Here is a 125,733-nt window from a genome sequence, read left to right on the forward strand (position 1 = left end):
AATTGATTATTTGAGTTATTATAGTTGTCAACTATTAAATTAATCGCCAATTACTTTGATAATCAGTTTTTTTTTTTTTTTTTTTTTTTTAAAGTCAATATTTTTAGACTCCAGCTTCCTAAATGTGAATATTGTTCTAGTCTCTTCTCTCCTCTGTGACAGTAAACTGAATATCTTTGAGTTGTGGACAAAACAAAGACATTTGAGGACGTCATCTTGGGCTTTTAGGGGAAACTGACATTTTTCATTATTTTCTGTCATTTTATACATCAAGCAACTAATCCATTAATCTTAAAAAAATTATCTTCAGGTCAATCACCAATGAAAATAATCGTTAGTTCCAGCCCTAAACTGTTGCTTAGACACTTTAAAACCATAAAAATGACTTCTGGATGAAGTTGACAGCATTATTACAACGTGGAGTTGTGGGGGGGCGCGGACACATCTCTGCTCTGAGAAGACCGGTTTGACAAGGGTGCCGCCCACATCTGTCCGAGTACAGTCAGTGCACATTAGCAGGGTGAGTTCTAGCTTGGAATGCTTTATTAGGACACCTCCATGTTGAATGTGAAGCTGGAGGTAATAAACAGCAGTCCAAGTGGTCTGTCAGTCTTGGAACAAACAGGACATCTTGGGATCCCTGCAGCGGCGGGGCTAGAAGGGGGGCATGAGGTTGCACCAGCCCCCCCTCCCCTCATATATCATTGGTCGCCCCTGGTGCCCCAACCTCCCCACCCCCCAAAATCCATTGGGCTACGGATGCTGTCAATCAGACAATTGTGATATCCATTGGATCAGAGTACTGTCACTTGGCTGCCTGTTCTGCCAATCTTCCCAGCCCTTGTCACATGACCAATTCATGTTTCCATGACGATTATCCAACATTCTGATACCATGGAACCAGCACTGGAATCGTTTTTTTTTTGTTTTTAAAGTGGCGTACTGAGCCTATAGAAAATGTGTATTTTAGTCAGATATACAGTTTGTTTAAAATGAAAACAAGTAAAATGAATAATGAATGTGATGTTTTATTAAGCAGAATTACATTACCTATCCAATATTTCCAAGCAGATTTTCTATGCTGTATTCTGCCAAAATGTGATGGTAATTTAGCCTGGATGCCAGCCGAACTTAGCCCCGCCCACAACATTCGAGGTCGGGCTAGAATCTGAGTATGACCACGTCAGGCTAATGGTAATTACCTGTTATTGTGAATTAAAGGCAATGAAGTTAAAAAAAGAAAAGCAGGACTTAACCCTGTGATACTTGCATGTCACAGTCTTCAACTAGCATTGCACTGTACAAAGACCATTTCAAACAATATTCATAATTCACTCGGCTAACAGAAGAGGGCAGCGTTGATACAGTTTTAAAACTGCCTCTGAACTTTGGAAAGGCTGACGGACCAACTTAGACTTCATAGGATTTCATGGACAAAATGCAATTAATATTTACAAAAAGACTCATTTCTGTGGAGAAATGTGATATTAGGAATTAGAACCTAAGTTTATTCAGCAGTCAACAACTATGCATACATTTATTTATTCATTAGTATGCATAGATGTTACATGTGGATTTACTCAGTTATTACAGTAGGGAGTGATTCCTTTAATATGGATTACAAAATATTATGTTCGGTATGTACTTTGCATAAATAAGTACTGGAATGTACAAACATGGAGTCCACACTCCAATACAGTACGTACTCTAGATTAAATGCTACTGCCATTAGGGTTACCACTGCTGTTCCTGCTGTCTGATAATAATTCTTAATGATGGACAAAGGTATTTAGTGCTGAGAAATATGGCAACACATTATGATTTGATAACCCCATAAACTGTGGAAGCAGTGGATTTAATGTCCCCATAAATCCTTAATTAGAACCATTCACCCAGGAGAAAGTGCAGAGGACTGACTGACTGACAGCGGCTCAGAGAGGGCGGGCCTTCCGCGTCCTGCTGATGTGGTGGTTTTTTTCGTTGCCATTTTACTCTTTACTTAGTTCATTCAATTTATAGGACCTATCTATCAAATTAGAAGTAATGTTCTTTACTTACTGACTGCGTGAGCCCCACAGCTGCTGCAGTACAGGAGACAGTGTCAGACGAGGACTCCCATTAAATGTAAATGGACTGTTTTTATATAGCGCTTTTCTAGTATTAACAACTACTCAAAGCGCTTTAACATAGTACAGGAACCATTCACACACATTTATACACTGTGGCCGAGGCTGCCGTACAAGGTGCCACCTGCTCATCAGATAAACACTCACACACATTTACACTCCGATGGCGCAGCATCGGGGGCAACTCGGGGTTCAGTGTCTTGCCCAAGGACACTTCGGCATGGAACTGCAGGGCCAGGGATCGAACCACCAACCTTCCGATTGTAGGCGACCTCTCTACCACTTAGCCACAGCCGCCCCTAAGACACCAGAGATTGCTGAAGTCACTCCATGCAGATTTATTGGCAACAATGACATGTTAACAAGTAAACCCAGGCTGCCCTATATCCCTAGATCCATCGACTGAGTAAAGGTAGCCTACTAATACCACACTGTAAAAAATACTCTGTTACAAGTGAAAGTCCTGCATTGAAAATGTTACTCAAGTAAAAGTATGTAAGTATCATCAGGAAAATGTAAATAAAGTATTAAAAGTAAAAGTACTCAATGTCGAAAAATCCTCACATTTTAGAAACTGTAAACGATCCAAACAGTTGTGTGTTTAATGGTCTAATCCAGGGATCTTCAACGGGGGGGTCCGGGTCCCCTAGGGGGTCCTCGGAGTCACTGCTCGGGGGGGCCTTCAAATTATTGTTAATTTTTCAAAGTTTTTTCAAAAATTAAAAAGTCTTAACATGAATTTAACATATTATTAGCAAATATAAATCCCCACTGAGGATAGGCTTACTGGCCTATAGGTAAGGCATAGCCTGACAAGCCAGACCCACATCAAGAGGTTGGGTCTGGGAACTCACCATTGGCAGGGCTCAATCTGAGGGGCGGGACAAACGGTTGTCTTTCAAATTCCCTCTTCACTCATAGCCAACCAGAGCAACGCTAGTTGATAGATTCAACTTTTGCCGTATCCGGTCGGCAAAACTCCGAACACATCTTCCTTTTTTAAGAATGACTTCAGTGCCGTTCTTTGTTCTTTTCTCAAAGAAAAGCTGAACTCCAAGTCTTCCAGAGTCGCGGCTAAAACCGATTCCAAAGACCGCTATTCGCCAGCAGCAGCAGCCATCTTCTTTGTTTTCAAGTAGCAGGGAATTCACGCGGAACTGTCGATACTCTGCCGTCATTATGTTAAGCCCCGCCCACCGACTCTATACACGATGTGATTGGCCTGACCAGAGTTTGTTTTTTCCAACTCGCAAGCCAACGAAGAGTTGCTAGACTGACCCTGGCTGCGTCTAGATTTCTAGTCTAGGTAAGGTCACTAAGCTAGCCATCCACAGATACAGTTCAATACTTAGTCACTGTGCCACATGTATGTTTAACATTAAAACATGATTTATAAAATCATGCCAACAATAATTAGGCTATTTTAAAATCTTAATATTCTATGCAAAAAAAGGTACATATAAAGGCTTTAGGCTGCCCTACACGTTATGGTAGGCCCAGTTTAATATGCAACTTAATTTGTATACAACATGTGTAGTAGGGGGGTCCCTGCTCCATCTCTCTCTCAGTTAAGGGGTCCTTGGCTTAAAAAACGTTGACGGCCCCTGGTCTAATCATTTCAGCTGCAGCTTCTAGGCCTGTACTGTATATTGTTGGTTAGTTTAATATATAATATAACATTGTATTTCATAAACTACATGTGTTTTGGGTGCAAACATCATTCATTTGTAAAGTAACTAGTAACTAAAGCTGTCAGATGAATGTACAATGTAAAAAGTACAATATTTCTCTCTGAAATGTAGAGAGTAATAATAATAATAATAAATTGAATTTATATAGCGCTTTTCATGGACTCAAAGTCGCTTAGAAGTAGAAAGTGGCATGAAAAGAAAAGACTCAAGTAAAGTACAAGTACCTCAACATTTGTACTTAAGTGCTGTACTTGAGTAAATGTACTTAGTTACATTTTTGTCACTGAATGCAAGTTTCATATGTCTTTTTATACAGCATTTTATATGCATTGTGCATTTGTGTCAGTTGGACACATTAACGCACACAGTGACCTCAAGATCCTTATTTAAACTGGTTATATTTGTATTCCTTACTCCCCGTCTCCACTCTTCCCTTTCTTGCGTGCACCTAGGTCTTTGTGACCCAGACAGCTCATCGTCTGTTGGCTTCTTCAGTACTGTATGTGCAGTGCTCACACCACTAGATGTCACGGGCTCATCAAGAAAAGACTCGGCAACAGATGGGGGGCCTGGTGTTTGCTTCCCAGCAGCAAGTTTTTCTTTTGTTTATCCACTGGCAGACACGCTATCCTGAGCCGTGCCTCAATCTCAGCAGTCACTTTGGCTGCCTCACATCTCTGATTGCCCCGCTGGTTTTTTTTTTAAAGACGTTTCTGCTCTAACGTGTGATTTGGAGGACAAACGCCGGAACATGCCCGAAGAGGCAATTGTCTGTCATACATCCCAAAAACTTGCGAAACTTCCACCAAAATCTCCCCCCAAAAGACATTATCTCAGTCCTTCTTTCTGAGCCTCTCTGCGTCCCACCTTTCCTTCCCCAGCGCTCTCCCCTTTCTCAATTCCCTACCTGGAATGGGGTCCAGATGTGGAACAGGGAGAAAGGAGAGATTGCTTGCTTGGCTATAAGGAGCGAGAGGGGGGGGGCTTTGGTGGAGGAGGGTGGGGGACGCAGAGAGAGAAAATGTTGGAACGACATTAAAGTTTGTCTGGATGCCATTAAGTACAATTTGATGTAATGTGCAGTTTGGAACGTGACATTTTAAATGGAAACTGTGCTCTCCAGATGAGAGAGATTTGGGCCGTGTGGAGTTGGAGGGGTGTTGTACTTGAAGCCTTATTTAACAGCTTGGATAAACAGCCCCTCTGTTTCGTTGCTGAGCAGGCACCCTCAACTCTTTGTGCTTTCTTTCAATAATCATGCTGGCTTTCTGAGCCCCGCTCCAGTGTACAGTATCATATACAGGAATAACAACCCAGGGTCCACTGTGCGGGTCAGAGCACAGTGGACCATTATACTGCCGGGCATGCTCGCACGGCCGAGGTGCCTGCAGATTTGGATATGTCTGTGAACACATGTCAAACCCAGTTGCATAAAGTCCCTTTTCAAAAGATTTCCTGGTTCACCTTCTCATATTTGATTTCAAAATGCTCTCCAGATTTGAATCGCTACAGCCTCCATCCTCCCGGGCCTCTCGTATATCAAAAAGTATTTTTAAAACAAAAATCCATGGAGCCCCAGCACTGCATTTTGGGAACTTTCCATACACACACAGGCAAAAAAATGTGAAAAGGAGGCCTTGAGGAAGTTTGTGATCTCCTGTGTTTTTTGGACTGTTTTGGATTCTTTCAGGTGGGAAAATGTCATTATATCTTTCAGCAAAATATCTGAGCTGTTGGAATATTTTTCTGGAAAAGAATCACCAGTGCAGTAGATGTACATGTATTGTATTTTCTTTGACAAACAGCACATTACAGTATGCAAAGAACAACAGTCTCCCTCTCAGTACACTTTGAATTGGGCTTCAGTCCTTGTTAATGTTCAGCAGGTCACATTAATTGCACCCTAACTGTGGCCATCACCACATAAACACTTGTATTTAAGTATCCATTGCAATATTTTACAGGTAGCTGTAGCCTGAGAACAACTGCTTCTGGGCTAAAATATGACTAACTCTCTTCATAAAGTTCCCATCTACAATATGACAGCTCAGTGTCATTTTTATTCTCAGGATCAAACTGTTCAGTGCTGCCGTAACTCTTTCCGCAGCAACAATATAGAAAATACTCCAGTGTATCTATAAAGGTCTTCACTTCCTCACCTTTCTGCTGATTGAATGAAGCCCTCAGACACACAAAATACACAAGAGACCTTCAGCCTTCATTCATAACTTCAGTTTGCCCCCCCCCAATACAGGCGCACATTGAAATCATCTCTACAGCCCGGATGGAAACAGCCAAATCAAATAAAAAAAATCAAATAAAAAAACAACAGCAATATGGCATTGACACAATTAATATGCCACAAACACTCACATTATTTCTTAAAAAAATACATCCATGATCTTATTTGCTTCATAATGCTTTCCCCTTTATGCCATTATAGGTTTTCTCTTAAACTTAAAGAGCCTATAAGGATACATGATTATGATGATGATGATGATGATGATGATGATGAATAGTCTTTATTACCTTACAAAAGATTAGATGCAAATTATTAAAATTATTATTATATTTCTTTTTTAACTTTTAAATTTGGATTTGTAGCCGCAAGAGTCTGCAACCAACAGGTCTTTTTTTGTTTTTGTTTTTGCATTAAACCATAAAGCCTAAAACAGTTACATTATGCGTATTGCTTAGTTATGTTACAGTGTATTTTACATTTATTTGTTTGTTTGTTTTATTTTAATAAGTTTGGCTACGCACCATCCACCAAGACAAACTCCTTGTAAGTGTTACTTAGCCTATACTCTGTATACCGATCGGCCGCTGTTTTTTTTGCCATCACGATAGAAACGAAAGAGATGGATACACATTTTTATATATATATATCATTTTGCTGATAAATATCACCATATCGCCCAGCCCTACTAGAGGAAAAAGTAATCTATTGACAAAGTTTTATCAATTAAGAATGAGAAACTGTAAATGCATTCTGAATTCGACAAATAAATGTAACATTCAAACACAAGATATGCCTTTCACTTTCCGTAGGCTATATTTTATATTCATGTGGTTTAACTAATTTAATTTCTTCTTGTTATTAAATTCCAGCACCTTTGGGCTTCCACATGCTTCAAATTGGATTTATTTGTGCATTTCAAACATAATCCACATAACTAGTGTGTGTGTGTGTGTGTGTGTTTGTGTGTGTGTGTGTGTGTGTGATGTGTGTGTGATATGTGTGAAGTGGCTTCAGGGGGGTTTAGCCCTGCTCTCTGCCTCTCTCCAATGGGCTGGATGCGCTAGGACCGCGGGGACCAGAGCGCGCAGACGCAGACGGAATGGGCGCACTTGGGGTAGTAACTAAGTGGGTTTGAGTGTGACAGAGGCAAGCAGGCAAAAACCGCTAGATTCTGGGAATCACACAGGAGCCGACCAAGACACAAGCTCACTTCTTGTCCAAACTAACAGTTGGGTCCTAGTTTCAATTTTATTTCCAGTTGCGCACGAGAGAAGTCCCTACGGAGTGCTCCGGGATCGAGGAAAACACTGAGGAAAACTTTTTAAAGCAGCGAAACAACTGACAAAAAGTTTGAGGATATACTTTTTTTTTTTTTTTTTTTTCTTACTTCTTCATATACTGTAGAATATGATCTGGATGGGACTGCACTGTCGTGAATCTCATCCACCCCTGGATTAACTTTAAGAGGGGGAGATAACGGTCATTTGGAAACTCCCAAAGGGATGTAAACCTCTCAGGGTAATTAAACATAACCAGCGACTTCCAGAGTCAGACTACTGCGCCTGTTTGTAGATGTGGAAGACATTTGGATGGACTCACACATCCCTTGAATTGATTCTACGGTTTGGACCACAGGGAGTGGTGCGCCCGGGCTGTTGTGACATAACGGCACACTCTTAGGAGGAAAAAAGAAAAAATCCCGAGTGCTGAATATTTTCTGAAATCACCGGATGATGCGTGTCCATGGTTGAGCGGAGGATCTCCTAAATTTAACCATTCATTCAAGACTTCATTCAAGATCATTTTGGCCCCTCGTGCGCTCCCTTCCAAGCTCTGAAAGCTCCATGGTGGAGATATGGGATGACTGGTGGCGGGGGTGCAGCTGAGGTGAGATCCAGCCGAAGGACAATGTTCACGCCCGGCGTTGGCATCCTTCTGCTGCCGGGGCGTCTGGTACTGATGCTGCTCCTGCTGTCCGGCCCCGAGCCGAGCCGAGCCTGTCCCGGGTTGCTCGCCTCCACCGGCGGCTGCAGCTGCACGGAGGAGCGCTCCAAAGGTCACGGGGTGCAGGTGCTGGGGCGACGGGTCAGCTGCAGCAAAGAGGAGCTGACCGAACCTCCGGATGCCAGCCTGCTGCCCAACAGGACCGTCACTCTGTGAGTTGGAACAGTGGGAAGTTCTAGGGCTGCACGATATGAGGAAAATATGCGATATGCGATAACGTTGAATATCGCGATTACGATTTGACTTGACATAAACAGGTGTTAGGCTACAGTGTACTCAGTTCTGCTGCTTTCAGTATTCTGCTAAAATATGACAAACTGCTTGATGATTTTAAAACAAATGAAAGTAAATAATTTCCAACATCCTTTTGTTGAACACATTGAACATTGAATTGAATACAAAACTCACTGAAAAAAGAATGACAGTAACATTAAAGGGCAGTTTTCTGCTGATATTTTCTTTCGCGACATGTCGCAGTTTTTCGCGATATGGTTATTGCGCCCGTTGATATCGCGATGATTAAAAAGAAATCGATATATTGTGCAACCCTAGGTTTGAACTAATGCTGTATCACTGTGTCACGATCATCCTGTTGTGCGTGGCACTGAGTGGTGACATCACACGGTGACCTTGCAATATGGTGTCATGTCATTTGGTATTATGTATCCCATAAAGATAATAATTGGCTGAGAATCCACAGTAGAGCTGCAAAGATCAATCGATTAAATGATAAGTTGTCAACTATTAAAGTAATCGGCAACTGTTTTGATGGTCGATTAATCGGTTGGAGTCAAGTTCTCTGATTGCTTGTTAAATGTGAATATGTTTTAGTTTCTTTACTCCTCTGTGACAGTAAACTGTTTGTGGACCAAACCAGACATTTGAGGACGTCACCTTGGGGAAACACTGATTGACATTTTTCACCATTTTCTGACATTTTATAGACCAAACAACTCATCGATTAATCGGGAAAGTAATCAACAGATTAAACGGCGACGAAAATAATCCTTAGCTCTAATCCACAGCGTTTCTATTGGATGTCACTGGTGAGATGTTGAGTTTTGATGGCGCGTTGTACATGAAACGCATCCATATGACAAAAACAAAGTGAGGGTACAGTGCTTGCATCAGGCCCACACACCCATGACTCTGAACCCATGACCTTAGGTTTAACTATATTGAGGAGTAATAAGGCTTGTTAGGTCAGAAGTTTACATCTTGATCTAGTTTAACTCTGTAGTGGAGGGCTGTGAGGCATTAAGACGATCAGTGAGAGGGCAGGCTGACTGTAGCCATCATCCTGCCCTGCCTCTCTGACACAACTCTGTCACTTTAAATTTGACTCAGACCCAGCAGGCAGCTCCGAGCTCAGCTCCCTCTTTCTCCCGCCACCACCACCACCACCACCACCCTGTGCACATGGTCCAGCTGACTTGGCTTTGCAAAAAGTGGAATAAACAGAAACACATTTGGAGTATTTTATATCAGACGCTGTGATTTACTGGTGGGTTGGCTCCTACTTTTAATACCGTAACACCCTGTCTCACAATCCCCTGAAAGAAAACACAGAGACTATTTGGTGAGAACAGGACAGCTATGATTCTTGGCCACTTTAGTGTGATCTTTTTTTAATTACAGTTAGTTATTTGTAGTTGTGCAAAATTTGAAAGGGGCCGCCTCATGGGCCAAAACTTTATCTTTAATGACGGAGGGACTACCAATCTATCAGTGACACGTGTTTTTGTTCACTTTCTTCTACAGCTGCTCAGACTTTCTGAAGTCGTCGCTCGTTCCCACAGTATGTTACTGTCTCTGTACTCTGACCCAGTGGGAGAAATGCTAGCTGCACATGGGCACAGTATAAAAAAACATGTTCAACTACCCCACTGCAGCGAGCATATGAGGTAAAGTAAGTGGATTTATGCCCCAGGAGAGCTAAAGCCAGCCAGCAGTCCATTTATAGGGCCTTATGTTTCTTGCTTAATAAAGGCAGAATAAACATCTGGGGAACACATTGCTGGAAACCATAGAGGGGAGTCTAGGGTGACAGTGGTCGAGGTGATTGAAGATAATCTTCCGTCCCCGCGTCTACTAATTTTGGTTGAGTTGTTTTTGTACAGATGTTTAGCATTCTGATACACTTTTTTTTTTTTTTACGATGCCGTGTACGAGGAGCAAACAATTCTGCCCATAATCCGCCCTTTTTTACCTTTCCCGAGGAACTCTGGTGTCTGGAAAGAAAATTCATTTTCCCAAAGATTCGGTGAGTTCCTTAATGCGCCCATGCTCCCATCACGGCATTAGCTCCAGATGTGGAACGTAAGAAGTCGTGTTGGTTTTTTTCGTGTTATTCCCGACATTCCTCAGTCCAGTTCAGGGACTGCAGACAGTATCCCAGGTGCAGCAGCGGAGCTTTCCCCGTACACCACGCCGCCTCTCGGTCCCTGCTCACGTGGGACGGCCTGACAGCCAGCCCCGCAGCCCTCTCTCCTGGGGCAGTCTGGAGGAATGCTCTCCTCCATGCTGAGCAGGCTAGGGCTGGAGGACACCGGGCCCAGGGCTTCCGGGGGCCGGCTGCTACGTGTAATGCATAACAGCTGGCCCCTGTGAACATTCCAGCTGAGGCCCCTCAGCCTCATGGGAAATCCCAACGGGGATTTGTTTATTAAAACTATTAGTTGACTGTTTGTTGTTCCTGCCAGCCATAGAGGAGCAACCAGTCGCCCTGGTTATTAAATACTATCATCTTCTCCTTTGGGCTCGTCCGTTTGATTACATTACTGAGTGTCAGATTATACACCGTACCGTTTCTATAAACTCACACTTATCGCTCGTTTAATGATGCATCATGCTATTGTCAGCAGTCCGCCATGAGCTCCGGTCTTCTCGTCTCCCACTTTCCCTCTTTTTCTTTATCTTCTTTAGCTCCCCGTTTCTCTCCCCTTCCCACCCCCTCTATCATGAGTTCATCCACACGCAGTAACTCTCAACCTAAATATTTAGTCGTCTTGGTAGGAAACTGCCATGTCCAAACTCCTTCCAGATGTGAGCCTGCGCATGCAGGCTTGTGTTTATGCCTAATTATGCACGGCTGCAAAAGGAGCTGGATCACTGGGAGAGGAAGAGGAGCGGAAGGGTAAAAAGAGGGAGAAAATATAGAAGTGTGTGAAAGCGAAAAGTGCCGTCGTTGATAGGGGGAAGGAAGGAAGAAGTGCGGGAAGTCGGAAGGGGGCTGATGTGAGGGAGAAAGTTGAGCATGAGGAGTAGAAGAAGTGGGACGAGGGAACCAAGAGGGGAACAAAGAAAGAGAGCAGAGCGGGAGAGAGGATGGAGGAGGGAGAGGAGAAGCTTGGCAGGCGGTTCAGAGGGATGTGCCCCTGGAGACTGAAAACTCCCCAGCCCCTGACCAACAGATCTTCGACACTCGGGTGAGAGGGAGGAGGTGGCAGCGGCGGCGGCAGCAGCAGCATAGCGACATAGCTTCACTTCCAAAGCTCAATGTCTCTATTAATATTAGACCTTTCTTCGTGAAAGAACTTTTGTTATTCTGGTGATGAAATAAATGGATCAACGCATTCTTGTAGGAAAACTTATGCACAACAATTGGTATCATATCCTTACGAAATAACGGTGAACGTTGGCCGGTCGTGTGACGACTGGTCACATGGCAGTTAGCAATCGTTACCGTTAAATTCAAGAAAAGGTGACTGTGAGTAGGGTTGCACGATATTGACAAAATGTGATATTGCGATATTAATATTAATTTTGATATTTTTAAACACATGTAAAATTACAAAAGTTACGGGAAAACGCATCAAAATAGATTCATAACAAATACAACGCAAAGTTTATTTCAACTGACAGTCATATTGGACTTGTCCAACATGAATAAATAAATAAGGACCATGTCTACAGAACAGGACATGTTCTACTGGTGGTACAGTATCAAAATAAATAAATAAAGAGAACAGGACATGTTCTACTGGTGGTACAGTATCAAAATAAATAAATAAAGAGAACAGGACATGTTCTACTGGTGGTACAGTATCTAAATAAATAAATAAAGAGAACAGGACATGTTCTACTGGTGGTACAGTATAAAATAAATAAATAAAGAGAACAGGACATGTTCTACTGGTGGTACAGTATAAAATAAATAAATAAAGAGAACAGTACATGTTCTACTGGTGGTACAGTATAAAATAAATAAATAAAGAGAACAGTACATGTTCTACTGGTGGTACAGTATAAAATAAATAAATAAAGAGAACAGTACATGTTCTACTGGTGGTACAGTATAAAATAAATAAATAAAGAGAACAGGACACAACTTTTCTTTCTCTTCTCTGATTCGTTCCATTTTGTTGACTCTATTTCTTCACTTACACTGTCACTCTGTCCAAATATGCACACACGTGGTAAGCTCCATAGGGTTTGTCACGTAGTGGACCCGTGCGCTGACATGTACTAACATGTGCAAGTGGCGCGGTAACTGGCCAATGAAACATGATCATTATAGCGTTTCAAGCGGGCTCTACATCAAACACAACTAAACCACACAGCCAACGGTCGGGACGCAGCGCTCCACAAAATAAACTAAATATTGCATACTTATCGTGACACTTTCGATATAATATTGCGCAACGTGATATCGCGATAACGATATTGAGTCAATATATATTGCACCCCTAAATGTGAGCCGGGTACAGAGCACCGCAAGGCCCCGGTTGCTTAAGCAGCCGTTGCGGTTAAAGTGATGGTTCGGAGTAATTTCACCCTAGGGTCCTTTGCACCATGACCTCGAGCCAAACACCCCCCCGGAAGCTTTTTTCACCTGGGTCTAACATTGGGAGAGTTAGCGTAGAGTAGCGTTATCAGCTGAATAGCTTAGCGCAGGGGCTAATGGATCCAAAGTGTCTCTTAACATTACCCCACTAATAATGCCCGAAATGATACCAAAGGTCTACACTAGTATATATAGGTTATGCTCTCATAAAACGATGGATTGGAAAGTTTGTAAGTACACCAGAAGTTTATGTAAATAACACTTGCCTGCTGGCTTCTGCTCTCTGCTGTTGTTGCTGCTGTGAGACGAGTGCTTAGGGACGTCTACAAATTACAACACCGAAAAGAGATGCAACAAAAATATTTATTAATTTAACTTATTTTTTAAAGTAAGTGTTGTAGAATAACTAGCAGGAGACAAGTTATAATTGAGGTAAGTTTTGAGACATTACCTTATTTAATTATTAAATTAATAAATATTTTTGTTGCATCTCTTTTCGGTGTTGTAATTTGTAGACAGCCCTAAGCACTCGTCTAACTGCAGGTAGTAACAGCAGCAACAACAACAGCAGAGAGCAGAAGAGAGCAGGCAAGTGTTATTTACATAAACTTCTGGTGTACTTACAAACTTTACAATCCATCGTTTTATGAGAGCATAACCTATTTGTACTACTGTAGACGTTTGGTATCATTTCGGGCATTATTAGTGGGGTAATGTTAAGAGACACTTCGGATCCATTAGCCCCGCGCTAAGCTATTCAGCGGGTAACGCTACTCTACGCTAACTCTCCCAGTGTTCGACCCAGGTGAAATAAGCTTCTGGGGGAGTGTTTGGCTCGAGGTCATGGTGCAAAGGACCCTAGGGTGAAATTACTCCGAACCATCACTTTAAGTTGAGCCGACAAAAGGTGACCGTAGTGGGCGCCCGATAGCTCAGTTGGTAGAGCGGGCACCCATATATAGAGGGTTACTCCTCGACGCAGCGGGCCCGGGTTCGACTTTGACCTGTGACCCTTGCTGCATGTCGTTCCCCCCACTCTCTCCCCTTTCATTTCTTCAGCTGTCCTGTCAATAAAGGCCTAAAAAAAAGGTGACCCTTGTGCGACGACAATTAAAGCTGCTGTAGGTAAGATTGTGAAGATCCAGGACTTTGCTAACAAATTTGAACATCGACAACTTCTCAGTCCCTCCCCCCTTTCTGCTGCAGCCCAAACCGTCTCCTAAGCCCCTCCCACACAACGGAGTTTGACAGAACTGCCGGCATGTCAGACAGACAACATTTTCAATAACTACACTAACACAATGTTAACTTTACTCACCAACAGTAAAACGATGCTAAGTAGCAGGCTAGCGTTAGCCATTTCAGCATCACATCAGACCGACCACTGTGCAAACGTTACTATCATCCTCACCAACGTAGCTTTGTGGACTTTTGACTATGAATAACCAAGTGAAAGATAAATCATTCATGGTAATTATGTTACCTGTCGAGAAGAAATGTGGCTACATCTGCATCGTTCTTCAGATCTTTAAAATCCCGGAGCTCACGCCACCTCTGAAAAGCCACTTCACCACCGGAGTTTTGGGAAACTTTTCTGCAGCTCGTGCGCAGGGGAAGGGAGAGGGGAGAACGCTATATATGCGTGTACGTGCCTGAGCAGTGATTGACAGGCAGATAGATTTCTGAGGACTATGGTTAACTGCTCCTCAGATCTCTGCAGGGTAAATCCAGACAGCTAGCTAGACTATCTGTCCAATCTCAGTTTTCCCTCGCACGACTAAAACATGTTCCAACAAAACAAGTTCCTTCCCGAGGCTATTTTGCAGCGGCACCGTGCTGAGCTTAGCGCCCCCTCAAGACGATTGTGATTGGTTTAAAGAAATGCCAATAAACCAGAGCACGTTTTTCTCCCATCCCGGAATGCTGTCGACTAGCCAGACCCTCCACCACTGAGCTGTGGAGGAAGGCCTGGCAAAGCGAGACTAGAAAACAGATTGTGGTTTGGGTTAAATCACCGGCCCCCCTTTAGTATCCTAGTACTGTACTCCCGAGACACGAAAACCCGTTTCCTGTGGGAAAGTCTCGTGTCTTCCCCATAACTTCTTCCAGGACATGAACTCCACTCCCCTTCTTGAAAGCCCTGTGTCTTAGGACCCAACCATACACTCCGACTTCCTTATACCACGCTCTTACACAGCAGCCGTCAATGTGGTGCATACAGAAATAAATGTACGGTATACATATGAATCCGAAACATTACGTTTCGTAGCTATATGTATGAATGGTTCATGAGAACAGCCTGATTGGATACATATCATACACATTCAGCCTATACCCCTCCGAACACACAAAGCAGTAATTCCTTTCTCAGCGCTGTGTGGTGGCAGCTGTGTTTGTTTGAATGTTTTAATGGATAACAGACAAATGAAGAGAATGTACAGTGGCACTCTATGTGTGAACGCGCTGGTGTCTCAGAGGTTGTGGTTTCTACCCAAGTCAAAACCGTGATCCTCCCTCGGCGTATTTTGTTGTCATCATTGTCAGCGACTGATGGCTTTGGCTCAGTGGATGCCAGCCTGAATGAGTGGGCACAGATGCTCAGGGTGGGGTCGTTGGGGTCGGGGGGTCAGCATGCCCGTCCTTGGCCTGATGCCCCCTCACCCAAGACAGCTGCCATGCAAGACAGTTGCTCCCTGCGCAGTTGCACTTGATCCCAGTAGCTATGTCAAAGTTGCTGGCTGGTAGTCAGGGGTTCAAGATGAAAATATTCCAACTAGGGCAGTCATTTTTTTTATCAGTGCGGTGTCACCGTTGTAAAAGAACAGTTGTACAAGTTCCAGTTTATATTGGGGAGGTTGCTGAACAAGTTTGCTCTTTATGTTGTGTGCTTCTCTTCTGGATCTCGCACTTTCCAATATGCCTTTTTATTGTGCTCCCTCTGCTTTTATTGTGCTCCCCTCTGTCATTAGCAGTATGAATGTGTATATACGTTTCGGTGGACTGTAGAAACTGAATTGCCCTTCGGGGGTAAATAAAGCTATCTGTATCTGTATCTTTTAAGCAAAAGTTCATGCGCTTATTTGCTTTTTTTTTTTTGCCTTTACTCAGACGAGAAGATTAAAACCACTCTCAGACATGAGAGAATTAATCTTCTCAGCAAGATAGCAAAATGTCAAACTATTCCTTCAGCATGTTTGATGTGGTTATTTGGGAGCCTCAAACAACAATATGATTCCTGAGAATGTGTTTAAAGCATATCTAACTCTAACGTAGCCACCCAAGTTTAATCTGCCACTGGAGACGTTTGGAGGTTGAAACTGCTTATTTAAGGCGTCCTAACGAGGCCCGCAGGAAGTGTGCCGGGCTTTGAAGCAAATTGAACATAGTGGACAAACAGTGGAATGGCATCTCCCATCCCTTCATGTGATGCCCTCTGGCCCAAAAAGACTTTTCCCCACAGACTTATATGGAGAAAGAGACGTCAGTAAATCAGTGGATAATAGTGAGTGTCCCGTGGTTGTGGTCACAACCCCCGTGAAATGACTCGTTTCACTCTCAGAAATTGATCCATTCGGTCCGATAGCATTTGGAAAGTTCAGAAGAGCAAGTTAGCGGAGCGCTAAACTGGCTGAGGCCTCTAGTGTGTCTTCTCTGCAGGCCGCAAATTTAGGAAGTAGTGGCGATCATTCGGGTCATTTTTGGCTCCATGATGGCTTCATGTGCCACTGAGCAACTCCCATAGGAATGAACGAGGATCCGCCTCGAACGCTGTATCCAGGTTTTATTATACAACCATGGTCCTGACAGGAGATTTTGATAAGAGAGGACAGCCTTGTTTTTACAATCCCCCCCACCATTTGTCAGTTTTCTCTGTATTAACTTTTGGTTCCATATAACCGATGCTCACACAGTCTGTAATCGTTTACTGAGTTTGTTGAGTCTTCTGTGTCTTCTGTTCACTCAAAGGCAACTCACTTCATCGGTATAATCGATTGGCTACAGTATGAAAACACGTTCCCTTTAATCATCGTTTTATTTTCTGAGTCACATCTTCGGTCTCTTACTTGTGGCCCATGTGCGGACGGACACCAACGGGGCCCAGCAGATGTGTCGGTGGTTTATGTTGGGTCTGTGAGTCAGTATGTGTGGAGACGGGAGTAGGTCGATGAAACATCCCAAACAGTCATCTTATCGGCGGGCGAGAATTCCAATAGCGGGGGGAGCGTTGGAGCCCTGGCATTCCTGCAGTTCTGGGGTTTATTTATGTAGAGAAAGGTGTTGAGAGGAGGGGGAGCGGCCTCTCCTCCGCACATGTTAGGTGGGGCAGTGCTCAGCAATAAATCATAAAAGCAAACAAAAGGCCTGACACTGGATAGTCGGAGCTCCATACTCAGCTGCAGCACCTGCCAATGCCACACAGGCCCCGGGGTTTATTGTGCCCTCGGAGGTCAAGGGAACATGACCGGAGTGGGACATCTCCACACACAGCGGGGGAATGTAACTAAGTACTTAGTGTTGTACTTAAAGGTGCCCTGCCACATGTTAGGTCCATATGTGTTTGTGTTATGTTGTGAATGTGAAAATGAACTGCTACCTCCTCTGTCAGCTCTAGCCACTGAAAAGAAATAAGCGGAGAAATCAGACCAATCACGAAAGCTGGTCAGTCTGACGTGGTGTTGCCTGAGCTCATTACTATTCATGAGCTCGCCCAGTTGCGCTGGGTAAAGGATGCTGATAGCCAGGCTCTCATTGGCTAGCTGTTAGCCAATCAGAGTCAAGCAGCTTAGCTCGTTGAATATTAATGAGAACTGGCACAAATCGAGCTGAGTCTTCCTGCAGGCTTTCTATACCACGCTAGAATGGTTTGAAACAAGGTAACCAAGGCATTTTTTCCACAAAATGTTTTTACAGAGTCCATGGTAGAACCTCAGACATTACCACAAAGTAATGAAATACAAATTTGAGGTACTTGTACTTTACTTGAGTCTTTTCATTTCATGCCACTTTCTACTTCTACGCTACATTTCAGAGAGAAATATTGTACTTTCTACTCCACTACATTAACCTGACAGCTTTAGTTACTAGTTACTTTACAAATTAAGATTTTTTCACCCAAAACACATGTAGTTTATAAAATACGAAACAATGTTTTGTTATAAATTAAACTAACACAATGTATAGGCCTACAGCACAGCTGAAATGATTAGACTGTTACACACTCATTGATTGACAGAACTGTTTTGATCGTTTGCACATTCTAAAATGTGGGGGGTTTTCTTAGAGATGGTCCGATACCATTTTTTGCTTCCTGATATCGATTCCGATATCTGAGGTTGTGTATTAGCCGATACCGAGTACCGATCCATTACCAGTGTGTCATATATTTGATTATGTTTTAAAGGTCCCATGACATGCTGCTTTTTGGATGCTTTTATATAGGCCTTAGTGGTCCCCTAATACTGTATCTGAAGTCTCTTTTATATAGGCCTTAGTGGTCCCCTAATACTGTATCTGAAGTCTCTTTTATATAGACCTTAGTGGTCCCCTAATACTGTATCTGAAGTCTCTTTTATATAGGCCTTAGTGGTCCCCTAATACTGTATCTGAAGTCTCTTTGATATAGGTCTTAGTGGTCCCCTAATACTGTATCTGAAGTCCCTTTTATATAGACCTTAGTGGTCCCCTAATACTGTATCTGAAGTCTCTTTTATATAGGCCTTAGTGGTCCCCTAATACTGTATCTGAAGTCTTTTATATAGACCTTAGTGGTCCCCTAATACTGTATCTGAAGTCTCTTTTATATAGACCTTAGTGGTCCTCTAATACTATATCTGAAGACTCTTTCCCAAAATTCAGCCTTGGTGCAGAATTACAGCCACTAGAGCCAGTCCCACAATGAGCTTTCCTTAGTATGTGACATTTCTGTGTCTGTAGCTATTGAGGAGGAGAGGGGGGGGCAAGGTGGAGGGTGGGGGTGTGGCCTTGACCAACTGCCACTTTGCTCGTTTGAAAGCCATGATGTCTCTCTCTCATGGGTGGGCCAAATTCTCTGGGCGGGCAAAGCAGAGAAAGGGGAGGTAACCTTGCTCCTTATGACATCATAAGGAGAAGATTCCAGATCGGCCCATCTGAGCTTTCATTTTCTCAAAGGCAGAGCAGGATACCCAGGGCTCGGTTTACACCTATCACCATTTCTAGCCACTGGGGGACCATAGGCAGGCTGGGGGAACGCATATTAATGTTAAAAATGTGAAATTTCCATGCCATGGGACCTTTAACAGCTGTACACTACTATCCCTCCTTTGTTGTATGGCCTGGGTCAGGTTGAGTCTTTTGTGAAACATGAACAAACACAAACAATGAACGCCATAGAACTTTCTTTTACTATCCAGTTTGAAAGTCTCATAACGGAAAAAGAACATAAATAAACTACTTTACAGTAGATTTTCTGCAGGGATAAATTAAGTGGTATCAGATCGGTGCATTAACTTACTGGACTTACCGATACCAGCATTTTAGGCAGTAGCAGAGGCTTTTCCGATACTGGTATCGGAAACATCTCTCATTTTTCTTTTACTTTTTTTTTACTTTTACTTGTAACAGAGTATTTTTACAGTGCGGTAGTAGTACTTTTACTGAAGTAAGGGATTGGAATACTTCTTCCACCACTCTCCACACACTGTACTGTAGCTGCCCGCCCGTTTGGATGATGAATGTGTATTTCACTTATCGCCTTGTTGTGTTTGTTGCTTAAAAGGCTGCCATATTTCAAAACCTGGCAGAAACAGAGAGATGTGTTGTCACAGTAATCTCATACCCCCGAGTGGCTTTTGTTATTTTAGTTTTTCCTTTCAAATCGCTCTCTTCTTATCTTACTCCCAAAATGCCTGACTTCGACTTTTCTTTGCCAGTGCTAACTTCCCTCTCCCTGCGTCTGACCACAGCGGCCCCCAAAGTTCCTGCTCTGGGTCCACAACACATGGATACAGACGGAGATAATGGGGGTCTATAGTGGGAATGCCTGTGGCTTCAGTGTGTGTGTGTGTGTGTGTGTGTGTGTGTGTGTGTGTGTGTGTGTGTGTGTGTCAGTTTCTGATGTGCTTTCTCTTGAGAACTTATCCATGACAATAGTGCAGTCAAATACTGGATTTCAAGTACTCTTTAATTACTTTTTGATCACTCTTGTGTTTTTCAGATTTCCTCCAAGTATATATTATTATATTCACCTACAATAACATATATCTACATCTATCAATTTGGATACTTGCAGAGAGTTAGATGGTGGGTAGAGATGCGTACATTTATTATAACAACAATTAGAAGCAAAGACTGAACAAGAACAGTCATCTTATTCTGCTTTTCTTTAATCTGTCTTTCTGAAAAAAATGGTGAACCATGTTCTCTTGAGATTATTATCCATATTTTCGGACATTAAGTTGGATTTTTTGGGGGCGGATTTTAAATTGGCATCCACAGTATTTGCTATTAGAATGTAAAACCTTTGTGATTAAAAAAAAAAGAAGGCAAACAGCAATTACTTTGTCAGCCTAAAAAACTACAACTCCCATGAAAAGGTACTGGCGCCATTTTTCCAACTTTTTAGGCGTAATCTCTGCCGTCCTAAAATGTCCACACCATCCTGTCCCGCTGTTATTACAGACGTGTGGGCGCTAATAGCCGCCCTCGACTCGCTCATGGACGCTGTGACGTTTACTCACAACCCACAAAAGTCTTGTGTTTTTGGGAAACGGTGTTTGTTAAAGGCAGCTAAAGACAGAAATATTGAGTAATCAGTGTTATTAGATTTGTTTTTTTTATTACTGTTCATCTAGGTTATGTTCCGAGGCAGGTTTGTAATTTATTTGCGTTATTGCAGAAGAGGTTTGGAACAGAAGTTTTGGTTTCACTTTAACTCTCTGTAGTTTGACATTTTGGGGGAAAATGCTTTATTTGCTTTTTTTTGCCAAGAGTTAAATGAAAATATCAAAACCACTCTTATATCTGTTAGAAGCCTGAACCAGGAGACAGTTAGCTTAGCTTAGCTTATCATAAAGACAGTGTTTTCTGGGCTTTATGCTAAGCTTTAAAGTGCTTTTTCCCTTTCCTTTATTGTGTTATATATCTTTTTTTGTGCATGTTATAGGTTTACAAAGTGAAAAAGCCCAAAGTCCCCCCCAAAGGGACTTACCATCTCCAACAGAAAACACTGTTCACAAACTGCTCCAAACAGCTCTACTGTAGTCCAGCCTTTACTTCAGAGACAAACGTGGTCACTTTGTAACACACGTTATAATGCTCGCCTAGCTGCTAGCATGGCACGCCCTCATACTCTGCTTCTGACTGGCTAGTAGTCCTTACCTAGGTACTGTCAGGGCACGCCCTCATACTCTGCTTCTGACTGGCTAGTAGTCCTTACCTAGGTACTGTCAGGCCACGCCCTCATACTCTGTTTCTGACTGGATAGTAGTCCTTACCTAGGTACTGTCAGGGCACGCCCTCATACTCTGTTTTTGACTGGTTAGTAGTCCTTACCTAGGTACTGTCAGGGCACGCCCTCATACTCTACTTCTGACTGGCTAGTAGTCCTTACCTATCTACTGCGCATGTGCGACTCCCAACAAAGATGGAACAGAAGTGAGATGTCTCACTCTGTAGCTAAAACAGAGCAGTCAGGGTGCCCGGATAGCTCAGTTGGTAGAGCGGGCGCCCATATATAGAGGTTTACTCCTCAACGCAGCAGGCCTGTGTTCGACTCCGACCTGCGGCCCTTTGCTGCATGTCGTTCCCCCTTTCTCTCCCCTTTCATGTCTTCATCTCTCCTGTCAAAATAAAGGCCTCAAATGCCCAAAAAATAATCTTTAAAAAACAACAGAGAGCTCAACACACAGGGTGAAAAGAGGAGCTGCAGCAATGTGTAGTCCAACAAATATATGGTGTTTTTTGAAAATTAAACCATATAAACCTATTCTGATATAACACCTAAATACAATTATTAACCTGAAAATGAGCATAATAAATGCACTTTAAGCTTTCCTTAGACAAAATAGAAAGGAACGTGTTTTGCAAACATTTCTTCGCTGTATCATTAAACAAAAGTTCAAATCAGTCACACACCAAATGTGCGAGACTACAAACTACTGCAAAGGTACTCATCAACTTTAGTGTTTTAGTTTAATAATAATAATAATAATACATTTCATTTATAGGCGTCTTTCATAGCACTCAAGGAAACCTTACAGTTAAAACAAGCAAAAATACAGTTAAAAAGGCAAATAGAATCAAATTAAAACAAAGACATTTAAAAGACTGAGATAGAAAATGAAAAGAAAGCAATCTATCCATGATTTTGATGGAGAGTGGAGTCATGTGGGATAGGTGGGTTTTGAGGGAGGTTTTAAAGGTGGGGAGAGACTCTATGGTACGGATGGATAGTGGGAGGGAGTTCCAAAGACAAGTGGCAGAATGGCTGACGGCTCTAAACCCCATTGCGGACAAACGGGCAGAAGGAGTGGAAAGCAGTGAGGAAGAGGAGGATCGGGATGGAGCGTAGGGCTGAAGGAGTTCAGAGAGGTACGGAGGAGCGAGATTATGGAGGGCTTTGAAGGTGACAAGAAGAATCTCGAAGTCAATACGGTATTGGACAGTAGAGCCAGTGCAGTCATTTGAGGAGTGGAGTAATGTGATCAGTGGCTGGGGTCAATCAATATATCACAATCTATCAATATATATAGATTGTGGCTAATTTTCCTAACTTCCTGATTACATGTGAACCAACCAACAACAAATCATCTTCAGAATTTCTCAATCCTCCCACCAAACCATTTGAAGGTTGAGTATGCCATCACTGCAACACAGAACCACAAGATATTAATAATCTGTCACAACAGTTATTTTATCCATTGCTCCTCTTGTAAATATGAGTTGGTTTACAGCCCCACTCAAAGAGAAAGAGCCAGTTGTGAAATAAAGCAATAAGCTTTTATTAAAAATCCGCGTTGATGGAGTAAACCACTGTTTACAGATACAGTATGAATTATTCCTTCAGCTGAAATCAAGTCCATCTTTGGAAGGCATGTTGGTCTACCATATTGTTTAATAAATTCTGGTAAATGCTGGTGTCAAAACGGCTTGACGTGCAGTAACGAGGATTATAATGTGAGCACTGATTGTGATTCTCAATACACTGAGGCCGGTCACGCAGAAAGAAAAAGCTACAAAAAAAAAACAACACAACCTTCTCACAGATGCCTCTAAAAGACACCGGGAGAGTATCTGGAGCAGAAAGATTGTAGCCTACTCTTTTGTAAAAGCAGCCTGATTTTCCCATCAGTCTTTGCTCAGGAGCAGAAAACAGAGGCTGGTTATAAGACAGAACAATGAGACAATGTTAGCCAGGCATTCCACTCGCTGTCTGAAAAAGGCTAAATTCACTAAATTGCCTCATTAAATGTGTAAAAACACTTTAGACAGTGATTAAACTGACTATTGTGTTCCTGCTCTGCAGCCATAAACTTTCCAATTTGGTTTGTCTTGACTTGTCTTTGACTCTAAATACTACAATAATTTATTACAGCTTTACAGTGAGGCGGCGGCATTTTTAACTGCTGTTAATATTCATAGCAGCTACGTGTTTACGTCTTTAAAGTTCACGGGTTGTCCATCTTCAGTAAACTGCACAAGAAACACATTACATGGACGGTTCCTGTTAGCAGAACTCAATGAATAGTGTGCGTGTGTGTGTGTGTGTTAGTGTGTTACTTTCTGATGTGCTTCCTCTCCTCTTGAGAACTAATCCATGACAATAGTGCGGTCAGATACTGGATTTCAAGAGCCCACTAATGTAATCGGAGTACTCAAATTACTTTTTGATCACTCTTGTGTTTTTACTCCAAGTATATAATATTATATTCACCTACAATAACATATATCTACATCTATCACGAATACTTGCAGAGAGTTAGATGGTGGGTAGAGATACAGAATTATTTTTTTTTGTGTTAGGTGTTTGTGTGTGAGGCTGTGCACACACACATATGGGAAGGGCGTGCATGGCCACAGCTCTCAAAATAGGTTTCAGTCCTCCCCTCTCTAATTAGAGACATTTCAAAAACCCAGATTTTAATTTTAGACTAGTAGCTTTTGGACCACTTATGCACACACACACACACACACACACACACACACACACACACACACACACACACACACACACACACACACACACACACCCACACACATTGAGTTAAACATACACACTTTCCATATGAATAAATCTGATAGGTCACACACTCTCTCACACACCACCACACACACACACACACACACACACACACACACACACACACACACACACACACACACACACACACACACACACACACACACACACACACACACACAAATAGCCACAAACCACAAAGCCATACTCCCTGGCCCAGCCTGGTAACCCAAGCACAATGCAGCGTACTCTATAATAAGTGGTTGCACATATCGAATGCAGGAGCTCATTCCTCATATCTAGCCTCAAGGCAGGAAAAGTATGATAATAAAGTAGAGTACTGCAAGATTCTCCACATATATTCACTATTAATCATCAAACTCATTTATTTGTCACTTCACCATGAATGACAATAATCTGTCCCGGTCCTTTCATGTGGCTTCTCTCTCTCCCTTCTCTTCCTCTTTAATGACTGAATAACTCCAATCAGGATTCACGAAAATGATTTCACAAAAAATAAAAAATAAAAACAATTTTACTTGCAATTACATGGATGCTCCTTTCCATGACAGGCGGTAAATGGGGCTTGTAGCTTGGCAACGTTCCGCGGTGGCTGCTACAAGCCCTGTGGTGGGCCGGGCACAATGGGCACATTCACATCTTGACATGCATTTGCTGCTAAAGTGCCTGTTGTGCTCGAGGGCATTTAGTCTCTCTGTTGCACTCAGTGGCGTGACTCTCTGAGGACAGGCTCAGGGTGCAAGGGGCTCCAGGGACCGCTGGCTTCGGTGGCTCTCCGTCTTTTTACAACGAAAGGGTTAAGCTATTTGGACGCACCCCAGCGCTGAGTAGTGCAGCGCAGTCTGGAGGCCTCTTATAAAGTACTTATTGTAACAAAGATGACACAGCCACCTCCCAGTCTGAGAGATCTCTCTGCTTATGCTCTCGTTCGTTCCTCCTCCTTCAACCTTCCACTTCTTGTCTCTGCAAAAGTGTCCATTAGTAAGAGAGGGACTGAGAGACTCGGTTGGGTTCAACTGACGCAGGCTTTTCAGGCCTGACACAAAAACAACAAAAAAGTCTCTGAAAATGTAATTTAAATTGATCATTTTCATGCCATAAAATGAATGATGAATCTAATAGTCACGCACAGCCAGAACAGTAGCAAATCTGTAATATACAATCCAAGCAACCATCTGGATCAGATTCATTATATTGGGGTTGTTTGACACAGATTTGCCACGATATTTCCACAGTTTTATTTTTTTTATCACAGCCCGCGGCGCTTACGCACATTTCCTGAAATGACAATTTACTTTTCCAAAACTATAAACACAAAAAAAATAAAAAATAGCTAAACTTAGTCTGGCCAAACCTCAGACATAGGAGACTAAATTAAACACTTTACCCAAAACATGTTATCTTCCATCTAAATTAAACTGCAGATTACTTCTTGCCTTTGGATTACATGCACAGGCTGCCAAATACATAAACACCACTGAACTAAGTGAAAACCCACTATAATAAAACAGGACACGGACAATTTTAGATGAAAAGAAACTTTCTTTTCACAGTTAATCATTTTTAAACAACCTAAATATAGTCTACACATTATGATAAGATAAAATAATCCTTTATTGATCCCCAAAGGGAAATTGCAGATGTTGCAGACAGAAATGAGTACAGATAGAGATGTACAAAATATATTATATTATATTATATAATTATAAATAAATAAAATAAGAGGTATATACAACTAGTAAAAGAGTAAAAGTAAATGGACCACACAAGAGCAATTAAAGACAAGTTACGAGGTAAGTGGTACGTTACTGTAAAGTGACACTGAAATGAAGTAACCAAAACAGGATGCTTTCTGTATGAACATGTGAGTTTGCCTCTGTGTTAAGTCGAAACAAAAGGCCTTTTTTCACACAACACATTTTGACAACTCACAGTTAGCAAACACACAAATGTAAATAATAAAACCAACGATGGCTTAAATCCTTTTAGTTGCATGTTTCAGTTTCACAGTGTCATGGTTTACTGGGACACTTGAATAGAACGGAGGCAAGGCAAGGCAAGGCAAGGCAAGGCAGCTTTATTTGTATAGCACATTTCAGCAACAGGGCAATTCAAAGTGCTTTATATAAAACATTAAAGAGCAGTTAAAAACAATTTAAAAACATTAACAAATTAAAAACATTAAAAGACAAGAATAAAATTGATAGTGCAGTATAAGAATAAAATTACAGTGCAGTATAAGAAATTAAAGTTAATAGATTATTTAAAGAAAAGCAACATCAAAAAGATAGGTCTTTAGCTTAGGAGCCATCGTTGTTAGTCACACCTGTGCTTTACCTACATGTCAGATGCCTATTTGTTGAAAAATGGGTAACTTAATGTATGCTGATTTGCTGGAAGTCTTTAGTTAGTGCATTGTGAAAACCTGCAGGAAAAGGCATGCACCATGAATACAAACCTACTGCGTGACACCCACACATACACACACATCCTGTGACATGTCATGACCCAGAATTCTCGGCCACTAATGAAGGTCCACGCACTAATTACTGCTGCAGGTCTGTCCCAACAGGAGGCCCGGCTCAGCAAGGGGATGTGTGTGTGTGTGTGTGTGTGTGTGTGTGTGTGTGTGTGTGTGTGTGTGTGTGTGTGTGTGTGTGTGTGTAGACCATTGTCTACCATTGAAACCTTCAGAAGTTAGCTACACTCATTTGGTTTACCTCCAGATTTGGGTCAAATATGTGTATATTGCATATCATAATGTGATGTATTTGACCCCATACCCAATTACTTTTGATATAATTTGATTCGATCATATGTGACAGCTTATGCTTATCTTAGCTTAGCTTAAGTTTTCAGAACTAGGAAACAGGGGGAAACAGCTAGCCTGGCTCGGTCCATATAACATAATCCTCCCAGCAGCACCTCTAAAGCGCTCTACTTAACTTCACACGCTGTAACTCATTTGTTTGATCCGTACAAAACCCAAGTGCACAATTTGTGGTTTTACTGGATGAGGACTTGTATGTGCAAGACTATTTCTTGGCTGTGAATAAGCGTATTTTACCAAGATGTCGAACTATTCCTTTAACTCAACTAATTAAGTTAATCAATGATCTTATGGAGCTCAACCATGTGGTTCCAAAAGTAAAAATCCCATTTATTTTCTTCATAAGGATATTGATTATTAGCTATATGATGTCTAAACCATCCATGGTAGACTGAAACCAAAATTTCTGCTCCTGTAGAAGACACAAGTATTGTTCTACCATTAAAGCTATAGTGCGTAGTTTCTGTCGCCCCCCCATGAGGAATTCTAAGTAAAACCTTCGGTTATCGTGCACCACCCCCACCCCTCCTATACGCAGTTGCTAGTAGCGTTTATCCCTCAAATCAAGGAGGACACAGCGTTAAAAAAGAGAGAATAGTTCCGCACTATAGTTTTTTTTTTGTAATCTATGATCATTTCTCTACACAGTGTTGCATCTTTGTGTTTTTGCTGTTTGAAAAAAATGTTCTTTCGCGCCGGAATCAAATGTTTTATCGTCACGATTCTCCTCGTAGCTGGTTGGTTTGGTTCCAGGCTTAAAACTCTTTGTATAAGCATTTAATGAAGCGTCAATGGAGATGTTGAACGGGAAAAAAAAAATCACTTCCGGAACCAGAGCTGTTCACTAAGTGGGCGGTCACTGTTGAGCTCTATTATCCCTTCCCACTGCTCCCAACTGTCTCTGAAAGGAGACTCTTTGATGGAGGCCAGCTCGGTGTCACTGAGGTTAACCTGCAGCGTAATGTCATAATGGCTTCTGATCTATCCGATCTGGCATTTGGATGGAGTAAGCGGCCTAGGAAAACCTGGTAACAGACAAATTAAGTAACACTGTTGCTAATCCATCTTTGTGGTTCAACCACAATATTTTGTTGATCCACCACGTCTGTCCTCATTTCTCCGAGTACAACGTGTGTGATGTGTATATAAAGAGAAACGCTGCCATGTCCACTTAGTTCTCCTCTGTGAACTGCCAATACGCTTCTGGCAAGCAGAAAGCTGCTCAAAAGGAAAGCAAAGAGGGAAAATGCAGTGAAACACACTGACGTTTTTTGTATAGAATGTTCTCGGCTGTAACGTACACAAATTAAAGTGCTCACACAATGCCGTGCTGTTAGTGTAAAAGTGGATAATTGTACTGCTTTCAGCAGAATTTAATTACCTCTAAGGAAAATTCCCTCAAGGCAAAATCATTTTCTTGTATTTATATGAACTTAAGCACTGCTGTGACACAGACCAGCGCGTGCGTTATCAAGTCAGCATGCTAATTAAAGCGGGCTTAATTCAATAATGACGCTCTGAGACTCTCATTGAAAATCACTCTCATTATCTGGCTCCCATTGGTCTCCCGAATTGCGACTGGATTTATGGCACGTTACCAATCTCTTTCAAGGGTTCTTGTCTTTCACCTCGCGTGTGGTCCTTGAGGGTAAGAGACCTATCCAAAGTTAAATGATGTTTACACAGTGGCCCGTCGGCTTGTTTTGCCTCTCTTTATTACGCCGTCTCTGTTGGCTTTGGAAAGCTTGATCAACACCCGGGGGGGGGGGGGTGGGACATGAGGCCGAGCGTCTAATGGGGGAATTATTGGAATTATTGGGGCTTTGTAAATTATAGAGTGGGGTCTAGACCTACTCTATCTGTAAAGTGTCTCGATATAACTCTTGTTATGATTTGATACTATAAATAAAATTGAATTGAATTGAATTAATCAGCACTCTTCACGCTCTTTCATCAATGACTGGTCTGGATCAACCATGGTACTTTTCCAGGACAAAGCCTGACATCGCGCCGGATGTCAGGCTTTGTCCCTCACCTTCCGCTCTCTGTGTGTCAGTCGCCGTTCTTAAAATCCCTTCGCTTCGGGAAACAACAACAGACTTCGCTTTGCTAGCAAGCTACACCCTGAAAATGGCAAGTTTTTTAAGACAATTTGGATCGCGCAATAAAGCAGGCCTGCTTTGTTCTTTCGGTGAATGATTGTAAAGATTTAAAAGAATATTTTTACGGCATTTCCTCTCTAACTGGGACATTTTGGGACAGATTGGTGGGATTGCTGCGGATGAAGTACACAAGGCGATTCACTGGTAAAAGCAAATTATGTTTGACCAGCAATTCAATTCAATTCAATTTTATTTATAGTATCAAATCATAACAAGAGTTATCTCGAGACACTTTACAGATAGAGTAGGTCTAGACCACACTCTATAATTTGAAAAGCCCCAACAATTCTAATAATTCCATGTATCCATGTATGTATAACCATGTATCCAGCTAATTTCAATAGCTCACGTTACTGTATTAGGTGAAGAGTTAACTTCATTTAATATTGTAAGGGCGTTTCTCTTTTTGCGTGGTGTAAATGTTTAACCAAAACCCGAGACTATTTTGCAGAGCCACCTTCGCCGCCCAAGACGATTGTGATTGGTTTCGACAACAACCCGGGGCGCCCACAACCCTTATTTTCCTCGTATCCCAGAATGTATCTGTGGAGTAGCCAGACCTTACTCCACAGTTGATGCTGCAGAAAAGCTCTGTAATCAAAATGAAAAAAAAAGAACATTTTTAAAAGGGTAATACATAGGTAATGAGAGCAGGCAGCTTAGCCTGCAGATGAATTCTTATTAAATATAAATCCCTCTGTAAGATTCTTACTCTGTTTGTGGTTTGCTGTAGAGGCCTGCAGCTACATAGAGCTCACTGTCTGAGTCCAGCATGCCTGAATATTTAAAGGGCAACAGAGGCCAATTGGCATCAGCGCTTTTTACTCAAATGCATCTCATTCATGTCCTGGGCTGGACTAAATGTTAAACCAAGATGGAGTATTTCCTGTATGTGCTTCCCCCCCCCCACAAGGTTTAAGTGTTGTCTAATAGAGAGACGGGATGAAACCAGGGTGCAAAGATATTAACACCAAACCTTCAGTGGTTACCGACTGCAAACAGGACATCCTGTTGAGTTTGGGTTTGCAGCATTCTAGCTGCGGTTAGGACAGGACGGTTTTCCCCTCGCTGTCCCTCTGCACCAGGTTGCGATCTGGAAAACTGAAAGAACTCTGTTCAGCTGCTTTCTGTGTGTCGGCGTCGTACACCGCACAGCAAGCCTTTTCCCCAGCTCCACCACAGAGACAATTCCTCAGTGAAATGATTGCTTGTTGACAATGACCCAAAAACCCAAAGCAGCTGTAGGAAGCATGCAGCTTTTGACAGACAGTTCCAGTTTACAACACAACGCAGGTACACATATGTCCAGACCAGAGGTGTCAAACGTATTCACATTACTCAAGTAGAAGTATAGATACTAGGGTTTGAAAGTATCAACTCAAGCTTTTTACTCAAGTAAAAGTGTAAAAGTACTGGTTTCAAAACTACTTAAAGTATAAGTGTAAAAGTAATGTAAGGAGGAAAAAAGGACAAAAGCTTAGCCCGCCCCACAGGGGCCTATAGTGCACTACCCCACCTCCACAAAAAAACATTTTTCTAAAGGCCATAAAGACTATAATGTTACATTAAAATCATACCTGCAAACTCAGAAGGGCTGAAAAAGGTGACACATCTCTTCTGTGTTTTTCAGACAACGGCAGCTACAGTCTGGTGTTACAGTCCTCTCCAGTGAAATACAGACACACCTTTACACCGTTTAGCTCTCAGCATTTTAACCATGTTTACTCCAGCTGCTAGCTAGCGGTAGGCTAACGTTACCTGCTGTCGAGTGTAGTGTTGACTAGCGTCCCATGCGGCGATGTTTCAGTGGCACCTAAATAAGGCACCGAAATCCGCGTTGCTATTCGGTCCGGTAGATAACGGTCGTTAAGGCACAGGAGCCGTAGTAGCACCGGGTCTGTGCAGGTGCGATGGATCGCGTACAAACCAATAGGGTGTCGGAATGGTATATGTTTATACTTCTCATCCAACCACAATCAAATTCACTCTCTCCAGATGGAGCGATTTATCTGGATAGTTTTTTTTTTTTGTGTGTGTGTTTTTGAACGATGACAAGCCGGAATGAAAACAAGCCGAACTGAAATAGGAGTAACGAGGCTATTTTTTAAAATGTAAGGAGTAGAAAGTACAGATAATTGCGTGAAAATGTAAGGAGTAGAAGTAAAAAGTCTGCTGTAAAATAATTACTCCAGGAAAGTATAGATACCCAAAATGTCTACTTAAGTAAGGTAACAAAGTATTTGTACTTCGTTACTTGACACCTCTGGTGCAGACACACTCATCAGGCCTTCACCCAGAATGGAGGCAGAATGTTGCAGCCAGAGACTGCCTTCCAGTTGGGGAGGAAGAGAGCGGAAGTAAATCAGTGAGGAAATACAATTTGTGACATGCTGTCACGCCCCTGTGCGGCCCTCAAAGGCTTTGTGGGTTTAGGAAGCAAATTGAGCTAACCAACAAAGTGAGTGGCACGGTGCAGGGAGGAGCGGCTGCGGTTAACTAGACAAGACTCTTTGTATGGTTTTTACTTTTTCACACTCTGTCACGCACCAAGGAAACCATGAGCGTACACTTGATACTCACACATCAAGCATACCAGTGGCAGTCATACTTTTTATTTTACAAATAATGAATTGAAATGACCGGGAAAAACATTGCATTTCTTACAATATGTTCCTGTATATCCACACTTTGATTTTGCTTTGACAGCAGCATCATCAGGGCACTTTGGATATATGTCATCTTAAAAGATTGGGTTATAGTTTGAACTTCTGTAGCACAATTTCAAATTGTTTCTATCCTGACCCCTTCACTGTATCAGATTACTGCTGGCCTATTTTTAAGTATTTTGATCTTTTTCTATTTCTCTCCTGATCATAACTTTTTTTACAGAGACCAAAAGTCATTCAGAAATGTGTTGGTGAGCTCCACGGAATTAACCTAAGTCAACTAATCATAGAAAGTGTGGGCCATAATCAATCAAGCAGATGCTTTTTAAATATCTGCTATTTGGAGTGGATTTTTTGGGCCCAGGTAATTATGAAAAATTGCACAAAAATATAAAATGTACAAGGTTTTCTCCTTGCAGCACCCTGCAAAGATACAACACAACTTTTCCTTGAGCACGATAACTGTCAACCATAAAATGTTGAGGATTTTTTATAACCTAATATAATTTAATAGATTCAAGATTCCTTTACTTGTCATTTTTATGCTCCACATAAAAACAAAATTGTGTTTCACACATCCACCAGTGGGAAGAGAGACAAAAGGCTTTAATATTAAAAACTCATAAATAAAAGCACTTAATAAATCAACTAAGATTACGTTCAAATGGAATAAAAGAAGTAGATCTAATAAAATATTTTAGCAGCACAGTCTCTTATGTTCCGGTCACATTCTCAGTCTGATTGCCGTGGGAAAGAAGCAGTTTAACAGCTGAGTAGTCCCAGATCTGATACTTCTGTATCTTTTCACGGACTGCATGAGTGTGAACCATGAGAGGGATGAGTGGAGTCCTTAATGAGGCTGTTTCCTCGACGCATAGGTGGAAATTGCGGAGGGTTCAGGACCCACCCCATCTAATGGTTGTCTTCCCCCCCCCCCCCTTAAAAATATAATTAGAACTACGCTGTGTATTGTAAATAGTATATACTTAAAATAATTGTGTAAGTAGTTAAACAACACAAACGCAAACAGGGCAAAAAAAAATGCGTTTGAAGTTTAGAAACATTTTACGTCACCCCTTCCTTTCCTCACAGTGGTTTGGTCCACTGCTTGGTTTTCTCCGTTTTCTCCCTTTACGTTAACGTGATACGTACACGGAAGTCCGGTGGGACCAAGAAGGTTCTCTTAATACATCTGTCAGTACCCGATCCGTTCCACCTGCACAATCCGTTCTGCGCATGTGCAAGATGACACGTATGCCATGACGTAGGCGCAGATGATAATGCTGCGTTCATTCCACCACCACCTTGGAATAACGGCACCGCTTCCACCTGCACGATCCGTTTCTGCGCATGCGCAAGATGTTCACACGGCACCTCCAGCTAACGTTAGTTAGCTAATAGCTAATTCGGGCGGACCGCTAGGTGATTATAGCGGTCGCCGTTAGCCTCCCGGGAAGCTAACGTTAGTTTAGCTAACGGTTAATTCGGCGGACCGCTAGGTGATTATAGCGGTCTGCCGTTAGCCTCCACCGGGAAGCTAACGTTAGTTTAGCTAACGGTTAATTTGGCTAACCGCTAGCTGATTGCAGCGGTCTGCCGTTAGCCTCCACAGTTAAGCTAACGTTAGTTTAGCTAACAGCTAATTCGGCTAACTGCTAGCTGAGACAGCATGTACACTTTAAAAGACCCTCAAAATAAAACTTGAAAATAAACGTTAACATATATAACAGCTGTTACGTAAGTTCTACTTTACTTGTGCTCATTTGAAATACAATCACTCAATACTTGTCTTTATTGTTATTACTGTAATGTCTTAATTTAGCTGTAGCTTGCTTTTCCCATTAAGTTTAACTTAACGTTATTTTAGACTGAATCTAGCTGCAGAAACAACGTAACCAGTGGGCGGTGCCTGTTATTTCGAGGGTGGCATGAACGCAGCATTATCATCTGCGCCTACGTGCATGGCATACTGTCTATCTTATACACGCGCAGAACGGATTGTGCAGGTGGAACGGATCGGTACTGACAACATCTGTCACTACCCAAAGTGAGTAGAGTGCAGATTTGAGTTGGCGCGACGTCACTTTGGCGAACAGTGCAGATGTGAGTTGCGATGCGTCACTTTGCGCACAAGTAGCCTACAAGATGCTAACGGCGTTTTGAGCTAACGTTAGCAATCAAGTAGCTAGCCTACTAGCTAGATGCTAATGGCGGTTTTAGCTAACGTTAGCAGTCAAACAATCATAAATAGCTAAAACGTTTTTGAAATGACTGCTAGCTACAAGTTAGCAATCAAACACAACATCGGCTGTCACTTGAATGGCGTTTTGATGCCAACGTGCGCAATCTAAACAATAATAGAGAGCTAAAACGTTTTTTGAAATGACTGCTAGCTACAAATTAGCAATCAGACACAGGCTGTTACACTTTATGTCACTGGAATGGCGTTTTGAGCTAACGTTAGCAACCAAACAATCATAGATTGCTAAAACGTTTTTAGAAATGATTCCCATCTTCTGTTATTGTATGTAAAGAGAAAAGTTTATTATTTTACAGATTTCACAAATTTCAGTAAGACACGTTATGCCGTAAACAGTTTAAATCTGACCATGCGCAACTCACATTTGCACTCGACCAAAGACGGTCTGACTCGGTTAACATCGGGTATGACACGTTATGCTGTAAACCGTTTAAATCTGAGCATGCGCAACTCAAATCTGCACTATTCTCACTTTGGGTAGTGACAACATCCATGGGTAAGCTTCGCTTCAGAACTCGAACCTCCGATGGCGCCATTTTGTTGCTACAAAGCGATCACCTCCTGTTAGCATTCCACTGACCTCCATTTTTTTTTACGTCACTTGACTGCGAATAACTTTACATCTGAAGCGTTTAAAGACTCTATTTGTCCATTGTTTATTTCTAAAGAAACACGACAATGTATAAAAGGCTCCATTACCTTGTACCTCACGTTATGGCTCCGTAGCAGACGTTTTTGAAAAAATAGGCTAACGATTGTGTCATAACCACGAGACTTACTGTCGCACAGTAGAGGAATTACCGTATAGTACAGGAGAAGCACGCAGGCAGTTTCGACTTACATTAGCTGTTTAGGTTTAATTACTAATGTTAACTAGCATGTTAGTTAGCAATAATTAGCCTGTGCCTATGTTATCTCCTTACATATACCTACGCTCTCTGTCTCTGTAAGATTGGAAATGATTGAGATTTCTCTTGGTACAGCTACCAGAAGACTTCACACTTTCAGACAGGTTGCTCACGTCACATTTACGTTGTCTCTGTCAGTTGGAGGCTGCGCAGTAAAGCTAGTGATCACCGGAAAAGTGCTTCTAATATCCTTCACTGGTCTCCGTCCAGAGCAATGGGGTCTATTGGTCCATTATATATAGGTCAATGGTAACAATGGGAGGTAAGCCAGCCTCTGCAAAGCTTACCTACTATGGAGCCATTTCGATGCTAATAAGCCATTACCCCCTGTTAGCATTTCATTGACTGCCATTCATTTTGGCGTCACTTTGACAGCGAATAACTTTACATCTGAAGCGTTTAGCGACAGTATTTGTCCATTGTTTATTTCTAAAGAAACATGACAAAATATAAAAGGCTCCATTACCTTGTATCGCACGTTATGGCTCCGTAGCAGACGTTTTTGTAAAAATAGGCTAACGATTGTGTCATAACCACGCGACTTTCTGTCGCACAGTAGACAAATTACCGTATAGTACAGGCAAAGTACAGGAGAAGCTCACAGGCAGTTTCAACTTACATTAACTGTTTAAGTTTAATTACTAATGTTAACTAGCATGTTAGTTAGCAATAATTAGCCTGTGCCTATGTTATCTCCTTACATATACCTACACTCTCTGTCTCTGCAAGATTGGGAATGACAGGTTGCTCATGTCACATCTACGTCGTCAAGCTCAGTTGGAGGCTGCGCAGTAATGCTCAGCCATCACCGGAAAAGTGCTTCTAATAGACTTCACTGCTCTCTCCGTTGCAAGTCTTCGGAGTCGCTTTGTCCATTAAGTGTACTGTCTATGGGTGGGACTCTGGGAGGGATCAAATTGCGTCAGTAAATAGGCTGTTTTGTTCACTTTAATCACCGGATTAAGTGATTATTTTCTCTAATACAGATTATGCTGAGTCATTAACTAATTAGTCATGACAACAAAAATATAAATTTTTCCATGAGTCCACTATGTTAGCCGTTATAAAGTGACTGAGCTTGTTTGGTAGCTTGATGGATAGCTAATTAGCTAACTTTAGCTTTGTTTCATGCTACACACTGGATATAGAAAATGAGCCAAAAAAGTTGTCTCTCATCTGAGGAGAGCACTGTGCTTTTCCACGCTGTGACAAGAGTGTGTAAATTAACTTTAAGTTGCTTTACTTTACTAATTCAGTAGACGGCTGGCTAGTTAGTTAGCTTGCTTGCTAGGAGTCTCAGTTCTGAGTTCAGCATTATCTGTATTAGAGAAAAGAATCACTAATTTGTGTCACCCCCAATAATTACTAATACGAAATGTCAGTTTATTGCCCCCAGCTGTTAGATGAAATTTACACCCATGGCTCTCAGCATTAAGCGCCACGCAGGCACCAATTATTCTTTTTAGCCGTTCTTACTATCCTGTTTAGATTGTGTTTCCCCTCTGCTGAAACACTAAGTGGTGGTATATATATATATATATATATATATATATATATATATATATATGTATGAATGTGATTTCCATGTCTACTGTTGTTTAACCCCTCGACTATGAGTACACACCACAAGAGAAGGGCTGATGTCTGTGCTTCTGTTTGACCTCTTTTCATATGACCTCCTTGCTTTTGGCTCTTCATGTAAATTAATTAGATGAAATGGGATCCTGGAGCCTGACATGTGGCCCTGTTTCTTTGTTGTTGTTTTTTTTTCACGTAGATTAAAAGGATTCAATTAGCCCTTCTGATTTCTCAGAGGCCTTTGTGGTCTGAAAGAGTTAAGCGAATGAGGGATCCCATCCATAGTCTGGACTGAGTTATGTACCATACAGCAAATTGCACTTAAAAGCACATTAACTCAATCTGCCATCTGACCTGTCACTTATGCCGAGGGACGAGAAGCCGCTCGTGTACAGTGAGGCCTCAGCAGCGATGCAGAGCACACATTGAGTTTGGGTTTATTGAATTCATGTTCACAGTTAAACAATTGAATAATTTACATCAGTTTAAAAAGATAGAAAGTATAGCCCTATAAAAAAATATAATAAATATACATAATTACACATATGCCCCCAAACATTTATACTCACATAAACAGCCATCCACTTAAACCATTCATATGGTCTACGTAAGTACCTTTAAAGGGTTTTTTTCAACCTAGATTTTCAACCCTATTTTCTTGTGTTTCTGTGTCTAAGTGACTGATGGGAACAACAATCTTTGACATTGGTCCAGTATTAAGCGAGATCGCTGCAGTCGGCAAAATACACTTCATTCAAAGTCGACAGAAACAAAATAAATCTATGAAAAGCCGTTTTTTCCCATAAGGTTACATTGCAGCCCGGTCTGTGGCTGCCGGTTATAGTGTTCACGCTTAATACTGGACCAATTTCAAAGATTGTTGTTCCTATCAGTCACTTAGACTTTATAATTATAGGAAAAAGGGTTCCAGGTTGAAAACAAAACAGTAGTTGCCCTTTAAATACAGTAAAATAAGATGTCATGGTTTCCCTCATTGCATTGCAATTCTGGTTGCCCACCAGGCCTAAATTTCCCCATCCAGCCACTGGGAATTATTTAAAGGAACACGCTGACGTATTGGGACTTTAGCTTATTCACCGTATCCCCCAGAGTCCATACATACTTTGAGTCCTTGAAAAGCGCTATACAAATTCAATTTATTATTATTATACCCTTCTCATCGCCGTGCGTGTTGTAACTCTGTCTGACTCCCCCACTGCTAGCCTAGCTTAGCACAGGTCCTGGAGGTAACCGGCTCCATCTAGCCTACTGCTCCCAATAAGTGACCAACAGTTTCCTATTTACATGTTGTGATTTGTATAGTCACAGCGTGTACAAATAACAAGGTCACATGAGGCACAGCCATCTTCTGACCATATACAAACTGGGAACTATATTCTCAGAAGGCAAAGCACTGCTACTTCTGCTACTTGGGCGTAGTGATTTGCTTGCAGCACCTGAGAAGCCGTGTGGTGAGGAGCAGAGAGTGACAACGGTGCTTTTCAGGTGTTGCGCTAATCACTCCGCCCAAGTAGCAGTGCTTCACCTTCTGAGAATATAGTTCCCAGTATGTATCCGGTTAGAAGATGGCTGTGTCTCATGTGACCTTGTTATATGTACACACTGTGACAAATACAAATCACAACATGTAAATAGGAAACTGTTGGCGTTATTTTGTCACTTATTGGGAGCAGTACGCTAGTTGGAGCCGGTTATCTCCAGGAACTGGGCTAAGCTAGGCTAGCAGCGGGTGCGTCAGACAGCGTTACGACACGCACGGAGATGAGAAGGGTATGTATGGACTTATCTAACTCTGCGGATACGCTGAATAAGCTAAAGTCCCAATAAATCGGCGTGTTCCTTTAAACTACAGTTACAGTGGGCTTAGAAACATAGGCGTAGTCATATTTGCACATCTCCAGTTAGCTTTTAGCACTGACTTAAAGTTGGATAATGTATGGACTCTGTCTTATAGCTTTTTTAAATTCTCAGTTCCATCCATGATTCGGTCTAGTTTGTGATGGCCCCACCGGGCTAAACAACTCTTCTGGGGGAAACCCTGGATGTACAACACTCAAACAAACGGATGACGTTCAGCACGTGCACAGCCAACAGCAAACTCCAGGGACACTGGCTATAGCCGTTCCAAAATGTCCTCCGGGCCTCCGAGTGGTGTGGACTTCTACGATTAAGGAGCTACTCATCTTCTTTGCTTGTAAAGCTCTGTTAACCTTTGTGTACGCCGGTGATGAAGCGACGCACTCTCATATGCCTCGGCTGTCACCTGCCTTCAGACACTGCTCCGTCTGTCTGACGGCTATCCGGGAAGTGCTCTCTGCGCAACCCCTGACCTCTGGATCTGGGTTCTGAATAAACATCTAATTGGCTGGGTTTCCTGTTTAGCCTGATGGGAATGCTGACTATTTCTGTCTGTTTACAGTATTCTGCTTCTCTCTCTCTCTCTCTCTCTCTCTCTCTCTCAGAGTTGTACTCGCTGTATTGTTTATGAAAGAACAATGTCCTTCGCTACAGCCGCGCTCCAAACATCAGGCTTTGGGGATTATACGGTAGTGTCCAGCCTCTGCAACTCCCCTGCGTTCCTGGAAATCGGCGTCTTTTGTTGTCTGCGGGAAGGGTTTCAGTTGGCTCATTTTGTGGTCTTTGTTTGTTTGTGAAAGTCAGCTTTCAAGTCCAGGTGTACAGAGTAGCAAGCAAATTGAAATGCTCTGTGTTGAAATGTCTTAACTGGAGACAAATGAGGGTTTTTTGTGACAGGATGCCACATGTGAATTTCATTTTTTATTTTTTTTCTTCAAATGTGCATGGGCACAACACACAACTAAACACATCTGTATATGTTTTAAGACTTTGCAAATCGTATCATAATCATGTTTTGGGTTCTTATAGAAAATGCATTGATATCAACGCGCCAAAGATTTACGCACACATTCAAACACACCCAAACCAAACATGTTTGCTGTTCTCTGACTAATCATTTTTTTTTCTGCATATAATAAGCTTAGTCAAAAAGGAACTATCTGCATCTGAACCGCCTGCATTGAATTAAGCGTCTGCGTTGAATTGCTTCTTTGCCAGATGTGACTTTCTCTTCGATCTGTTTTGAATTAATCAGGCAGTTCCGGATCTTCTGTAGCTTTCATCTCGGGCCTGTATCAAGTTATGGGAGAGATACTGTGCCCAAAGTCAAGTGAGAGACCTTAACATCCAGGAGTCATAGTTCAAATACAGGCTACGCCACGAGAGGACAGACTCGCTCTCGTCTAACAATCCCCTTAAAAAAATAAAATAAAATAAAAAAAAGGTCTTGACTTAATAACTGTGATTTATTTCAACAATTCAGTGAGGAATTGTGAACATGGCATGTTTTTAATTTTGTTTCTGGAGCTGAAAATAAGAGGCTAAGGCTTCAAGTGTGGAAATGAGTGTGGGTTTTGGTGATAGTATTTCCATTGACACAGCGAAAAACCTAAAATAAAAATGGTTTTGGTTTAAATGCTATGTAAAACAGTGGCGTCGGTTTCAGTATCATAGTCATTATCAGTGGAGCAGCTCTCGTCTCTTGATTGCAGGCCCGTTTAAAAATACATTTCTCCGGTTTTCTAATTTTAGCAGATAATTGTAGGAAGATATCGAATGAGGTGTCCAGGGTAACTGGAGCAGAAGATGATTTACTTTCCATGTTGGCTTTCCTTTTGTTTGCTCCTTTTCTGTCTTCAAACGGTCCTGTCAGTAAAGTTTCTGAATTGTAGAAGAAGAGTCCGTTTGTCCCCATGGATCAAGATAAACTTTTTCCTCCACCAGCCAAACGGCCAGTGAATGTTCAAAATTGAACAGCCACTCAATATATTACCGTTGTTTTTTTGGGCTGGTGAGTGAAGTAGGAAGGGGATTAGGGCCACATGTGAATTTCTTTTGTATTTTCTCAGAATTCTGACTTTATTCTCAGAATTCTGAATTTTAGACTTTTTTCTTTTCTTTTTTAAAGATTATTTTTTTGACAGGACAGCTGAAGACATGAAAGGGGGAGAGAGAGGGGCCCAATGCGTTGAGGAGTAAACCTCTATATATATGGGCGCCTGCTCTACCAACTGAACTGTCAGAATTCTGAGATCAAAGTCAGAATTCAGACTTTTTTCTCAGAATTCTGACTTTAAACTCTTCCTCTTTTTTTTTTTTTAAATGTGGCCCTAATCCTCTTCCGTAGTTAAGGAAATCTACCAGCTCCTTGCGTTTTTTACCAGCATTTGGCTAGTAGATGGTGCTAATTTTTTTCCCCTCTATACCAAGACTGGATGATTAAATCTGGTCATTAAGTGGAAGTTGGAAGTTGCAGAGCTGAAGGCGATGTTTTTATTGATGTGGCAGGAAACGGGGGGGGGGGTGACTGCTGCTGCTGAATCTGTAAATCTCACAGACTGTGTTCACAGTCCACTCCCACTTTTAAAGGCGCTTACAGAGCTCCCCTCTCGCGATTAAGAACGCACATTAATGTTGCAAACAGCCCATTAAGCACCATGTGGTAGAGGCGAAGATGATGTGAAACTGAAGGGTGTGTTAATGATGGCGGGCTGTGGCCAGAGCACGGCCCCTGCCCTACCCTGAGCTCTTGCTGAGGGGACGTGGGCTGGTCTGTGGATTTCCAGGGATGCAAGTGCAAACATTGAACCCTGCCTCCTGAAAATGATCTTCATGTACAACAAATCTGCCATAGCAAAGGGGATCTTGCTCTTAGTTGATTATAGAGAAAGTCAACATCAACTTGAAACACTGGACAGGATACTTTGACTTTTTCAATATTTAAACAAAAACCACAATCCTTCCCTTACCTCTCCACGCCTAAAGTTAACATAACAACATGGTGTCAACAGTATGTGCTTTGTACAGGGTTCCCATGGTCATGGAAAACCTGGGAAAAACTTTTCTAAATCTTATTTTCCAGGCCTGGAAAAGTCATGGAATAAGTAAAACTCTTTTGAACGTTTTGGAACAGTCATGGAATTTTGTGATCTTCTGTGGATAACATTTGACGTATTTATTTTCTGACGTAACATATCTCTAATATGCGTTGATGCTTGACAGCGTTTTGATTAGTGAACGTAATTCAGGCGGCAATTATGTTTTTTCTTTAAAGCATGTCAGCATACAGGACAAACATATTTTGTAGGAGACTGCGTTGAAACATGACAACCGTCCACAAGGTTTCAAACGTTTATCGGTGTTTTAAGCCCCCAACGTCTCTACTAGGATTAGGCCATGGTTAGGGTTAGGGTTAAGGTTAGGGTTAGGTGCCTTGAAGTCAACGGTCGCAGCGCTGCCTGGAAGGAGACGTTGGAGGCTTAAAACACCATTGAGCGTTTCAAACACACGGATGGATGCTGTTTTCTTAACATATCGGTAAAAAAAATGCCTTTCTTGCCTTTGGCAGTTGTGAAGAATTTCTAAAAGTTACTCTTTTTATGTGTGCATGTGATAATTTTTTTGTTAACCCGTGGACAGAGTCAGGCGAACTGTTGCCACCCTGCTTTCAGCTTTTGTGCTAAGCTAAGCTAAACACCTGCTGGCTGTAGTTAAATGTTTAGCATACAGACACGAGAGTGGCATGGACCTTTACGTGTAACTCTCGGCAAGAAATCGAACGAGCGTATTTATTTAAAAGTCTATACAAAGGTCTATCCTAACTGACTTTGACAATGGCCAAAAAAAAAAGTCCCTCGGAGCAAAGTGATTACTTTAAATATCCATATCCCATGATCCCATGCCAAACAAAGCAATCTCAGCCTTACTTTCAGTGTGTCCTGTGGCCCTCTGTCCTCAGGGCTGATAAGAGCCCTATAAGCCAAGCAGGGAAAGAGCTAATTAACATGGCCTTCTGCCGCCATTCGTTTGATGTGGAAAGATATCCTATTGATGTAAAAATGTATGCAAAATGATTATCAAGATTACAGCTTCCCTCCTAATCTCGATGTCCTACTCCGTCGTTAACGTTAATTGGAAACATCTTGCGTTAATGTCTCTGGTTAGGCTAATGTCGTGTGACTGCAGCACCAAGTGGACATTTCACTTGGCTCTCATCCTCCTCGTGTGACCCTTTCAGTGGGATTGGTTAAACCTGTACTCTCCATTAGCCGTGAAGCTGATGACCGAGATTGTTCCTCAGTATCATAATATATGCTTCAGTTCATTCTCACGTGGAATATTTCTGACAATGCTCCTTCTTCTTTTTCTTTTTTTTTTTACAGGATACTGAGCCACAACAAAATCCGAGTTCTGAGAAATGGATCCTTCTTTGGACTTTACGCTTTGGATAAACTGTGAGCAGCCTACTGTTTATTATCCTTTTGAATACTTCACTTCTGCAGATGCTATAAGTCATGTTTGTGTACATGAGATATATTGTATGCATACATAGTGTGAGCTGTTATTTTGGCTTGCCTCAGCCGCTTTTGTAGAGAAATTCAGACAGGGTGTGAGATCTGAGAAGCTCTGTGCGCTTCTATCCATTCATGGGCTTCTGTCCAGCAGGGAGGATGATACACTCAGACTGGCTATCACAGTGTTATGTCGAAAAGCTCATATAATTACACTTCATTATCAGGTAAGCCCCACTCCACAGCACAAGATAAGGGAGATTTCTGGGAGGAGGTGCGTCTTGGCGGCTTTGGCTGTGGTTAGCAGACAGTCTGGCCCTCCTTAGTGCATCGTTATCTCTCTGAATGGGGTGTGAGACAGGAGATAGACATTTCTGGGGAAATAAAAATTAATGGCGGCTCTGGTGACAACAGAAAAGGCACCATAGTGGAAGATGTTATCCTCTAAAAGAAAAAGTACAGAGTAGCTCTTTGCCTTACCACTCCTTTTTGGCGATGGTTCGGTTTGTCAGCCCACTTTGGTTCAGACTGAAATATCTCAACAACTAATCGATGAACTGCCGTGACATTTGGTTCAAACATTCATAGTCCATAGATGATGCATCCTGATGACTTTGGCGACCCCCTTGGATCTTCCTGTAGCGCCACCATGACGTTGACATTTGGGGTTTTTAGTGAAGTGCCTCAACAACTATTTGATGGATTTATTTGGCACATTTGGACATGTATGGTCCCCAGAGGATGAATTACAATCAAGATGAATTGTATTAACTTAAGTGATCTCTTTTCATCAAGCGCCATCTTCAGGTCAACATTTCAATTAGTCCAGTTCTTTGATTTATGAACAGTGCTAATTAGAAAATGTCTGCATGCTAAAATGGTGAATATACTTAGCATCAGCATGCTAGCATTGTTATTGTGAGCATGTTAAGATGCTGATCTCATAAACCCCGCCCCCTCCATGTTAGCGGATGGGGCATGGCCCAAACTACACGTTTCCCGAAGATGGTTTCTGTTTTTTCAGGGGCTATTTTGTGTTTGTTCAAGTGTTCATTTGTCTGATAAGTTTGGTTTGTATTAGTTTTTTGATGCTATAAAAAAAAAAGGGGTGAAACGACATGATTGACAGCTGTGATTGACTCGCAATTGGTCTGGCGGGTGTAGGGGCGGGACTTGGACACCGCGGCTCCAGTCACTACTGTGCAGAATCTGGGCAGCGCCCGTATACCCGGGATATTCTGGTTTCACTTTTGTACAGCGGAGGGAAGCGAAGACGCGTCATCCATCTTTATATACAGTCTACGGGAGTTATGATATGATATGTCTTTTGGTCAAATTTACAGTAATCACGGTCAAGACTGGCGTTTACTGGCTCCAGGCTCCTTGGATACTCTGATGTGTGACTTACATCTAGTAGGTGTTTCCCACACCAGACACATTTCTTTCTCAAGGTGTTGTTTTACAGAGCACCCCAGTTAAAGCTTTATAGCGTCCTGGTAGCTAACAACACACATGGAGTCTGGATACTGTAGTCTGGCAGGCATACTTATTTAGTTGGAAAGGGGGTGGGTATGTTGAAGGGATATTAGTTCCACATGCCACTCAGAGCTGCCACCCATGAAGCGAGCAAGCTTCTCAAAAATGTTGAAAGAAAGAAAAATATGGTAATTTGCTGCAGTTGTTAGCTTGTTAGTCGCTACCTGCTGGAGCTCACACCAGACGTGTCAGTCTAGAACAAAAGCCAAGTTTGCTGAAATTGCTGTTTTTTTTTTTTATGTCTGGCGTGTGAACGCTTCCACGGCCAAGTTCTCGCTTCTCACCTCAACTGTCTTGCGCCGAAAACGCTGATGAAGCCGTTGACAGGAAGACACTACACCGAGAACCCCTTTGACTAATGCTACTTGGGAGAACAATAAATTAAAGCCAAAGAAGATCTGTATAGCTTGAAGTGTTTGGTGTAAAATGAGCTGATGTTGCTTGTTTTTTTAAAGTGCGGACAGGGGTCCCTGTAGCGCCGTAGGGTCGGTGGGTCAGGTAACCTGAGCTTACCCACTAACTGGCCCTTGTAGCTGGAGAAGTGATGAAACTAGCAGGGGGCAACAGGGTGCAGCTTTCCAGCAGGCTTATAGCTTAAAGACCTGTGAGAAAGGCACAGAACAGGCAGAAGAACTATAACGCACACGCACACACACACACACACACACACACACACACACACACACACACACACACACACACACACACACACACACACACACACATACGCACACATATTTATGCTCCACAGAGAGAGATGTGGGTGTGAGGAGAGGACATAGCGTAAATCATGCAGGCCTCATTTCACTCCTCTACTGGCTCTCCGACACACAGCGGTGGAGGTCTGCTCACTCACGCTGACGTCTTCCACCTTTAATGGAGCCCTGTGCACAGCTTATAATTACATCTGAGCTCATGGTAAAAATTGCTGTCTGTTGTGAAAAAAGGACATATTGAAATCCAGCGTTGCAGTGATGGAAGGGTTGGAAGGGATCAGTACAGAAGTGAGTGTACGGTAAAGGGTCGGATGTAGGGCTGCTTGATTAGGCCTATTCATATTTTGGTCAATGTTGAAATGCCGATTATTTATTACTCAAGATGTTGCATTAAAAAACAACAACAAACCAACAGGGGAAACACCTTGAACCGTGAATTGTCCCTTAATACTTTTTGAATTCCCCTTCAGAACACAAGACAAAATGAGAGTTTACTTGCAAAATGCAATGTGCAAAAATAATTCCTTTTCTCGATTACACTGTCTTTGTGATCGTTAGGAGCCGAAATCACAGCCCTATTTGGATGTGAAGTTTTTGTTCGTACTGTGAGATCTCAGTTTTGTTTTGTCTCTTCAGCGGGCCATCCCTCTTCTGGTCCTCTCATTGTTTCCATCATGTTGTCTACATGTGCTTGTCATTTGGAGCAGTAGTGAACAGTTACTCATATTATGTGGTCAGTGCTGTAATCAAAGGCCAACCCACTGGGGCTGAGTAAACACACATCAGGGAGTTACACTGCATCTCTTCCCCTACGTGACGAGGATAAACACAGTCTGCTCCCTGACTGCACACACTCTCACTCTCGGCCCATCTCTGTTGAGACTCCAAGTGTGTACCGTCGCTCTTGAGTGTGTTTCCTAGTATGGGCACCGTCGCTTCTTGTCCAGTTGTCTCAAATGGGTCTGGTAACTCTCTCAGCAGACGTGCGCTCGCACCAGACATCTATTCAGAGCTGAATGCAGTCTGATTTGCTGTTGTTAGTTGGAGAATACAGCTCCAGGGCAGGCCACCCTCCTCCAGGCCTGGGCCAGACAGTGCAGCAATCTACACAGTTAGCCCTTTCATTGGGACAAACCTCCTCAAAGCCACTATTGCCTTCATAACCTGCCAAACCACCCAAGTGCAGAGGAGCAATTTAGCCCTGTTTGTTTTTGCCCTCTCACTGGACGACTGTGTTTTTGTAGCTCTTTTAAATAGGCTCGCCATCCAACAGCTACATTTGGATCTTGGAATACCTCCTTTTTTTCCAGCTTTTGGGATGAAACACCCGTTGAATCATACCTGGCTTCTGTGGCGGTGCTTACTGTATGCAAAATAAGTCCCATTCAGGCTACACCTACACTGCTACGTTTTGGTTTAAAAATATGATAAAATTAATATCTTTTGCTACATTTATGTTGCGTTTTCAACCGCAGAGGAACGTCAGACAAACTGCTTCCTGTTTACACCGGCATGCACATGCCCAGATTGTGCAAATGCTCATGTGATATGCGTTGTCAGACGTGTTAAAGGATAACTACCGTTTTTTTTTTAACTTGGGCCCCATTTTCCCATGCATTTGTGTCTGATAGACTGATGTGACAAGAAATCTTTGAATTTGGTCCAGTATTGAGCGAGATTGCAGTGAGGGGCCGGCGCGACCCGAGCTGCAATGTAACTTAATAGGGCAATTCTAGACCTTGCTTTTTGTCCAGTACATTTTTATTTTTATTTTTTCTGCTACTGACATGCTCAGATTGTTACTGAAAGTGTCTGACAACATTATCGATCTCAGGACGTGACTTTTTGTCCGAAGACAGCGGTGTGGAGAGTGAATTGCTAGACGAGAAAAAGGCGTTTAAGTAACCTGTTGTTACGGAGTTATTATAGGCCCCTGTTATCTAAAAGTAGACTGGGTAAACCCAGCCCCATCTGCCGGCGATTAGATTTCGCCCTGCAGCTCAGGCTGGAAACCTGTACGTTTATCTATCCCGCTTTCGTTACAAATTTGCGGGAACCAATCACAAACTTTCTTATCCACCTGGCGCGCTATTGGCGGGTTTAACACGATGACGATAGAGAAGCGACCAAGCATCTTTTCGTTTACATTCAACAAGCCGGCCACCGAAGCGCAGCAACCCGTTGATGTCACCCGTCACCCGGCTCGTTGGTTCTGATTGGTTGAACGACTATACAATCGCGCACAGAGTCATTTGAACTATACCCGTTGATCACGCCTCTTGTGCGGTAGAAAATACAGAGCAGACTCCCCAGACTAATGGTCACAGCTTGGTCTGGTGATAGCCAGACTAATCTAAAAGATTTTCAATGTAATGGCTCAATACTCAAATGATTTCCACAATGTGGATGAGGTCGTTCTAGTTCAATGACCACATGTATTCATTTCAGCTGGAGCTGGCCAGGTTGAAAAAAACGGTGGTTAACCTTTAATATGGGATAGAGAATAATTCTACTATGGAGCCTAAAACGCTTGTGTGGACGGAGATCGTTTTTGTCTCCAAACACTGCTTCAAAATGACGTAGTAGTGTAGATGTAGCCTCATACACATCATCAGGCCCAGATACTGTACCTATTTGAGTACCTGCACCTCTGTGCATGCCCTTTCTGATGGGCTCCGACGCTGGCAGCTCCGCTAACGAGCCGGGACCTTTATAAGTTGTGGACAGATCCCAGCAGCCTGTCCTGCGCTGATTTGAGGCGAGGTAATGAGAATAATGAGCGAAAGAGGGCCAAGGCAGTCTGGCTCTCGTCCAACTGGGCCCCACTGCACCATGGGACACAGGACAGGCAGGCAGGGGCACAAGGGGCCCTCATTACCAGGTTCTGCTCACCCTACAGGGAGAGAGGGAGCAGGGAGCAGAGAGGGAGAGCAGAGGGCAGCGATGATGATTGATGAGGGAAGCAGCGGGGCGCTCGCAGGGAACAGGTCTGAAAGGCAGGAGTGAGGCTTGTCGTTAGGACCGGTTAGAGGCTTAAAGGTGTTGGCAGCATGATAGACTTTGTCAACAAAGGGAGTCTAAAAATGATCCCTACAGTACGAATCTGCCTGACACGGCTGTACTTTTTACTTTTGTTTGCGCTACAGAAGAGTTTGCGCAGGAAATATCATGCAAGATTATTTAAGAAAACTTCCTGTTGACTTACAACGGCTTTCATTCAACAGCAGGAAATACGGTGTTGCTTGTGAGTTATGCTCGTAGAGCAACAAGAATTAAGGGAAGTTTGCACTGAAACCTGTGACCAAAAAGTCACACAGGGAATGAGAATGTGCAGATGTTGGATATGTTTAGGAAAGCATGATATAAAATGTGTATATATATATATATATATAGATATAGATACACTATTATCACACCAATCCATTACTCTTTTGACTGTTTTGTTGTTTAGTTTTTTTTTATTTATTTACACATGAAAATAATAAAAGGATACAATATATAATTTGCAAAGTAAATGTGAAAGAGACTTGCCTAAAAAAACCACCAGGGGCCTGGAAAGTGACAGGCAGAATATTACAGGAAGAAAATCCCATCAGTGTATGTGTATTTTTAGATGTATTTTATTAGTATGATAACCCCTTATTGTGTATTTTCTACACAATTTGTATGTATCTATTAATAATGTTACACACACATCAAGAACACTGATTCATAATACATGCAAGTATACACAATATATGGATACGGAAAGTATAGGTTGGTTGAAGGAAGGAATCTGAGGGCTCTTTAAACTGAATTAAATTTGGAGAAGTCCAAACTTTGGACCCTCGGAAGAGTATACTAAACTGAGATTGGGAAGTACGGGAAAGAGACTTGATAGTATCTATTTTGCAAAAAAAAGGGGAAAAACTGGCCACTCAGTCTTTGCCTGAGCCTCTCTGAAACCAACCTTGAAATGGCCTCTGCCATTCTGAGCAGCTGGGGTTAAGAAGTAGTCCAACTTAAACAACTTTACCATCTGACACAGAGGAAGTGGAGCCAAGATGGTATGGTGGCTAGAGAGAGAGAGAGAGAGAGAGAGAGAGAGAGAGAGAGAGAGAGAGAGAGAGAGAGAGAGAGAGAGAGAGAGGAAAAGCACACTCCTGCAGGTTGTCTTGTATAAATCTGAAGTTGTTTTTTCTTAGCGGGAGATGAACATTATTTCCACACAGGCTAGGCAAATTGTCGTGATGAGTGGGAACAAAGCAGAGGTGTGCAGCGCTATAGCATGTAAAAACAGTGGAGAATGTGTGGCTCGGAGCCCTTCTGTCTAGACCAGTGTGGGTAAGACAAGGTTCAGATTGTACCAGCCCACGACTCTGAAGAGAGCTAAGGCCAGTTGTGGAGGTTGCACATGGAAAGTCTCATTTCTTCCTCGTATCAAAAAAATAAATAAATAATGAAAATTTGTGTCGGTATTTTTGCTCGTTCACGCCAATGAGTGGCCCCCGGTTAGGCAACAGTCCCCTGATGAGAGTGCATGACATTAAGGGGTGGAGCGGGTGAGGAAGGGGTTAAGCGTGCTGGAGAGTGGAAACAGAAAGGGGGGTGCTGCTGGAGTTGATAGACTCCAGATGTGTCTTTCAGATAAACTGAAGGAACGGGGTGTGTTTGTATTGCAAGCCTAGCTCAGCCGGGGCTCTGGGGGTTTATTGAAACAGCGAGCGAGCCCCCTCATAAGCCCATTACCAAATCGTACGCTTTATACGCCAGTAACTCTCTCTCACACACTCCTTCGGCAAACTTGATATGGTTTCAATGGCATTTTCCTCCAGAGGAACTCAAGCTTTTCCCTGGACATACTTCCCCCCACTTCCGTTTGTGTTCCTTTTTCTGCTTTATTTTTGCATCTCCCCTCTCCCAGCTCACTGGGTCTCTCGCTGTTCCTCCCCCCCCCCCCTTCCCACTCGCTACATGCTGTAGTCCACCTACTGGCTGAAAACTCACTCACGGACATGAGCCTCCCTTTTCATTGATAATTTGAATGAAAGGCGTTTGTTCCTGTTTCCTTCCCAGTTATAATGTGTACATTGTTTCAACTCGAAGTCTATCATCTTATTGGGAAAGATGTTCAATGAGACTTTGGGGTCTTTTCAGATCGTATATATTTGACAGAATCAGTAAGTGGATAAACAGACACACAATAGCATTTTCCCGCCTTTTCTCTCCTGACTTCGGACCGTGAGAAACTTTGACTTTACATCATCATTAATCTGAAAATAATATTACAATCTACTGTATGTCCCATTAAAGCCATAGACGTTCATTGTTTCTGACTGCTGTGCACGCTGGTAGATCTCATGAAAATCAACAGAGCAGCCAAAGCGGGCATCGCCCCCTTCTCTCGGCCGCTCCAAAAGCCAGGACTGAAGTCAGTAACAGTCAGTGGTTCCAGAGTTTTCCTTGGCAGAATAATCTCCAGCTCGTCTTGCTGCGGACTATAGAAACATATAATCAACTTAGGACATCTTACACTTCAAATAATAGTGAATATTGCTATTTCTGTGCAGTTGGAGCCACGGTTTATGTAACTGTCAGTCAGGAGCAGAGCTGTGGGCCTTATTCGTTAAATGGCGGTGGGTGATGAGGTGGTGACTGTCCAGGTTTGACAGGAAATATCTTAAATATGTGTCTAATTGCAAACCAAGTGGCAGCAGTTGAATGAATGTAATAGTCTGTATGTGCTCCTTTACTGTAGCTTCATGGCTGCACCAAAGAAATGAGTTTCCAAATGAACATGGATAAAATAAAGTTGATTAGGTATCCAATCTGAGAGGAACCGGGAAAAAAAAAAATAAAGAAAATAATCTGGGGAAGGGGCAGCAAAGCAGGAAATTAGTAGAAAAACAAGAGCTCGGCAGATCCCGGTTTCCTGTTTTGGGGGGAAGGCAGGAGTACGTTTGAGGCCTGTGTTACAGAGCCCCCATTGTGAGCAAGTGTGTTGAGGAGTAGGGAGGTTGGGGTCTGCGGGGCCAAACACAGGGCCGATTTTGCTCCGTACTGAATCCCCTAACCCACCTGCCCCTCCCTACAGGGGAAAGCTAGCTAGTAAAAAAAAAAAAAAAAGGAAACTGTAAAAATAAACGAGCAAGGGCCTCTGCTCGAGACGCCAACCAGACAGGAAATGACACGCAGCACAAAAATGGTCTCCACCGACCTCTGTCAGGAACCAAGATGCCAGTTAGCCCCCTCTTGCATTTTGTTCAACAAAGCCTAATCCATCTAGAGACATATTTGTTTCTGTCTTCAGGCAGTTGCTTATATTAGTTGCAACATTATATATATATATATATAAATATATATATATATATATATATATATATATATATATATATATATATATATATATATATATATATATATACGATTTAAAGGACAGAATTTGTCCCTGTTTTGTCATGTATTTCCATTTTTTTATTGATATAAGTTTATTTCATAAACAACCGAATGCAAATACCAAATTTCAAGTCCTGAATAAAAAGAAGCAATGTATTCCGGACATGACAAACAAATAATTAAATAAAAAATCTCTTCCCTTCCCTCTCTCCCCCTTACTAGTCACAAGAGAACAGAACAAAATCTGAATCAACACATACCATTGTATTACTCAACATATTTTCTTTTTTTTTAATAAATATAATGTTTGTTTTAGATTCTCTGGTTTTTAACTGTTGAGATTGTTCCTTTCACTGTGATGCAACCGTTCCCTCGGTATTAGTTCTGTGTCTCGGTTCCATTTAAAAAAAAATGCCAGAAACAGGAAATTCTTGATTCCAGTCTGGCGATAATGAGTGGCCATTCCCTGGCTTCAGTCGTTTTCCCAGCTCCCTCCGGGGCCTAGGGGCCTAAACAATGTCCGCGGAGCACTCCAGTCCCTGCTGCTGTGCTCCTGATAATGGAGCACTCCACGTCTGGAGCGCTTCACAGACCCTGTCTTCATTATTACCCTCTCGCTGCCCTACAAGCACGTCGCTCCTCTCCAGCCTGCATGGGGCCCAGGTGCTCATCCCATATACCCGCAGAGAAATGACTCTTCAGAATGGCAGAGGACCAGCCCCATTGATCAGGAGGAGTTTTTTTTTTTTTTTTGGTGGGGGTGGAAAAGACATTCTTAATGGCAGCCTCTGGTGTTAGGCCCAGCGGCAGCAGACAATGGGCCCTTCTGGGCTGAGAGTGAGCTTGAGTCTGTCACAACCCCATCACACAGGCCCAGCCGCATGTGGCGAAGGGGATAAAGCACTGCGCTTCCCAAGGTTACAAAGCATAACTCAAAAGAGGAATAATAACGTGTCGACACCGATCACGTAGCTTTTTGAAGAACGTCACGCTGCTACTGAAGATAATGAAAAAGTAATAGCTACTTTCAACCTTTTTGCGACATCTAACCTTTTTGACTTTGATATTTTCATGCTCGGCAAAGCCTGAGGCTTTGAACTTTCTCGCCTCTGCTATTATCCCCTTGCTTGGCGACAGCTGTTGTCATCGGTGTCGAGGCCACTGGGCTGTGAAGTTGTTGTCAGGGAGGGCGCTGTCTACTCCAGAGGGCACGCAGACAAGTCATCGCCCGAGTATGTGGCCCGCCGGAGCTACTGTACTGTAGGTCGGAAAGAAAGTTGGAAAGAAACGGGAGAGTGTGGGCGACGGGCTGCAGCACAGATTTAGCCTGGATTATGGCGTGGGGCTAAGCGCAGTGCCTTCAAGTCCTGTTGACTTTGGTGAGCTCCTCCACATTCCCCAGCTTGGTGATAAGAGAGTGTATCAGAAGTAGTGGCCTGCTGATACTCTCTCTCACACCGGGCAAAGGGTTTATCTGCAGAAAGTGCTTCAAAACCACCCAACTACACAATGTGTTCTATTTACTGTCTTGTACAATATAGTGTGTAATTTAAAATCCAGACAGCTAGCTAGACTATCTGTCCAATCTGAGTTTTCTGTTGCACGACTAAAACAACTTTTGAACGTACACATGTTCCACCAAAACAAGTTCCTTCCCGAGGCTATTTTGCAGCGGCACCGGGGCTTATCGCCGTCCAAGACGATTGTGAGTGCTTTAAAGAAATGCCAATAAACCAGAGCACGTTTTTCTCCCATCCCGGAATGCTGTGTGGACTAGCCAGACCCTCCTCCGCAGCGCTGTGGAGGAAGGTCTGGCAAAGCGAGAGTTATCTAGTAACCTAATCAGGATTTGGTGTTTAGTTCTTGCTTACTTGTAGGATTGTTTTAAAACCATTACAATATACATGGAGGTTAGTGTTGCACAGCACATGAATGTGTGTGTGTGTGGGAGTGTGAAAAGCCCAGACAGGGAGGGGAGAGATGTTCATCAGAGAGAGGAAATAGTGGGCAGTGCCTCGTCTTTCATCGCTGCGCTAATGAGCCCCGGGACACACAGACTGGAAACAGCAGTATTGTTCTCTGGTCAACAAATCCTATACAGCTATTGACATGCAGAAACACATGTACATTCATACAGGACACAAAGATTACCGCACACATTGTGACAGGCCAGCAAGGCCCCCGCGCACACATGCTGGAGAGGATTCTTGTTTTGTGTCAAACGCGCGCTCGTCTTTGATTTGATTAGTGAAAAAAAACGTTTTACGTCTTGGTCAGAGTCATAGAGGTGGAAACGTAAAGCTGTGAAGTTGTTGCAAAGTGACAAGCTGGCATGCACTCAAAGAGCTGGGCTGAGCTCTCCAAGGCTGTCTGCTCTGAGACAAACACAACGGACCTCAGCCTTTTGGTGCAAGGCCAGATAGCTTTTGCTCCATCATTATAACCTGTCTCCCATCTATAATCCAGATATGAGCGATGGTGGCTCTGCGAGAGTGAAGCGCAACTGCAAAACCCCCGATCTGTGACTCTATCCAGGCCATACCGCACCGCGCGGTGTAATTCTTTACTGGAAGCCATTTTCTAAAACAATTTTCCTGCCCGTAGTTTGATCAAAATAGCTCATCTCCTGGAAAGCGGACAAGACAATGGTTTAGAGATGCCTGAGGTCGTGCATGGTGTGAGGCAGCGTGGTCGAGAACAGTGATGACAGATCATTTTGGTAGGAAAAAAAAAAAATAAAGGAGCAGAAAGTCCCATGAGGTTTGCCTACCACAGTGGCATCTTGGGTAGAAGTGAATTAGAAAAAAATGCAGCCACAGCGTTGATGCTTTTGAGCTCCTGGAAGGAAATCCTCTTCTGTGACCGTGTGTCCGATGGGAGCAGGCATTTTTCATGCTGTAGGAACATGGATCGCATTCCTACACACGGCGGCTGTGTCCTGTCGATAACCCCTCCGTCTCTTTTGACCTGCTTTAACCTCGATATTCCCACCTGGCCAATAAAAAAATGTCTTGGATTCAAAATCTAATGCTGGTTATCTGATGGACAGGGGCATCTGGCTGAATGGTTAAACACATGGGTGTGGGTGCGGAATGGGAAGAGGGTGGAGAAAAGTGCAGCGGATAGTATGATACTACATCTTCAAAGGCAGTTCAAAGAATTAATATTTATGGTTTGCAATGGCCAACTTTAACAAGGGAACAGTCATTTCGAAACGAGCAGAAAAATGACGAACAGTTATAATTCTACTAATATTTTATTGGGTCAAGCATCTGCATCTTGCTGATGGGATAAGATTTCCTATCTGTGTGCAGAAATCCTCTGCTGCGTCTCACTGACTGGACGTTTAGGAAATGTGTCTCCACTCCCCTTCATTTGAAATTTAAAGAAGCATTCTCTTAAAGCCTCTGCATTAAAGGAATAGTTCAACATATTGGCAAAATATGTTTCTTTATTTTTTTTGCCTCTTTCTCTGTCCCTCTCCCCGACTGGTCGCTGCAGATGGCCGCCTAAAAAGACGTTTTTCCTCGCCGCTGTCGCGCCAAATGCATGCTCTTGGGGGGAATTGTTGGGTCTCTGTAAATTATAGAGTGTGGTCTAGACCTACTCTATCATGAGATAACTTCTGTTATGATTTGACATTGACACTATAAAGAAAATTGAATTGCCGAGAGTTAGATGACATGAGAAGATCGATACCACTCTCATGTCTGTCCGTTAAGTATGAAGCTACAGCCAGCAGCTAGTTTTAGCATAAAGACTGTGAACATGGGGAAACCGCTAGCCTGAAAGCTAGCCTTTTAAAACTGAAATTTTGCACGGAGCCAGTTGTTTTTAAAATTTCAGTTTTTGTATTAGTGAGCTTTAGAGGTGCTGGTAAGCGGAATTTGTTAACTTCGAACGGGGCAAGGCTAGCAGTTTACCCACGTTCCCAGTTTTTTGTGCTAAGCTAAGCTTAGGGGTCCTGATATTCTCATCCAACTCTAGAAAGGAATCAGACAAGCATATCTCTCAAAATGTACAACTTTTCCTTTAAGACATGGCAACATTATCCCTGTATGCATTTTTCTCATCCACCTAATATGTTCTCTCTCCTCAGGGACCTCAAGCACAACCTAATAAGCACCATCATGTCTGGAGCCTTCCAGGGCCTGACTGAGCTTCGGAAACTGTAAGTAGACATTAACATGATTTACATTCCATTCGGGGTTCAGAGCAGCAAACATATCAACAGAAATCATCATTCAGTTGTTTGGTATGAGACAAATGAAGGAGTCAGGGTAGCTTTTTAAATCATATGAGCATCATTCACAGGCTCACACATCCCCTCATATCTATCTTAACAGGCTGTGTCGATCTAAAGGAGGTATGTTTTTGCAGCTCATGGCAGATATCATGCGTTATATTGCGCTCCTGGTGTCAAAACTAATTAGGTGGCGCTATAGGGCCACCATGCCGCGCCCAAGCCGAAAATGCAATATCAAATCAAAATAATTACTATTTTGAATATGCCTGCAAAGTATTGAGAGTTTTTGTGCATCCTAAAGTCCTCAAACATACAACATCGTAAAATGAAAATGAACGCACAAAATCAAAGCTGATTTCCTCTCAGGTAAAACAAGTTCAGAAAAATAATATATCCCCTGTCCTAAAGATGAGAACAATGTTCCCACCAAATTTGGTGAACATCAAAGGAACTTTATTCGAACCACGGGGTGCTTTTGGGGGTGCTATGGAGCCCACTGGCCACATCTGAGCCAAATCACTGCAGAACTTTGCAACTTCACCAGGTCTGACATGTGTGTCCAAATTTCGTGAGTTTTCGAGCATCTCAAGCCCCTCAAAAATGTGAATGCGCCGCAGAAACGCAATAGATTCCTCGCACTTTCAATTCGTGCCAGAAAATAGGTTTATTTAATATAGCACCTTTTACAGAACAAGGTCACAAAGTAGAGATGGTCCGAAATAATTTTTTCCTTCCCGATACCGATTCCAATACCTGAACTTGTGTATCGGCCTATACCGAGTACTCATCGGATACCAGTGGGTCATATACAGTATTTTATTATGTTTTAACAGCTGTACAATACTATCCCTGTATGGATGTGATATGATTTCTATCTTTGTTGTTCGGCCCGGCTCAGGTTAAACTTTTTGTGAAACATGAACAAACAATGAATGCCATAGAACTCTCTTTGGTAACACGTTACTTGAAGGTATCTACATAACTCCTGATTTCCACTGGTTGCGGAATGGCTGCGGATCAGCACCGCGGCGGAACGGCTCCGTGCTCCGCCGTCCGTCGAAGCCCCACCAGGTTCGGATTTGTTGCGGAACGGCTGCGGCCCTGACTGACAGCTGAAGTCACGAGGACCCACGAGATCTCGCGAATTCACGTAGAATAGAATCACAAAACCAACAACTGTTTGTTTCCATCCAGAGGACTCGACTTCCTCCGACATCAGGCGACTTACGTAGGCTACGGCGAGAGTAGGGTTGGGCATCGTTTAGATATTAACGATTCTGATTCCAATTCCGATTCTTCCTTTCGATTCCGGTTCTTATCGATTCTCAATTCCGATTCTTTGAGTGGTGGAGTTGAAACGGGTCACATGCTTATATAACAAATTAGAGGAAAGTTTTATTTTGATTCAATGCAGACAGGGCTTTTTCAACGTAAAATAAAGCCACACTAGAGCACCGCTTACTGTGCTCCATGGCTGCAACACAACAAGCGCCTGGCTGCTACGGAAACCAAAACTTGCGCATGTTAAATTTGGAACCCATGATCAGATCTGAAACCAAATCCTGCAAACGATTCCAAACGATTTCAATAAAGAAACGATTCCGATGGAATCGTAATTTTTGAAACGATTCCAAGTAGGAATCGGTTCTCGATGCCCAACCCTAGGCGAGAGTTCTGCGTGGAGCCTACGCACAACTGTAAAATGGCCTTAACTCTAACCCTAACCTTAACCCTACCTTGTCATGACAAAAACCGAACAACACTTACTAAAAGAAGCGTTATGTCATAAACGTTTATGACTTGTTTATAATGTTTACGACACGTTCATGACCGTGTCATGTCACTCTTATGTAGATACCTTCAAGTAAAGTGTAACCCTCTCTTATATTATCTAGTTTGACAGTCAGTCACATCAGAAAAAGAACATAAATTACGTTACAATTGGGCTAAATGACATGGTATCGGATCTATGCATAAACTCCAGTACTTGCCGATACTTATACCAGCATTATAGGCAGCATCAGAGGCCTTTCCGATACTGGTATCGGATCATCTCTATCACAAAGTGTTTCACAAGAGTACATCTTTTAAAATATAAGACCCAAAACCTGTCAAAAGAACAAGCAATAAAAAAAAAAAATAGAAATAAAAACACAATAAAGGCCTGTTTCACTGAGTGTTTCTGCCGATCTTGGCGGTGTCCCTGCGATGTCATTTCTGGCGTCCCGCTTCCACCCCCGTGGAAACCTCAGGACCACGCAGAGGCTCCTCGCACATCATTGGATGTGACAGGGCGGCTGCAGCCACTCACTGCTCACTCATTGTGTCTTTGGACACCGAGGTTTTGGTTGCGGCGTGGGTCGGCGGAGCCAGCCGTCTGTGCTGCGCCGCGTGACTCCCACTCCCTCCTCCCCCTACTTGTGTTTTCCCTGCGAGGACTGGGGCTTCTCAAAACAAACAGGGGGAGATAAACACATGCTCTGGACAGCTCTCGGCTGGGTAGTGTCAGAGGTGCAACAGAGCAGATCCCTCTCTGGCGGTGGCTATACATCACACTCAGAACAGGGGCCCTGCTTTTACCCCATTAGTGATTAAACCTTTACAGGGGTCCCATGGAGCAGAGATAAGGGAAAGTGGCAGGGACTGTAGGCGTGCTTATTTAGATGTTTAACTTAGAGCTTTGGGTTCTGTATCGCTTGGAGCGTCCAACGGGAATTTGTAAGATTCCCTTTCGTAAATCCTCATCAGGACAAACAGCCTTTTCTGTACGGGCGATCAATATGTGCAATTCGTTGCCTACTGAATTTAAAAATGATCCTTGTATTAGTCTGTGTTTTGTTATGTATTGTTTTGTCTGTATGTTCTTTTGAGTTTTACATTTTAAGATCTATTTTATCTATTGATGAGTTTGTGTTCTCTACTGTCTTTTATCTAAGTGTTTAGTTATTGTATTTAAAAAAGGGTCTATCTAGGGACGTGCATTGCAAATTAGTTTAGGTTATAAATGCTGTCGTGGCGGGGTATAGGTCTATGCTACATACTTGTTCCTATACAAATAAACATTGAAAAAAAACTTCCAAAGCTTTCTAGTAGTGGAAAATCACTATTTATTTACTTATGAACAATACCAGGAAAACAAATCCTGTCAAGTTTTACCTGTATGTCGGATAATTAGGGCTGAAATTAACGATTATTTCCATTGTTGATTAATCCTAGGATTATTTAGTTAGATATGTGTTGGAGACATTCCAAAAAATATTTGCAGCTCTACAGAAAGTAGTGTTTGATCTGATATCACAAAAACAACATGGGCATTGAAAGAGTCAAGATATCACAGTCTGTGACGAGTCCCCCTGATTCAAAAATAACCGATACATTCCTTTGTCTTTTTACACTTTTAGCGACCTTTCCAACAACCGCATTGGCTGCCTGACTGCAGACATGTTCCAGGGGTTGAGCAATCTCACTAAACTGTAAGAGAAAGATAAACTGATCCTATAAAAATATATATATATATATATATATATATATAAAAAATATATATATATATATATATATATATATATTTCTTTCTGCATTGCGGGGAATCTATGGGGTTAACTTCATATCTATCTTGTGTACTGCTAGGAACCTCTCTGGCAACATCATATCGACCATGGATCCTGGAGTGTTTCATGAGCTGCCGTCCCTCAAGCTAGTGTGAGTATTAGACACTGCCGGCACTCTCCCAGCATACCATTCCATATATGAATAAAACAATTAATATCGTAGACAAAAATAAAGTTTATTTTTAGTTCATATTTATTTGGCTAGAGTTTGCTTTTACAACGACTTCGAGCCTGTAGAAAAACTCAAATAAACAATGAGGATTTATTTGACATGTATTTATTTGAATTTGAATATTTTCACTTGAACCTAGGCAACCACAAATCAGAAGATAAGTCTGCAAACATTTCAGATCTGAAATTTCAGATCTTAAATGTTTGCAGACTGACCTTTGCTTGATTGTTGTGCTGCCAGTTCTTGCATAAAACAGTCAGTTGATTTCAGAGTGAAAACAATAAATCTGTAATATTTATATCGGGTTGGGGTGGGTGTCACGTAACAAATATGCGTCAAGCCTGGAATAGTCTCGCATTGCCAGACCTTACTTACACAGCGCTGTGGAGTAAGGTCGTTGTGGCTGAGGCCGCTCCTCAACCACAAGATTGGTGGTTTGATCCCAGGCTCCACTTGCAGCATTTCAAAGTGTCCCTGAGCAAGACACTGAACCCCAAGTTGCTCCCCGCATGCTGTATCTATAATTGTCCACCGCAGGGACGTGCACAGGCATTTTGAGGGGCAGGGGATCATCATAATTTTTTTTTTAAACAAAACATTAAATATGTTAACACAACTCTGACTTCCTTACCAATTTATTTTAATCAGAACTCAACAAAGTCTAATCTCCCGACCGGATATGTTTTTATTCAATAAATACATCTGTTTGACAGGAAAGCTGTGCGCAAACGGGAATATATTCATTTATTTAAAAAAATAAAACAAAATAAAAAAGTTCCCCAGAAAAAGGGCACTTTCTGTCGAGGAAGAAAAAGTGCAGGTGCTCAAGCCTCCTTTGATGTCTATGCGTGCACGTGCCTGGTCCACTGCTCCTAATGCGTAGGATGGATCAAATGCAGTAATTGAATTTCACTACAATGTCTGTGACGAATAAAAATAAAGTTGTGTTTTGTTTCGGGTTTTTTTGAAAAACGCCACATACAGTATTAAATTAAGTTAACTTTTGACGCAATACAGTAACGAGAGCTATTTAAATTAGCTGATACATGGTTAAACCTCATTGGCTCTTACCAGTGTATTGCTGAGTGTACTTCGTCCACAGCAATCCCCACCAATCGGTCCCAAAACGCCCCAGTTAGAGAGGAAATGCCGTGAACATATTCCTTGTAAATCTTTACGATCATTCCCCGAAAGAAACAAGCAGGCCTGCCTTGTTGCACGATCCAAGTTTTCTTCAAATCTTTCCATTTTCAGCGTGTAGCTGGCAAACTTGAAAGTTGTTATTTCCTGTAGCTAAGGGATTTTAAGAAGGGCGACACACACAGAGCAGAAGGTAAGGGACAAAGCCTGACTGCGCCCGGATGTCATGCTTTACCCCCTGAAATGTACTTCTGTTGATCCAGAATAAGTCTGCTGTGATATGTGGATCCGATAATGAGCAACTAGAGATAACACGATAACACAGTGTCTGAGCCAGCTAGAGTGAAAAGTGTGATAAATGACCATCACTTCTCTCTCCAGGAACTTCAACTCAGACTACCTGTCGTGCGACTGCGGGTTACGTTGGGTCCCGGGATTCTTTCGCAGCAGTTCAGCCCGGTTGGGGGACGAAACCCTGTGTGCCTACCCGAGGAGCCTGAAGGGAAAGCCCCTGCGTGGACTAAGGGAAAGCCAGCTGAGCTGTGGTGAGAGCCTGGCTAGAATGAGGCATATAAATGAGGCGGTTCACCGCTTTGTTTCAGAAATCATTGGCTTGTGAATGACAATGACAGTGCATTCATAAGACGGTTGCAGTATTTTTTAAGAATTACTACACCAAAGAGTGAAAGAGATCAATCCCAGCAGCTCAGCAGGGACATATTTCTAAAAGCATCAGTAAGCTATCTTGACAACTAATCCTGTGGGTTGGATTTACGAATTGCTGCTGTCTGCATCCAATCTGCTCTAGAACAGCACACTCATAACGGCTTCTGTGGAAACATTTAGCTGAGGTTGGGTAATGAGAGAGCAGCAGGAATAATTCAGAGTGATGTGTAACGGTTGCGTCTGCATCTCCCCCCCCACCATGTTGTTGTTTAGACGGTCCTCTGGAGCTGCACACCCTGTCGCTGCTGCCGTCCCAGCGTCAGGTGGTCTTCAAAGGCGATCGGCTGCCCTTCCATTGCACCGCCGCCTTGGTGGACAAGATCACCACCTTACACTGGCGTCACAATGGTCAGCTGGTGACCTCTGACCCAGAGATGGGCGTCCAGCTGGAGAACAGCGTGCTGCACGACTGCACCTTCATCACCAGGTACACAAACTGTCTGACTGCTCTCTTTTGTCCTCTGAAGAGGCTGTCTGTAGTCAAATGTTTAAAAAAAAAAAAAAAAAGTATTCTTGTGCAAAGAACATTTTGAGTGATCTGATGAACTTAATGTTTAAGACAAAATGGCTATAATGTGTTGTAATGAGCTGTAATTATCCTTTTTATCCAGTGAGGTGATTCTATTCTATATCCTAGGGAAGAGGATTAGGGCCACATTTATTTAAGAAAAATGTATTTGAGTTCTGAGTTTGAAGTCAGAATTCTGAGAATAAAGAGTCTGAGAGTTCTGACTTTATTCTAACATATCTAAACAAATAAATTTTTCAGATTGGCCCTAATTCATTTCTGTAATATTCAAATGTTTATAACCTTTTTTCATTCTTGTGGAAAGAACATTTTGAGTGATCTGATGAACTTAATGTTTAAGACACACGTTGGAACATGGGGAAATAATGTATTATAATGAGCTGTGTCCGTGTTCTTTATGCAGTGAGCTTTTTCTATTCTATATTCTATGAAAGATTAGGGCCACAAGTGAAAAATGTATTTAAATTCTGAGATTAAAGTGAGAGTTCTGACTTTATTCTAAGATATCTGAGTTTAAAGTCTGACTTTACACTCATAAGTCAAATGCATTTTTCACATTGGCCCTAATCCACTTCCGTAATATTCAAATCTTTATAAACCTTTTTATTCTTGTGCAAAGAACATTTTGAGTGATCTGATGTACTTATTGTTTAAGACACACGTCGGAGCATGTGGCGATAATGTGTTATAATGAGCCGTCTCTATCCCTCTTATCCAGCGAGCTTATTCTATTCAACGTACATGTGGAGGCCAGGGGAGAGTGGGAGTGTGTGGTTTCCACTGGGCGGGGCAATACCTCTCGCAGCGTTGAAATAGTGGTGCTGGAGAACAGCGCCTCCTTCTGTCCAGAGGATAAAGTTGTCAACAACCGTGGGGAGTTCAGGTCAGTTACAGTTAAAGGGGTGGTTATTATTTAATACGTAAAGAGTCAGCCGTCTCACTCTTCTCTGGTTTTTAATCCCCAGGTGGCCCAGAACTCTGGCAGGCATCACCTCACATCAGTACTGCCTGCAGTTGCGTTACCCCTCCCTGTCTGTGGAGGGAGGTATTGAGCAGAAAAAAGCCTCTCGATACTGTGACCGTTCTGGAAACTGGCAGGAGGGGGACTATACAGACTGTCACTACACTAATGACATCACTCGTGTCCTGCATACCTTCATACTGGTCAGTAGTTCTTGGGTTTACTACAGTACATGGCTCCTGTTCAGTAAACACTAAAAATAATAATAATAATAATAATTATAATATAATAATAAGTTTATATGATATAGCACCTTTTACAGACAAAGTCACAAAGTGCTTCACATGATAAAAATGGTTAAAATACAGTAAGACCCAAACAGTAAACGTGCAAGCAAAAACGAAATAAAAAACCAATGGAAATAAATGATTAAAAAACTTAAATTACTACACTTTTAGTCCACCGGCCAAGACCCAAAATTTAACATATCCGTACCATTTGGGTGGGTGAATTATAGTTGGTATTTTTTAATTGCTATACATCCCTAGATTATATTTAGATAGACCTTGCTGGTTTATTAGTGGTTATTACCTCTTAAAGGTCCCATAACTTGGTGCTCTTTGGATGCTTTTATATAGACCTTAGTGGTCCCCTAATACTGTACCTGAAGTCTCTTTTATATAGGCCTTAGTGGTCCCCTAATACTGTATCTGAAGTCTCTTTTATATAGACCTTAGTGGTCCCCTAATACTGTATCTGAAGTCTCTTTTATATAGACCTTAGTGGTCCCCTAATGCTGTACCTGAAGTCTCTTTTATTTAGACCTTAATGGTCCCCTAATACTGTATCTGAAGTCTCTTTTATATAGACCTTAGTGGTCCCCTAATGCTGTACCTGAAGTCTCTTTTATTTAGACCTTAATGGTCCCCTAATACTGTACCTGAAGTCTCTTTTATATAGACCTTAGTGGTCCCCTAATACTGTACCTGAAGTCTCTTTTATATAGACCTTAGTGGTCCCCTAATACTGTACCTGAAGTCTCTTTTATATAGGCAAGGCAAGGCAAGGCAAGGCAGCTTTATTTGTATAGCACATTTCAGCAACAGGGCAATTCAAAGTGCTTTACATAAAACATTAAAGAGCAGTTAAAAACAATTGAAAACAATTTAAAAACATTAATAAACAAATTAAAAACATTAAAAGACAAGAATAAAATTGATAGTGCAGTATAAGAATAAAAGTTACAGTGCAGTATAAGAAATTAAAGTTAATAGATTATTTAAAGAAAAGCAACATCAAAAAGATAGGTCTTTAGCTTAGATTTAAAAGAACTGAGAGTTGCAGCGACCTGCAGTTTTCTGGGAGTTTGTTCCAAATATGTGGAGCATAAAAACTGAATATAGGCCTTAGTGGTCCCCTAATACTGTATCTGAAGTCTCTTTTATATAGACCTTAGTGGTCCCCTAATACTGTATCTGAAGTCTCTTTTATATAGACCTTAGTGGTCCCCTAATACTGTACCTGATGTCTCTTTTATATAGACCTTAGTGGTCCCCTAATACTGTACCTGAAGTCTCTTTTATATAGGCCTTAGTGGTCCCCTAATACTGTATCTGAAGTCTCTTTTATTTAGACCTTAATGGTCCCCTAATACTGTACCTGAAGTCTCTTTTATATAGGCCTTAGTGGTCCCCTAATACTGTATCTGAAGTCTCTTTCCCATAATTCAGCCTTGGTGCAGAATTACAGCCACTAGAGCCAGTCCTACAATGAGCTTTCCTTAGGATGTGCCATTTCTGTGTCTGTAGCTATTGAGGAGGAGAGAGGGGGGCAAGGTGGATGGTGGGGGTGTGGCCTTGACCAACTGCCACTTTGCTCGTTTGAAAGTCATGATGTCTCTCTCTCATGGGTGGGCCAAATTCTCTGGGCGGGCAAAGCAGAGAAAGGGGAGGTAACCTTGCTCCTTATGACCTCATAAGGAGAAGTTTCCAGATTGGCCCATCTGAGCTTTCATTTTCTCAAAGGCAGAGCAGGATACCCAGGGCTCAGTTTACACATATTGCCATTTCTAGCCACTGGGGCAGGCTGGGGGAACACATATTAATGTTAAAAAACCTCATAAAGTGAAATTTTCATGCCATGGGACCTTTAAAGTAATGGACTGCTGTGGTTCACAAACCGGGAAAATGCCTTCCCTGGGAATCATCTGTCTCTCAATATATCCTCTCTATTGGGTTTCTTTGGACTAGTGACCAAACATACTGTAGATACTTATAGATAACTAGAAAATGCATTTCCTGCAGAAAATGCGTGCGGATGCTGAATAGCTAAATTGCTAAAGCTAAACTGGATTAACAGTGTAAATGGGTAAGAAGAAGGTGAAGTAGTGAGGATAGTTGGAAAAGTATGAATGGTTTTAATTAACATGAATTTCATACTAATGTATAAAAGATGTGGAATATTTAAAGGTTTGTTGAAAAGCTGATGCTAAACTGAATTGCCAAACGATGTAGAACATTGTGAGGTCTGAATTTATTTTGTAAGTGAAATTATGAATAAGTATGGAAGACTTAAAAAGGCTGTGAGAAACATTGATGAAAATGCAGAAACAGGAAACTAATTCTTTGAAAAATCTGAAATGCATTGCACTGCTGAAAAACTTGGAAGTTGAAATGTAAAATTGTCAGCTGGAAGCTGAACTGCATTACCTTAAAAAGCTAAGAGCTGAAATACATTGCTAGAAAAGCTGGAAGCTAAACTGTAACACTGTCAAAAGTGGAAGTTCAAATAAATTGACTAAAAAGGCTGAAAGTATAAATACTTTGTATAATTACCAGCCATATCCATTGCATAGAACAAACAAGCATGACCCTAAAGAGCTGAGAGGTGAATATATTGTTTGGAAAGAAGGGGGCTATATATATGGATGAAATCACAAATGACACTCTGTGTGTGTGTGTGTGTGTGTGTGTGTGTGTGTGTGTGTGTGTGTGTGTGTGTGTGTGTGTGTGTGTGTGTGTGTGTGTGTGTGTGTGTGTGTGTGTGTGTGTGTGTGCACCTTTGATAAGAGGACACATCTGTTGTAAGGAATCTTTATTCAGTCATTTGTCTGCAGCTCATTCTATTAAAGAAAATCATCAGAAAATCGTATCATGAACTTAAAATTGTGATTTGAATCGTGCGTTGAGTGTATCGTTACATCCCTAGAAACAAGCCTTCCCAAGGGAGCATTTCCTGTACAACGCCTGGCTCCGCCCCTGGTTTCATGACATCACACCTTGTCCTATTTGTGTTTCACAGAGGCCCATCAATGCATCCAATGCTGTCACTGTGGCACATCAGGTGCGCACATACACCCTGGAGGCTGCAGGCTTCACCGACTCAGTGGATGTGCTGTATGTGGCGCAAATGATGGAGAAGTTTATGGATTATGTCAGAGAGCTGCGAGAGGTGAGAAAGATTTAATGACCTACTAAAATGTATGCTATGAGGGCGCCTGGATGGCTCACCTGTGTGCGTCCCATGTGCAAAGGCTCAGTCCTTTTCCCATTCCCCCTCTCTCTCCCCCTTCACATCTTCAGCTGTCCTTTATAAATACAGTATAAAGGCCTAAAATGCACACAAAATTATCTTTAAAAAAAAGTATGCTATGTATCGTACAGGTATAAGAGCTGGGTTAAAATAATCGATTCTCCAGTTAAAATTGATCTTTGTTTGAGTGATTTGATATCGATTAATAAAATTCTGCAAATTGATCTTTTAATATATGCCTTTTCAATAACTGTCATGTTAGTCCTGTTAAGTAAAATGTACTTAAACAAACTTCTGGGGTCAGATCTTAAGGTCAACATTAACCTGGTGAATTATACAAAATATTTGAGGGTTGCTTCTTGCTTGTACAATTTACAGCAGAAGTTTTCATAGAATCTTTTTTATATCCAAGCAAAGTTGGTATTCTAACTGAAAATTCCCCTGACCAAATTGACATGGAATCAGAAAATGTAATCGAATCGGGACATTGTAAATCGGAATCGATATCGATTCGGTAAACCATTGGCGATCACAGACGTTATTGTCCTTTTCCTGTGTGTGTGTTTGTTCCAGCTGTCAGAGGTGTTGGTCGAGATGGGCAGTAACCTGATGCAGGTGGACCACCAGATCCTCGCTCTGGCCCAGAGAGAGAAGAGAGCCTGCGGCTCCATCGTCTACTCTCTGGAGACTTTGGCCTGGCCTCAGCTGCATGGCCGTGCTCAGGACTTCTCCATGGTACGGACTATCAACCTAAGCTGGGCCACATTCAGCCCCAACTAGTCTCGCTTTGCCGGACCATCCACACGCTGCGGAGCGGAGGATGGTCTGGCTAGTCCACACAGCATTCTGGGATGGGAGGAAAATGTGCTCTGGCGTAATGGCATTTCTTTAAGTCAATCACAATCGTCATGGGCGGTGCTAAGCTCCGCTGTAAAATAGTTGCGCGAGAGAAAACTCAGATTGGACAGATAGTCTAGCTAGCTGTCTGGATTTACCCTGCAGAGATCTGAGGAACAGTTAACCATAGTCCTCACTAAGCCACCAGAATTTAAAATGCCAACACAAAAAAAGCAGAAGTAAACGGACATCGGCAAAAAGACATGCATCTGGCATCCGGAAGTGGAACGTAACAGCAAGTTTTTTTTTTAAACGGAAACAGGGGTTGCGTTATACACCCTGTTGTTTGCGCAAGTGCAAGAGTTTACAGACACATCTGATTGGGTATCACCTGTGACACAGCCAATAAACGCGAGACACACCCACCAAACGGGAGAAAACACATCTCAAAGCCGTTGCACACGGTTTCACACCGTTCCAGGGAAACATGTCGTTCAACCAGGAAACCGTCGCAAGACGATGCACACCGTTTTGAGATTGAACGTGCCCCTGATCTTATTTTATGCCGTCATAAGCTTTTTTAAGGCAATACCCTACAGGTGAATAGGGAAAATATTTTAACTAACAGATATTTTAATGAAACTTCCCCAGTTGATTACTTACGTTAAGAAAATATTTTTTTGTATTACATGTGTTCTGAATTTTTTTATATTTACATATGCAAATGGTGCATTATCTGATTAAATATGTTAATTTATACATTTCCAGAACACAAATGGGAACATTGGATAAAGCCAGGTTCAAAAGTATTGTTTCATGTTGTTGACATACTAGAGTCAAAGGTTATTTTACCAAGCGACTTTTAGATATGTCTTTTTAGTTATATCCTATTGTATACCCTTAGGGAAATCGACAAATGCAAATCAACAAAGTGTAGTAAAAAAAAACTGAATGTGTGTGTTGGCAGGGGCTTAGAAATATAGAAAATATTGGATAAGATAGAACAACACAATGTAATTTTGCAATTTTAAAACACATCACACTCATTATTACTATCAATTATTTTTATTTTCAACAAATTGTGTATCCAAATACAATACACATTTTCTATAGGCTCTTAAAAAATAATTTGGATAGTCATCATGGAAACAATAATTGGTCATGTGACAAGGGCTGAGAAGATTTTTTTTCACAGAAGCGTATAAAAATAAAGTGCAAAACACTTACAATAAACTTGCCTCAAACTTTAACAAAGAAAACCTTGATGTACACAGTTTTCAGATAATAGGAAACAGAACAGAAATAAAGTGCAATACACAATTTATTTCTTACAGCAACAAGTGCTCTAAAGTGCGTTCACTATGTTTCTACTTCTAAACTGGCCTCAACATTTCAACAAAGTACACAGTTGCCATACAATTTGTGTTTAAAGTATATATTTATTTACAAATGGAAAGGGAGTGTGGCAGAACAGGCAGCAAAGTGCCACCCCTGCCCCACCCATATGTTTTTTTCTTCTTCACTAGTCTAGAAGAAGATATAGTATGGAAGCAAAATGGCACAAAATCTCAAAACTTTGTGTTTTCTGGCCTTCTTGAGAGCTTCTGGAGAATCTCACCGAATACATTAATACATTATACATTTGGAGTTGTGTGTACATTTGCAACTAAGTTGTAAAGGTGCATATTTTAAGTTATATTTTCACAATGGTTTTGCCTACGTAACACGACAAAACAATGGGATGTCCAGAAAATATGAAAAGCAAAATTTAAATCCTATCAATTTCTTATAATTTCTTGTACTGTTACACCTTATCTGGAGCACCAAAGAACAAGAAAAATAAATGACAAAACACGGGCACAATCTTATGAACAAATCAATCTAAAATACCGTTTATATATTTGATTTTGATACGTGCAGGGGTCTAGGAACATTGTGATGGAGGCCCACTTCATTCGACCAGCCCACTTCACTGGCATCACGTGCACGGCGTATCAGCGGCGCGACGTCTCGACGGGCAGCCGGGGAATGGAAACGTCAGAGTCCGCTCACGAGCAGCAGCTTCGATTTCGCTGCAGCACTGGCGCCCACAACACCTCCCTCAACAATTTCCCCCTAAAGGTGAGGCGCGAGCAGCCCTTCTGGTAGCTACTGTTACTACACACAAGTGGTGGAATGTAACTCAGTACATTTACTCAAGTACTGTACTTAAGTACAAATTTGAGGTACTTGAGTCTTTTCTTTTCATGTCACTTTCTACTTCTACTCTGCTACATTTCAGAGAGAAATATTGTACTTTTTACTCCACTACATTCATCTGACCGCTTTAGTTACTCATTTCTTTACAAATTAAGATTTGTGCACACAAGACACATGTAGTTTACGAAATATGATTTTTATTATAAATATACCACCCAACAATGTACAGGCCTACAAGTCCAGCTGAAAGGAATAGACAATCTAACACTTAATAGACTGGCAGAAACTGTTTTGATCGTTTCCAGTTCCTAAAATGGGAGGATGTTTCTGCATTGAGTACTTTTTCCTGATGATACTTACATACTTTTACTTAATTAACAATTTCAATGCAGGACTTTTACTTGTTACAAAGTATTTTTACAGTGTGCTCTTAGTACTTTTACTTAAAGTGCTCATATTATGCTCATTTTCAGGTTCACAATTATATTAAGAGGTTATATCAGAATATGTTTACATGGTTTAATAAAAAAAAAAAAAACACCATATTTTTGTTGTGCCTCACACTGCTGCAGCTCCTCTTTTCACCCTGTGTGTTGAGCTCTCTGTTTTAGCTACAGAGTGAGGCATCGCACTTCTGTTCCATCTTTGTTGGGAGTTGCACATGCTCAGTACCTAGGTAAGGACTACTAGCCAGTCAGAAGCAGAGTATGAGGGCGTGCCACGCTAAAGGCTGGACTACAGTAGAGCTGTTTGGAGCAGTTTGTGAACAGTGTTTTCTGTTGGAGATGGTAAGTCCCTTTGGGGTGGACTTTTGGCTTTTTCACTTTGTAAACCTATAACCTGCACAAAAAAGCTATATAACACAATAAAGGAAAGGGAAAAAGCCAAAAAGCATAATATGAGCACTTTAAGTAAAGGATCTGAATACTTCTTACACCACTGCTACACACTGTGCCATCAGTAACCGATTGTATCTGCATTCACATTTATCAAGGTGTAACTTCTGGTGGATTCATTAGTCTTTTTTTTTTTTCCCCTCCAGAATTCAGTAGCCCTGGCCTCTGTGACTCTCCCAGCTACTCTGTTTCCTCCTGATGCTCCCGCAGACTGTAAGCTCCAGTTTGTAGCCTTCAGAACCGGCAGCTTTTTCCCTCTGTCCGGGAACTCAAGCAACACGGGGGATCACTCTCGCAGACGAAGCGTCAACACGCCTGTCATCTTTGTTGGCCTAGGTGAGGAATAGGGGTGCACACATTGATTTTGCATTCATTCGGCTTAGGTGCTACCCAACACAAAATTATAAAATAACATGAGACAAGCTGAAGGAACGTAGAATGGGCATCACAAACTGACAAACTTATGTTTCTGGCGCAGATGGCTGCAGCATGTGGAACCACTCTGAGCCCATCTGGGTGTCTGTGCGCCACTTGTCCCCTGGTACTGACGCTGTGGCAGCCCAGTGGAGCCTGAAGGCTCTGGAGAAACAGGGGAGCTGGAGCCAGGAGGGCTGTCAGCTGGTCCACAGTGACAGCAGAACCTCCACGATGCGCTGCTCTCTGCTTAGCAACTACGCTGTGCTGCAGGTAGGGTCGCCTTGAGGATTTCGTTCATCGTTCATTCAGGATTGACAAGGTTGAATCACACTTTCATTTGCATATGCATTAGTTTCTCTGCGTGAGAAAAACAGCCTAGCCTTGGAAATGTTCTTTAAATGGTAATTGATGTCTTACCTTAGACTTTAAATTTGACTTTAGGGCTGCAACTTTTTGTTGTCGATTAATCTGTCGATTATTTTCTCAATTAGTTGTGTGATCTATAAAATGTCAGAAAATGGTTTCAAAAAAAAATGTCAATCAGTGTTTCCCAAAGCCCGTTTAAGAAGCTGGAACCAGAGAATCTATTTATTTTATTATTTATTTTATTTATTTACTCACACAGTATCATTGTACCATTAAAACTATATAAGCTACTAAAAGCTTTTCAGAGGGGGCCCGATAACAATTAACATACAAAAGAGAAAATACAGACACTAAAAACTCCATTCACAATAGACTCAACACAGACAAATACCACAAACATACAGACCATCCCAGCACTTCCAGAATATTCAACATTCAGATGTTATAAGCAATTTTTCCTTCAGACTTCTCTTTAAGATGGAGACAGAATGCGACAATTAAAAGTTGTCATCAAGCTCGTTCCAGGTCCCCTACGAACTACACTCACACTGTAAACCTTTGTTGTAAATTTACAACTAAAATCTCACAGTATCTTACTGTTTTATTGTTATACAGGATACATACTGCAAATGGCAATGCATTCTGGGAGAAAATAATAATAATATTACAGCACTATCTGCAAATGTTACAGATTACAGGTATTTACTGTTAATACCAAAGGGAAATGGCGGGAATTACACTGCAGCCAGTATATTACTGTAAATTCAAATAATACGGTAAGAAACTGTATGTCTATTTACAGTAAAATACCTTAAAATGTAAAAATAGTATGCTTACTGTAAATCAGTGCTTCTCAACGGGGGCAGTACAGCCCCCCAGGGGGCGTTCAGAGGATGACAGGGGGCGCTGGAAGCAATATTTTGGAAAGGGGGGCGTTGAGGTGCACTTGGGGGGCTTTTGTTTTAATTCGAGTTTACACCAACCATTCACTACCCTATGAGGTAACACTTTACTTGAAGGTATCAACATAATCGTGACATGACACTGTCATAACTATTATATGACAAAATGTTATAAACAAGTCATAAACGTTTATGACTTCTGTCATTGAGTGTCATTCGGGTTTTTGTCATGACAAGTTGACATTGTTTTGGTTGTCTTGATTATGACATTAATCAAAGTGACATTACCAGAAGTTGTCTTTTTAATGACAAGTTGACATTAAATTGGTTTGGGATGTCTTTGTAATGACAACTTGACATTAAACAACTGTCACTTTGATTAATGTCAACTTGTCATAATTAAGACAACCCAAACAATGTCAACTTGTCATGACAAAAACCGAATGACACTTAATGACAGAAGTCTTTAAAGTCTACATCAAACAAGTCTATGAACATAGCCGTTGAACATTTTTCATTCAATTATATAATTTTTTTTTGTATTTGTATTGTAATAGTAACAACAGTAATAATCATCATCATAACAATAATGTTAGGGCCTAATCATTAATATTCAGCCTACATCTTATTTGATAGGGGGGGGTAAGGGATCTGGATTATGGATAGGGGGGTGCTGGCCCAAAAAAGGTTGAGAACCACTAAATAAACAGTAGTTTACTGACGAAGATGCTGCCAGTATATTACTGTACATTTATGGTGAAAAGTTTGACAGTTCAGGCTTGTTCACTTCAGCCTTGTTTTTTTGCCAGTGATTAGGTGTTTTTCCCTTGTGTCATAATTGTGCAAATCTCAAACCGGTTAATCTACTATCAAAATAGTTGGCGATTAATTTAAAAGCTGACAACTAATCGATGAATCAATTAATCTGTGCAGCTCTATTTGACCCGTGTGTGATTTCTGTCTAGGAGGTGCCTGACTTCCCCAGCTCCACACCCATGTCTGTAAGGGTGCTCCACCCTGTGGTCTATGCCTGTACTGCAGCGCTGCTCCTCTGCCTCTTCACCATCATCATCACACACATACTACACCACAGGTACTACAGTGTGTGTGTGTGTGTGTGTGTGTGTGTGTGTGTGTGTGTGTGTGTGTGTGCGCAGAAACAGTCTTCACGCTGATATTTGTTATTTGGCAACGTATCTTGATTTTTTTTTGATTTTTTTCCCCTGCGCCTCAACAGTTCTATTCACATATCGAGAAAAAGCTGGCACACGTTACTGAATACCTGTTTCCACATCGCCATGACGACAGCCATCTACGCAGGAGGCATAAGCCTGACCAGCTACCCAGTGGTTTGTCAAGCAGTAAGTAGTGAATTTACACAGTCTCCTCATTTTTGATTAGCGGCGTGTGTAAGATGTCTTACCTCAGAGATTCCCAAGTCTTTGGAAACTGAAATTATGATTTGATTAAAATGATAAATCAGCTGTAACACCGGCACAGTACATGTTGCAGTTATGTAGGAGTGCTTGAAAACTAGTTAGAAAGTGAGCGCAGAAGTTTAAAGCTCTAGTGTGTAACTTTTTGATATTAATAAATGTCCCTTACATTGCCAAATGAGTTGCTACAAAGCTAATTAAGACTCTCAGCTCCACACAACTCTCTCTGGATTTCTCAGTATGACTATGTTCAGAAGATTGTGGCGTCTGGCGACTTTCCTGCGCAGAAACTCAAGTGAAGATAATGACCTCTTCTGAAGAGTCCGTCATGTTTTTTTAATCCTCCGTGTCCTCCTTGGCTACTAGCAACCGCTGACAGTTTTGTTGTCATTACTTAGAATTCCTCATGGGGGAGACAGAAACTATGCACTATAGCTTTAAACAGGTAGTTAGCTAAAAATAATGAATAATAGGTAGAAATAACTATCTAAAAGTAATGGCTAAAAGTTAGCTAAAAGTAGGCCTACTGGCTAATCAATTTAAATAATTATCAAAAAGTCAGTGGTGGAAGAAGTATACAGAGAAAGTAGTAATGGCCACACAGTAAAAAAAAAAAACTCTGTTACAAGTAAAAGTCCTGCATTGAAAGTGTTACTAAGGTAAAAGTATGTAAGTATCATCAGGAAAATGTACTTAAATGTATTTAAAGTAAAAGTACTCAATGCAGAAAAATCCTCACATTAGTTCTGTCATCCCAATAAGTGTTTAATTGGCTAATCATTTCAGCTTTACTTGTAGGCCTATATATTGTGGTCTCACTTTATAGTTTATTTCATAAACTACATGTGTTTTGTGTGCCCAAATCTTAATCTGTTAAGTAACTAGTAACTAAAGCTGTCAGATTCATGTAGTGGAGTAAAAAGTACAATATTTCTCTCTGAAATGTAGCGAAGTAGAAGTAGAAAGTGGCATGAAAAGAAAAGCCTCAAGTAAAGTACCTCAACATTTGTACTTAGTTCCACCACTGCTAAAAGTAATGGATAAATGGTTGAAACATCTAAATATTGACCGTTCAAGAATTATGAAAAAGACTACTGTATATCTACTTTCATATAATGCATAGTGGTATTCATTTGGAACATACATTGGGAATTGATGAAGGGGTACGTGAGTTGATCTGACAGGGTGTGGGGGTACCTCGGGCCGAAAAAGGTTGGGAACCAGTGTCTTACCTGACTGTAACACGTGACAGGTGGGCATCGCCCTGCACTACTCCTCGCTGTCGACCCTGCTGTGGATTGGAGTCAGCGCCAGGGTCATCTACAAAGAGTGTGTGTGGAGAATACCACGGCAGCCGGAGGGGGAGCCTCCCGCGCCACCTACTCAGCGACCTATGCTCAGGTCAGTGAGCATGCAAGAGGCATGCAACTCACCTCCACCCACTTCCTGTACTATTCAACTTCAACTTTCAACTTCATTATCCCGGATGGAAATTTGATCTGCAGCAGGCATCAAATCACATCACGGACCATGACAAACATAGAATATTGACCACACAACAACAGCAAGAAACACAGAACAGGGGCAGCCTCTAGCTCACCCAGTAAGAGCGCTCGCCCCATGTAGGCTGAGTCCTGCAGTGGCGCAGGGTTCAAATCCGACCTGCTGCCCTTTGCTGCGTATCATCCCCCATCTCTCTCCCTCTTTCATATCTATCCACTTTCAGAAATAAAGGGAAAAGCCCCAAAAAATAATCTAAAAAAAAAACAACCTTGTACCTTTTCACTCCGAACAACAAGTGAAAAGGTACACCTGTGACACTAAACCAGAAGCTAAAAAAAACATGCTAAAACATTACAAACAGCAAAGTAAATAAATACATGTTAAGTGCTGTACAGAGGCAAGTAAAAATGTAATGGAATAAAAAAAAAAGATCAATCTTACTTATCCATCAAACTTATCCAGCTCTCTAACACAGATACACATAAACACAGCAGATAATGAAGTAAAATAAATGAAATTGTTGTTCACTGTCAATAGGCAGACATGTTGACATGTCATAGTAGGAAAAGCACAGGTGTATTCAAAACCATTAGTGATGGCTGCATTCCACTTAGGAGAGGCCCTGGTATTGTGCATGCTGACTCACCGAAATAGCTTACTGGGACACTTGATTGAATTGAGCCATTGTTAAGGTTATCAATTTCAGCTGTGCTTTTCCTAATATGACAAGTCAAAATGTCTGCTGTGAAAAAGGTCCATACGGTTTATGTTTTAGGCAGGACGTGGGAGTTCTTGTTGCATGGCCACCCAAACTGTGTATCAAAGTGGCTCATTCATTGTGCCCACAACCAAAGCCTTTCTGTTTTTGAGGGAAACCTTGGAGGAACATCAAAAAAAGCTATAAGCCTATATGAACTCAGTGTGTGGGGGGGGAAGGAATGTATGAAACCAACATAACAGAGGCAGAGGGGTCGTCATAAATCTGAGGTGGGTGATTCAGGGGGTCCACTGTCTTTCCAAATATTCCCTTTTATTTCTCCTCCCTCTGCCCCTGTGATCCTGAAGCTGCGATCATACGCTGACCCTCGCTCTGACCCTCCCGCCACCCCCCCTTTGTTGCCCACGCAGCCGCACGAGATCAGGCTGCAATAAATCCCAGACTTCTGCAGTCTATACTGACCCTTGTAACACTCTGCCCACTATGGGAGTGAACTATCACATAGCTCTGTTCAGATCATAGACAGCCAGAGAGACATAAAAACACAGAAAGGAAAATGACACAGACGCGCACGCTTTCAAAACATCGTAGCGGCCAAAGGTCACACAGCATCCTGTGGCACAAACAAGAACTGCTCTTTATTTCTCTTAACTGCAGCTGGGAACTTGCATTTGATATGTTTTTTCTCTGTTATTCAAGGTTCTATTTGATAGCTGGCGGAGTTCCTCTTATCATTTGTGGGATCACTGCGGCTGTCAATGTCAACAACTACGGAGACAACAGCCCTTAGTAAGTGCTTCTCGTTTTATCCTCGAGCCATTTGGCCCCTTGACTTTGTGTTGTTTCGTTTGGTGCTGAAGTGAATAATTCGCCGTGATATGTCAAACACACAGACGTGTCCTTGTTTTGCACTGACCCCCTCCTGACTTCTTTTCTGCCTATTGCAGCTGCTGGCTGGGTTGGCGCCCCAGTCTGGGGTCTTTCTTTGTCCCTGCAGGCCTAGTGGTGTTGGTGACCTGGATCTATTTCCTGTGCACTGTGTTTCGCCTGAGGCACCGTGTGGCCAAAGAATGCACAGGAACCACCCTGTCCTCTCCTGTGACGGAGAGCCAGCCCGCGCTGGCAGGAAGCACCAGCCTCCTCTCCACAGACTCAGCAGTGGGACCTATAAACCCTGTTGTGGCGCCAGAGGACCAATACTCGCTGAAGACGCAGTTCTTGGTGCTGGTGGCAACCCACTTCCTGTTTGTGGTTCTGTGGTGTTGTGGAGCCATGGCAATGTGGCTGACAGGGCAAACTAGCTTGTTGTTTAGTTGTCTCTACGGCATGGCTGCCACAGTTCTGGGGGTGTTCCTGGTGGTGCAACATTGCTTTCGACGTCTGGATGTGCAGGCCTCATGGCTGGCGTGTTGCCCAGGCTATCGCCGCTCCCATCCCATGTCTACCTACACGCAGACCTGCACTACTGGGAGCGGAGTGCAGGCCTCTGAGCAGGGATCACAACTCTTCATCAACTGCCACCCACCGGGGGACTCTCACAACTCGTCGTCGGCTCGGTCATCATCCACGCCGAGCGGAATCAGCAGCGTGGGCCCTGGGCCCTGCAAGCTCACCAACCTGTTACAGGTGGCACAAGACAATCCAAACAACACTTCACGTGCCCCTGTGGGCAACAACACCAGCACCAGCACTGACAACACCAGCAAGCCTACAAACAACGTTTTGCCCACCATTAACTCTGCAGCCCCAGTGCATCCCCAGCGAAGGAAAGTGAGTAGCAGAACTAAACAAGGAAGCAGTCAGTATCACCATCGGGGTGAGGGCCGGGGTCACTATCGTCTCAAAGCTCTTAGGACTGCTGGGGGTGGGGGCAGCCTCGGAGCTTTAGGACCTATTGGTTCAGAGCACGTGGTACACAAACAGGCCACGAGTGAGAACGGCAGCATCCACCACAGCCTTTCAGAGACCCAGGCCAGCCCGCTTACCAACGGGAGGCGCGTTGGGGAGTCAGTGGCGACCAGCCCCTCAGAGGGAAGTGATGGGGGCAGCAGCGGGAGTCGCAAACCCTTCCCCCTGCTGCCTTCCATGGCCAGCAGAGCGGCCATGCACAGCACTCAGAGACGATGCGCCAGCAGAGACAATTTGAAACTGGCTGCGGCTGTGGAGCGAGACACTAAGCGCTGCTCCTACCCTTTGAACAGTGTCACCACCACCGTGCCTGGGGCCGCCGCCCCAAATGGCACCCTCAAAATTTCAGTGCTCGAGCTGGAGCAGGACATGAGTGGCACGGACCAATCGCAGAGCTCCGTCGGAATGAAGAGTGGTTTGTGGAAAAGTGAAACCACGGTGTAACCTATACTTATATGTGAACTTCTATGCATGACCTTAATGGATTCTTAAATGAATGGGTTATGTTTTAAATGGTCTCTTGATTATAATAATTATATAATTTAAAAAATATAAAATCATGAAGGCATCCAGGACCCTAAACTGGTACTTTTGCCTCTGTAGCATTGTTAAGAGTTTGCTGTGAAATGGTAAAAAAAAATAAAAAAATAAGGCAGGTTTTATTTTTTATTGTCATTCTGAAACATAAGATACTCATTTATTTTATTCATTTCACACACAAAAAAAAAGAAAATGTACAAGATATCTCTAAAATTGGCATATGATGTTGATTTTGGATGCCTAATGAAAGCTTTAATGTTTTAGTTGTGATTTTTCTCTATGCATATCAACTATAGCATGACATGGAATACAAGACGGTCTATTTCCAAAGTACAGCTATATGCATTTAATCTGTGGACAACCTTTCACCCTAATGTTTGCTTCAAGTAATTGTGTGCTCATGTATTCTGTTCTGTTGTGTGTGTGTGTGTGTGTGTGTGTGTGTGTGTGTGTGTGTGTGTGTGTGTGTGTGTGTGTGTGTGTGTGTGTGTGTGTGTGTGTGTGTGTGTGAGTAATTGCAGGGCTGTGGCTGTACAGAATCTCTAAGTGAATAAAAAAAGCAATGCAAGACTTTTGAATATATGATACAAGTGTTTAATTTTTTTTCTTTCTGTTTCCATCAGCACAGATAAAGTCCCCTTTGTTTGATGAACTCAGATAGAATAAAAACCAGACGGGGAAAAAAAATTATTTTTTTTTATACCCATTCACTTGATTCTATTTTCACATCCAGCTGAAGTGTTTTTGTGGTCTAATGCAAGAATGACTGCCTCCTTCTGGGGGGCAGAGAAACTTTCAGTCATTGTCAGGGCTCTAAAATGTGTTAGCAACGATCTTCTAGTGTTAGCCTCACACATACACGCTGATATACATGCTGACATAACAGTAAATCTTCTTACAAAAATGTTAAATGTTTTAGTATTAAACATTTCTAAAAGGAGCATCAACAAAATACTTCTCAGGTAGCAGGGGCTTGGCCCAAAAACACAACTGCATGCAATGCGTCATAAGCTTTTTGAAAACATGTAATCAGAATGTTGCCTTCACATTTGAGTAGACTTACAAAGGCGTACGCTGTAATTCTGCTGTTCAGTCAGATTGATATGTTTGCAAATCAGGAAATTACATTAACAGGAAATAGTTTTTCTGTTATGCAGCTCATTGTCACTGCTTTTTCGCATTGTTCTTTGGGAGGAAGTCTTCATGAAACCCAGAGAATCACATACTGTATGTTGCTTGCTACTGTTAGGTGTTAATATGGTCAGCCTGTGGTGCACATATTCTGAGTGCAGTATGAGCTTGTTGCTCAGCCCCCAGCAGGATGTGTTCAGGATGTTAAACATAAAAATGACCATCTATTCCATGTGACTTATAGTGACCGCTCATGCAAAACAAATACAAACATTAACATAGGCTTGTCTTGTGCATGATTAAGTAGCCTATAAATTGCAGCGTCATCATGCTCCGGTACTTCATGCATCTGGTGTCATGCACACCTTCTTTAATTGCCACGACTGAGTTGCTTACGTCTAATCTTCGCCTCTGTATCAGTACCTATGATTTTGCTAATATTTTCCAGGATGTATGCAAGAAAAACTTATCTGAACAGTATAAGACACATTTTGAAAAATCTAAATAATGGATTTTAATAGCTTTCAGTCTAATGTGTGAAACTCCCTGCTGTGTTGCTGACGAATGGTGTGACTGTCTATTTCTAATGATCTATAATTGAATGTCATTCTACTGAAACATTCAGTCGGTACTTTTTCATATAATACAAGCCTACAAAAACCCATGAAAATGTGGTGAAATATTTTGTCGTAACTTCAACCCCAGCAATGATCGACTAAAAGAGTATTGCTTGAAAACAACTTGCGCTTTAACATCGTTGAAGGCCCGGTGGACAGATCAAGTTGTGGATAGTGGCATGTCAGTGAGAGATAAGATTTAAGTGATTTTATCCTACTTTGTTCTGGATGACTAAGCACATTCATGGCTTCACATTTAGGCCATCTGACACAATTTCATCATGAACTTACTGTTCCTTAACCGTCTACAAACAAACAACACTTTTATCTATACCAAAACATTCCTCTTAGTAAAAAAAATTAGGTTTTAATACTTGCATATACTTTGCTTGCCTATTGTAATTTAATTGTCCTGCAGTGATAGTCTTTGATATTATTAAAATGTGTCTATACTTCAGTATATACACTGCACTACACTACACTGCATTACACTTAACAAACCTCAGCCTATGACTATTTTAGACCCAAAATAAAGTGAGAAAAATGTATCTGGTCCTCCTATGCTTTAAGTGCTAAACTGGCCTTATTGAACTCAGTTTCTGCGAGGGTAAACTGATTTCTGTGGCTTCAGTGGCTGACTTCTGTTTAACGGTCCGCGACGTCTCAACGCCCGCCTCCTCCTCCACTGTCCAATCACCGGCGGGCTTTAAAAAAAAACGGATAGAAATATAAGCCAATCAGGCAGCACCATGAGGAGTATGGGTGGGAAGTAATAACATCAGGGAAGTGAAGTGTTTTACGTAGCGGAGGCAAAACAAGGAAACTGTTTTTATGAAATCCGCTTACAGGAGTTAGTGAGTTGGTCTTACTGCATGCTACACAGGCTAGTGCTAGCGTTAAGTTGGTTAACCGAGTGTTAACTTAACTCAAGTGTTATTTGAGGCTTAGATATAACGTTACGAAGAGCCCGGGATAAGTATTACGACATCAACCTGAGCTTCCAGAACTGAAGTCAAGCTAGTAGGTAACCTAAACCTACCGCCGCAGAGGACGGCGAAGGGGAATTAGCTACAGAGTTCAGGAAAAGGTTAGCCAACAGCCTGGCGTCGTTAGCTTTTTAATAAGCCAATTGGTGTTAACTTTTGGTAAAGCTTAACGGACTTCCGCTATGTCTCTGGCCGACCAGAGCCAGCAGTGGTACCCTACGAGTGTCCAGGTAACCGTGCATCAGGCTCGGAACCTGCGCTCCAAGGGCAAGAATGGCACCAACGACGCCTACGCCATCATCCAGGTGGCCAAAGACAAGTTTTCTACCTCCGTGTCTGAGAAATGCGTCGCTCCAGTGTGGAAAGAAGAGGCTTCCTTCGACCTGCCGCTCTTCCACCCGGGAAACGGAGACCGATGCACGCTGTACGTCATCGTGATGCACCGGGCTCAAGTGGGGCTCGACAAGTTCTTGGGTCAAGCTGTGGTGAACTTACTGGATCTTCATGACAACAAGTCAGGCAAAAAGACCGAGTAAGTGACTACTGTTGTGTGGGCCTAACCTGTTTGCAAACTCATTCATAACACTGTTCCACAAAAGAGAATGAATTGTGTTCGGTGTTTCCCCTGGGGTTATTCTTTGTATTAGTCATGAGTTAACACAAAGCTATCCACTAGTTCAGACAAACAAATCAGAGGTTTTCTTATTTTTCTCTCTAAATCCAGCTTCAACCTTAATTCCAGTGTATTTACAGTGCAGCATCACCCCAGAAAGTCTCTGAAAACGTTACAGAATTATAATTGATTATTTATTTGGTGATTTAAAAAAAAGAACCACACATAACACTGCACAGCGGTAATTACATAGAGCAACATTAAAGATAGTCTGTCCTAATATTCGGTCTAATCTCGCATACTGTAATGAATTACTTTAGGCTAGAGCTGGGCAAGATATCGATATTATATCGATATCGTGATATGAGACTAGATATCGTCTTAGATTTTGGATATCGTAATATGGCATAAGTGTTGTCTTTTCCTGGTTTTAAAGGCTGCATTACAGTAAAGTGATGTCATTTTCTCAACTTACCAGACTGTTGTAGCTGTTCTATTATTTCCCTTTACCCACTTAGACATTATATTCACATTAATGATGATCATTTATCAAAGATCTCATTGTGTAACTATTTTGTGAAAGCACCAATAACCCTACTTTAGGCTACATCATACAACTTGAAATCAATTTAAAAGCATGGTTAAACTGCAATCTGAAACTAAATAGGCAGGTAAAGAATTCTGGTTGGTTCATTCATACCCCACACTACCCCTTGGTTTTATTGATACTCATTTGGAATATCAAGACTGATATTGTACTGTAGTCTTCATTTGACTGTATGCCGCTGAGTAGGGGTGTGAATCTTAACTGGTCTCACGTTTCGATTACGATTATCCTGTGAACGATTCCAATCGATTCGATATCCCGATGCATCACAGTGCATCACCTCCTCAATATTATTATATATTGCTACACATGGTTTTCATCAACAAATTCAAGCAGTCATATATATATATATATAAATTAACTCCCCCTTTTATTGTATCTGCTCTTAAAAAAGACACTTCCTCAATGTAACTGAGTCTGAACACAGCAGACAAAAGGCAGAAACCAAAAAAAGCAGTGACCGGAAAAATCAACAAGCAACATCAGTAGGCAATAATCGATTATGGTCTGTCACTGCATGGATGCAGAATCGCCCAGGGCCGCATCGCGATGCATCCATGCGATGATTCATTTCAACGCCCCTACCGCTGAGTGATTTATTGCTTAAAAGGAACAGGACCCCTTAAACCAATTACTGCTAAACTCGCCTCACTGTTATTATGACTGATTTAGCAATGTGAATATCTCCCTTAAGCGTTACCTCCTTTTTTAAAAAAAAAAAAAGCTCTTGTGGCTAACACATACCTGATCAGGATTTTTATTGACATGGCAATCCAAAATATATAGCATTCCACAATTTCTTTACCACAAGAGGTGGTGACATTTTGTCTTTATGTATTTCATTACCTGAGACCGTCAGCCAAAACCCTTGTTTAAATGGGGTATTTAAGTTGTTCTCCTTTCACACAAAAACATTTTTTAGCAGCTTTTTGCGAGTAAGTCAGTGTCTTTGATGAAACGAATGGAGGACTAGTCAATCATTTAAAGAGCATTCCTTCATTTTCACGTATGTGTAAACTGAAACCTAGCAGGGAATTAGCCATCCATCCTTGAGTTTATTTTGGCCATCAGGAGTTTTGAACATCCAATCAGTTCAAGTCTAGTTTCAGAGACAAGTAGAGACACAGATGAATGATGCACCATTTCAGGTTTCAACAGGTCACAAAATGAAGAAAAAAAACACAAGCTTACATTATGTTACATGTCATTTAGCTGACGCTTTTATCCAAAGCGACATACAATTGCTATATACAGTATGTCAGAGGTTGTATGCATGTGGAGCAACTAGGGGTTAAGTGTCTTGCTTAGGGACACATTGGCTGATGTATTCCAGATGTCCCTAACCCTAAAACGTTAACTATGTGATGGGACCTCTCTTCCCCTCCCTCCTCTTATCAGTGTCTGAGAAGAAAAACGGAGAACTTTGGAGGTGAGGGGGAAAACAGTCCAAGATAAATCTAACCTCAGCACTCTCTCTGCCTTCTCTCTCCGCGTTGGAACAAACACTAACGTTTAGCTGAGACTTTTATTTCGTAAGTTGGTGTGAAGCCAACTCTGTCGCTCCCTCATATTGCTGCTGTTAATATTGCACATTCCTCACGGGCTATTTGCTATCTCACAAATACGTGTGCTCACACCCAGATGTGTTACATGAGTCAGTGTGACATCTGTGGTGTGACGTAGCGTAGCGTTGGGTGTAACGTAGGTGTGACGGGAACCAAAATAACACATTGCATTGGTGTTATATTGAGATACACACACACACACACACACACCCCTTTTATGTAAGAGGCATTTAAAAAAATAAAGATGGTTTATTATAGGCTAGATTAGGGCTGCACAATATGAGGAAAATGCGATATGCGATAACGTTGAATATCGCAATAACGATACTTAACGATACACAATACATACGTTCTGCATTTCTGCAGCTTTCAGTATTCTACTAAAATACAACAAAGTGCTTGTTGAATTCAAAACAAATGAAAGGAAATCATTTCAAACATTATTTTATTGAACAAATTGAACATAAAATTGAATATAAAATGCACTACTAAAAAAAGATGCCCTGTTACATTTTTAAAGGGCAGTTTTCTACTGATATTTACTTTCAAATAACACGAAAAAAAATCTCTGAGTTTCTTTGGCGATGTGTCACAGCCTTTCGCGATGCGTTTATTGCGCCAGTTGATATCGCGATGATGGTAAAAAAAAAAACATATATTGTGCCGCCCTAGGCTAAATTCTGACTTCCAAATGTGGCTTTTCATTTTGAAATTACCTTTTGGGTAAGACTAAGTGAGGTGGTTGTTAGCTCCCAGTTATCACTCCCACAGCAAAGTGCAGCTTTGATACAGCCCCAGTATGACCTCATTCACTCAGTTATTGTACCGTCATATCTGAAATGTTATCTTGTGTTTGCTCCGTACAATTACATTTGAACGGCAAAGTTCATTCCTTTGCGCTTTCCTTTTCCAAGTCTGAACTTCTTCCCTCCCTCTCTGGCTCCTTTAAGATCCACTATGCAGGGTATTGGATGTTGCTGTTTTGGCCTTGAAGCGTGTGGTGTTAGATTACTATCCGGTTTCACTGTCCTGCTGATACAGGGTGTGACATTGAGGACTTTGTTTTTCCTGCTGAAAGGGAGCCCTGCTGTTGCCTCTACAGAACACAATACAGTGTAATCGAGATTAAATTAGGTCACTGGGCCGTAAATTGGAGTTGGTTTGAGAATAGGAGTCAAGTTATCAGACATTAAGATAAATAACAAGGAAATTATTTAAATTAAAGGATTACTTGTACATAACATTTAGGTAGTTATTTGGTCTGAAGGGATTTAAAGGTTTGATTTGAGTGTATTTTTATTTTATTTTTTAACAGAAAGGATTTTTTTTGTAAAGATAATTTGTAGGGCTGAATCTAGTTTTGCATTGCCAGACCTTCCTCCACAGCGCTGCACAGGAAGGTCTGGGTAGTCCACCCAGCATTCGGGGATGGGAGAAAAACATGCTCTGGTTTATTGGCATTAGATTAAACCAATCGCAAGTGGCGCTGGACGGAGCAACGGCGCCTCTGCAAAATAGCCTCTGGAAGGAACTTGTTTTGGTGGAACATGTGTACGTTCAAAAGTTGTTTGTCGTGCAACAGAAAACTCAGATTGGACAGATAGTCTAACTAGCTCTGTGGATTTACCCTGCAGAGATCTGAGGAGCAGTTAAATTAAGCATCGCGTTAGTTCATGCAGGACACGGAAGTCATATGCCCACTCATTGAATTATCATTGCCACCAGTCCCAACCAATCACAGCTATTTGTCACATCAGGCGGTCCATTTAAATGTCTCCCTATTCCTCACTGCTTCCTGCTCTCCAGTGCTGCCTCACACCGCTGCTGCTGCTGCCAAAGCTTGCCTCCACTTTCCTGGTTTAGAGTGTCATCATAACTTAGGTCTAGGATTGGGCCCGCTCTTGTGTACAGGGGGGTCTCAGCAGCGTGCTCCCTGTGTCATCTTAGCATGCTGCTTGGCTGATCCAGGGAGCATCATTAGAATAGAGCCTTCATCACCAAGTATAACTGTATTTCCATTTGGTGCAATAAATGGTTAAATCTATGACGAGAGTGTTCTTGACTGAACCATAGTCCTCATAAATCCACCAGAGTTTAAAATGGCAACACAAAGAAAGCGGAAGGTATCGAAAATCCGGTGAAAATTTTCGGCAGTACCTGAACAATCCCGGAAAGGAAACGGTGTCGATTTACAGTAGACTAGGCTGGATTCAAATATTCGTTCGATGGGTAGGTATTTGACTTGATTTTTTTTTTTTAACGTGCATGCAGACTGAAATTTACTGTTGTGTTTTGTTGGGATTAAGTTGCTAGCTGCTGGCTAATTTATGCAGCGCTATGTCGTCTATCTCGGCCCAGAGAAATGTTGAGCTACAAGCTAGCAGTCTGATGTTTGTAGATGACTGTATGTAGGACTGGGCGATATGGAGAAAATCAAATATCACTATATTTTTGACCAAATACCTTCGATATCGATACCACAACGATATTGTAGGGTTGACTATTGGTGCTTTCACAAAATATTAACACAATTTGATAAATGATCATCAGTAATGTGAATATAATGACTAAGTGGGTAAAGGCAAATAATAGAACAGCTAGAACAGTCTGGTAAGTTCAGAAAATGACATCACTTTACTGTAATGCAGCCTTTAAAACCAGGAAAAGACAACACTTATGCCATATTACGATATCCAAAATCTAAGACGATATCTATTCTCATATCACGATATTGATATAATATCGCTATATTGCCCAGCTCTAACTCTATGGTTACACTGTAGCAGCCTGGTGTCGTTTTCAGGCGATTTGGTAAAGGTAAAGATAGTACAGCGGTTCATAACGCAAATGTTCTAGTGAGGCGCTGGCTTAGCATTCATTCACAAACACTGCGTCGGTTGTCACATTTCCCTTCATTTTGAAGACCTGCAGCAAAAAGTTAAGACCGATTTCAACTTTTGGAGAAAACCAATCTGACGTCACCCTGCGGTAGACAATCCCGTAACCGGAGTTCAGACTCATCAGTCCCCGTTAACGTTACTGTAAACAGGAAACATCACTGCCTCTATTGCTGTAACAAAAACGTTTTAAACACTATGAAGGTAGAAAACAAAAGACAAGCACTGAACTGCCCAGAAGTTTGTGTAACAACAGGTGACTTTGTCCTGCAACAACAAAGCAAAGTCACTTCAACTCTGGCTTCATCTCTTTTCTTTTTCTTTTTATCCGCTGCCTTCACGTGCGGTCGGAAATGTTGACACCCCCCGCCGCCGCCGCCGAAGATTTGAATATTTGCCGTTGATAAGTACCGTAGTTTCGGAGCTCAAGAAATGGCATTCAGTACAGCCCTAATTGTTTGTGTTACCAGTAATAGATCATTTAATGACTGCATCTAACAATTCATTGTATTATTGATCAATCTTATGCTTATTTCCTGGATTACTCCGTTATTTGTTTGGTCTATAAAATGTCAGACAATTGTGCAAAATTACTGTTCTTCAGTCACAATTTTCCTTAAGCCTAAGGTGATATCTTTTTAAATCACTTGTTTTGACCAATCCGGTGGTCCAATACCTAAAGACATTCTGTTTTAAAATCACTCAACAAAAAGCTGAAAAATCTCACAATTTATAGTTTTATACTAGTGAAGGTTTGTTTTTTTAATTGTAAAATTATCAAAATACATTATCAGAATAATTGCAGATTAAGTTTCTATCAATTTATTATTTCAGGTCTAGACTGCGTTACATTATTGGACACTTGCTGCAGAAGAGTCAGGCTCATTGTTTTGTTCGGCACCTGATCCGCAATATTTATTTTGTAAACAAAGAGCAGAGCAGTGGAACTAAAATGGCTCCCATCCTGACATATTTTCAGAGAACCACCTTCAGAGAATTGAAACAAATAATAATCTTAACTGAAACTTTCCTGCAGTGGCTTTAACATGATTTTTAAAATTCAATGTTATGACCTGATGATCCTTGAAACTAGAGCTGCAAAGATTATTATTATTACTTGTCAACTGCACCAACTATTTGGGTCATGGATTCATCAGTTTATTTAATTTTTATGAAAGGAAAAAAATTGTTAAATGTGAATATTTTCTACTTTCTTCACCCCACTGTGACCGTTGAGAGTTGTGGACAAAACATTACGCTTTGGGAAACATTGATCGTCACTTTTCACCATTTTCTGACATTTTATAGACCACACTAATTAACACCATTAATCGAGAAAATACAGTAATCAACAGATTAATTGACAATGAAAGTAATCTTTAGTTGCAGCTCTACTTGAAACCTTTTTTAAAATGCAATAAAATGTTAGTATTTGGTGTCACTGAGTGTTAACCCTTGTATTGTCTTCCCGTCAACCATGAACTTGTTAACCTTTTGAGTCAAAATTGAAAATTAACAATTTCTGTCACTTTTTCCAACATTTTTGTTCAATGCTTTTTTGTCATTTTTTTCTTAACGCTTTTTATTCATGGGCAATAAACCTAGTTCTTATGACATACCTCATTTTTGAGTAAAAGAAATTATGAATTATTTTGCATAATAGTTGAGATCAGAGGTTATTGAGTGAATCCCAGACTGCTATCTGTCCAAGTTTAGTCAGGAGAAAATTGAAATGAAAGTAATCATTGATTTTTACCTGCGAAAATCGTTGTATGGAATTCATCCATGCATCCATGTTATTTTTGGGCAATTTAGTAAAAACATACTGTATTTCTGATTTAAAAAAAAAAAAATAATAATGTCAAATTTGACCCGAGGACAACACAAGGGTCAAACACATTTACATTTTTACAGCATTGAGTGACTGAATCCATTCTGGTGTCCACTAACCGGTTAAATACAGTCTCTCCTGTGAATCATTAGACATGAAAACAGAAGTGCCCTTGGCAGTGAACAGAGGGAACCTGTCCAGCAGGACCGGTGATAGCGTGCAGCGGGCATGGCTCTTTGTTTCTATGCAAACAGAACAGAACAGAACAATAACACCCTGCCGTCTCATAATTGCCATAATAATGCATTCCGTCTCCGTACGCAGCCAGATATGGTGCATTCCATGCTGTAATTGATGTTGACAAGACATGAACAACATGTCTCTTGATTGGCTGGAGAAAGTGTGATCTCTCTGTCCTTGTGCACACTGTCCTTGACTTGGCATGCTCGGGTTTAGGGTGGGAAATAAGGCTCGGTTTTACTTTAATTCCTTCACGCGCTGCGCAGCACCTCCCTGCATGTTTGAACGTGTTTGAGGAATGTTGGTTCCCTCCCATGCTTGTTTCCTGAGTGACTGTTATCCTCCGAAGAGGCTGTCTGGATGTACAGGACATGACGCTACAATGGATAACGCTGCAGCAGTAACTTCACATGAACTGCAGATAACTGTCTGGTTAATGCCACGTCACGTTATTGTTTTGTGACAGATATCTTCACTATACTTCAGTTTATCTCTCCCACATATTATTCTGTTGAATGATCAAAGAGGGAATCACACAGTGACCTTCACAGTTTTTTTTCAACAGTTGGTAATACACATTTCTCAGTTCACTATTCCAAACTCTTCACACAGTCAACCCAACAGAAGTCGACGTGGACTAAACTGCGGATGACCTTTTCAGTGCTTTGACACACAAAATGCATTTAATGATTAGGCCTACATGTTTTCTCACTCAAACTCAGCCACCACCAAATCTATGTGTATTTACAGTCCATTTTGCACGTTTACGTAACGCATAGAATGTTAAATTTACGTAAGAAAACTTAACATACCACAATATTACTACATATTAGACTGCAATTTGCTGCATTCTGCTACATTTACATATACAAAGTACGGCTGCGTTAAAATAATCGATACTTCAATTCAAATCAATCTTTTGTTTGATTGTGTGATCTGATATATTGATTAATAAAATCCCCAAATCAATCTTTTGATCTAATCTTTTTACCATGGATGTATAAGTAAAAAATAATTTAAACAAACTTTTTGTAAACATTATCCTTGTGAATAATATTTGAGGGTTGCTTCTTGCTTGTACAATTTACAGTCGAAGTTCTCTGAAAATCTTTTGTATCCAAGCTAAATTGTAACTAGGGCTGCACGATTATGGCCAAAATGATAATCGCGATTATTTTGATCAATATTGAGATCACGATTAATTATCACGATTTGTTGATTTTAACCAAAACAAATTTTATTGTCACATAGGCTAATTAAAACAGCTTTTACATCCATATTGTGCTACATTCCTCCTTTTATTGAAGGATACTGTGAAGGAGTATGCCATTTCAGCTGTTGTGTGACCGCTTTCCATACATGCACGTTTGCCGTAAGGTGGCACATAACCTGACGAAATAGCAATGCGGATTTCGGTGGCTCATTACACTGCTACGGACATGTCTGCGTTGCGCTGTGATGCTCCGAAACTTGCGTTAGAGGCAATATTTCTGCATGTCACGCTAGTAAACACTAATAACACGTTACACAGCAAGTAACGTTAGCCACAGTAGTAACTGGATTAAACACGGCTAAAATGCTGACAGCTAAACGGTGTAGTGTGACAGGATTCAGACTGCGACCAAACCAGATCTGCAGTTTTGTTGAAGTCACAGTGAGTCGCGGAAATGCAGATAAAGTGGTTTCTAGTGTGGTTACAGTTTTTCATAACTTCACGCAGACAGCGTTTGCTGCGATATGATATTAATGGCGAGCCGAAAGCGGTCGCGGTGCTGTTGACCTTACACTTCCTCGGAGACGAGCAGCAGGCACAACGGTGGTTTCTATGCCCTGGTGACTGACTGACAGGCTGAGGTTGTAAGGCAAGGCAACTTTATTTCTACAGCAGCTTTCAGCAACAAGGCAATTCAAAGTGCTTTACATGAAACAGTAAAGAGCAATTAAAAACACTCATGATGAAAATAAAACAGACTAAAAAGTAATATACAAATACAATAATAAACAAAATATATCGTTTTTTTTGTTTTTTGTTTTTTTACTGTCATGACAGCGATGCGGCTGTCAGTTTACCTTCTATGTTGCATCTTCAAAAGTGACACTGAATTTGAAACTGCACATTGTAATTTCTGCATCTATTATCAAAGTATTTATTAGTAATACAGTGGAAATTAGTAGAAATGTGAAGATTTGGTTAACATGTTGATTTACGGTGTGTGCCCTTACATTTTCTGGTTGTGCCCCTAAAATTTTCAGTTGGGGGCCACTGTGAAAAAAGTTAATCTAGAGCCCTGATATACCAGGGGTCCGTTCCAGAAAGCAGGTTTAGTGAAAACTCTGAGTTTGTTAACCCTGAGATGAGGGAAACTCTGGGTTTTCCATTTCAGAAAGAGAGGTAACTTAACCTTTAGAGTCAGTTACTATGGTAACTGAGCCTGTGAACCTAACCTGGTCGGGAGCATATTTTCTTCAAGAAACCTCAAGTTTCTCTCAGTCTCCTCCCTCTGACACAGCGCTCTCTCATTTCCTCATTCATTCAGTCTGTATCAGGTGCATTTTAATGCAGTTTATCTGCATGAATAAAAAAACGTATTGTTAGGCAGATTATAAAACGTTTTTTTCTCAAACATGTCATGTCCTTTTGTCGATGATCCCGTTGATGAAAAAGCTGTATTAATTCACAGAGTTTACGTCGGGAGATGATATTGAGTTCTGACTAAATCTATTTTAATTTCCAAATTTATTTCACCGTCCATCAGATATGTAGATACCTTATCCGTCCTCATATCACTAACAGCCACCATCGTGGACAGGCTTTAACTTCCCAGCAGATTCTTTGTGTCGCATTAAGTTTTTTGCAAACGGCAGTTTTCTTTATTGCCGTGTATACGGATCATACTGTAATAGTAAAGCCACTGTATGCAGAGCGGTCAGAAAAGTGTGACTCGCTCTGAAACGTTTTTTAAACGTTTTTTGTGTGTTCCCTGGACACAAACCAGCGAGAGCCATTAAAAAGAAATAAATGATTATAAATTATAGTTCTGTTAATGATCATGGTGCTGCAGCCTCAGAATGGGATTAGTAGTAGGTTACTTTTTCGCCCGCAGGATTGCACCCAATTGAAATTATAGGTGTAATACAATTCCAGTTTTCACCAGTAATATTATACGTTAACTGTGATTAAATACGAAATTAATACACTGTTAATGCGTACGCATTGACTCAAGCAGCAATTTTCTCCCACACCAATTCTCTCTCTGTTGCAGCAGCAACCGCTGTCTTGCTTTTTTAACGAAATGCATGTTCAAACCATAGACTGTAGGTTCAAACCATAGACTGTAGGTTCAGACCATAGACTGTAGGTTCAGACCATAGACTGTAGGTTCAGACCATAGACTGTAGGTTCAGACCATAGACTGTAGGTTCAGACCATAGACTGTAGGTTCAGACCATAGACTGTAGGTTCAAACCATAGACTGTAGGTTCAAACCATAGACTGTAGGTTCAGACCATAGACTGTAGGTTCAGACCATAGACTGTAGGTTCAGACCATAGACTGTAGGTTCAAACCATAGACTGTAGGTTCAAACCATAGACTGTAGGTTCAAACCATAGACTGTAGGTTCAAACCATAGACTGTAGGTTCAAACCATAGACTGTAGGTTCAAACCATAGACTGTAGGTTCAGACCATAGACTGTAGGTTCAGACCATAGACTGTAGGTTCAAACCATAGACTGTAGGTTCAAACCATAGACTGTAGGTTCAAACTCGCTGTTTGTGCGCATGAGTATTTCCGCCGACCTGTTTGTTTGTGGTTGTTACCATGGTGAATCGTAGTATCATGGCTCCATTCATACTGCCTTTTTAATAGTGGTGGTGCACGCGCGTAACCCTGAGTGAACCTACTCCGAGTTGATTGAACCAACTCAAATCAGCTGTTCTGGAACCGAAAACTTGGAGTTTCCCATCTCAGGGTAAATCAACTCATCGACAACTCAGACATCCGGGTTAGACTCAGAGTTTGTTAAACCTCCTTCCTGGAACGGACCCCAGGTTGGTGATGTTAATCAATCTGCAGTTTTTGTATGAGGTCGCTGGGTGGAGCATTGGCACGAAAAGACATAAAGGTAATCAGCCAGAGGTACACAGATGTGGGGCAACCAGGGAAAGCGCACAGCTTTCCACCGTGGGAATCGTGTCAGGGTACGTGTTAGCGTGTTAACGTAGGTTTTATCGTGTTGGCGTTTATTTTTATTGGAGTTTAATGGAAAGAACTGGACAACTGAAGGATTCAAATCAGTTCACAATAAATGGGTCACAGCACCGAAATGTATGGATTGTATGGACATTGATTATTAGCACCCAGAATCCGCGTCGACGCATGTTCTTCCTGTTTTTCCCACAGCGTTGGCCTAATGTAGGTCTGCTCAAAAGACTACACTAGAGCCCGACCGATAAAGGATTTTTAAGGCCGATATATATTTGGTGATTTGAAAATCCGATATATCGGGCGATAAATATAATGTTTTTATTAAATCCAGAAACTCGTAACAAAACAAACCGATTTCCCTAACATTAGTTATTTGTAGTTATTTCTTAGTCCTCACTAAAATAATATGATAATGCAGTTTTAGAAATAAACTTGTTTGTTTTGTCACAACAGAACAGAGGAACATCAAAATATATTAACGTTCTGATAAATAAAATGTCTAAAAATACAAACTTAAGATATGAAACTTAAAGGGTTAAACACGAGTGTTGCCAACAGGGACGTTGTAGAGCGCCCTCTGGTGGACAAACTATACAACGCCAACACTCAGAACACGGTTGAAGGGTGTTTCGTCCGTTTTTATTTTATAAATATTCATTTATCGGTTATTATAAATGCCGATACCGATAGTTTGGAAAATGCCTAATATCGGCCGATAATATCGGCCATCAGTCGGGCTCTACTCTTCACCATGAAATAAAGAAGTGACTTTTTTGTTGCAGTGGAATTGTGGTTTATAGATACTTCAAAGACACTAGTGATACATGTTCTAATGGGTAGCATTAGGTTTTTGTTGGTGACATGAGTACATTTTGGATGTTAGATTAACTGTTGAGCTGAGCTGCATGTCGTTAAAAAGTTTGAACTATCTCATTGAAAAAGTGAACTCTGTGTGTGTATCCAATTGTTAAAAAAAACCTGTGTGAAACGGTTAAAGGGAAATGCTTTGTAACAAGAGTTTTAAAGGGGAAAGGCTTGCCCTAATTGGCACTTCTGCTTCATTGTTAGTACATCTAATAATAGCAAGGCTTTAATTGTAAAAGCAGAAAGCGTGGGTGTACTGCGATGGCACTGATGGCCTGGTTTTTGAAAGGGCTCTCCAGAACACTCTTAACGTTTCCCTTGTCGACAGTAAGTGCTGATCCTGTGCAACAGAGAGGGGGGGGGGAGCCGGAACAAAGCTGTAATTGTCGGGCATTATCTGTGGTTGGGGTTGGCATGGTGCTCCCAACAGGAACTGGAACAAGCTGTGTACTAGTTAATGACACCTACGTTATCAGTCTCAGGTCTAACAAGATGCAGCAGACTAATGTCAACAGGTTTGAAGTCAGAGATATTAGGAACCAGGGGATTTATGTTGGGCATTTGTTTTATTCACAATATTTTTTAATATTCAACTTGCATTTATCCCAATTTAACCACACTTTAAGTGAGCCTATATGTTGCTTCGTATACATGGCAGTTTTGGTACTGTACAAAAGGGTAACTTCATGACCAAAACATGGTTCGGTAGCACTGCTCTCTTGGTTTATCGTAACACTAGTATTACGCAGCAGTTCTAGAGCTGTAACAATTCACAATTTTGCTGTACAATTAATTGTGTCATAAATAATTGCGATTAACAATATAATTCTCTTTCAGTTAAATTTGAAAAAGATTTATCAGTGTATTACTATTTTGAACAATTTCAAGTTTTGAGTGAATTCCAGGATACAGCTTTATCGTTATGGCACTGTGATGTGACCCAGATAATGTAATAACACAAGTACACGGCCTATGAAGTAAACAACGCCTCTTTATTATCATAAAACATTTTTTTAACTGTGTCCCCTCCTTGCCATTTTTGTTAATATGAACGTGTTTAGGGTCAAGTTCTCAAGATATTCCTTTATTTGTCATTTTAATGCACTATATAAAAAAAGAAATTGTGTTTCCACATCCACTAGTTAATAAATAAGTCCGTGCAAGACAGAAGACTTTACAATTCTAGGCTCATAAATAAAAACACTTAATAAATTAACCAAGATTACACTAAAATAAGCACCTATTAAATAAGATTATGCTGAAATAGAATGGAATTAGTAGTCTCTTATTTGCAGTTCAACAACTTACAATTGAAATAACAATAAAAAAGATATAGTCTAATAATCTCTTATATAATTATGGCATATATATGTGGCATATCTAAACAAAACCAACAATTGCCAGTCATACGCCTTAAGACCTCAGCTAATGATAGCAGTTCATTGCGGTTAAACAAAAAAAAAGGTGATTATTAAAACAATTATGTACTAATTGTTACAGGCCTAAGCACTTCAACATAAGATTCATATAGACTTACATTTGCAGTGTAGAGCTGTAACTGATTCTTTTCGTTGTTGATGAATCCGTCAATTATGTTTATGATTTATCAAAAACAATTTAACTGCTCAAAAATGCTCATATGGAGTTCCCAAAGCCCACAATGATGCAATTGCTTCCTTTTGACCAACCAACAGTGCAATACCCACAGATATTTAAATTACAATGATATACTGTATAGCAGCGAAAGCAAATCTTCACATTGAGAAGCTGAAACCTAATAAAGTTAGGCTTAACAAATGACTTAGACAGTTAAGCAAATATCAACATGGTTGCCGCTTTATTGTCAATTTATTGACTAATGGTTAATAATTGTTCGTCTACTGTAGTGTTGGTGATAATTTGAGCATAATGGACCAAACATGGCTGCAATTTAAGATTAGTATTATTGCTATTATCAAGAATATGTATACATCTTTTCATTATTTGTTGATGAACGTCTTTTTATTTTTTGTTCTTTACCTTTTTATTTATCCAGGTAAGTCAATTGAGAACAAATTCTCATTTGCAATGACGACCTGTCACATTCACACAGTTCCACATTCATACCTGGAAGCTGCTCAGTATAACCACTGTCTGATCTGCTGGCCACTGAGCAGCTCCACTGGAGCAGGTTGGGGGTTAAGGGCCTTGCTCAAGGGCACCTCAGTGGTGGTAATGATGGAGGGACAAGCGCTGCTCTTTCACTTTTCCCACCCAGATTTTATCCTGCCGTCATCCTGTCTGGGGATTGAACCAACGACCTCCCGGTCACAACCTTGCTTCCTTAACCCCCTAACCCCGTAGGCCACCACTGCCTAGGCCACCACTCCCCATTTATAAAGTTTGTATTTTTGACGATATATTGTCAAAAATACAAACTGCTCAAAATTAAGGAGTAAATTGTCACATTTATGATGCAGCAAAAAAAAAAGTGATTTTTTTTGCTTGATTAATAAAAAAAGTGTGCTCATTTCAGGCATGTTAAAAAATGACATTTTAAAGACAAAAGGCCAAAAACAGTTCTTTAACACTGTTTAATTTATAACTGTTATGGAATTATTTAAACTAGTTCCTGTACAAATCAACACGTTTAATACAGTTTGTTTTTTTAAATCGTGGACTATTTATCTTCATACTAAGGCAAAGATTTGTCTTATTCTGTCTGATTGTCTCAAACAAGGCAAAATGCACTGAGATCAATTGGAAATGTCTCTCCCTTTCACCATGTTTTTTTTTTTTTTCCTTGTATTGGGGAAAATAAGTCTTAAAGGGTGATTATGAGGCTAATGACCTTGTGAAAATTCCATCTCAGACCTCTAATTCATTTTCTCTGTCGTTGAAAGTTGGTTCAAGCTGGTGGACAAGAGTGGGAAAGAGGACAAGGTGCGAGGGGAGGTGCTGCTAGATATCCAGTTCATGAGGAACAACATGTCAGCTAGCATGTTCGACCTCTCCATGCAGGACAAGCCGCGCTCCCGCATCTCCAAGCTGAAGGACAAAGTCCGGGGGAAGAAAAAGGACGGCTTCTCCGACTCGGCCTCGGCTATCGTTCCCTCTGTCAGCAAGGGCCTCACCGACAGCGAGGGAGAGGCTGACGCGCAGTCCCTCGACCAGTCTCCGGGAGTGAAAAAGAAATCTAAGCTCAAAACCCTCTTTGCTCCCAAATCAAACTTGCAGCGAAACATCTCACAGTCCATGTCCACGCTGGGGACTCTTCCCGAGAAGAATTCCTCGCTCAGTAGCAGCCGCTCATCTGGCCTCAATGTAGACTCTCCTGAAGGTATCTTTCTATTCTCTGTGTGAACTGTATTGCGTAGGGCTGGGACAAGATGCCTTTGTCCCGATTAGGGCTGGGTACTGAATTCAATACTTTTTAGGCACTGGCCAAAACCTTTTTTTCTGTGAATGTACATCACATGCCAGTCAGTTTTTTTTTTGTTTTTTTTTTTAGATTTCTTTATTTAAAAGGGACAGTGCACATTAATCAACATGAGTACAATGTCCAACATGTAAATGTGCCAGATTTAGCCATACAGGCTAATTTTCATCTGCAGTCCCTAGCAGGTTGATGACTTAAAAAACAATAAATACAATACAACAATACAAACCAGTACACATAAGATAAGAACGACATATGCTTAGGTAGGTAAAAACATATCTGATAGTACATAGATACATCAACACACACACAGAGACACTACTGTAGCAATGAATCTGACATGTATTTCATTTGTATACAAAGTAACATAACATGGGTTTTCTGCATTCGTCTTCTGCTCTGTTTTGCTGGAAACTGATATGATGTAGTCACCGTCAGCGGTACTGTATCAACAGAACATATTTAGGTGAATCATTGGTAAAAACAATAAATAAAAACAGTTTTTCCTTTTAGGATTTTTTTTATAACAGCAGGGGCAGGTCCGAACCCGAAAAAAAATCACTTTACATATGTGAATCCATTTTTTTCCCACACACCCCTAGTATTTTGCCAGTTCTGTCTTTGCCCTGCTGCACAGTACAAGTGAACATTACTTTGTTTTGCATGTCAACAATGACGTCATGTTTCCCTGTGTCTCCTCCCGCAGTGAAAAAGAAATTCAAATTCCTGGGACACAAGCGGACAGGAAGCTCTGACAGCAAGTTGTCTCAAGGTCCTTTCTCCCTGCTGGGTCGCTCCAAGCAGAGCAACAGTGACCTGAACAACCTGTGCATCAACGGCAGCCACGTGTACGCAGAGGACACAGAGCCCAAGAGTGGATCTACTCTCAGTCTGAACAGCTCAGGCCAAGGATCAGTGGAGGATGTCCGCAGACACACCTCAGATGTCCCTGCAGATTCCACTTTCAGCATACCTGTCCCCTCCTTCAAGCATGAGTCTACAGACAGGGCAACCCTGGAGCAGCAGCGCCATCAAGAGGAGGAGGAGAGAAGGCAGGCAGAGGCGAGGCGCATGGCAGAGGCCAAGAGGCTGGAGGAAGAGGAGAAATACAAGCTAGAGGCCAAGAGGCTGCAGGAGGAAGAGGAGCGCAGACACCGGGAAGAACAGGAAAGGAAGAAACGCTTCATTGAGGATGAAGCAAAGCGGAAGAAACAGACGGAGGAGGAAAAAGAGCGGAGAAAGCAAGAGGAAGCAGCCGAACACCAGAAGCTGGAGGAGGAGCGGCGCAGAGCCGAGGAGCAGAAACGACAGGAGGAGGCATCCATGAGCGACCGGCTGACATCTCTGTTTGGAATGATCCGAAAGAAGGAGGAGAAGAAGGAGGAGGTGGTACCGCAGCAAGCTGCAGAGGAGAAAACAGCCCCTCGCAGCAACATCTCCCACCGCTCCAACAACCCGTTTGACGACATTCCCCTCAGCTCCGATCCTCCAGTTAGCAGTCATGAAAGCCCAGCTGATGATCAGAAATCCAGCCTCAACCAACAAAAAGAAAAAAAAGTGTCCGCAGTCAAGCCCAGGTAGGCCTTCTTCCCAAGTTACTCTGCACTAGGGCTGTGCAATTAATAGAAATTGTAATCACGATTATGATTTTGGCTCCTAACGATCACAAAAACGGATTAATCGAAAAAGAAACATTGTTTTGCGCATTACTTTGTGTCTTGTGTTCTGAATTGTATTTATTTATTCAAACGGCAAAAGTATAAAGGGATTTGTTTAACTGTGTTTTTTAAGTTCAATAATTGCCGCATCTTTCCAACGAGTAATCATGTTAAATAATTGTGATTTCAATATTGACCAAATTCATCGGGATTATGATTTTTATTTTTATTTTTTTTCCTTAATTGAGCAGCCCTACTCTGCACTAATGTTATGTATTATGTAATGCCAGTGTTATGACACTAGGGATGCTATTGGTTGCTTGTAGGCACACTATTCTTAGAGTTGCCTAACTGGAATTTGAATACTGTCATCCATTGGCCCGCAAGTGTAACTGCACACACTGTCACCTTATTGGGGATTTGTGCATTCAGTTTTAATTTAAATTCCAATAGGCAAGGCAGCTTTATTTGTATAGCACATTCCAGCAACAAGGCAATTCAAAGTGCTTTATTTAAAACATTAAAGAGCAGTTAGACGGCTTTACATTTTTTACTTTGTCCATGCACAAATAAGAGGCAGCATTAGAAAGGTTATTTAAGAAAACCAAAACACATACATTATTACACAAGTTTCATCCTATACACCATGTCTGTCAACACGGAAACTATTGAATTGCTGTCGTGTTTCTTTTGACTCAACCTTGTGACTGTCTTGAATGACCAAAACTTTGAATTTCCTTCTACGGTTGATGGACCAGTTTGACCAGTTTGGTCTTGCTACAGATGAGAATCTGGGTGTAGTTTGTGCTTGGGAGAGTTTGTGGAACAGGTTGTGGACTGAGCAGAGCTCATAAGGAGCGACTGAGCCACACGGTTTCTTTCCTTGCTGACGTCTTGGGTGATTTGATTTAGTTTTTAGATTTTTATTTTTTTATTTTTAATAGTTGTTTGTAGACTGGATCTTTTATTTTTGAGCCATAACGGTAAGGGGATGTGTTGCTATTGTCGTTGATGTTACAGTAGTTCTTGTTTTCAAGAATGTTAGCTAGATGGCAGATAGCATGGGCATTTCAAGTTATGGAGTTGTGATATGTTGTTACATTTTGATGCCATTTTGGAATACCTAGTATAATCTAAGTGAGATAATCGTATAGCAGAGATGTCACATTGTAGTCTTTTCATATTTAACAGTCAAAATGTCTCAACGTGAGCATGTCACAGCTAAAAATAGACACGGTAACAGCAAGACGTGCGTGCATGTCGGATGTTCTGTCTGTAGGTTGGACATTGAACCATTTAATGAACAAATTTTTGTCATATTTTAATGGCAGCCTTGTCTAGTTCAGATTTAGGGAAGTAGTAAAGAGTACATATTGAACTGTCTGAGGGCTAAATTATGTGATGTTGTGAGATGGTTAAATTGGTGACGGGTTGTACGCTGGTGGAAATGACTTTAGGTGATGTGATGGTCACACTGACCTGTAGGCCTTTTTTGTTTTCACTCCTTGGCAGATTTACTCCATCTCTGGAGTCTGAACCCGCTGACTGCCAACTCCCCAGTCAGCTGTGTCCTTCCCCAACCGCTTCTGAGTCCACCCTCTCTAGTGTCCCATCGGAGTCCCCTGATACTTTCTCCAGTCTCCACTCATCCCTGGCTCCACCCAACATAAGTCAGAGCCTGTCTGGTTCTCCTCGTGGCAGCATAGAGGATCTTTCCTGTGTGGGATCTTCACCCACCATGGCGGATAAGAAGAGAAGAGCCCCCGTGCCGCCCTTGTACAAAGTACACGGGACCCAACCTGTCAGGGAGATCACGAACCCTGCATACGCAGAGGCAGATGGGCCGCAGCAAGGCAGAAAAGTAATGTCCGTACCGCTCCCCGATTACGAAACCCTCTTTCCTCAGAAGAGGCACGGAGTGCAAGGGCACACTCGATGGGACCATATAATCGCTGAGGTCAATCAGAAACACAGGCACAGTCAAGAGATGAGCGTGGATGGCCCACAGGAGCATGAACCCAGTCTTAGGTCGTCACCCCCAAAGGAGAGTCCCGCTATTAGGCATTATCAAACGCAACCTCAAGACACAAAACCTGTGTCGTCAAAAAAAGTTGCGGCCCCAGCTCCTCCTAAATCAGTCCTCCAACCTCCACAACCTCGATCAGATTCCAGCCAGAGACAGAGCCAGAATACCGCTGAACAATCTCTCATGAGGTCTAATCTGCCCGCGGTCCCAGAACCTGTAAACGCAAGCAGAGAAAGTCTCTCGGGGATGTCCAGGGGTGGAGCAAGGGAGGCGTTGCACCCACCACCCGCAGCGACGAGTCCACCCAGACCAACTAGCCAAGTGGACTTGGATACGTCAGATGATGAAAACCAAGTGCAAGTCACTGTAAAGAAAGATGCACCCACAGCTAAACCCAGACAGAATGCCAATGGCAAAGAGCCAGAACAGCAAGACGATTCTGCTGTGACACCAGCGGTCTCAGACAAATATACAAACAGTAACCTCCAAACATTATCTAGTTCACGCATTAGCAGCACGGTCAGGAAAGACGGGCAGGAACGGGAGAACTTTGAGTTTGACCCGTTCCCCAGCACTGAGCTTCTTTCCAAAGACCCATGGGCACAGCTGACTCGGAACCAAGACGTAGATGACCTTTTTACCGGCAGCGTACAAAAAGGGCGGAAAGTTGACGACCGGGGAATGTCGCAAGACGATCTCGATAACCTTTTCAGTCAAGAGAAGCGTACAGATCCATTTGATTTTAACGGCAGCGATTCAGAAGAACCCAGTGAGCACCGGACAAAAGATGAAGATTCAAAGCATGTCGGTCCTGCTTTCCAACGAAGGAATTCATCGAGACAAAACAAGATTATTCCGTCCACACTTCGCTCGGATAATAACACTTCCAAGTCTCGAAAAGAGCCCGCATATAAAGCAGAAACTACGGTAACCACAGCTTATCAAGGCCTCTCCGCAAGAGGTGTTAGCAGTGGGCCTATCGCACCAAAGCTTCCAGCTGATGCGAAAACCCAAAGCAAATTTAATGGAGGAGAGGATCCATTTGGAGCTGAGCCTTTTACCCCTACCTTGACTTCCCCAGAACCCCTCCAGGTAGTTATGGAGGAACCAGCGCCTCAGGCAGGAGGCAAGTTTCCCCCAGACAAACCTTTGCGAGCATGGGTCTCACCCTCTGATGTTCAGCCTGTCAGTGCTCAGAATAGCAATGGAGGTGGGCTAGCCTTTACTCCACGCAGGTGAGATTTTACAAAGAATGCATTGGTGGACTGTTTATGTAGACTTTGCATTTGGCATCTGGTTGCTGCTGTTACTTTGGGAGGCAGATAAGGTGTTGGGATGTACCTATTTATTTTTTTTTACCTTACCTATTCCAAAAAGCTTGTGATTTCCATGCAACTTGGATCACAGTGGAAGGATTTGGAAGATTTGGAAAGCACTGGATTTAATAGTCTCTTTCTCCTGCTTGTAATTCTTCTCTGTGCATATTGTTGAACCTACTTGCAGTGATCTTTTTGAGCGCTGTATCGTTTATGTACGTGATTTCTTTACAGGCCTCATCCAGTGAAGCCCATGAGTTTAGAGAGCCAGGCTCCCATCAGCAGCCCCGCTGTGAAAGAGATAAAGGTCCGCGAGAGCCCACCGGGGAAGATTCAGGTACTGTAAATAACAAATTGGAACCTGAACACAGTTGTTGACATTTCCTCTCACAGCAGCAAATTGGATTTTCCTGCAGGAGGAAGTCAGGGACACATTACATACAATCTCTTTTCATCCTTTAACATACATTATGCACATTTAAGAGTCAAATGTTTTTGAGTTAATCCTCAGAAATGTTCCTGGAATTGAGGTGTGGGGGGGGCGGGGGGGGGGCAGGAGGTTACGTGGTTCACACTTCAACAGCTAAAAAGTATCAAATCCAAATATGGGACTTTAGTCTTGGAAATTCTCCGAATTGATAAAGCAAAGATGCTTGATTTTGAGTCTGTAGTCAGACTTGTCCTTAATTCATCGATTGATTTTCAATTTAAAACAAAATCGTGACACAAGGGCTGCAACTAACGATTATTTTCATAGTTGATTAATCTGTCAATTATTTTCTAGATTAATGGATTAGTTGTTTGGTCTATAAAATGTCAGAAAATGGTGAAAAATGTGTTTCCCAAAGTCCAAGATGACGTCCTAAAATGATATTTACTTTACTGTCACAGAGGAGAGAAGAGACTATAAAATATTTACATTTAAGAAGCTGGAATCAAGAGAATCATTTACTTTTTAATAAAAAAATAAATAAATAAAAAAGACTCAAACTGATTTATCAAAATAATCGGCGATTAATTTAATAGTTGACAACTAATCGATTGATCGTTGCAGATCTTCATGAATAACTCCCCTGACCTAAAGTAAAGTGGAACCATTTGGACTTGTCATAAAGAATATAACTAATACAACTAATTAATGAATCGATTAATCTTTGCAGTTCTTACGTGACACCCCTGGTCAGGGTTCAAATTAAACTTTTTTTCGTCCACCAGCCATTTGGCTAGTGAATGTTCAAATGTAAGCAGCCACACGATAGATTACCGTTTTTTTGGCTGGTGAGTGAAGCAATTCTATCAGCCAATTGTATATTTTACCAGCATTTGGCTAGTAGATGGTGCTGATTTTGAACCCTGCCCCTGGTACTAAATTAAATCAATGAATATTATTTTATTAGAGGCCGATATCGATACAAATATTTGGGCATTTAAAAATCCGATATTCCATTATATCGGCTGATAAATATATATATAAAACTCTAGTAGATGTTTACAAAAAAATATTTTTTTTATCCAGAAACGTGTAACAAAACATAAACAGATTTCCCTAACCTTAGTTATTTGTAGTTATTTATGAGTCCTCACTAAAATAATATGATTATGCTAAAATTATGTTAAAAATTAACTTGTTTGTTTTATTGTCACAACAGAACAGAGGAACATCAAAATATATTAAAGTTCTGATAAATAAAATGTATAAAAATTCAAACTTAAGATATGAAACAAAGTCCTTTGAACAAAAACACAATAACAAAAAATCAAAGAGTGTTGCCCACAGGGAGGTTGTAGAGCGCCCTCTGGTGGACAAACTATGCAACACCAACACTCATAACACGATTGAAGGATGTTTTGTCTGTTTTTATTTTGTAAAGTGCCCATATTATGAAAAAAATCGACACTAGCCGAAACAAAGGGGCTAAACGTAGCATGCGCTAGCATGCTAGCTCGTTCTCAATGGCAAAACACTGCTACAACACAAACTAGTTCACCATAATCTACAAAATAACTGCTTCCATGTCCCTGTTCTGCAGGTATTCCACGCAAAGTTGGAAGTGCGCCCTCGTTTAAAAGAAGTCTCCCAGCTAATTCTGACTCGTTACTGACCGAAGTTGTTTAAACGGCTAGCTAGCTGATATATGATCCTTACCTAGGTACTGCGCATGTGTGACTGCCAACAAAGATGGAACAGAAGTGAGATGTCTCACTCTGTAGCTAAAACGGAGAGCTGAACACACAGGGTGAAAAGAGGAGCTGCAGCAATGTGCAGTACAACAAAAATATGGTGTTTTTTGAAAATTAAACCATGTAAACCTATTCTGGTACAACCTTAAAATACAATTATGAACCTGAAAATGAGCATAATATGGGCACTTTAAATATAAATGTATCAGCCATTATAAATGCCGATACCAATAGTTTGGAAAATACCTAATATCGGCTGATAATGTCGGCCCGCCGATATATCGGTCGGGCTCTATATTAGAATACTGAATTTGCTTTTCGCCATCCCCCTCAGGTGTCGCACTCGGTGCAGAGCGGCCCGTACACTCAGCTGACACAGGAAGAGTTGATCACGCTGGTGGTGCGGCAGCAAGCCGACCTGTCCCGCAAGGACTCTCAGATCGTCGAGCTGGAGGAGTACATCGACAGACTGCTGGTCCGAGTCATAGAGGAGCAACCCAGCATCCTGCAATCTCTGAACGCCTCCAAGCCAGTGTAAGGTACCGGCCGCTGGAAGACCAGCATCTCACCCAGAGACCCAGTTGTACGTCTGTTTCTGTGTGTGTTTGAACTGTTTGTCACTGTGTACCGCGAGACGCGATCTCCACCAAGGTCTTAGAGCATTATGCACTTTCTTAGTTTCAGAGTCAAATTTGCTTGACAATGCTGGAAAATTTGTCTCTGGAGTAAAAACATGTAGTGAACCCTTAATAACAAGCAAGTAAATCATCTTTATATGAGCAAATGAATGTTTGTTTTGACACTAAGGTACTGGGATTTGCTTTAAAAAAACCAAATGAAAATCTATTCAACATTTTGATTTCTATACCATGCTTGATGAAACTTGGGTTGAGCTTTATTTAATATACTTATGGTGCAGATTTAAAAAAGAGAAGTTTTTATTTTATTTTTTTCAAACGATTATCCAGCATTTTCACCACTTTTCACTGGGTTTTGTGTTAATGTACTCCTGTGTTATAATCATATACATAACCTTCAACAATCATTCCAAATTCATGCATCATCTTAATTTTTCTCTCATATGATCTCATGAGCGGAGTCCAGATTAAGATTTATATAACAAGGGCACATTAACGTCTCCCTCCACCACTAAAGTCTTATTTTTTTAATTTTATTTGTTGATCCATTTGTCTGTGTCGGTGTGTTTTATTTTTTATTTTTTTAACCAGACAACAATCCTCCCGCATTTAACTCACCGCAGTCGGAATGTCAGCTGATCATCCCAAACGTATTGTGCCTGTTTTTGCTTCAAAGAGGTGTTATTTAGAAAAACCAGCAATACATAAAAAGCAAGCAGTTGCAACGTACTGTACATAGTCTGAATTACACAGCAGCTATAGCAGTTATTTCTGTCATGTGGTTGTTATGGAGCATGTGCACATATGTTTTTTTTTTTTTTTTTAAATTATGCAAGAAATCCAAACTATTCTAATAATAACGTGATCACTGTGATGTTTGTGTTGTACTTGTAAAATGAAAACCAAGAGATAATCACGCGAGGAACGGTAAAAGACTCAGTATCTGTAATAACCAACCAGCCTTGTCTTTATATTTGAACTACACTTATGAATGAACATCTATGCCTTTATATGACCATATTATTGAATGTCTTGGCAGCAATGATAGCAATATTAATCTTCAGAATGTACATACCTGTGCCTTCAAAACCTTTATCATGACTTGTGTGTCTGATTTGCTGGATGGATGGTTGCTGGAGTGAGAGCTCAAAGAATGTGCAGCCTGATGTATCAAGAGTCCGTTGACGTGACAATAACACTACAGCTGATGTAAAACGTCTGCAGGAAGTGATGCTGAGCAAAATATGATTTTATTTTAAATAAAGACACTACTTATTTCACCACATTGTTTGTATTTGCAATTACTTAGAATTATTTTATTTACACTTGGAAAGAAATATAACCTACATAGACAACAAGACAAGAATGTAATGTGATTTCTTTATTTAGTGCACATGTAATTATATTTGTATTCAATATCATGCTGATGTTAGGATGCCTATCGTTGGTTTTAAGGGAGCCTATAGTAACATCTGGCCAGGGACTGCAGATGAAAACTAGCCTTTTGGCAAATTCTGGCATATTTACAGAAATGTTTATTAATATGCACTGTCCCTGACAAATAATGATATTAAGAACATACGTAACTGAAATAGGAGTCTACATAATTGCCATTTTCTTAGCGTTAAAACAAGCTGCATAATGCACTGACAACTCCATTAGTTGTCTTACGTAATGCTAAGTGAACACATTAGTGGCTCTCATATAATATATATAAAATGTGTCCCAGACCAACATGTTCTATTCTACACAATAGCTGCCTTTCAGACCAAAAGAGCGTGCAGCTGCACTTCTGTCCTTTTCTCATGTAAATGGGGCTGTTTATGTAACTTTGTAAATATTCAAAAAGTTTCAAACTTTCAAACCTTACAATTTTAGATAAATTAAGTTAATACTGTATATTCATGAAAAGGGTAAGTCTGGCGACATGCTACATTTTTCTTACTGTCAACGAATTTCATTAAAAGAGAAAAAGGCAATGAATTGATCCTTTTAAAAAGTGCTGTCTATCTAAAGCTTGATAGAGCTCACTCTTCTGTACCATAGACCCTCACTGTTGTCCAAAAGATATTACAAACATCAGTGAGTGACAGGATTCCTAATTACTTGTTAGTGCACCAAGTCCGCAGCTGAAAATAGTCCCAAACACATTCACAATTCACTCCTGCTTGAGTAGCGTTTGCTGAGAACTACAGTTCCCAGCTGTTTTAGGAAATGTTATAGCATTTTGTAAAAAAAATTAAATAAAGAAAATTGTGACCCATTTAAAGTTTTTTTCAAAGGGAGTTTTTCCTCGCCACTGTCGCAATAGCCACTGCTAATGCTTGCTCTTGAGGGAATTACTGTAATTGTTGGGGTTTGGGAATTTATAGAGTGTGGTCTAGACCTACTCTATCTGTAAAGTGTCTCGAGATAACTCTGTTATGATTTGATACTATAAATAAAATAAAATTGAAATTGAAGTTTTATGCCTTAGCAATAAATTCACTTGGTGCTGAGAGAAAGTATTAAAAGATGAATTAACACGCTGTCGGTTTAGGTCTTTATGAATTCTGTTGACAATAAGAAGAAAAAAAATAGAATTTTGCCAGCAAGAAGTCTGTTTTTTTATGGTCAATTTTACACATCAAAGTGTGTCTACAGGACTTGGGCAGTACTACTGCATAAGTAGTCTCACATTGCCAGATCTATCTCCAGTACGGTCTGGCTACACCACTTATCTATTCTTGGATAGGTGGAAAAAATGCTCTGCCTCATTTGTATTTCTTTAAACCAATCACAGCGGTCCTGGCGCTAAGCCCCGATAGCGAGAGGGGAGGAACTTCCAGATGTCTGGCTTTATCCCAGCAATGTACATCCGTTGAGACTACTGCGAATGGGAAAAAAGTTGTATAAAGCCTTTTGTGGCTCCAGGGGGAGCTGTGCAAAATTTGATAAACTGAGTCACTTGAGTCAGCACTGGTTGGCGCTGAAGAGTGCAAGTCTGAAAATGAAACAAAAAATCTAAGGATGTGGAGTTAGAAAGCAGTGAGCTTACCAGACCTCTTTAGCTCGCTCCTCATCTCTGCTTGAAGCAACATTTCAGTCGGTAAAAGACGATATCTCTGGTTCTGCATTGTTCACGATCCCTTTGTTTTCCAACTGTCCATCGAGAGTCTGACAGTGGAATACGGAGTACGATGCTAAATTGGTGAAGTACTCTTTTAAGCGTATTAATAAACCACAGGGCGACAGTTTAGACACTGGGCTACTGAGTCATGGTGCGCATAATGTGTGAAAGCTGGATCACCATATAGTATACACAGTAGGAATGTAATCTAACGGGTTTTTTTTTCACATATAGTCCTCTTTAAACAAACAGAAAAGGTCCTCAGTTCTTTTTGCGTTTACATGGTCAGTTGAAAAGGACTCCCTTCTCTTTCTGATCCCCTTCAGCTCTGATGGGGCCTCGGGGCTAAAGTACATTACAAATTGCAAAATAAACCTGAAGCGCTTTGTGTTCACAATGCACAGGTCAAGAGAACCATACTCAGACCACCTCCAGAAAAGGTCAGCGTAAGATTGGTTGCAGAGGGGTCTGAGTCCCTTACTAGTGCTGTCAAGCGATTAAAATATTTAATTGCGATTAATCGCATTCATGCGATAGTTAACTCGCAATTAATCGCACATTTTTATCTATTCTAAATGTCCCTTGATTTATTTTTGTCCCATTATTTTTTTCTCATTTTAATGCTCTTATCAACATGGAAAAATGGAACGGCTTACTTTGTGCTTTTGTCGCCTGGCTTTGACGAGGGGGCGGAGAATTGGCATCAGCTGTGTGCTCAGCCATCAGCTGTGTGCTTGGCCATCAGCTGTGTGCTCGGCCATCAGCTGTGTGCTTGGCCATCAGCTGTGTGCTCAGCTGTGTGCTTGGCCATCAGCTGTGTGCTCAGCCATCAGCTGTGTGCTCAGCTGTGTGCTCAGCTGTGTGCTTGGCCATCAGCTGTGTGCTTGGCCATCAGCTGTGCGCTCGGCCATCAGCTGTGCGCTCGGCCATCAAGTGGTATTTCAGACTGGACGTGCTGCGATGAAAGCTCAAAAAAACTACAAAGTTTGCTAGGCCAATAAGAACGTTAATCTCGATAAAAAAAATGTACGCCGTTAAAATGGGTTTGCGTTATCGCAGTTAATAACGCGTTTAACTGACAGCACTAGTGTTTACATATACACAAAAAAATGCTGTCTAATAGGTCTGAGTTCTTTTGGAGGGCTGAAACGGACCAAGTGTGAAAAAACGCCCTAATTTTGCACTGCTATTTACCATGAATGAATCGATTATACTCTACTGTCCAGAGAAGCAGGGACTAACCAGCAGTAGCCTTTAAAACACAGGAGCTTCACAAAACCACACTGGCTGTGGCGCAGTTGTTGGCCGAGAGGCCGATGCGTCGGCGGCATGTGAACATCTTGCGGAGCTCCGAGCGGAAGCGGTCATGCAGCCAGGCGTAGAGGAAAGGGTTACAGCAGGAGGAGCTCATCGCACACAGGTGACAGAGCAGCTGGATGAGCAGAAAGTAGGGCTTATCGATCAGGTCGATGTCAATGTCCCGCAGCACGTTGAACACGCTGATTGGCATCCAGCAGACGCCGAAGGCTGCCACCACCAGGCTCACCAGCCGGAAGGTCTTGCGTTTGCGCATGCGCTGAGCCTCCGCCTGGCTCTGGGTGTGGTGGCCCGGCACGACACAGTTCCGCAGTTTAACAGAGATGCACAGGTACGAGATGCAGAGCGCCGACAGAGGCAGGACGTAGGTGATGAAGAGGGTGCTGTACGCGTAGGCCAGCCGCTCCCTCTCCTGGCCCATCCAGAACTCCTCGCAGATGGTGAAGCCCTCCTTCTTAAACTCCACGTGGTAGGTGTGAGCCACGGCGGGAGCCACGAGGCCGCAGGACAGCAGCCAGATCCCAGACAGAAGGTAGGTGCACGCCAAGACTGAGATGCGCTTTTTCAGAGGATGAACTGTGGCATAGTATCTGTAAAGAAGCAGAGAAGAAGAAAAGCCTCAGTTTGTTTTACCAGAGTTAGATTAGATTAGATCTACCTAACTAAACAGTTGGGGGGAATTATAGAAACATGCCAAACATAAGTTAAAGGTCCCATATCATGCTCATGCTCATCAGGTTTATACTTGTATTTTGGGTTTCTACTAGAACATGTTTACATGCTATAATGACTACGTTTACATGCAGCCAATAACCCGTTCAAAACCGGAATATTAGCAATAACCCGGTCGCGCACGGCCATGTAAACACCGGCAAAAACCCGAATATGCTCATATTCCAGTTTTTAAAAACCCGAAAATGATCCCTGGGTTACCCCTTTTCTAACCCGAAATTTGGGTCATGTAAGCGCGTATCGGCATATCCCCATCAAAAGGAACATTGATTTGTGTTCTGCGCATGTTCTATTCGCAAGGAGTCTCGGTCTTTTGAGTAGAGGAACTTGTCGTATGTAGAAAACCTAGTTATAATAATAATTATATACTATAATAATATAGTTTTATATATATATATATGTCAATGCAGAAAACCTGCGCGCGAGTATACCGGAAGTAAACGAGAAGTAGAGGTAAACGTGGCGAGACGCAGCACAGCACCACACTTTTGGAGCGAGGAGGAAACCAATTTCTTTATTAGTGTGGTGAAAACCATGAATATAATGTCTTTTGTTGACGGCAGAAAGTACCGAGATAGTGAGATTTATAAGAAGGTGACCGAAAACTTATTGCGTCAGGTTGTCTACGTCCAGACACTAACCGTGCGTCGCCGTTTACGTCTGGATATCGCCAATTGATTACAAATTCCATGTATACAGGAGTAACTCTCTCTGCTCACGCATGTAAACGGGTTATTCCGAATGTTTCAGAAACCCGAATAGTGACCTTAACCCGACCATAACCCGAAAATTGACAGCTTGTAAACGTAGTCAATGTTCCAAAAACACTCTATTTTTCTTATACTGTCTGTCTGAATATACTGTACCTGTCTTCACCCTCTGTCTGAATTACTCTGTTTTAGCGCCTGTCTCTTTAAGACCCACTCCCGAAAAAAGCCCAGTCTGCTCTGATTGGTTAGCATTTCCGGGTCTTCCACATCTGCGCTCTCTGCTTTTCTGCACCGTCATTGCAGCCGGATAATGACTGTAACGGCACTTTCTACCTATATACTGTATAGTATAGTTGTGACATCGCAACTGTACGGAATTCCTGACGGCTCGTTTAAAGGCACAGTTTCTCAACACGGGCTGTGTGCATTTGTCTGTGGATGGAGCGTTTTGATACTTTCACAGTACTTATATTGCACCTGGACCTGCTTTGAAATAAAGCAGACACGGAAATCTCACTTTTTTACAACATGGGACCTTTAAGTAAAGAAGAACAGCATTTCCAAGTCATCATTTGCCAACTGCAATTAACAAGCAAATGACGGAACAGCTGTAAAGCACCACAGATGCTACAGCTTCAAAAATGACCACAGAAGAGAGTCGATGCCAAATTGGCGGTTTCCTACCAAAAAATTATATTTAAAAAAAATCCTGTTCACAAAGGTTTCGCAAAAACCTAATTCAGCTCTGCCGCTGTATCCATGGTGACAAAGCAAAGCAGGGTTTGGCCTTGTGGCCCAGCTTCCTGAGCAATGGGGAAGAGTATTACTGTCTGATATATTGCAATCCATCCCCCTTTTGTCCCTCAGCCAGACAGGTTTATATTTGGAGAAACTGAAAGAATAGGGTTAGTGCCCAATATCTGTTTAGATGATCTGCAGTGTAGAGGGAACAGCCATTTATGAGATATATATTCCCTTTTCAAAGATGGAAACGCTAATGTCACCATTAACCAAGGTTAAGAATTCTAGTGCAATACTTCATGGTATATTATCCTTGAAAGGTTTACCAATAAAGTACAGAACGTGCATGAGACCAACCGAGGAAGACTGAAGAAAAGACTTTGTCCCCCAGAAAGAAAATTATATATATTTGAAATTTGAGTGTTTTTTCTAATCCGGTCCGATTCCTACCAGTTGTGTAGGAACCGGTTCCATAGTGGAACCGGGTTTCGGTACCCAACCCTATGTGAGATGGTGTCAGACTTTAGTCTTTTCAAAGTCTGTTCAAAGTCGTCTAGCGTATGGTAGGCGAAAGCTGCCACTCCCTCCTGCTCTGCATTACCTGCTGATACCGTTCACCTGCCTGCCCCGCCCCCATACTCACCTGGTACTCATTAGGGCTTTGACTCCAAACTTCGTTATTCGAATATAATTTGAATATTAAAAAGAATAATGATATTCAAACTAATATTAGGCAGCTCTTAATATTCAAACCTGCTATGGGCATTATTTTTTGTAAATGTGTTTGCTTGTAAACGTTTTCAATTTAGATTCCAAGGCTTTTTCACGCATTTCAAAATGTAACTACACGTCGCGGAGACGCACGTCACTCGGCCGTGGCTCGGTAGCGTTGCATTTCCCCCGACTCATTTCCTGGTTCTCCTTCTCCATAAACAACGTGAAATCAAGGAGAGGGTCCACTTCTCCTGCTCCAGATTACCGACCGTGGTCAGAAAGAACGGGGGAGACGTACTGTTTCTCTCACTATGACTCTAGAGTCGCTACTCGCTCTGAAGCTACCAGTAATCAACTCTCTCCCTCTACACACACACACACACACGCACACACACACACACACACACACACGCACACGCACACGCACCCACACACACACACACACACACACAGGCCGGCTTGACGCACACACCAGCGCACAAGTATAAACATCAGACCAGTTACGTAGGCTATGGTGAAAGCTCCGAACTTCCTGTCGAAAGCATACTGTTTGTGTTTAATCCAGGGTCTGACTTTTAATAATATTAACAATTTTAATAATTGTGTTTTTCTTCTGAAAACATCGTCTGCCTATTTACATTGACTGATACACTGCCCCCTGGTGGACAGAAAATCTACAACTTAAGTTTGATATAAAAAATATAAGTCTTACTGAAGGCATTTAATGGTCAAAATATTGTTAATAAATATTTGAATATATTCAAATGCTTGCCTGCTTCTTTTTGGACCTTGGAGTCTGCCTGCCCCTCTTCGGTTCTGTTTTTCTGTATGACCGATCTCCAAGGTTGGACCCTTCCTAAACTCTGTTAAGTCACTTTTCTTGCAATTCTGAGTCATTGCCGTGCTATTGGGTTCTTTCTGGCCATTTTGTCAAACATGACAGTTCCTGGCTGTAGATACTGTATATTAGGGCTCAGTGCATTAGTTTTCAGTCTTTGTTATATTTTGTTGTTGCAATGGTAACATTAGGGATTCACTAATGGCAATTTGAGTGAATGCTTATTACATGTACATGGGGTGGGTTGGAAAGGGAATTCTTTTTTTTGATAAACTGTCCTCTATCTTTTGTGTAAAAGCTTATAACATAGTATGTTGATGACATGTGTAAGTGAAATATGGACTTGATAGAAATATGACTATGCCGTTTCTGTGTTTGACTTCGATTTTTTACTTGCTATTTAAACAGAGGCTCCACTGCCATAATGGTTGGACAGTTAAATCTGAGAAATGATATTCTTTAGTTTGCCTCTTTTAAGTTCTGTATTTTTCAATATGCTTTGGCACTTAGTTGGAAAGGTTCCCTGTTATTAGTTACTTTCAGAATCCGCTGAAATCCATCCAGGTTTTTACACATTTGCATCTGCCACTGCAATTTTGTGCAGAAAGACGCAGTGACATTCATTGTGAGGAATGATGTACTTTTTTATTTATGTGTATTTATAACAGCGTGGGTAAGTATGTTTGAAAAAAAGATGCCTCAGGCTGAAAACCTTTTTGCTTCGCTAATGATGCATTATAAATGTCAGTGAAAATACAGGATGCATGGAAATATTTCCCAGGGTTTTACTTAATCGATACCTTCCACCGTCCTCTCCTCATCCTTACCTGTCCACGCCGATGGCAGTGAGAGTGAAGACGGACACGTACACCGTCACCGGCTGGATGAGGTACACCAGGTAGCACATGAAGCGGCCATACACCCAGCCGCGCGGGTTGAAGGCGTAGGCCAGCGTGAAGGGGACACATGTGGCGCACATCAGCATGTCGGAGAAGGCCAGGTTTCCAATGAAGAAGTTGGTGACGTTGTGCATCTTGCGGGTGCGGCAGATGACGTAGAGGAGCAGGTAGTTGCCGAAGACGCCCACCAGAGCCACCAGAGTGTAGCAGGGAATGATGAGCAGCTTGAAGGACTGCAGCAGCTCCACACCCACAAACTGGGAGCTGCGCTTGGACGAGCCGTTCTGCAGCGCCACCTCAAACACCTGACCCGTGTCATTCCCATTCGCCTCAGGCATCGCGCACGGGGGGGTGAGCTCAAGTGCCCAGCCGCTGCCTGCGTCCTCCATCCCCAAAAAGGCTGATGTCAACCTGGAGGGGAAATCATGAATACAGTGAACTGCAGTGCATGTATCTGGGGCTGCAACTACAGATTATTTTCATTGCAGATTAATCGATCTATTTTCTGGATTAGTGGTTTGGTCTATACAATGTCAGAAAACGGTCAGTCAGTGTTCCCTAAAGCCCAATATGATTCCACAAGTCTTGTTTTGTCCACAACTCAAAGATTGTCACAGAGGAGAGAAGAAACTAGAAAATATTCAATCTAATCAGTTTTTATGACTCAGCGATTAATCGTTTATCAAAATAATTGACAACTAATCAATGATTCTGTTGCTTATTTTCTACATTAATCGATTACTTGTTTGGTTTATAAAATTAGGGATGCACGATATGAGGAAAATATGTGATATGCGATAACGTTGAATATCGCGATAATGATATTACTTGCGATAAGTTAACTATATTACTAAGTGTACTTAGTTCTGTGGTTTCAGTATACTGCTAAAATACAACAAATAGCCTGTTGAATAAAAAAAAAACACAAAGGAAAATATTCCAACTGAACACAAAGGCACCATTTAAAAATAAATAAAATAAAAAGTGATAGTTACATTTTAAAGTGTAGTTTTCTACTGCTACTCTTAACTAACACAACAAATCAGTGTCTTTCATGATTTGTCGCAGCCTTTCGCAATGTGTTTATTATTTATTAAGTTCATATCGCGATGACGATTACAAAAAAAAAAAACGATTGTGCAGCCGTATATAAAATGACAAAATTCAGCGTTTCCCGAAGTCCAAGATGACGTCCTCACATGTCTTGTTTTGTCCACAACTCAAATATATTAGTTTACTGTCAAAGAGGAGAGAAGAAACCAGGAAATATTCACATTTAACAAGACATTTTTGTTAACGGATTAATTTATTATCAAAATAGATGGCTAACTAATTGATTAATGGATTCATCTTTGCAGCTCTGTATGTATTCAACAGCATGCACAGTGAAATATGACTGCCAAGACAAGCATTTGCTGAAGGACATGAACAACAATTCTCCACAGACATGTTTGTACGTGGTCAATTAGGCGATTTAACTTCAACGGCAAATTTCCCTTTTTATTATCATCCTGAGTGGATGCAGATAAGCTTAACAGGTTCCTCTGCGTGTCCAGTGAGGACTCTCGTCTTTGTGGTAACACATTTGTCAGCCCTTTTTATAGCTTCAAATCACTGTACTGAATCACTCAGTAACTTCCTTTTCTTAGTTTGCCCTGGCTAACTCCATTTAGAAATAATTACAATTATCATTTTGTTCTGAAGTCGTAAATGAGTGGTGTTTTTTTCTAGGCTAAATGCTGTGGTGAGTCATCACTGTGAGACTGGTGCCTTTCCGTTATTTCATCACATTTTCAGAACTTCAAACCGTGAATATTAAAGCTGCGTGCCCAGACCTGCTCTTTCATCTGCCCAGTACAGGCTGTTGTTTTCGATATGTAATGTAAAAGGACAGATTGTATGGAGATGCCTGCCTGCGTGAGGGAATGGGCAGGATACTGACCCAACTCTGCAGTGACCCATTTTGCAAAGACTTGTTGCATTTAGAATTTAGCCTTCGGATTGAGAAGATGCTCCTAGAAATTGGACAAAGGATAATGATTACTTTGCAAGGTTGTTCGGTTCAAAATGTGGCTCAGATGGAGAGAAAAAAGCAGATGTATTACAGTATATGTCAAGGAAAGATCAAGAGGAAAGATTTCTGCTTCAGATTCACCCAAATGTCCAAAATGGCATAATTACCTCCAGATTGTAGTTAATCAAAATCCTTGAAGTTACCATGTCTCAAGGAAGAATATAACTGCATTAAAACCATGAAAAATAATTATTTATTTCAGTATATAAGGCCTAATTTTTTTTTTTTTTTTACTGGTTACTTATCTGTAAGAGCCGACTCTTGAGTCTAAGGATGTATAACTTGTGGCTGTTATCTCTAAACTGCTGGTTCTACACACTGTATGCTCCCTCTGATTTTACATTTGTAATCAAAACGTCTCGATGATTGAATATGAAATCACTCATACATAACGTGTTGTAGCCTACATGGATGCTCAGCAGCGGATTTATAACTGGGAATTCATTAATTATGCCAGTTGCATAACTATTCCGACTGAGGAAAAACTCTTAAAATTTGATTCACACACTGTCTCTGTCTTTTAAATGAATATAATGACTCTGAAAATAATAATTGGACGATTTGATTGTTGGCTCCCAACTCATCTGCTCTGCCAAGTAGGATTTTTTGTCAATTGAATTGGTTTTAACACTCCTGCCAGCCAAGGATAGATAGCCTACATACTGAAACTGTGATTCAGAGACACCAGTTTGGTCGAACAACCGTCGGTGTGATGCATTAAAAATATTCACTGTATCTTGATTTAGTCCTTCAAAAAGCGACGCAGCCTCGAAATACTGCGATGCAATGAAAGGAAACTGCAGGTTTTAAAGTCTTTATCGAACATACCAATCATCTATAAACTCGAGCGTAAATGCATTAAAAGAAATGCATTTTAAATGCACTGCTACAAAAGTGACGCATGCGTTTGCATCATTTCCATCTTTTCTCTTTTCAACTCAAAAATAATTAGCCAATTTGACTTTTAGTTAGAGGCTTAACTAAATTGGGGCGAGATAACAAATTCGCATCTGGAATTGGAGAAGAAGAAAGTAGCACACCTACCGTGTGTTGGTTCTCAGTTTTCAGACACGGAGTCTCAGTGCAGGAGCGATCCAGCGCGGAGCGTGTGTGTGTGTGTGTGTGTGTGTGTGTGTGTGTGTGTGTTTGCGTCCTGGCGTGCGCCTCACAGATGCGCGCTTCTCACACAAATGAACCCACATGGGTTTCTGAGCAGCACTAAAGCCGTGCACCCGCACTCTGGACGTTTGGTAGGCTATTTTATGCGTCAGTGTTGATTGGCGCTGTAATAAACCTAGTTAATGTGACAATCGTTTTTTTCTTTTTTTTTTTTGTGTTGCCAGACGATCAACAGGTGCAGTCCGGCTGACAGGGATGGCTCGCTGACAGTGTCTCCGTGGAATAATAATAATAATAATAATAATATTAAAAGTTTATTTAGCCTATAAAGCTCCTATCATACAGAGAGTGCAGCTCAAAGTGCTGGAGAGTGTGGAGAGACCACAAAACAACCATGATCACATTAAAGGGGTGATAGAATGATTATATAGGGTATTTCACACTGTTCCTTAAGGTCTCCTTATAGGGTTGCGCTGAAAATGTCCCAGGTGCTATTTTTTTTGGCCCTTATGCATCCCTGTGTAATGGCTCTATTTGGGATGGCAGCTTTTCTTCCAAATATGGTACGCTCATGAATATTTAGATGAGCTGCGCGCTGACTGGTTGAGGAACCACTCACACATACATTGGAGACGATACAGCAGGTCTCATATTTCAGACACACACACATACACACACACACACACACACAGACACGCTGTCTGTTACATGCCCAGACGTGATCCACAACTCCCTCTCCATTTACTCGTTCTAAACACTTTTCTCTGGGCCAGTACTCCGTTGTACAGTCTGGAACACTGCATTTACGACCATGGTTCATTTTCAATATCCTTGGAAAAACTTCCAAGCTTCTTTCTAAAGTACACTGCGCAGCTCGTGTGTGAGATCCTGACAGAGCTCCAGCTCAGCGGGTCTGTGAAGGGGGAGAGGCCAACAGGGAGGGCAGCAAACCGGGCCGGCAGCCGCGTCGGACCCGCCTGTTGGGCGCTCCTTCACAGTCCGCTGGCTGGCTCTGTCGGAATTTGTAACTAGCTGCCAATTATTTGTAAAAGAGGCTCATTTTAGTTTTCATAGTTAATGGCTACATGATCATAAAAGTCTCTGAATGTTATTAATAGAATATCTCAGAATAATATTTAAAACCTAGATAGTAATGAATATCTGAGCATCTGTCAGGTACCAACGTGGTATTTATGTTTATGGACCGTGGAGTGCTCACAGGCGTGCGCTCTTTAAAAAAAGTAGTCAAAATTTGTTTACTCAGAACCTTAGGAAATGGACAGCGTACCAACGGAACACACGCGCATTAACTTCGGAGCATAAAGCCGGAAGTAGGATTTCAACTCAGGACAAGCGCCACTTCTCACAAATACAGATAGGATTGGAGATGAGAAGTTTAACTAACACGTAACCGCGATCAGCTTCGTGGGAAATTAAGAATCAATGCCACCCACATAACCAATCACACTATGATGGACTCTCCACTGAGCACCAACTGCAATGTTTAATTTTAAATGAATGTAGCCTACTGGCAGCCTGGCACACATGGGTGGGCACACGTGGGTGCTCAGTATTTTCCGTGGGTGCTTGAGCTCCGTGTGCCAAGTGGTAGTTGGTGCTAAGTGGAGCGTCTGTCATAGTGTGATTGGTTATGTGGGTGGCATTGATTCTTAATTTCCCACGAAGCTGATCGCGGTTACGTGTTAGTTAAACTTCTCATCTCCAATCCTATCTGTATTTGTGAGAAGTGGCGCTGTCTTGAGTTTAAAGCCTACTTTACGGCTTTATTATCGAGTTAATAGGCGTGTGTGTTCGTGTTGGCCGCTGTCCATTTCCTAAGGTTCTGAAATGCAAACAATTTTTGACTACTTTTTTTTTTTTAAAGGGCATGCGCCTGTGAGCACGCACGGAGGAAAACATAAATCGACGCCTATGGTCGAGCCTATCAAGTCTAACTGTCAAGTAAGTGTGAACTAAGTGGCAACTTCTGCACCTGAAAAGTGAGGCTAATAATGTGGAAGTGCCTTAAAGCTGCGTTCTATCTAATTTCCAGCAGGGGGCGACTCCACTGGCTCCAAAAACAAGTCTGTTTCTGTAGAGGTCTATGAGAAAATGAGTCTACTTCTCACTTGATTTATTACCTCAGTAAACATTTTCATAATGAGTTTATGGTCTCTACTGCATGATGTTCATTTTGTAAATCATGGTCCCATTTCTTTTAAAATAGACAATAAAGCAGGGGATGCTTTAGGACCTGTCAGTCAGGACAGAGGCTTAGCGATGCTAATCATGCTAACACTCTGGACATTAAAATAGACCTCATCTTGTTTTTGGGTGTTGTCTGTGTTTTTATCTTAAACTTTGACCCTCACTGTGTGTTTTCACTTCATCAAAAAAACACTTTGGTCGCTTAGAAATGTCTTGTTCAGCGTTCTGTCACCCAAGCTAGCTAGCTAGCTAATGCTGAAGTTAGCTGGGAACTTAAGGTAAAGTCTGCCGATTTTCAACTAGCTCTGTGTACTAGGACATACGTACACGCTGACGAACGGCACCAGTACCCCGAGGTCCGTGTAAAACCCGCCAGCAGAACTCCGCTGGATGACTAGCTTCAGAAGGGTTGAAATTAGCAACTTTCCCTTTTTAGCGCTTAGCACCTTTAAAACCATTCATGCGTTATCCTTCTCAGCTCCGCCCTTTTGTCCAAATATTGTCACTTCTGGCTCTGAAATACTAAAATGGCGACTGCCAAAAGGCAAAATTGTTGCTTCAAAACGGCAGTCAACAAACTAATGGTTAACATCACCAATGCTACGTCCATTATTTTTACAGTCTATGGCAGAGATCTTCAACCCCCTGTAAATAAAGAGCAATTTTAGCATTGTAAAATACACTTAATTCAAAGTCGACATATCAAAATAAAACTGTGAAAAGCCGTTTTGGGTCATCTTTTCACGTTTCCAGCAATCGCAACCCTAGGTTTGGTTGAAATAAACACATAGTTTACCGATTGTATGTGAAAATACATTGGCTTTATACACGCTAAAAAAAAACGGTAGTTAACCTTTAACATGAATCCAACATATTACTAGCAAATATAAATCGGCCTATTTGTAAAAAAAAAAAAAGCACACATAGATGATAGGCTAACTGTCCTCTAGGTAAGATAGACACTAAGGTAGCCATCCACAGATACCGTTCATCCAAGGATTCACTGTACCACATGTATGTTTAACATTAAAACATCACTTATAAAATCATGCCAACAAATGTATTTTAATAGCTTAGTATTCTATGCACTTAAAAGGTATGTAAAGCTTTAGGCTGCCCACACGTTATTGTAGGCCCAGTTTAATATGCAACTTATTTTTATACAATATATGTAGTAGGGGGTCCCTGTTCCGTCTCTCTCTGTTAAAGGGTCCTTGGTTTAAAAAAACATTGAAGACCCCTGGTCTATGGTATGACTGTGGCTGTTTTGTTGCACTGCCACAGTGGCTCTATTTGAACTGTCATCCTTCAACGCTTAAATATTTGTAAAGGTGCCGAGGGGCACACTGATAAGGAGAAGGTGACGTGATGTCTGAATGCTGAGTGGCCTTTTGTAAAGGAGGACAATCAGATCTGGAGCTCTGTAGGCATGGTGTTCCATTTGTGCAAACTGACTCACAGTTTCTCCCTAAACAAGTCAAGGCAGAGACCCAACAACCGTGGATATATACCGACATCAGTGGTGACTCTGAATCAGCAGCCGGGTGTGGAGCCAGACGACCAGGCCGGCTATAGGAGATCCTGACGTGACGCTCACAGTGGCAGTTGTACTCGGTGTGTCCGTGGCTTCGCTGCGTTCATTCAAAGCTACAAGTGTTTATTTGGAATCAATAGAGGTTAACTCTCCCAACTCGTCCTCCCGCACGCAGCCAATCCCAGCTCAGACCCCTGTCAGCAGGAGCCCTTAAAGTGCTCATATGCTTTTTGGCTTTTTCCCTTTACTTTTATTGTGTTATATATCTTTATTTGTGCATGTTATAGGTTTACAAAGTGAAAAAGCCCAAAGTCCACCCCAAAAGGACTTACCATCTCCAACAGAAAACACTGTTCACCAACTGCTCCAAACAGCTCTACTGTAGTCCAGCCTTTACTTCAGAGACAAACGTGCGTAACACACGCCTAGGTGCTAGCGTGGCACGCCTTAATACACTGCTTCTGACTGGCTAGTAGTCCTTACCTAGCTACTGCGCATGTGCGACTCCCAACAAAGATGGAACAGAAGTGTGATGTCTCACTCTGTAGCTAAAACAGAGAGCTCAACACACAGGGTGAAAAGAAGAGCAAAAATATGGTGTTTTTTTTTTCATTAAACTATGTAAACCTATTCTGATATAACCTCTAAATACAATTATGTACCTGAAAATGAGCACTTTAAAGCCTTGAGGTTATTGGAAGAAGTCAAAACACACAATAACGGAAAATGTGACTTAGCAACCACAAATGAAATACAGTTCACACTCAACTTTTAAATCAGCCTCAAGATTGTTGGTTCAGTAATTTTAATTGGGAAAGTATTGATTGCCTGTCCCTCCAAACCAATTAAGGAGCTCTTTTAGAGACTTGGGGAAATGGTATTAGCGGTGGCAGAAAAGGAAAGTAATTAGAGAAGACGAAGATCAACCACAGGAAAAACTTTGAAGGCTTAAGTCGAGCCTCATTGCAGCAGAAAAGTATTTTCTTGAATCAATTAGACACAAGGTGTGAGACAAAAGCTTAGAGAGAATCCCTGTTTGCTCTAGTGGGACGCCTTTTCATTGCTCTGACATCTGTCGAGATTGAAGAACTTGTATTCGTATGTAGCATGTTTTTTGTTCTTTCGTCATTTAATTGTATGTGATTGTGCTAAAAACCTCTTACAATGGCACACTGCACATTAGATCACTGTGGTTGTTTCCCTGTCTGACTGTGTAGTGTTTCCAGATTTCAGGCCATTCAAGGGCTTTGTATCACATATTCTCACGCTCAAACATGTATGACCATGAATACTGTGCAGCTGCAGTCGTCCTGTCTGACATTATAGGAATCATTTTTCTAAGCTACCAAGCAGACTGTTGAAGAAAGTGTGTGTGTTGCCCCACATTTAAGCCGTGGTGAAAGGAAAAACTTTTTTACAGATAGCTTTATTACATTTTATTAAAGGGCAATTCAGTTTCCACAGTCCACCGAGACATATACATATTTTTACCATTCATTTATGAAAGAGAGCACAGAAAAAAGGCAATAAAAGTGCGAGATCCATAAATACACAAGAAGAAATGAAATAGGAACTGAATAAATACAATCAAAAAGGACGAGATAAAATAATAAATCGATATGTGTATTGCACCTAACAAATTACAATCTGCCAGTTTCAAACATAACCATTATGAGGTTTCTGCAAAAATAACGTTTCATTCAAGTAGCCTTCCATTCAAGATGACTACTCTGCATTTATCGGCTTAACGACAGAGCGAATATACGATTACTCAAGTAAAAATAAAGAAATAAAAGTCCTGCATGCAGAATTTTACCTAAGGTAACTGCAAAAGTGTGAGCATCAAAATATGCTACCAAAAGTAAAAGTATGCAGAATAATGTATATCATATGTTTTGACATTGATGCATTAATCCGTTCATCACTTAAATGTTGCAGCTGGTAAGGGTAGAACTAATAATAACGAAGGACTTTATATACTGAAGGGTAGCTTTTGAATGGAGAGCAATAAAGTCTTAGGTTATCTTAGCCTATAATAATAATACATCATGATTTATTATTATATTTCTGTTTTAATAATCTGATTCTGCAAAGTAACTAAAGTTATCAGATACATGTAGTGGAGTGAAACGTCTAATAATTGCCTCCAATTTGAGAGGCAAGAGGAAGGAGACGGTGGGAGTGAAAACGCATGATTACATCTTTTGATCAATATACGACGCCATGGGGACTTCACAGTCAGCCCTCACTGCTGTATCGAAACACCGACGCAACAATTTGCCGTCGTCCATTATAATGTAGTAGAGAAGTATGAAGTACAGCGGAAAATATTCAAAGTAGCTCAAAATTGTACCTGTTAAGTACAGCACTTGAGTCCCCTGCTGCATTCAAGCAAAAGATGCAGCATTTGATCAGAGATCTTTTTATTCTTCAGCAGCTGTGTCATCTAGTTCAAAGAGAAGACATTGAGCTGCTGGCTGACAGAATTCACCCGAGAGCTCAGCAAAAACACAAAACGCAGAGAAAGCCCTAGACTTCACAACTACTTGGCTTTATGGTTTTGGGGAGAATGGCTGAGACTGTTGATGCTGATTTCTGTTTGGCTATCAACACTTTTTTGTTTGAAGCTTGAGGACAAAAAAAAAAAATACTAACCTTGAAGAGCCTGTGAACAATTGCAAAGGGGCAACAAACTCCCTGACTCTCCTGTTGGAGGACAGACACTTGACTGAAAAGCTGCAGAAATCTACCACGGCGAGTCGTGATTCGTCTCCGAGACAGTTTTTACTGGGAGTTAGAAAAAGAAAAAGAAAAAGAAAAAAACCTTGTTTCCAAGGCAAAACACAGAGTGTGAGGACAACAAGAAGTCAAACCCTGACCAATGAAGAGGAGGAACATCTGATGCATATCTACGCCCACAGAGCTCTGGTGACACCTCGGCAGATTTTCATTCTGGATCACTGCTGAAACTGTGAAAATCTGAGGAGTCACCATGATGTGTTTCTTCTAGCTGCAGACAGCTTTACAGTAGATTTCGAGTTGAATAAGTCAACCTTGACAGCCTGTGAATTTGAAACTACTGATGGGGGATAAGAACATATGGGAATCTATCTTGTGACTGATCTTATGAGCCTGACATGTCTCCATATCCTTCTCCATATCCTTTTATCCTTTCAGGCTGTTCTTGTCGTTTTAAAGAAATGCCAATAAACCAGAGCATGGTTCTCTCCCATCCTGGAAGGCTGCGTGGACTAGCCAGACCCTCCTCCGCACCGCTGTGGAGGAAGGTCTGGCAGTGCGAGACTACCTTTTTGTCGGCTAAACTCAACTAGCAACGGCCTCTGAAACGACCGGCATCTTGCGGTGCCCTGTACCCGGCTCACAGTCACGTGACTGGCCGACGACTGCTGTAATTTCATAGGATATCATACGAATTTGTTGTGCATAAGTTTCCGTACGATATCATACGAACCCGTTCATGAGAATGCGTTGGCTTCACAGAGGCCTTTGTGTGGGTCGCCACATTGGCGAGACAGACTCCCTATTCACAAAGACTCCTTCATTATCCTTTAATGTATGATTACACCAGATGATACGGTTCAGGTAATTGCTGGGTTATTGTAACTCCACTTGAAATGAATGATTGTTTCCAGGGAATAATTTAAAAGTAAATAGATTTAGTATTTTCAGCTTTTTTTTTTACTTTTTTTTTTAAGTTAATAGCATTTGTTCTGTCAGTATGAGTCGTGGCTAATCATTGATCACTGTCAGCACATCCTTTTATGAGTCTAAGTGCACTAGAGGACTAGGCCAGCAGCATGAAAACCAAAAATCATTTCCTCCTGTGGTAATAAAGGCTGCTCTGCGTCCACTCAGTGGTGCCCATGTGCACTTCATGTACTGCCATCTTGCTGTGACAATCTAGAGATCTGCTCACATTGTTTTTGTATCATTTAGTCTGCAATCTTTCATGTAATTACTCCTTCAGAGTCTGGGTTATCATCAACATCGCTGCTTAAATGTCTGCTGAGGAGAGGCTTGGACAACCGACACAGAACATTGATTGTGTTATTTTCCCTTAGTATGATGAGGACAGTGTGCTTTTAGGAAAAAAAAAACACAATCTACAGCCTTACTTGTGAGGATGTATAAAGCCACTATCATCCTGTTTAGCAAGTATGATAATCATGTTCACCATCTTAGCTCAGAGTGTTAGCCAACCATTTGCTAATTAGCAGCTGAGGCAGATGGGAATGTCATCGGTTTTGCAGATATTTTGTCGAAACGACAACCTATTATTAGATGGTGTTATCAAAAAATGCCATGGCCAAATTGCGTGTCTTACCACTTTATTTCTGCTAAAATGCTTAACTCAAATTAAATTCAAGAGTGGCCCAGTTGTTATGTTATGAATCTGAATCCAATTTCTGGGTAATGATGATATTAACTGGAAGGCAAGTAACACCTTTCTCCCATTTACCATTTATTTACGATTTTTGCAGACCGGGTAGGTTTAGTTTCGATTGTAATATTTCAATGCATTCTCATGAACTGGTTTGTATATTATCGTATATGAAAACTTATGCACAACAATTCACATGCTATCCTACAAAATAGATATACTGTCGGCTGGTCACGTAACAACTTGTCACATGACTCCTAATCGGGCGGACTTCACAGTTACATTTAGCCGAGACAGGTTACTGGGAGCCTGGTACCGGTCAACGTGAGGACAGGGGCATAGCACCAAATTCTGGGCCCTGTAGAAAGGCATTTTCTATGGGCCCCTCCCCGCATC

At 41.5% G+C, this 125,733-nt stretch overlaps 3 protein-coding genes across 4 annotated transcripts; 2 read left to right on the forward strand and 1 right to left on the reverse strand.

The window, feature by feature from the left end:
* Positions 1-7,156: 7,156 nt before the first annotated feature.
* Positions 7,157-78,728, forward strand: adgra2 (adhesion G protein-coupled receptor A2). The gene is made up of 19 exons (XM_039804177.1): positions 7,157-8,215; positions 42,753-42,824; positions 55,608-55,679; positions 59,156-59,227; positions 59,382-59,453; positions 61,056-61,219; positions 61,614-61,827; positions 62,648-62,812; positions 62,895-63,093; positions 66,191-66,340; positions 66,995-67,156; positions 69,179-69,379; positions 70,500-70,689; positions 70,832-71,040; positions 73,004-73,131; positions 73,276-73,399; positions 74,727-74,875; positions 76,395-76,484; positions 76,643-78,728. The coding sequence occupies exons 1-19, from the start codon at positions 7,920-7,922 to the stop codon at positions 78,045-78,047; spliced, it is 4,134 nt and encodes a 1,377-aa protein (XP_039660111.1). The 5' UTR covers positions 7,157-7,919; the 3' UTR covers positions 78,048-78,728.
* A 1,931-nt stretch (positions 78,729-80,659) lies between these two features.
* rab11fip1a (RAB11 family interacting protein 1 (class I) a) lies at positions 80,660-106,223 on the forward strand. Of its 2 annotated transcripts, XM_039803429.1 has the most exons (6): positions 80,660-81,409; positions 96,586-97,022; positions 97,828-98,698; positions 100,292-102,040; positions 102,356-102,458; positions 104,637-106,223. In XM_039803429.1, exons 1-6 carry the CDS (start codon positions 81,060-81,062, stop codon positions 104,838-104,840), a joined length of 3,714 nt encoding a protein of 1,237 aa, XP_039659363.1. In that variant the 5' UTR covers positions 80,660-81,059; the 3' UTR covers positions 104,841-106,223. The 2 variants fall into 2 exon arrangements, with proteins under 2 accessions (XP_039659363.1, XP_039659364.1); XM_039803430.1 differs by lacking the exon at positions 100,292-102,040.
* Positions 106,224-109,087: 2,864 nt separating this feature from the next.
* On the reverse strand, positions 109,088-117,174 carry prlhr2a (prolactin releasing hormone receptor 2a). The gene is made up of 3 exons (XM_039804123.1): positions 117,119-117,174; positions 113,929-114,411; positions 109,088-109,956 (listed from the first exon to the last, which is right to left on the reverse strand). The coding sequence occupies exons 2-3, from the start codon at positions 114,387-114,389 to the stop codon at positions 109,320-109,322; spliced, it is 1,098 nt and encodes a 365-aa protein (XP_039660057.1). The 5' UTR covers positions 114,390-114,411; positions 117,119-117,174; the 3' UTR covers positions 109,088-109,319.
* Between the last annotated feature and the right edge of the window lie 8,559 nt (positions 117,175-125,733).

The sequence above is a fragment of the Perca fluviatilis genome, chromosome 6 (assembly GCF_010015445.1).
Source record: "Perca fluviatilis chromosome 6, GENO_Pfluv_1.0, whole genome shotgun sequence".
Taxonomy (NCBI): domain Eukaryota; kingdom Metazoa; phylum Chordata; class Actinopteri; order Perciformes; family Percidae; genus Perca; species Perca fluviatilis.

What these genes read in the sequence shown, in the direction of transcription:
- rab11fip1a (XM_039803429.1), top strand. Translation starts at nt 81,060, where the DNA reads ATGTCTCTGGCCGACCAGAGCCAGCAGTGGTACCCTACGAGTGTCCAG. An exon ending in CAATGTAGACTCTCCTGAAG is followed by an intron (nt 97,023 to 97,827) that starts GTATCTTTCTAT and finishes CTCCTCCCGCAG; the next exon opens with TGAAAAAGAAATTCAAATTC. An exon ending in CTAGCCTTTACTCCACGCAG is followed by an intron (nt 102,041 to 102,355) that starts GTGAGATTTTAC and finishes ATTTCTTTACAG; the next exon opens with GCCTCATCCAGTGAAGCCCA.
- adgra2 (XM_039804177.1), top strand. Translation starts at nt 7,920, where the DNA reads ATGACTGGTGGCGGGGGTGCAGCTGAGGTGAGATCCAGCCGAAGGACA. An exon ending in AACAACCGTGGGGAGTTCAG is followed by an intron (nt 62,813 to 62,894) that starts GTCAGTTACAGT and finishes TTTAATCCCCAG; the next exon opens with GTGGCCCAGAACTCTGGCAG. An exon ending in GTGCTCAGGACTTCTCCATG is followed by an intron (nt 67,157 to 69,178) that starts GTACGGACTATC and finishes TGATACGTGCAG; the next exon opens with GGGTCTAGGAACATTGTGAT.
- prlhr2a (XM_039804123.1), bottom strand. Translation starts at nt 114,389, where the DNA reads ATGGAGGACGCAGGCAGCGGCTGGGCACTTGAGCTCACCCCCCCGTGC. An exon ending in ACTGCCATCGGCGTGGACAG is followed by an intron (nt 109,957 to 113,928) that starts GTAAGGATGAGG and finishes GCTTCTTTACAG; the next exon opens with ATACTATGCCACAGTTCATC.